At 35.8% G+C, this 144,179-nt stretch overlaps 6 protein-coding genes and 1 long non-coding RNA gene across 9 annotated transcripts; 3 read left to right on the forward strand and 4 right to left on the reverse strand.

The window, feature by feature from the left end:
- Window positions 1–12,711: 12,711 nt before the first annotated feature.
- LOC114165465 (solute carrier family 40 member 2-like) lies at window positions 12,712–16,539 on the reverse strand. Its single transcript, XM_028050083.1, has 8 exons — window positions 16,427–16,539; window positions 16,020–16,170; window positions 15,551–15,747; window positions 14,881–15,360; window positions 14,249–14,420; window positions 13,912–14,049; window positions 13,661–13,771; window positions 12,712–12,855 (listed from the first exon to the last, which is right to left on the reverse strand). Exons 1-8 carry the CDS (start codon window positions 16,537–16,539, stop codon window positions 12,712–12,714), a joined length of 1,506 nt encoding a protein of 501 aa, XP_027905884.1.
- A 4,629-nt stretch (window positions 16,540–21,168) lies between these two features.
- Window positions 21,169–27,684, reverse strand: LOC114166176 (solute carrier family 40 member 2-like). 3 transcript variants are annotated; one of them, XR_003599863.1, is made up of 10 exons: window positions 27,505–27,684; window positions 26,861–27,011; window positions 26,074–26,270; window positions 25,305–25,784; window positions 24,862–25,033; window positions 24,527–24,664; window positions 24,281–24,391; window positions 22,967–23,090; window positions 22,358–22,421; window positions 21,169–21,633 (listed from the first exon to the last, which is right to left on the reverse strand). XR_003599863.1 is itself a non-coding variant. In XM_028050856.1 (9 exons), the coding sequence occupies exons 1-8, from the start codon at window positions 27,618–27,620 to the stop codon at window positions 22,968–22,970; spliced, it is 1,488 nt and encodes a 495-aa protein (XP_027906657.1). In that variant the 5' UTR covers window positions 27,621–27,684; the 3' UTR covers window positions 22,260–22,421; window position 22,967. The 3 variants fall into 3 exon arrangements, 2 of the variants coding, with proteins under 2 accessions (XP_027906657.1, XP_027906655.1); XM_028050856.1 differs by lacking the exon at window positions 21,169–21,633 and having other exon boundaries at window positions 22,260–22,421; XM_028050854.1 differs by lacking the exons at window positions 21,169–21,633; window positions 22,358–22,421 and having other exon boundaries at window positions 22,861–23,090.
- A 34,949-nt stretch (window positions 27,685–62,633) lies between these two features.
- Window positions 62,634–63,922, forward strand: LOC114166011. The gene is made up of 4 exons (XR_003599828.1): window positions 62,634–62,952; window positions 63,193–63,370; window positions 63,468–63,536; window positions 63,776–63,922. It is a non-coding gene; the product is annotated as an uncharacterized LOC114166011 (long non-coding RNA).
- Window positions 63,923–71,211: 7,289 nt separating this feature from the next.
- Window positions 71,212–72,543, reverse strand: LOC114165466. Its single transcript, XM_028050084.1, has one exon. The coding sequence runs from the start codon at window positions 72,541–72,543 to the stop codon at window positions 71,212–71,214; it is 1,332 nt and encodes a 443-aa protein (XP_027905885.1).
- Window positions 72,544–72,552: 9 nt separating this feature from the next.
- On the reverse strand, window positions 72,553–75,645 carry LOC114165467. The gene has a single exon (XM_028050085.1). It carries the CDS (start codon window positions 75,643–75,645, stop codon window positions 72,553–72,555), a length of 3,093 nt encoding a protein of 1,030 aa, XP_027905886.1.
- A 6,930-nt stretch (window positions 75,646–82,575) lies between these two features.
- Window positions 82,576–83,679, forward strand: LOC114165469. The gene has a single exon (XM_028050086.1). The coding sequence runs from the start codon at window positions 82,576–82,578 to the stop codon at window positions 83,677–83,679; it is 1,104 nt and encodes a 367-aa protein (XP_027905887.1).
- Window positions 83,680–107,396: 23,717 nt separating this feature from the next.
- On the forward strand, window positions 107,397–110,166 carry LOC114166646 (7-methylxanthosine synthase 1-like). Its single transcript, XM_028051402.1, has 4 exons — window positions 107,397–107,579; window positions 107,742–108,152; window positions 108,303–108,560; window positions 108,962–110,166. The coding sequence occupies exons 1-4, from the start codon at window positions 107,493–107,495 to the stop codon at window positions 109,325–109,327; spliced, it is 1,122 nt and encodes a 373-aa protein (XP_027907203.1). The 5' UTR covers window positions 107,397–107,492; the 3' UTR covers window positions 109,328–110,166.
- The last annotated feature ends 34,013 nt before the right edge of the window (window positions 110,167–144,179 follow it).

Genomic DNA, 144,179 nt, shown 5'->3' on the forward strand with positions numbered 1-144,179 from the left:
AAAGTGAAAGATAAATTTTTTTATCATTGATTTGGGTCGAAGATTGAGATGGATTGACTCACTTTAAAGTTAAGATAGGCCAGTCTAACTCAAAGGTCGAGATGGATTTACCTGAGTTAAAAGTTGTGACAGGTCGACCTAAACCAAGGGTCGAGATGAGCCAACCAAACCCTAAGGTGGAAATGGGCTCGATAAGGCCAAAGATAAACACAATGCATATCAGATCTAAATGTTGAGACGGGTCAACCCATCTCAACCTTCAATCTAGGTCGGCTCGATCTAGGCCCAACTTCAAGACATGGTGACTCGGGCTAAAGGTCGAGACAGGTCGACTCGGGGTCAACGTTAAACTAGACCGAAAGTCGATATGGGCCGGACCAGGTCAAAGGTCGAGACAGTCGGCATGAGTCGATAGTCAAGATAAGTCGGCCTAGGCCAAAGGTCGAGTTGAGTCGACCTGGGACGAAGGTTGAAACAGGCTGCCCCGAGTTGAAGGTCAAGATGTGTCGACTTAAGTCGAAGGTAGGCCTTAGCCCTAGTCAAAATTCAATCCATCTCCAACAAGATGGCCTTGATCAAATTTCGATCGAGTCAGCATTTGGCCGAATTCGGCCTGCCCAAAATTTGGCAGAATTCAATCAAGTTGTTATCGGTCAAAATTTGGAAGAATTTGTCAGAGTCATTCCTAGTCGAAGTTGAACCCAGTCGACACTAGTCAAACTTCGACCAAATTTGGTCGAGTTGGTTCAGGGTGAAATTCAACCGAATTCAGCTAAGTCTGCCCTTCCGTATTTCAGTCGAGTCGATCCTGATTGAAATTTGGCCTAGTCGTCCCTAGCCAATATTTGATCGAATTTGACCGAGATAGCCCTAGCCAAATTTTGGTCGAGACGACTGACCTAGACCAAAGGTCGAGACAAGCTGACTTAAGTCAAAGGGTGAGAAGATGAATGTTTATACATTAGAGTTGATCCATAAATTACACTTGTTGAATATTGGTGTTAGTAGTTGGTAAAGCATGCCTAATACATGTGAGTCTTTTATAAGGCATTATGTCGCGATCACACTTCAAATTGGAGAGGCAACCGAGAGTTTCATCCTCTTTTGTGAGTGTTAGTATTCGGAATGTTGCGGGGAATTCCTTCATTTTGGTGACAATATACCAATGTAACTTTTGTTATATGTTAATGAACAAGTTGTTAAGTTACAATATGTACATGTGTGATATATGTATCATATGTTTGATGTTTTAAATTAAATTTCTCACCTTTGCATGCATGTTTGATTATTGATATGATCGTACCTAGTACGAGAGTAATTGACGTTGTACGTCTCATTTATAATGGTTCTTATGATTTTGACTTTTATGCTTTGTCTCTCCATTTGCATTTACATTTTGCACACGACTTCATACTTTTTTTTTTTTTTTTTACTTTCTGAGTATCATATATTCTCTTTAGATTTTGTGTATAGTGTGTTTAATCTTCATATGCTCTATTACTTTTGTAAACTTCACATGATCTTATATACTTTATTTCAGAGTGTGTCTAAACTTCATATGAATGCATTTTATACTTCTTGTACATTATGTTTAAGCTTCCTATGCATGCATTTGACGCTTCTTGTATATTGAGCATGTGTTTCATATATATGCGCCTAACACTTTTTTGTAGACTACTTCTCTTTTCTTGAAGACTTCATCTAAGCTTCTTATAGACTTATATTACCTATTTCATACTAAGTAGCATTATTAGATACACCAAAGCATAAAATTATTTTTTATCATCAAAACCATAAGAGTATATAACAAGACTATTTAGAGTTTCGTCTAATTATGTAAAAACTTGTCTATGCCTTAACAATTCAAATGCAATATGTTATAGTACAAAAAATGGTAATTTTTTATTTAAAATTATCAAGATGGACAACATATACGTATAGAAACCTATTGCGCCACTATACTAAGACGATACAGAATATCACAAAAAAGAAAATGTTTGAAAAGATGTAACCTCTGTTGTGATGAATTCTAGAAAGTTATGGAGATCAAGAAAGAGATTCTAACAAACTTTTCAAGAATTTTATTCAATTTTTCATCTCTAGTTCTAATAAAGTGCACAATGTTAAACTACTTAGGATATTTGAGCAATTTGGACAACTTAGAAAGAAAAAATTTATAAGCCTTTTAAAAAACTTATTATTTGATTTTCAAAGAAAACATACATATAAACTTCCTAAAACAAAATTAATCGAGTGCTATAAGTGATAATTGACAATTTTGTTTTGATTGGATATGAAAGATCAATATAAATAATATAATCTATTATTTGCACATACAATCACATAACCGATTATATTTTAAAATAATAATTTATTTCACTTAATTAATTATAAATAAAGATAATCAATTATTTACAAGAAATATTTAATAATAGTTGAATTGATTTTAATTTTAACTTGTTTTATTTTTACCAGATTGAAAAAAAAATATTTCAAAAATATTTTAAGAACTTTTGAAAAAAATAGAAATATCTAATGTGATTATGAAACATTCATACATGAAAAGTTGAATATTAAAAATGATACAACTTTATCCATCACAAAAACTAAAAATTAGGGTTAGCTCAAGGATAAAATAAGTAATCGCTTTAGGCATTCAGAAGGCCCCAAAATGTTTTATGAAACACTATTAATATTTTAGTTATGGCCTAATTTGGGTTTTTGTATGACATGTTTTTATCATTTTATAACTTTTTTTTTCAGTTATCTAGATTAATAATTTTATGAAACACTATTAATATTTCAGTTATGGCCTAATTTGGGTTTTTATATATAATGAGAATGATACCAAAATCCGTTAATTAGATCAAAGCTAAAGGAATCATTATCAATTTATATTTAAATAAATAACATGTAGACAAAACCAAATGATCATAACAGTCCTTGAGTGAATGAAAATCATCAACAGAGCCTCACACACACACACACACACACCTATATATAGACAGAAGTAAAATCGTAAATGACATAGCATAGCACAGAAAATGTCGATCTCAATTCTCATTCGTGATACCAAGTATTGAAAAAGAACAGCAACGCATTTATTGGTCACTTAAAGCAAATGGTTTGTATCACAGTTGAGACTCTACAAGTTGGAAAATAAAAAGGAACAATGGAGTTCTTGTTAGCGATTCTTTCAATTTGTCGATCAATAAATCATAACAAATTAAATAACTGTTAATTATCAGTATTGTTTAAGGCAAATTTTCATTATGATCAATCTAAGTTCTTTGTCTTTAATTTTAATTATGCGTGACTAAAGAATTATATTGTCATCTTTTCCAATATCATAATGTGATGGTATACGATATCAAAATAAAATAAATATTGTATATCATTACTGAAAATATACAAAGTAATAGTCGTATTTGAAAAGCCTATGTAATAACAAAAAATTCAAAGGGATGCTTTACTTAAAAAATCCTATCAAGAAAGCATATAAGAAAAATAAAATGCTTTCCTTAATTATATGAATTGAACATTTTTAATACGTAACTCTAGATTTCAATAAAGTGATACACTTTATTTATTTTTATTTTCTTTTTATTTTACAAAATAGTTGTTTATTTTTATTAATTATGAGACTTTAATTTTTTATTTACATATTTTTTGTTTCATTTTTAGTAAATATAATTTTTAAAATAAAAAAAATATGTATAAATGATGAAATTAATATCTATTTAAAATTAGAAGAAATATAAGTATCATTATATTTAGGTATATATATATATAAATATTTTTAATCATTATTTTACATATAAAAATAAATTACGAATATATTATGTATATAAAGAGGTCAGTGTTGTATTTATAAGGACCAAACAACACAATAGAATTCAAAGAAGTAATATTATATATATTAATTGAGTAGCCCAAATATATATAATTTTATTATTTATATAAGTAATTAATCACAAAAACGAGAGAAGCAAACAACTATACATATGCAATTTTCTAAAAGTAGCAGTAAAAACATTATATATAACCGTTATTTATTAAAAGAAAAGTTAATTAATTAATTATTTTAATATGATAGCTTCTATGTACCATCTAAAAGTTATAATATATATAGACAATTAAAAATATTTTAATCAAAAGGAATGGAAACTTAATTAAGTTTATTAAATAAAATATTAAATTAATTTCACATGTATTCAAACAAGTATAAATGCCTTTTCTTTCCTTCCTCTAGATGATTTTTTTATAAGGAAATTACTCTACTTTAATTAGAAATATATAAACATTATATATTTTTTCATATAAATAATTATTTTTGTTTAAAAAAACGGTCTAAGTGAAGTAAGAAGAAATTAATAAGATAATCATTCCAATAAATGATAGAATCGAGTGAATGAAAAGTATTTGAGTGAATGAAACTTATCTAGAGAGCGAGTATACCTATATATGTAGTCAGAAAGAAGCAGAATCGTAGATGATAGAGCACAGAAAATGTCGATCTCAAACTCAATTCGTGTTTTGTTTATGATTTTGTTTGTAGTGTGTTTGAATTTGCAGAGTCTAGTGTCTGCAAATTCTGACTCAAACGGTTCGATTGATATAAATGTTATAGGAATATCCATTGAGAACGACTTGCCTCCAGGCTCAACAAAATTGTTCTTTTATGATGATTTTGAGGGTCAAGATGTGGAAATTCGCCCTGGAAATGGGAATGCTTACGTAAAATTGCTGAACATGGAGAACCAAAGTGGTGGATTCAAATGGAATCGACAATGTGCAACATTCAGTTTGATACCAGGTAACGAAAAAGGACATCAACGTATTTTTTGGTCTGTTAGAGCAGACAGTGTGTATCATAGTTGGGACTCTAAAACATGGGATAAAAGGGAACATTGGGTTCCTTGTTAATATTTCTCTCATTCATTGATCAATAAATCATACCAAACCAAATACCTCTTAATTTTCTCCATTGCTTAATCCAAATTTTAATTATTATTATAATCTAACTTTTTCGTCTTTAATTTTAGTTCTCCTTCACTAAACAATTATGTTGTGGATTTTTCAAAGATTGAGTTTTTAATCTTATTGATTATTGCTTGCATTAAAAGGACGTGATGACAAAACTATTTCTACGTAATAATAATAACAATAATATGAAAAGTTTGTTTATACGTGATTGTAAATGTTTAAAGTAATGGTCGTCACATATCATTATAAAAATTGTCAAAATGGTGGTCGGTGTTAAACAACTTTTTCGTGAAATAATATGCATTAACCAAGGCGTTATTTTTACGTATAGAATGGCAAGTCATTCAAGAACATTTGTGAATACAATGTCAAAATCAAAGAAATGTCGTATATCATTGCTCACAATGTTAAGAATTTGGATTTTCTATTAGATTTTTTTTACTGTTCCTGAAGTAATAGTCATACTTGCGAAACCTATATAATAACCAAAAATTTAAAGAGATACGTTACTAAAGAAAAACAAGCATATAAGAAAAATTAAATGATTTCCTTAATTATATGTATAAACATTTTTAATATTTAACTCTAGATTTTAATAAAGTGATACACCTTTTTTTATTTTATTATTTATAAAATAATTTTTTTTATAAATAAATATATATAGATATATAATTAATAAGGACAAATTTAGCTGGAGGTAACGTAATTTACCTTTAACTTTTTTCTTTTTTTTATTTATGCCAGAAGTTATGTCCTTTTTAAATATGTCAGAACACTACTTTCAGCTTGTTTTCTTGTCCGCCAGCCACCTTATTCACTTGCTTTAGACCGAGTTTGAATTAAGTTAAATTCAAATTAGTTAGACTTTAGATACAAATTTTCAAAATCAAACTCATGGATATCTTAATTAAATATTAAATAATAAAATTATTAAATATATTGTTAAATTATAGGAATTGATGATTTATTTATATAAAAAATGACTTAATATTTAATATCTATATAATTGAAACAAGTATTAAATTTATCAATTTGAAATAAAGATGTAAAATATGAAAAATTTAACTTAATCAATTAATTATTTTTTTAACGACTACCTTAATCCTTTTAAATATTCAGATTTATTTATTTAAAATAATACTAAAACCATATTTTAATTGAAATGTCAATATAGTTAGTATAGTTTCAAAATAATTGAAAATTAAAATCACAAAATATACAACACAATTATAATTTTAAAAAAGTTAATACACTTCTAAAACCCATAATATATATTAGGTCCTTACAATACTAAAGCAATAAGTAAGAGCAAAGTAATTAATTATCTTTCATTGGATTATGTGATTCTTACATTGTGTCCAAATTTATTAGGACAAATATTGATGTATTTTGAAATTGACTTAATGATTATAAGGTTTATCATTACAAGATTAACTTTATCAAATTGTTGGAGAGAATAAGTGTTTTCTTTTTAATTTTTTTTAGTTGTACAAAATTGGAATCTATAGTTGAATATTTTATTTAACTATAAACTTTTACCATGAAGTCAAATACAATTTATCACATTGAATCTTAGAGATTTTCTTTGAATTATATATTGTTTAAACTATTTATTTTATTTTTTATATATACGGTATACATTCACTTAATTTCGTATTTTGATTTTGAGAGTTTAGTGAACTTAACTGGGATATTTACTTCTAGAATATTAGGGGTCCTATAATTATGGAATAATAGGGGTTATATAAGTATGGAGCATGAGAGATCATATAATAAACACTATATTTACTGAAAAAATAATTTACCTCATTGTGAAACATGAGGGCAATTAAGGAGACACGAAACATAAAAGTTAAGGACTTCGTCTAAATGATTGTCAACCGTGAAGATTATTGTTTTGTTGGATCAATCCAAACCAATATCCATGCGAATTATTGATCAACAATACATAGTTGATGAGAAAGATATTTGAACCTTGATCTTAGAATTTTCCCTTTTCATATGTAGATTTAGGCGGGATGCGAACTTAATAGAGTACAGACTTAAGCGAGTATTGTAAAGTCATCTCAAATATCAAATCAAATATAATTTATTGTTACTTTTATCTTTTCTCCTATCTTACTAGGTTGCATACACACATTTGAATGACGTTTGTTGTTTGTATATTCTTTTCACCATTTTTAATCTAATATTATTGTCGTTTCAATATAAACAAAATAAATATTTGTGTATGTATTAATAATTTATTATTATAAACTTAATACCTACATTGATAATAATATCTCATTGTATTTGTGTTTATAAATTTTAACCTCAATTTCATGTTATTTTAACTTATTTTAATATAAATTGTATTTCACAATATGTTTTGCATTTTAATTTTGTTTAGAATATTTTAAGTTTAATTTCTTTTTTCTCTAATTTCATATACCAACACCTTTTTAATATTTCTTTTTCTTGTAATCTGTTTATAATCAACTTCTATTTATTTCGTAGAAGACCATATTACATACTATGCATGCATATATATTTCATTTTAATATAATATATAACTTAAAAGTTTAATTATAAATTTTAATCCTATAGCAATATTGGTTTACTACACACCACTAACCAATTAGTATGAATTTTATAATTTAAAACAAACAAATTTATATTTAACCCTTATTTTTTTTTAATGTTATCATTATTATTATTAGTATTGATATTATTATTATTATTAATATTAATATTATCATTATTAATAGTACTATTATTAATATAATCTATTATTATTAATATTAGTATTATTAGTAGAGCTGTCAAAACGGGTCACTCGACCCAACCCGGTTCGGCCCGCGACGGGTTGGCCACTTAGTGGGTCAACCCAACCCACCTCACTTATTAGCGAGCCAACAAAATTAGAATCTGACCCGACCCACCATGGGTTGGCGGGTTAAACGGGTTGACTCACTGACTCATTTAATTAAAAAAAAAAACACACACAATTGTTTTTCTTCAATCTCAAAAAAACTAAATTATAATTCCGATTAAAATCTAAATAAACTTCAATACAATCCAAATAAAATCCCAAATTATGTTAAACTCCAAATACAAACCAAAATCATAAAAATATAAATTACAATCTAACATCAAATCATTATTGTCACTATCAAACTATAGTATTAAAATCTTGAATGAATAAATCCACAACATTTTCATCTCTTGAAACATCTTCTTTATCCCCATCTACAATATATACATATATATATATATATATATATGTATATATATATATATATATATATATATATATATATATATATATATACATATATATATATATATATATTATATATTATATATGTATATATATATATACATATATAATATATAATATATATATATATATATATATATATAAATTTAATATTTAAAATTTATTGGCGGGTTGGTGAGCCAACCTGGCTCATCACGGGTTCAACTCGAATGAGCCGGGTTCTTAGTGGGTTGGGTTCATTTTTAACCTCTACTGAAATTTGTAAATTTTTTTCAACCTAACCTGACCAGAACCCATGATGAGCCGGGTTGGCTCGCGGGGCTCTAATTACTAGTTCTATTTGTTATAATCCGTTACTTTAATATAAAGAAACCAATATAAAAATAACATTATTTACTCTTAATTAATTCATTATAAGTAATAATAATGATTAATTACTTAACTTTTTATATTATTTGCATATTATATATATATATAATTAAATACTTAAATATAATTATGTAAATAAATGATTTATTATATATTGTAAAAAAAATTATATTAATTTCTGTAATACAAAATTTTGACAACTTTTTCTTATAACCTTAGGGGATATCCTCTAATTGATTTTGGAACATAAAGAAATGAGAAAATGGAAAAATAGAAAACCTCTTAAAAGATGTCATATCAAGATGTAAGAGAAAATTGTCAAGATTTAGAGGTTAAAAACTCATTTTCCTACTAAAATATTAGTTGGCACTTACGAAATGATATTATATTGTAAAATATCTCTTGTATTTGACTCTAACAATGACAAAAATATACAATTCTTCCTAATATATTATATAACTACAAAATTTGATTATAAATTTTAATGATATAATAATTTTATTTTATTATGTATCATTAATCAATTATGTTAATGTTATACGTAAAATTAATGATATAGATTTTTCTAAGGATATACAATCTAGGCACTTTTCTTCATTAAATTATATTCAAAGGTTTAATTTTTTGCATCAAAAAAAGTTTGAAAAATAAATTTTAAAAAAAAGGTCTCATTTTTTTAATTTGTTTTAGGCCTTCCAAACACTTGAGTTGTCCCTGCTAAAAGCTTATGCTGTTATTCACGATCAAGGGATTATTCCTGCATGCTCAACCAGGGACAACTCAATGATTTGAGAGGCCTAAAACAAACTTAAAAAATGAGATCTTTTATTTAAATTTTTTTTTTAGCTTTTTTTTTTATGCAAAATTATTTATTAAATTGTCATAATTAATTTCATTTAACATTTATTTCTCAATAGATAATAGGACTACTCTGTTTAGTCTTTCTTTGTTGATCTTAAATAAGTTTGTATTATCTTTATATTTGAGAAACTTCTTTGGACTGAAACAACTTATACTATAATTATTAACATTATTCTATAAGTTATATATGCATTTGGAAAAGAATTTATCCTTTTTATATAATTAAGAATGTCAATTGGTTTATCATTTTCCAAACAAATAATTTCTCTTAGGATATTTAATTATGAAATTAAATCAAATCCATCAATATCCAACAAATTATCATGTTTTAAAGATTTTTTAAGTTTTAAGCATTTTTCTTTCAAAAATGAAATATCTACACACCGGAAAGACATTTGCTATTTTTTGTTCATAACTCCTTTTTGTTATGCAATTAAAGCCTCAATTCTTCTTTTCTTTTGAATTCTTGAATAGCCTAATTCAAATTTTCTAGTTGACATATCTATATATTTTTATATGAAATAAAAAATGATAATATACACTACTAAAGATAATATATATAAAACGAATGAATTAAAAGAATAAAATCTGGTTCTGGTTGTCAAGAAAATAAGCTTGATAGTAGACTTGCAGTATCTTGATGTCTCAAGTCTCTTTTTCGTTCTTAAGTCTCAACTTTTTCACAAACTTTCAAAGTTATTTATTTTAAGATTAATCATTAATAAAAATAATTAAAAAATATTGTTCTTCTAAACTTAATAGTAAGTTGTTTTTTTTTTCATAAACTTGAATTATCTTTCTACAGAAAACCCATCTTTGAATTATGCTCAAATTAATTTATTATCCACCAAAAGACTAAATCATAATCTAATTAATAGTTTTGTAAAAAACTTCAGTTTCTCCGTAAGATATTTGCAAAAAAAAAAAAAAAACTCTATAAATCTAAAAGTACCGAAAAACAAAACTAGGCATAAGAAACACATTTCTAATTCTAATACAAATCCAAAACAAAATAAAAATAACAACAACACAAATAGAAAAAAAAACATATTAATCAGAAATGAGGATGAAAAGATTAATACACATAGGTAACATGAGATTCAAGAGATTTAAGGGATGCAATATGTTAATACCCTAGAAAAAAGACTATCAGAAGAAAATAAAGTAAAGAGAAGTAAGAGAAGTCATAAAGATTATAAGAAGAAAATAAAGGAGAGGTAAGAGAAGTCATAAATAGACAAAAGAAGAAAATAGATTTAAGATTCATTATAAAAGAATAAATATAGCTAATCATTCTTTTTTTCTTGTAAACAAAATTATAATTTACTAAAAATATATTTTAACTCATTAATTATCATTTTTACTACTAATAATAATAGAGATATATTAGTAATAAAATATTTTTTTGAGGCTTTTTTATCTTAAACATAATTCTATAATTAGTTTAATAGAGGTATATTAATTAGTATTAAAAAAGTTTTGAGGCCTTTTTTTTCTTAAAGATAATTTAATAAAGAAATATTAGTAATAATTTTTTTTTTTTTTAAAACCTTCTTATCCTTGAGGCCTAAAGCGAGTGTTTTACTCGCTTTACTCGGTCCTACTCGGTCCTGTGCTCAACCATAACTTTGTCTACTGGCCAAGTATGATAAACCATGTCAAAAAAATACTCATGTTGTATGTTAATTAATACTTGGTTTAGTCAATAAATAATCTCTACCAATAATAAAAACTTCATATTTTCCATGTAAATAAATACTACTACTATTATTATAAATAAAAACCTAACAAGCAAGCACCAACAATTTTTATGTAGTTGCAATTTAGTTGTGTAGTGGTTTCATCTCCCATAGTATTGCCTAACTCATAGTGCATTTGAAAAGAAAGTAAAGCACTTAAAAATTGGAGGCAATTGAATGATGTTTCTACTATCCACTAAGACAGTCTTAAAGATCTCAAGAAGTTCATTGTCAAGAATTTCTGTTAGTGGAGAAAACACTACCACTCCATCACCCTTCTTTCTACTACCACAGATAAAGATGTTTCCGTACAACGTTCTCCTAATCATTTATAAATTACAATTACCGTTAATTTTAATTAGTCTTTACAATTATTAAACAATTAATTATTGACCGTTGATTATTCTAGTCTCTGCAAAATATTTTTAATTTGCTCCTTGATTTAAATTCATTGGTCCGTAATTTTATTATTTATTAGTCAATTTAATCCCTTATTATGACAAGGACAGAATGAATTGACGACTGTCAAATACAAGAATTAAATTGATAATAATTGATTTGTAGCATTAGGAATCAAATTGACTGGTGGTGGTGCTAATTTCAGAATCTAAATTGACTGATAGTTAACAAACACCGGAATTAAACTTGTTTTTTTTTTTTATAGTTTTTTGAAAAGAACATATTAACGAGTAGTTACAATTTGGGAGTAATATGATGTGTTAGCTAAACAGATGTTGTAGCTAGAATGGGTTAATAATTTTTATTTATAATAATTGGATATATATATATAATAATAATAATAATAATAATAATAATAATAATAATAATTTTTACTTATAACAATTGAAAACAGATTAATAAATTTAAACTTCAAACTAAATAAATAATTTTTTTGTTAAACTTGTTTAATCCAATAAAAGTATATTTTGGTTTAATTTAATTTGTAAGATAGGAAGCCAGACTCGTATTTAAGAGGAAGCATACACTTTTGTTGAGTATTTTTCCTAGGAGATACAAGGAAGGTACAACATGAGATTACAAACGTATGAATTATAAACAAGTTAAATTGATAAGAAATTATGACACCATTTTTAATAAATAATATTAAAAATAACAGAATTTTAGTTTTTTTTTCTTCATATATTGTTCTTCATGTTTATTTTTATCTAATAAAAAAGATTTTAATTCACACTTATATGCATGAGTTAATTATTTATATTTTAAATCACCATTTTAAAATATTAGAATAATTTATCTCTTATCTTAAAGTTTTTTAACTTAATTGATCAGTAATAATTAAATGATCTTCTGAATAATAAAGAACATCATCGGTTCGATGATCTTTAAGTTTGGTTACGATCTATCAAAAGCTTTTTCTACGAAATACAATTACATTTTCAAATAAAAGCCTTAATATCTTCTGATTAAAAAAAATCTTTCTATGTATGAAAAGTGAATAGAAAACTTTTTCCGAAGAGATTGATTGAACTTCACAACTTAAGATGCTATTACAAAACATTTAGCCCACAACATTCTGTCAAAGTGGAAGAGGTGCTTTCTTACACGGTATGCATGGATACAGTATAAGAAAGCAGCTAATGTCACTGCTTGAAAAGATATTACAGCCAATTTCCAGAAGTCCTGAACATACAGATAACAGTAAACAGGTTTAACACGATTTTCATTTCGTTTGGCATCACACTCAATGCAATATATAACTTTCTTTTGAGGGCAGATGAAAAATTTTCATTTAGCATGAACTATAAAGCTACTCATAGGAAATAAACTCTAGAACAAAGTTGGTGTTGCACTATTGTTTGGAGATGATTTTTGTTTGATAGGTAAGGACTAATGAAAATTGCTAACCAAAATCAGTTATGCAAATGAACTAGAATATGTAAGTAGTTTTGTACGATGTTTTTGACATGAGGACAGTGTATTGGAAATCTTACATCGGTTACAAATAATACCAATTTGTGGTATATAAGTGAGATAAATCTTCAATTATTGGACTCATGTAATAAAATTGAGTTAGGTTTAAATTCAACTATCTATCTTAATAGGATATTAAAGCCGATCAGAGTCTAACTTAAATCGATAGTTGACCCTATTATGTCACATGTTGTCTGGTTTCCATGTTTGATATTTTAAATCTGTTGTTGTTATCTGATTCTTCTTGATTCCCATGTTTGATATTTTAAATATGAGAAAATATGTTGAAAATCTCACGTCGATTAGACTAAGACCAAATTGTTGACAAATCTCCCTTTACTAAGTCAGTTTATTGAGATCAAAGTTAAGCTGAAATTCTACTACTTTTTTAATGGTAGTTGCCAAACCAAGACATGCCTTTATTTATGGAACAATGATCAGTTATTCAGTAAGAATTGAAGTTGTAAGGGGCACTCAAAATGTGATAAATGAATGCATTAGTTTTGAAACTAACCCGTGGATCAGATATTATGATTCCCATAACATAGGCCAACAATTCCATCAAAGACTGAAGAGAACTTTGAACACCTCCAACTATCAAACGATCGGATTCAGTGACAAGATCCTATTCAAAAAATTGCAAAGGGAAATCAAGCCAAGATAGTTGAAAAAGAAGAGAACTTCAGTGATTCATCAAAGACAATATATAAAAGCTAGACACAGAAAAAAGTTAAACAATTTCAAACAATAAGGGCTATTTATTGCCTGCATGTGTTGAAGTACTGACAAATCAAACATCCACAATCCAAGCCGAGAAGTGGCTACACTTCCCATCAGAATATATGATGATAGAAAGCCACTTTGGATCCATATTGCAGCTATACATGGAAGGAGGCAAGTCCACTGCATGCACAAAGGTATCAATGATCAATAGGAATAACAGTAACCCTTAAAAAAGAAACAAACTTTTATACTAAAAATAATATCAGCAGCACATATTTTGGATAATGGTTCAGAAAGAAAGGAAATTGAAGATTTTTATATTCAAATATGTTATTCACACAGAACACTTTAGATTTTTGATCCATTACTATGTTTATACCTGAGACCATATTGACCAAAGTCCAGTTCTAATGGTTGATATACGAGACTCTAGCACAGGGTATGCAACTGTTGCAGCTATTCCAATCACAGCATTTATTCCTCTTCCTAGTCCAATAACATATGCAGGTATTCCTTCCCATTCTAAAGTAGCTGTCATCAAAGTTCCAAAACTGAGGCAAGTAATTGGAATTCCATCAATGACTCTTCATACCCATTTGACAAGATATATGAGACAACTTAAGCTGTGCTAAGAATTAAAGTTTTTGAATGACTTTGTTCAATGGTGTTAGCTCGGACTATTTTTTATCAGAAATAAAACAGTAATTTCACAAAACATGGATGCACACCAGAAACAAATGCTCAGGTTACTACACAAGTAGTTACATTAAAGTTAAAAAGTACAAGAAGTAAACAATTATAAATGTAGATTGGACTAAGAAGTATCTGAAATGTGTTTGACAAACATACATCTACAATTTTGAAGTGTTTCTAATTCCTTTGTTGAATCTGAACAATTCTTATCTCTCATACAATAGTATCAAACAGCTTCTGAAAAGTTAAAAATGTTAATATCAGGGAAAAACAAAGTTTGTGCAAAGTGATATGCTATGGTTGTTTGTAAGCTTTCACCTTAGTACTGTGAAAAATAGCAAGGCCAGAGCTAGTCCAGGAAGTGCAACTTCTTGTTGCAAGTAAACTCTCCATGCAGCAACATAAGGAATCTCTGAAATTTTGTCAGAAATTTTTTTGTTCCATTTTCTATCTGCAAATTCTGAGCTACATTCAGTAACAGGAAGCAAGCTATCTTCCTCAGAGCTAAGATTGTTCATTTCTTGATCACATTGTAAAAGTCTTGCCATCCTTTTCTGGCTACTTTGGCCCAAAGCTGGAATCCCTTCATATACAGAAGTGAAAAGCCAATACTCCACCCAAACAGAGACAGTATTCCACAGTGCTAAAGTTATTGCAGATGCTTTTAGTGATACAAAGCTTATTATGAACCCTGTTATGACAGGAGCAAGAAGTTTGCAACATAGATCAATTCTTCTTGTGACTGAATTCATCTTTGTAAGCAATTCTGGGGGTTGACCTTCACATATAACCAACAACCTGTGCAATGGCAACTAAAGCATTTTTTACACAAAAAATTATCTGACTTTCAAAACCTTGAGAAATTGCTAAGATATTATGTTGAAAACTGAGCTAAATCTTTAATCTTTAGCATCAATATTTGTTTCAAGCAATAGAAAATTTATCATATATCTATTTTTCTCACCAAAGACTGAAGGATATTAATTACCATTCTCTTTCAATCAGGATTGTACCGGCAAGAGTTGAAAGCACACCAATGCCACCACAGACATTGATTAGCAACACAAGAAACATGAAAATTGAGAAGTGTGTAAACTTCAGAGATGAGTGATTGAGTAAGGTAACTACACAGGCCCCAGCAATAACAAAAGAGAGATTTTGTGTCACCAACCACAATTGTAAAACCTGACAATAAATTAGGCAGATAGAGTTATTTATCAAAAGGCACCATGATATTTTTTTGGTATATGCTATAGGTATCATTAACTAAAAGTAATCTTTTCCAACAAATTATAACCACTGTTGTGGACGATACAACTTTTCTTTTAAGAATTTAACAAGTTACATACTTAAGATCAAAACTTGACATGATAACAAATTGCAAAAGGAGAACATGGCCTCATCTGACAAAAAATTACAAAATTCACTGTTTTTGGATAGACAATACTTGTTCTCACCTTAAGAGAAGACAACTTATCAACCAATTTTCCAATTATGGGACCAAACACAGCAATGGAGGCAGATTCAACTGCACCATATATTGCTGCATACAGCAAGGACTCTGGCCAAATATTGATCATGTATAAACCAACAGAGAATTCCCACATTCTGCAAACGTAGATCCTCAACGAATTTGATTATTTGTTATGGAAAAAACAAAACAACAAAATAGTGTAACACATTTACTGAAGCACCAACGATTTGGAATATCACAAGACAAATTAATCATATCTTGTGCAGTCTATATTTCACATCACACTGATAAATTTCTGATGTCACAGTCATTTCAACTGATAATAATGTTTAAACCCATTATCCAATTTTTGAGAGAATGAAATCAAAAGTTGAAGTCTAAAAGAAGAACCTGGTACCCCATCTTGCTAAGAAGTGTCCAATGTAGAGATAATTGATTAGAGCTAATGGCTGTTCTTGTTGTCCAGTGAGTGGAGGCACCCTCAGTTTCACGCTTTCTTCCATTTCAGATTCTTACCCTCACTCCTTTTCACCATTACCCATCCATCGCAATTGTTATCTTAATCAAGTAAGTTACATGCAGATTGCAAAACTTCAAAAGTCTTATGTATTAAATGAGGTTACACCAAGTTATTCATTACTTTTTAAAACTCAATTAAGAATTCAATAAATGTTTAAAATAGTTGTTTATAATATATTTTTTTGGCTTAATAGCATTTTATTTGTAACTAAGTTAACATGATCGCTTATGGTTTAGAGATGATGAATTTAAAGACGGAAATATCACATTGAAATTTAAAAAAATAAAATAAAAATCACACTAAGTAAAAAATAGATAGAAAAAAATATTGAATTATTATTATAAATATAGAGACAAAAATGTTATTAAACTAATTTTTTTTATGCAATTATAACCATCCATTATAAGCAGTTTATACTTTTTTTAACCCCTTTTATTCACCAAAATCTTATATATACTAAGAGTAATTTCAACCATAAGAGTTTTAAAAAATAATCGACAAGATGAAAAATATCTTTACTAAAATTACTTAAAAATAACTTCATCACTCTTATATTTTGTAATTTTCGTAATAATTACTTATTAATATTTCTTATTTATTTACTGTATATAGAAATTAATCCTAAAGATATATAAATTTTTTAATTAAATTTCAACTATTAAAAGAGATATTTTCAAGAACAAAGAAAATTATCAAATAAATTCAAAGTCAAATCTATACATGGTAACAGTTTCACTGAATTGCGGCTAGAATTTCAGCTAGTCTCAGCTAGAATTAGGCAACAAACAAGTCCACGTATTCGTATTGTATACAGTAGCAGCATGAAGTTTTTTAATTTTAATAATATGGCAATTTTTAATTTTTAATAAGCTTATAGATTGTTGATTAAATTACTCATTTGATTATTGAATTTGTCAAACTAATGTCAAATTGGTTATTTAATTTTTTGTTGTCTCAATTTAATTTTTATTTTCTTAAAAATGATTTAATTTAGTTCTTACCGTTAGTTTGACAAGATGGTGTTAAAGTTAGCGTCACGTGTCAATTTCTAATTTTTTTAATTTTTTTAATTTTTGTTAGTAAGAATATCATCATAAGTTTCATACAAAAAGTAAATTAAGTGTTGAGCAATAATATTGTTTCATTTTTCAAATATATGGACAAATATATGGACCAAATTGAATCATTTTGACACGTGACACAACACGTGTACAAAATAAAAAAAAAATTCAAAAAAATTCAAAAAATTCAGAAATTGACACGTGGCGTTGATTTTAACACAGTTTGGTAACGGCAAAGACCAAATTGAATTATTTTTGCAAAACCAATAACCAAAATAACAAAAAATTGGAGGACCAATTTGACAATACTTGACAAATACAAAGACCAAAAGGTAATTTAACCTAAATTATTTTGTTTTTCAATTTTTTATTTTAAATTTACGTTTGTTTTTAAGCTGAGTTTCTTCGTCTAATAACCCTTTATTGACAACGATCTATTTAATTTGGGACAAAAAATATAAGTTCAAAGGCTTAATTAAAAAATGTTTTAGAAATCTAATTAAAGTTAAGTATTTCTTTGAACAATTCTTAAATTATTCTCAAGCTTTTGTAATAATCTTTTGTAATATTGTTTCATTTTTACAAAAATTGAGACTAAATTGAAATTAAAAACAAATATATGGACCAAATTGAATCATTTTGACACGTGACACAACACGTGTACAAAAAAAAAAAAAACCAATAACCAAAATAACAAAAAATTGGAGGACCAATTTGACAATAAGGGAAATAATTTGGCAAAGTCGGTCTAGAATGAAATTTGGTTGTATTTGACTTCAGTCAAAATTTGGTCGTATAAAGCCAAGTCGACACCGACCAAAATTTGGCTGAGTCGACCTTGGACCACATTTGGTCGTATTCGACCGAGTCGGCCCCGACCCAAAATTTGCCTTATTTAGTCAAGCTGTCCCCAAAAGAAATTTGGTCGTATTAAACCAAATTCGGCTAAATTAGCTCCCTTCAAAATATGGTCGTATTCGGCTGAATTTCGGAGAGTTGGTACCGAACGAAATTTCGCTGTATTTAGCCATATTCATTCGAGTTGACTGTGATAGAAATTTGGCCGACTCTATCGTATTTGAATCAAGTTAGGCTTGAACGAAATTCAGTCGTATTAGGTTGAGTCAGCCTCAGCATAATTTCGATCGAATTGGCCCCAACCAAAATTTGGTAGAGTCGATCCTAGTCCAAATATGGTTGTATTTGTCCGCATTAGCCCTTGTCGAAATTGGGCTGTATTCGAGCGAGTCAACCTCGACCAAATTTTGAACGTATTCAACTAAGTTGGACCCGAATGAAATTCGTCCGAATTTGGCCGAGTCTACCCCAACTAAAATTTGGTCAAATTTGACCAAGTCTACCCCGATCAAAAGTCGTCCTAATTCGGCCAAGTTGGCCTGAAATTTGTCCGAGTTGGCTGGGCTAAAATTTCGACCAAGTTTGCCTTGATTGAATTAGGCTGCGTCGACCTATGCCGAAAGTCGACCGAGTTGGCCACAACCGAAATTCAGCCAAGTCGGTCTAGCTGAAATTCGGCTGAGTTGGCCTCGACTAAAATTTTGTCAAATTAGATAATGTCGACCTCGATGACATGTTTTATAAAATTAGTTTAAATTTCTTTTATAAATAATAAATTCTGAATTTTGAACTTTATCAAATTATCTCGATATGGATTTAAATCTTGATCCAAATATTTGGATATAGATTTAAATCTTGATCGTTATATTTATATCTGAATTTAAGAAAAATAAAAATCCAAACTTGCTTTGAAAAAAAAAATTGAATATTAAATTTAATGCAATTATTTAGATCTAGAATAAAATTAGATCGGATATTTAAAATTTCAATTCATGATCGTCCTATAAGGCAATTTCTTCTTTTATATAGCTTTTATGTTATCTTTTTATGTAAAAAACTTGTTTTACAATTTTGGAAGTATTTTTACTTTCAGATTATTTGAAAATAAAAAGTACTTCTGAGTTTTATTTGAAAATTAAAAATATTTTTAAAATGTTAAGAAAAAAAAATAAAACTTTTGGATTGTATAATATAAAAGTTAATGAACTTTTAAATTATATAATTTAGAAATTATTTTTAATTTTTGGATTATGTAATTTGTCAAAAAACTTAAGAAAAAAAACTTTTAATTGTATAATGTAAAGTTATTTTTAATTTTCAAATCACATAATTCAAAATTTATTTTTCACCTTTATATTATATAATTTGAAAAAGAAAAATATTTTTTTTATGGGATGCATAAAGTGCAGGAATAAGATATAAAAAAAACCTGTGCCGTCCTGTGAATGTTGTACAAGAGAAGGAAAAGAAATTTCAAATTGAATAAAATATGGGAGGATTATTGTTAGTTATTTTTGTAAGATCAAACATAAAGTTATTCAAGTAAAAGTAGTCACCTAAATGAAATGTTTTCATCGTAATAAATATTTGAAAAAAGGCACTCAGTCCTTATTTATCTATTTAAAAATTGTTAAATTTGAATTATAAATTACTGTTTCAAAAATTACTCATTTATTTTATAATAATGGCTGTCAGGTTTTAAAATTAGCGGAAGGATAAAATAGTAGAAAAATATCGCGTATACTAAAAATTGCATATCTTTTTACTAAGAGCAGAGATATAAATTAAGTTTAATTATCTTTTAATTCTTATTATTTATTTATTTTAGTCCTTTTAGTAAAAATTTTAATCAAGTCTTTTAATTTTTTAGAACGTAACAATGTAATTACTTTCTATTCAACTAACAGTAAAAGCATTAATAATGAAATATTGATGGATGAAAATGGGATGAGAAAAATTGGTTAAATAAATTTGATCTGGCTAAAATATTCATAATCTAATGAGTACTTTGGTCATAGACTTAAATTTTAGGTCTAAGTTTACCTTTCTAAAACCCTCTTTGGTCTATTTAATGTTTTTAGGTTTAAAAATTGACTTAACCTATTTATAAACAAAGTAATATGCTAATAATAAGATAATATTAAATACATTATAAATAATAAAATTCAAAGCAATTGTTATTCAAGCGATAAAATTATGCAGACTAGGTTTTATAATAGTTAAATGTGCTTTATTTATTCATATGATATAAACATATTTTTAAGATCACTATAATCGTAATTTATTTAAAATTCCATTTAATAGAAGGACTTTAAAATAAGATAATAAGTGTATATTTCAATAAACTTTTAAAATTTGAATCTATATGTAGGTCAATTTGTTCAATTTTTTAGAGTTTCAAATTATTTTTAAATATATAAAAATTTTAGAGGTATCAAATATGTATAATATATTAAAATTAAAAAAATACTTTTATTTATATATAAGTGAATTTCTTTTTTGGAGGACTAAGGCTCCTTAATTTCTAACCAAGTTCTATCACTTTTGCCTCCAACAAAATATACATGTGAAATATATATATATATATATATATATATATATATATATATATATATATATATATATATATATATATATATAAAATTTAAAAAAAACTTACATTTACTTTGGAAAAAGATATGTAGATATATCAACAAATGCTCTTCATTTGAGAATGAATAAAAGTGAAACTTACAATCTTTCCTGATACAAAATGCACAAACTCTTCAACCTTTACAATTTTGTATGCTTCTCTTCTTTGTGATTCCCATGTCATGAATCTAACTTTTCGTGGTATTTATAGCACAATTTGGGTTCACAACTCACTCAGTTTTTGTAATTTGGCTGATGAAGTGAACAGAAGAGTGGTTTTTGCTAGCCTATGACAGTTGCCCTTGATTGTGGTGCAATAGAGAGCTACCACTCTTGATGGAGAAGCATAAACTATTTCATGGTCCCAGAATTGGAAATAAAAAATATACAGAGAACCAAAATGTTAAGTTTAGATGTCACTATATATTTCATGGTCCCAGAATTAGATTAATAATATCTCATTATTTTAAGGTATCCAACCACAACCACATCATTGTACTTCTTAATACAACCAGAATGGTCCTGTTCTGCACACAATCAGAGTAGACAAGTGAAAAAGAAAGCCATGAAAAGAAAGATAAAAATGTTGTAGAATATAAAATAGTATGCAAGGAGGACAAATTTGATACAATGCTGACATGTGTCTATATTTGGACAGTTTTAATATAGTAGAGAATAATATGGTGCCACTCCAAACTTTTGAATTAAATAATTTAATTAGCCAACTTGACTGTAACTATATTTGGAATGGTTGTATACTTTTGTATGTGGATAGTTTGTTGTATTGTTTCAAATGTTTGTCTTAATTTTTTTTTATAATTGTTTGGAGATAAATGACAATTCAATGTGATTAGGCTACATTTTTTTTTTCAATTTTGATTATATATAAAAATTCATTAAAGCCATTAATACTTATTGTGTTATAAATGAAAGTAGTTTTTATTTAGTTAAACTAAAAAAAATGAGATAAGACAAAACAACCTACACAGCTTGGGAAATTTTCTATCGGCATTGCATGAAAGAACAAATTTGTTTATTTGTGTGCCAATCATGGCATGGTTTGTAAGGTTTTCATAATATTAAATACAGATGAAATAACTGCTCATATATATATATATATATATATATATATATATATATTTTAAAACACGATTACATTTTGAGAGAGAATATAGGAGAAGAAAAAATATTGTGTATAAGAAAAAAAAAAGAGAATATAGGTTTGGTACAAGCATGGTGCAGAAGGCTTACCTATGAAGCCAACTCAGTCTTAGAATTTCAAGCATTTTTTTCAGCATCTTATACAAATGTTATCCTGAAAGTGTAAATTTCCAACCATATTAATCCAAAGTAAAAAAAGACACTTGATAAATATTTTTACCATATCTCCAGAGTTTCAAATTTTGTACATGCTTCCATATGAGCTGAATTGTACAGTGTTTGATTGTCACAAGAGTTGTGCTTCTAAACATGGTCACAATATCAAGCAGTCTCTATTGCATCACTCACGTAGCATTTGGCATGAGGTTTGCTTTAAAAGGGTAATCAACTGAAGTAATTGAGATGATGAAAATGATAATGATCTTACCTATTAGGTACAAATATGCTACAGACATTAGATACAAAAAGAGAATTTGTTCTTTAGGCTTAAAACCTTCATTTATGTAATCACATATATGGTCTCATCTATTGAGGGAAATTCTTATGCAAAAAGAATTGTTTAAAAGCAGGATGATTGTGAATAATTCTACCCATTAGACAAAACACTGTCACTCCTTCACAAATGTATATATTTCTTCAAAGGGCACAGAACTTCATCCTAATCTTAAAACATTTGTTGCCTAAGATGCCTTTCCAAACCTTAATTCCACTTTAGACGATCAAAGTGAAAGAGGTGCTTCCGCACATGATATACATGGATGCAGTAGAGGAGTGCAGCTAATGTGACTGCTAGAAATGATAAAAATGTCAACTTCCAAAACTCCTGAAAAGTTACACAGATAGAAAGAAGCATGATCAACATAATTGAGATTTTGATAAGCATTAGATTCAAAGCAATAGCCATCTTTTGATGATGAAAATGATAACAATAACAGCCCTATCCCACTAATTGAAGTAGGTTACATGACCGCATGATGCTATTCAGTATTGTTATAGATCAAATCTTCAAATGAAATCTTGAGGTTGGCTACAATAGAGGAATCATTGAAGAAGAAGAAGAAGAAACAAGGTTGGTTTAGAGAAGCAAGATCTTTTTTACTGAAGCAAGGTTGGTATAAGTAAAGGAACAAGCTTAGTCTACTCAAGAGTAGTCGGAGGAGTAGAAGAGGAAGTATGATATCGTCATTAGAGAAGCATAATTTGTTTGAGACAAAGATAAGTTCTTCTGATATAAAATGTTTTCACTAAGGATTGAAATTAAATAGTTGATTGAGAAGTTAAAAGTTGAAAATGCGAAGATCCAATTATATCAAAGGGAAGCGATTGTATTTCAACAAGAGAAAACTATCTTGGAACAAAAGATCCAAATCATTCTAAGCCAGCAGGTCAAACTTTTGAGGGAGAAACTAAGAGTTTGCATCCTCAATGCAAGGAGTGTTGGAAACCTGCCTTAGATACTATCAAAGCAGTTTAAATTTTAATTTTGAAGAAGTCAATTATTAAATTGATAAGAGTATGTTATCTTGTTTTTAGTTGTTAGGGTGTTAGTTTCATATTTTATTATTCAGCTATCAGTACCAACTCCTAAAATCACAGAGCAAGATTTCTATTAAGTTATTTCAGTAAATACAAGCCAGATTCAATAAAAGCTTTAGGCCTTTTGCAATTCATAATATTTTATATTGTTTCCTGGCTCTGCTGTTTTTCTTCTAACCTTAAACAAAAACCAGAAGTTGTGGTGCATAAGAAAGCTTGGGAGTGTTCCAATAATGGAGATGCATCTGAAAAATTTGTTGTCTAAAAAGAAAGTTTTCAACTATAAAATTAGATTAACTAGAGGTATATTGTTAGATCTAATTTTACGTAACGAAATTAGAGAATTCTGTCAGAAGTTGAAAATTGATGAGATACTCAGAAAGTCTTTTATCAAAGACCTAAAGGAAAACCCATACGTAGCAAGTATATATAAAAAAATAAATATTTTGGGTAGGACATGGATGTTTAAAAGCTCACCCGAGGATCAGATATTATGATTCCCACAACATACGCCAATAAATCCATCAAAGACTGAAGTGAGTTCTGGACACCCCCAACAATCAAACGATCAGATTCAGGAACAAGATCCTATACGAAAAAAATTAATAAGAGAAGTGAGGCCAAGATGACTGTTAAGAAAGAACTTCAGTGATTGATCATAGACAGTTAAAATAAAATATTTAGGGAAATTTGAATAACATCAGGTAATACAGGTCAACTCGCCTGCATTTGTTGAAGCACAGACAAATCAAACATCCACAATCCAAGCCGAGAAATGGCTACACTGCCCATAAGAATATATGATGATAGAAATCCCCTATGGATCCACATTGCAGCTATACATGGAAGGAGGCAAGTCCACTGCAATTGAATGCACAACATACATAAACAAGGACAACACAGATCGGTAGGAATAACCCATTTAATTAAACAACCTATACACTATTGTTATATCAATAATACATTTTTTTTTTTTTAGTTCACATAATTGAGTATTTGACTGGCACTCATATCATCTATACAGAATATTTTAGAGCCATTCATTACTTAATTTATACCTGAGACCATACAGACCAAAGTCCTGTTCTAATAGTTGTTATTTTTGACTGTAGCATAGGATATGCAACTGTTGCAACAATTCCAATCACAGCACTTATTCCTCTTGCTATTCCAATAACATATGCAGGTATGCCTTCCCATTCTAAGGTGGCTGTCATTAAAGTTCCGAAGCTGAGGAAAACATTGAAATTTTATCAATGACTCTCATTAGAACATAAAACAAAAAATATCTTTATCATGATTCTAATAACTCTTCATGCCCGACAAACAGCAAAGAAATGCAAGACATGTTTCTACCTACAAAGAAGAGTACAAAATTAATTAAAAGGACAAGCTTCATAAATAAACTGGATATTTTAAGCATTAGTGGAAAAGGCTAATTCTGGCTTGTCTTTTATTTTCATGTAATGTTTACTTGCTACACTTTTTTATGGGCTTTCACCTGAGTACAGTGAAATATAGCAAAGCCAGAGCTAGTCCAGGAATGGCAACTGGTTGCTTTAAATAAACTTTCCATGCAGCAACATAAGGAATTTCTGAAATCTTCTGACAAAGTTTTTTACTGTGTTTTCTATCGACCAATTCTGAGCTACCACCAGTAACAGAAAACAAGCTATCTTCCTCCAGAGTTGGATTGCTTCTTTGTTGATCACATTGTGAAAGTCTTGCAATCCTCTTCTGGCTACTTTCGCCTAATGCTGGAATCCCATTATATACAGATGTAAAAAGCCAATACTCCACCCAAACGGACACAGTATTCCACAGTGCTAAAGTTATAGCAGATGCTTCTAGTGAAACAAAGCTTATTATAAACCCAGTAATAACTGGAGCAAGAAGTTTGCAGGTTAGATCAATGCGTCTTATAACTGAATTTATCTTTGTCAGAAATTCTGGGGGTTGACCTTCCGCTATAACTAACAACCTGTATAATAGAAACAAGAACATCACGTTCTTCACAGAAATATTTATTCTCCATTTAATTAAGTATCCCTAATAATTCAGTTACATTTAAGACATTAGATTATGTAGTATGAGCAAAGGCATTACATTCTGAAGTGACATAATAGAGGTGGTAACCATACTTGGAAATACCATTTTTTCCTTTACTGGGCACAATGAAACTACTTGCAAACCAGAAAAAAACTTTTAGAAATAATTAATATTCTTCAGAGTTGTAAATTGAGAGATAGTAAAGACAACAATTAAATTACCATTCTCTTTCAATCAAGATTGTACCGGCAAGGGTAGAAAGCACACCAATGCCACCACAGATATTGATGGTCCATAAGAGTAATGTGAAAGCTGAAAAATTTGTAAACTTCAAAGATGAGTTGACAAGTAAAACAACTACAGTTGCCCCGGCAATAACAAAAGAGAGATTTTGTGTCACCAACCACAACTGCAAAACCTGCCAATAAAGTATGCTGAGAGAGTTATTTCACCACTGATTTTCGTTATCAAAGAATTAAGAACCAAATTTAAATAACTAAAGTTATTCTGTCAGATATTGCTATATACTTTTTCATCTTTGAATTATTCATCTCTTATTATTTAGATAATTCTTGAAAAGATTTTGGCATTTCACATGCATATGCTGTTAGAATCTAAGGTCTTAAATAATGTGATGGATAGGGGAAGTCCAGAAACAGAACAAACCAATGGTTTAAGCAAAGAATTATACGCCACATCTTGACCAAAATTTATGTCATCTGTTTATAAGCAGTTTCACTTATATAATCCTCTCTTTACCCATTTCTTTCCATTTTAGGGCTTCTTCATTCGTACACACATGATAGTAAAGGGGAAAAAAGATAGACCAAGCACAAAAGTAGCCTTTCAATACTGGACCCATACATTCTATTAAGACAAGTAGAATAAAAAAATCTTAACTTAGCGTTTAGCTTGTAGCAAAAGGACAGAAAGCTTTACAGGTCAGAAGCACTAGTAGTCCTTTAATAAAAAGCAGATAAGCTAATTAGTAATACTTTGGGCTCACACCTTCACATAAGACAACTTATCAACCCATCTTCCAATTATGGGGCCAAACAGTGCAATGGAGGCTGACTCAATGGCACCATATATTGCTGCATACAACAAAGAGTCTGGCCATATGTTGACCATATATAAACCAACAGAGAATTCCCACATCCTGAAAGCACAGATGCACGGTGAATTTAACTAGCAAAAACCAAACCAATAACAAATAGTGCAGCCCATTCCTGGGTAACAGTGATTTTGAAAAATTCAACTCCAAAGCTAAGACAGAATGATCCTAATTAACTGGCTATATCCCAGACACCTTACATGCATGTATATTATATCTCATCTAATGTGGTCTATTTCCCAGCTTGGTACAATTAAGGGTAATTGATACAGTTAAATCGCACATCCCACTAAAAAAATTTCTCATTTCATAGCACAAACAACCATTTCAAGTCATCCGCTTTGGTAAGAGGGGGCAGAAACCCATTTTCCTAATCAGGGAGATTTTCAAAACTACAAAGAAGAAAAAGAAAATTTTCTTTGCATTCTTGTAAAAATGAAATCTATTAAGCACCGGAAACACTAGTGATCAGTGGCATATCTATCAATAATATTTGAGTTCAAATAATTAAATCAATGGTGAGAGGTGAAAGGAAAACCTGGCATCCCATCTAGCTAAGAAGTGACCAATATACAAATGATTGATCAGAGAAGATGAAGTTTGCTGTTCTTGAGCAAGAAAAGGCTCTCTTGTCAATGTGTTGCTTTCTTCCATATCAGATTCTTTCTTCCCTTTCACTCACTCCCTTTGACCATCAAACTCTAGAGCAAGCAACAGCATGCAGTTTCAGTCAGTCATAAAAAAAATATAATAATATATAATATATAATATATAATAATAATAATAATAATAATAATAATTAATAATAATAATAATAGAATAATGTAGGTTCGTTGATAGCACATGGAAAATTAGAGTGACGCAATTCTTTTAAAGAGGTTTTATCTGTGTTGAAATTTTTAGTTTTGAAACTAAAATATTTAAATGAAATTACTTTTTTTATGATTTATAATAAGATTAGGTGAACACATACATTATATACTCTTATGAAGATAACGTTATAGATGTCGTGTAAGTTTTATTTAAAGAAGGATACATAAGTAAAAGAAGTTTTTCTTTTATTATCATTTAAATGGATTCAACAACACACTTCAACGTTGTGAAAATTGCTCCAATCAGTGACCTTGATCGAGGTATTGATTAAGAAGTTAGACCATTAGATCCTTGACTGACTTGATCAACTTAAAAAAAAAGTATAAATATATATGATATCTTAACATACGATAAGTCCAACCTAGCACTATTCTTTTTATCATTATAAAGTTGAAGGAAATATGAAAGTTCACACTTTAAAATCATGTACCAAAGTTTTTTCTTGCATCTCTATACGTTTCTTCCTTTATTTCTATATAAATATTTTTTTTTAATTTTTTTTTTCTGGATTGCATAATTTGTAATTTTTTTTAAGATTGTATAATGGAAAAGTCAAAAATGATTTTTAAGAATTTTTTTAAAGCTAAAAATCACTTTCAGATTTATGTAACTCGAAAATAAAGAAAATTGACTTTTAGATATTGCATCGAAAAACTAAAAATACTTCTAAAGTACATAATCCGAAAATAAATAATGTCTGGATCACATATTTTGAAAGTTATTATTGATTTTTAAATTATACGATCCATAAATTATTTTGTACTCCAAGATAGTATAATCTAAAAGCATATTTTTTTAAAAAAATCTGAATTATGTAATAAAAATAAATTTTACTTTCTTACGTAATTAATAAGTCATTTTTAATATTTGAATTGCATAATTAAAAGAAATAGAAAGTTTTTTTTTTTCAATGAGATGTAAGAAGAAACTTATAAAGGCGCATGAAACAAACCACCAACATATACATACATTAATATATGCGGGGTCAACTAGGTCTTTGTATTTTTTATTGAATTGGTTAAATCAGTCGACGTCAACTTAGGTAGTGTAAGGTCAAATGAATATTTAATTTGATAACTAACTTGTATCTGAGCAACAATTTGCTAATTAAAAATAATGTAACTACATTTTTACGTTATAAAGTCAATCCAATGGTTTTAAGTAGAAATAGTATTACAACATAACCTCCAATAAAAGAATTCTGTTTTCAATAATTTTTGTAATTAAGATAATAGTTAGATTGACGGGCGGTTCTTAGGTCAAAATTCTTTGGATGTTAAAATTTTAGTTGAATTAATTTTTAGTTATTTTTTTTTTCAAAATGTTAAGTTGCTCTTTTAGTAGTCTTAATTTGATTTTAATTTTAAAAAAACGATCTATTTTGATCTTTTTTGTTAAATTTTTTAAGCGAAAGAAATATTTTTCTTATCAAAATTGACACTCAAATTATGTCAATTATAACAACAAATCAAATCATCCTTATTCACAACTTCAATTTTGATGAAAAATTCGATTTAAAAAATTTAATGAAAATAAAAAAATTGCATTTTTTTCAAAAATCAGAATCAAATTAAGACAAAAAAACACTGAAGGACTAACTTGATAAATTTAAATGAGAATAGAAACCAAATGAGTAATCTCAAAATTTTTACATAAACTAGTAAAAGCATTATAATTATTGTTATTATTATAATTATAAAATTAAATATAAATAAATTTTATAATTTTACTATAATTAATTTTCATTTATAACAATTAAGTTAAAAGAAATCAAATAAAAAAAAATTAAATTACATAAATAATCTTTTAAAAGAAAATATTAATAAAATAATTATTTTTATTTAAAAAATATTTAAAATATAAAATTGAAAAATAATCGAGGACAACAAAAAAAAAACTTTTCTTACAATAAATATAGATGTGTACAAATATATTAGAATATCAAATATATAAAAGATATTACAAATATTAATTTTTAAAAAATATATTTAAAATTATATATTAAAATACATAAATATAAAAAAAAAATTTGGGGGGCATGGCCCCCTTGGTCACTAGCAATAAGATAGCGTGTGCATCTACTACATAAAAAATTTCGAGGGTGCAAATGTTTCTAAGTAGAAAATTTATTATGAAATCATGTTCTCCTATAAAAGATTTCTATTTTTAATGTTTTTGTAATTGTGATAAATCTCGTTATTTTTATTTAAAATGTACGGTAAATATGGGATGAAATGTGAAATATTAAAAGGTTAGTTCCAAATTTGAAAAATCAAATAGGTCTTTTTATGATATATAACCTACTTTGACATAACTAATTTAAATAAAATTTTATATGTAGAAAAATCAAACATATTTTGAAAAAAATAAACTTTAATATGTAATCAAATATAAATAAACACCATAAATGAAGAAATATAAAATACATTAATATTTTAAATGATCTAACATTCATACTATTAATCATTTTCTTCTATTAAAACAATGTAAAATGTAATTTATTTGTCAATGTCAATGAGGGTAGGATATAAGTAGTAACTTCCTCGTACCTTATTTGCTACATAATTATCCTCTATATCTGTGTGGATATCCTTATGTGGGTTACTCACATACTTTTTTAATATCTACGGGTATTCACGGATATTTATAAAAAAAAATATTTAACAACATATTTTAACTATAAATTCAAATAAAATATAGTACATAATATTCATAAATGATGGGAAAACAATAACACAAACAATATACCAGAGAATGTAGCGGATATAATTTCCCCTAACTTGCAAGAATTTATGAGGAGCAATAACCAAAGAGCAACCATAATAAATCACCAAAGACACAAATAAAGGCACCAAGATTTTTAACGTGGAAAACCAATCAAGGGTAAAAACCACGAGTTGTGCAGACCAAAGAAATAGCTCCACTATGATCAACAAGAGTACAAAAGAATCTCAATCAATAGCACAAATTAGTGTCAACACCCAACCAAATAATAAAGCAACAAAGCTTTCAAAATAGAGAAGAACAAGAGAGGAAAACCTATAATATCACTACTTCAATGAGACATTAATATCTCCCAACTCAGATCTCGTATCAACGATCCGACCGGTCATAATGAAGAGCAATGAGTTCCGAACCTACTGTAAATATTTCAGCCCGATCCAACGGTGAATGAATCCGCAACGCCGATTCTACGGTGACAGCTCTGTGAAAAACATGAACACAATTTTCCCTCTACCTCTCCCTCTATGTGTTAAGGCTTTCAATGTGTTCTGACTCTATTGTTCTGCCTCTCTATTTATTTTATAGCCCCTGTCCACTAGGTTAAGTGAGACATGGGCTTCTCAAGTTTTGGGCCTTTTCTCCACATAGAAAGGGAACCCAATACCTAACAATAAATCTCAAACAAAGTCCAAATAACTCAATTAAATAATGTTGAATGATAGTTTACAACAAAAGAGATATTATATTTTAAAACCAATTGATAAAATGAATCCATTCAAAATCAATTTTTTTGATATCCCTAATCACAATATAAAGTTAAAATCAAAGAGAAAATCTCAAAGTGAAGAGGATGTTAAAGAGCTAGACACAAGAAAACTAACTTTCATACCAATTTTTGTAAAAAGTATGACATTATTTACTTCTTCATTTAGGAACAAAACATTTATCTAGAGTTTATTGCGATGTTTTGGTGCATGTCAAGATAGTTAAGAAGAGAGACATTTAGTTTTTAGTACTAGGAAAAACTATTCTTGTCAACCAAGTAGTCATCTTACACTATCCAATAAAGGTTCCCTAATTACTATTATCATGATCGAGATAAGTAAAATCAAAAGAATCATGAAGTTAACCATGTTTATATGGAGTGAATTTGTCTAAAAATATTATAGGAAAACCTATCTAATATTGATTATGACAATTGAGATAAAAATCTAACAAACAGAATAGATGACTATCATGAACAAATGTAAGTCTATCATTTGATAAATGGTATTCCTTTCAATTTATCATACATCTCATACCTCATCTTCCTCAAGTACATAAAAGGGAATGGAAAAAGATACCATTGAAGTCAATTGTCTTACTTTATTTACACATTTGATGTATATGAAAGGTACTATGGATAATCTATAAATTATTGAATGAAGAGAGTTCATTGCTTGCTAACATTCGTTCACCAACATTAACATCTCCATGATGCATTTAGACATAAGTTTGGAGCCTCTAAGGATGAAGGTTGAATGCAACATGAAAGTTTATGTTGACCATGTCAGAAACACCCTAATGCTCCTCACTACAAGAATTTTTGAAATTACTAACAAAATTTTACCGATGAAAATAAGTTCATATGTAAATTTGAATTATCAATAGATTTTATTGACAAAGTTTAGAATTTCAATTATCAACGGAAAATCCGTTGATAAAATTCACCATTTAATTAAAATTTTCATTATCGACAAATATTTTTTCGTTGGTAAAATTCTAAAAAAAATATCGGTAATATAGGTGTCAAAGTTTCCACTTTAGAATTAACCATTTCGTGATAAAATTCTTCCATAATTTCATTAATAAACTAAAAAGTTCATTACCAACAAATTTATTTTCGTTGGTAAATTAAAATGCTCATTACTAACAATTTTTTTTTTCTATCAGTAAATTATTATTTTTTTTTAGAAGATATTGTTGGTATATTTGTTAGTAAATTGGGTGCTAATTTACCCGCCTAATATGATGAAAATTTAATTATATATTGGAGAGAAAAAGAAGAGAAGAATGAGAGGGAGAAAGAAGAGGAAGGAAAAATGGGAGTGACAACGATAATAGGTGAGAAAGGCAATTGCGATAACGACAACGAGGGCCATGGTTACACTAGTAGCGATAGTAATGGTGGCAAGGACTAGTGGAGGAAGAGGAGCTAAATGCGATGATGCTGATGGTGATAACGGTGACGGTGATTGTAGTGACAAAGAAAGAGAAGGGGAGGAAAGGAGGAGGAGGAGGAAGGATTGAGAGAAGGAAATAGAAAAAAAAAGAAAAAGGAATGAGGGAGAAGCGATGAGAACAAGAGCCCGATAGGCGAATGAGAGAGCCACCTAGGGCATACCGAAGCCCGAGGAGGAGCCGTAGTCGGAGCAGAGACAAACCCTTGAGGGGTTACATCAACACCATCTCAGGGGATTCGCTGGAGGAGGATCGAGCTCATCTGCTCGAAAGAGGCATGTCCGGGCACTCAAGTCGGTCCACTTGGTGGAGAAGAAGGTGCGATCGATGCCCCTTATCACCTTCACCGACGAGGACTTCAAAGCCCCAGATCCCGATCATGACGACCCGATGGTCATCTCCATCGAAGTGGCGGAGTATAGGATCGGGAAGGTCCTAGTAGATCAGGGAAGCTCGGTCAACATTCTGTACTGGAAAACATTCCAGAGGATGAACTTGTCTGAAGACCTGATCGTATCCTACAATGAACAAATCGTCGGATTCTCGGGCGAGTGGGTAGACATGAGGGGCTACCTGGATTTCCGCACCATGATCGGATCACGGAAGGACGGTCGGGAGGTAAGGGTTAGATTCCTTTTGGTTGAAGCTAACACTTCCTACAATGTCTTGCTAGGAAGACCTTGCCTGAATGCCTTCGGAGCGATCGTCTCCACCCTGCACCTGGCCATGAAGTTCTCGTCGGACAGGGGAATGATATGCACCGTGCACGTGGACCAGCAGATCGCGAGGCAGTGCTATGCAGCGGGGTTAAGGATCACCCCTTATAGCCGCTCCAAAAAATAGCACTGATCGGAAGTCGCCATGACTGATCTGGATCCCCGAACGAACACTAAGAAACAAATTCAACCTGACGGAGATACCAAGGAAATCAAGTACACCACATAGCTGACGAACGTGGTAATGGTGAAGAAGGCGAGCGGGAAGTCGAGGATGTGCACAGACTTCACAGATCTTAACAAGGCATGTCCGAAGGATGCATATCCTTTGCCCAGCATCGATCGACTTGTGGATGGAGCTTCGGGGCACAATTTCCTGAGTTTTCTGGATGCATACTCAGGGTACAATCAGATCTCTATGTATGGTCCAGATAGATCTAAGACAGCGTTCATCACCGATCAAGTCAACTTCTGCTACGAAGTCATGCCGTTCGGCCTGAAGAATGCTGGGGCGACCTACCAGAGGCTAATGGATCGGGTCTTCAGAGGGCAAATCGGCCAAACCATGGAGGTATATGTAGACGACATGGTCGTAAAATCACGGATGGATGAGGACCACTTCCGCGACTTCAAGGAGGTCTTCCACCAAGTGCGCAAGTACAACATGCGTCTCAACCCGAAGAAGTGCGTGTTCAGAGTGCCGGCCGGCAAATTCCTGGGGTTCATGCTGACCGCCCGAGGGATCGAAGCCAACCCTGACAAGTGCGCCGCCATCGCTGAGATGAGGAGTCCTAAAAACCTAAAGGAGATCCAACGGTTGGTCGGGCGTCTGACGTCTCTTGCGCGCTTCCTACCCAAGTTGACAGAGAAGATCAAGCCGATCCTCAAGATCATGAAGAAGCAAACCGCAGACAAATGGGACGATCGGTGCGATGAGGCGTTTCAGCAGATAAAAGTGATGATCAATAGCACCCCGATAATGAGCCGACCGGTAGAGGAACTGCCTCTGCAGTTATACCTGTCAGTCTCGGACGACACGATCAGCGCGACCCTGGTGTAGGAAAATCTGGAGCCGTGACCGGTATACTTTATCAGCTGGGTATTGCAGAGCGCATAAACTAGATACCAGTTGATTGAAAAGATAGCCCTAGCGCTATTGACAGCCGCGCGTCGATTCCGCCAATACTTCCAAAGCCACCAGGTGATCGTCCGCACCGATCATCCAATAGCTAAGATACTCAAGAAGCCTGACCTGGCCGAGAGGATGATTGCTTGGTCGGTTGAGCTGTCCGAGTTTAGCCTCAAGTACGGGCCGAGAGGATCCGTCAAGGGGCAACACTTGGCAGATTTCGTAGCAGAACTCCACGGGTCGGCCTCCCCGTCGGAACAAACATGGGTGCTCTTCGTCGATGGCTCGTCGGACAAGCGCAACGCAAGAGCGGGGATTGTCATCGAGGGACCAGGCGGCTTCACGGTCGACCACTCCAAAAAATTCAAGTTCAAAGCGTCGAATAACCAGGCAGAATATGAAGCACTGATCGCCGGCCTAAGGCTAGCAAAGGATCTGGGAGCCCGAAGGTTAAAGTGTAACATTGATTCGCGACTTGTGGTCGGGCAAGTGTAGGGGGAGTATCAAGTCAAAGATGATCTGTTGCTGCAGTATTATCACAAGGTGGTCGAAGCTATGAGAGAATTCGAAGAGGTAACTGTCCACCATATAGCCCGAGTGGAGAATGCCAGAGCCGATAGGCTATCCAAGCTGGCGGAAGGAAAAGAGAAAAGTCAGCTGAAGACCATCATCACGCAAACCCTGATGAGGCCCTCGGCGGAAGAATGTGCAGCCGTCGAGCGGCCAGCGGACTAGAGAAGTGAGGTTCGGGAACTCCTGAGAAGAAGCGACGCCGAGGAAGATATGAAACCGATCGAGCGGCGCCGGGCGCTCCGATTTGTCATAATCGGAGAGGACTTGTACAAACGAGGGTTCACCGCGTCGCTCCTCAAATGCCTATCGAAGGAAGAAGCATGTTACATCATGAACGAGGTCCACAATGGCGTTTGGGGGATGCACACCGGCCAGAGAACGATAAAGGCACGGATACTCCGGGCGGGGTATTACTGGCCGACCATGGAACAAGACTGTGAGGTGATGATACGAAAATGTAAAGGTTGTCAGGCCCACAAAAACGATGTCAAGAGAGCTCCGACCGAGCTGCATAGCCTAACGGCCCCATGGCCGTTCGCACAGTGGGGTATGGACATCGTCGGCCCATTTCCTATCGGCAGAGCGCAGAAGAAGTTCATACTAGTCGCCGTAGATTACTTCACCAAGTGGGTCGAAGTAGAGGCCCTGGCCAACATCACCGCTCAGCAGGTCCACTCGTTCGTTTGGCGGAACATTGTCTGCCGTTTTGGCCTGCCCTATACCATCATCATCATCGACAACGACCGGCAGTTCATCGACAAGAAGTTAAGGGATTTCTATAAGCAAGTAGGGATACGCCACCTAACCAGCTCGGTCGAGCATTTCCAGACCAATGGTCAAGCCGAAGCCATGAACAAGGTCATAGTGCCAGAGCTGAAGAAAAGATTGGGAGAGGCTAAAGGAGCATGGGTGGACGAACTATCGCAGATCCTTTGGGCCTATCGGTGCACTCCGCACGGGACGACCAAAGAATCCCCCTTTAATCTGACGTACGGAACGAATGCTATGCTGTCAGTTGAAGTAGGAGAACCGACGCTCCGACGGGAGATGCAAAAGCTCGACGTGAATTGCGGGCGCATGCGAGAAGAGTTGGACTGGACGACCGAGCAGAGAGAAAGAGTGGCCGTGCTAGCTGAAGCGTGCTAGGCACAACGCCAACGATCTAAATGGGTTAAAAAATAAACGCGTAATAAAGTCGGACCATTCGGGTCGTGAGTACAGTAATTAAACCAAGTCAACAACGCCAAAACCGACGAAAGTTAAAGAGAACTAAGATCAAGTAGGTAATCATGGGCCGACCGCCCGATGGAGGTAAAATGCGAAATAGCGGCCGATCGCCCAACTTGTTCAAACAAGAAATTATTACAAAATGGGTCGACCGCCCCAACGATTAGGTAGGAAGACGAGGGCCGATAGCCCCGCACGTTAACGCGAAACTATTAAAAGATGGGTCGACCACCCCAAGTATACGATGCAAGCAATAGAAAGAGATAAGGCCGATCGCCTGAACAAAAAAGAATGGCCGGTCGCTAGCAACAACAATAAACAAAGATCAAGCCAACGAATCAAAAGAAAAAGATGCCTTCCATATACATGTAATTGTTCAACAAAAAATGTCCTAATAACCGATCGAGCGCGATCGACCACGAGGCCGATCGGACTCGATCGGTTATATCAAAATATATAAATTAAAAGTAAAACGAACTACGAGCCGGCTGCAGAAGGAGCAGAGGTCGAGGCTGGAATGGTTGCTTCATCGAGTGCTTCGTAGACCCTTTACAGTTTCCCTTCAACCACCCCTAGGTGAACGTCGAATCGATCGGGGGAGCAGCGATAGAAGAAGACAGCTTGGTCAACGACATTCTAGAAACCCGTCTCATATTGGGCAAAAACTTGCTCATGGGCGATGCGAATCTCGGCTTGATATTCTTTGGCCTTCTTCTGCCAGTCCGCAGCCGATCCAACAGCGGCCAAGTGCTCCAATGACAAGTCATCGAAGCGTCATTGAAGTTTGTGCAGCTCGTCGCCTGCCTCCTTAGCCTTCAGTTGCTCTTCCTTCGCCCGATCGTCGGCAGCTTTAAGTAGGTCGACACACTTGGCATGCTCGGCTTTCATGACGTTCAGTCGATCAAACTGTGTCTTCAAATCTGAAGCGGAGGCCTTTACCTCCTGAAGCTCCACCTTGGCCGCCGCGAGCTCCTTCACCAGGTCATCGATCTTGTTCCGATCGGCCCTAGGAAACTTAGTGCAAATCACGGAAAGCCTCAAACTCAGCTCCAATACCGTCCGCAAGGCCTCTTCTTCAGACATGTCCTTCAACATTTCTTTGACGCGAGGACCTAGGTGGAAGGATACTTCCTCGTCCAACCGAACCTCGCTACCAAGGAAGGCGGTGGCCAATGACCCGGAAGCCTCGGCCTTCTTACTCCTTTTGGACAAGCGGCCCGCAGGGGAATCGTCCTTCTTCGTCTTCTTCCCCTTATTCGCTGCAGTGGCCGCAATGGTAGTGACCAGGGGAATGACGACGAACCGAGGCCTGGTGACGACACCCGACGCACCGGTCGGTGCATTGGTTGTGGGAGAGGGAGCCGTCGAGGGACCACCTTGGACACTTTGAAGGGGCTCAACCTCTTCCGCTGGATCATCCTCCCTTCACCGAGTCTTGGCACGGGCCATGAACTCAGCATTGGAGATCGTCGTCCGGGCCATGATATCTACAAACAAAGAAAAAATTGCGTAAGTTAATAGCGACCTTTACAACGATCGGGAAGATCAGAACAACAAACCATAAACCGCCCTCGGCAAGTTCGGAGAGCGGAGGCATTGGATCAGCAGCCTCGGTGGGATCTTGTCGGGGAGAGTCTTGAGGACGGCAAGGTTAGCCCGCTCGGCAGGGGTCAAACGGTCCTCTGTCCAAGGATCAGTTGGCAGGGGAAACGCCGTCCAGTAAAGGGGGAACTAGGGCCAATCCTCCTCATCGAAGATATACTTCCTGCCCCGACCGGGAATTGAGACCTTGAAAAAATCGGTCTTAAAACCCTTGTACGAGGCAAGGTAAAGGGTGAACAAACTCTTGTTCGCCCCATGAAAAGAAACCCAACCTTTAGAGGCATGGTTGCGGTCAAACCGGCCGCTCGACAAAGAACCTCGAAGGCCTGCATGGACGCCCAGGTGTTTGGGTGTATCTGGGTCGGCGCACACTTGATCTCCCTTAGCACTGCCAATTGCTAGTCGGCGAACGGCACAGTTAGGCCTAAGTCATGGAATAAGCAAGCATAGACATAGAAAAAGTCTAGCTTCGCTGCTTCCTTGCCGTGGCACACCCTTTCGTTGCTCGCGTAGACCTTTACTTGAAAGAACCCGTCCTCCACTTCGTCGCTAAAGACCTTTGTCCGCTCGACCAGGTCCCCAAGGTCATTCCTCCATCGGAACCTTGTTGCATGCGTGCGCGGCTCGTAGGGTGCCCACTCATACCCTTGCAACGCCGGCAGGTTGCCTGTTCCCCCTCGTCGGCGACATCGATGTTGATCACATCTCCATTCTCTGCAGGAACGTTGGCTTGCTCCACCGCTACGTCGATCGGCTCCTCGGCTGGACGGCTACCGTTACTTGGGACGAGAGAATCCACTAAAGATGATACCCCCTCGAGTGATGTCCCCGCATCTGACGAGCTGAACAGAGCGGAGATCGACCCGCTGCCCCCGAACACCTCGATCGCCCCACCGGAGGATCCGTCTGAACTCGATGCACTGGAAGCCATCATTACCTGTAGAAAGAGAAGGACGATCAGTGGCTCAGGTAAAAAGAGAGAAGAAAGCGTTAAAATAATGACAGCCACACACACCTATTTATAGAAAGGTTTGGGGACACGTGGCAGCACCTGGGCCAAACGATCGCGTGGAGATCAACGGCCCAAACTTCGCAACGCTTCGCATCCCAACTGACAAGCACGATCTACGAAGCCAAGTAACTGTCAGAGAACCCCTTCGGCCCATCGGCATAACAGTCTTTGTAAACCTTCTCGCTTCACCTTCGCCATCGCTCAAGGCTGGGGGGCTTGTGTACTGTTTGTCCCATCGGGCCATCGGCAACGCGCAGTCCTTTGGTCCATCGAACAAGGCTGGGAGGGCTTGCGTATAAAACAGGACCATCGGTCGATCGACCCCACAGATGAACTATATAGCACCATTGGTCGATCGGCCCCACAAACAAATCACACGCTACCCCAAAAGGGACCATCGGTCGATCGGTCCCACAGGTGAACAGCATGTTTCCTCACAAGGGATCATCGATCGATCAGCCCTACGTATGAATCACGCGTTAGCCTTTAAGGGACCATCGATCGATCGGTCCCACAGACGAACCACTCGTTACCTCGTAAAGGACCATCGGTCGATCGGTCCCACAGACGAACCACTCGTTACCTCGTAAAGATTCATCGGTCGATCGGTCCCACAAACGAACTACGCGTTAACTTGTAAAGGACAATCGGTTGATCGGTCCCTAGGTCGATCAGGCATCAATCCATGGAGATCCATCGGTCGATCAGTCTCATGGGTGATTCGTGTAGCGCCTTATGTACGACCATCGGTCGATCGACCGTATAGATTAATTATTCACTTAAGGTTGTTAAAATCAAAAGATAACCAGCCTAGTCAAGCGGCCATCGGTCGATCGACCAAACAAGGCCAGTTAGCTGGATTAATTAACATTAAACAAGTTAGTAATTTTGATTAGAGGATCATTGAGCCGTGTTTAAGGAACCCTAATCACAGGCTCACACCGGATCATCTTTAATTCGCATTTATTACCGCAATTATACCTATACACCGATCGGTCCATCAACTGACTTAATCATCGGAGCCTTTTAGACAGGTACCCCGATCGTTTGTTCAACCGATCGAGCAAGAAGGAAGATTTCTTGGTGAAGAAGCTATCGCAGGTTGCGAAGAGAGGAGATTTAAAGAGGAAAGGAGTAAAATTGAAGTGGTTCTTAGTAGGCGCTTGGTCTTTACACCCGAAACAAATATATTAGATATAATTCTTTACTGTGTGGTCAAATTGCCATCATACATGATGATTTGACCTTAACTTGTGCATTACATATTTATATATTGAGAAAATCTCCTCAAAGTGGGACTTGGCTCTGAGTAGAACGTGTACTTATTGTAATGCACCAGTACTCAATTTGATTAGTGGTGCAGTGATTTGTACTATAACATACATCACGTATAATATAAATTATTCAGAGTGTCTTCTCTTCCCCGCCACGCTCCCCCATCCTATAGTTTCAACAGAGTACTAAAAAATCAGAAGTACTCAACTTGTTGCGAAAAGGAAAAAGGGGGTAGGTGTATCAATATGTTAAAGAAATATTTCATTTAGTAATCTTTGACTAAAATAGTATATGGTCTAGATATACAATTTAACTTCAAGTTCTCCAAGATAATTCATTTTTGTTCTCTAGTTTGATTCTCCTATTGAAGATTTCACTTGTTGTGCTTGTAGCATAAAGCATTTGACTCCCTGCAGCTAAAATGGTCTTAATTTGAACCTTGCAGATCAAGTATTCATATCTTGATGTTGTCGCCAGGACTGTGGTGGTTCTAGAAAAAAAAAATGTAGTTCCTGAGCATAATATTCGTTTCCAAGTATTTACCAAATCTAATGCGAAAAAAATAAATAGAAAATTATAAAGCTGGTTTGGTATGTGAGCATTTTACGAATTCTAAGATAATAATTTTGCTTATTCCGGCCCAAATCAGGGACTAACGATACTTTTATTTAAATGTGATGATGATGATGCAACAGAATTTGTTGACACCATGTTAATGACAAAAAATGATTCTAGAGCATATAGAATATCCTGTATTCTATAGCTGCAAAAACAGTGTTACTTATTTGGTGTGGTCTTTAGAGAAAGATTCTGCTTAGAAGATAATGTAAATATGACATATTCCAACTTCATCATAGCCAACGCTTTATCTAACTTAGTATATGGTTTTTATATTTCAATTGCTTCCAACATATTATTATACCCCTTCATTATTTCTTTTATCTTGATACTTTCATTATTTACATTATAAGTATTCTCTTTTCAATTCATAAATGTTAAAATATTTAATTAAGGACTTTACGCATTATCTTTTCAGTGGTGCATATCAAAGTATTTTATTGATATGTACTACAATGGAAGATGTCGCAACCTAAATCGCAACGGGACGACGAACTAAAAATAAATTCATTTGGAAAAAGAGATTGGAAGTCGCCACCATAGTTTATTTTGGAAAACTATAGAAAACCATAAAAATAAAATAAAGTCTGCGAAAACCAAATTTATAGTCCGAGAGTCGGTTACGCGTAGGGAAGGTATTAGCACCCTACAGCGTCCGCCTAAAGGCGGTACCTTTAATTAAATTTGCAAAAGAGATGTGTTTATTTTAAATATTTATTTTTCCCATAAATATGAAAATATTGAACAAAATTGTTATTTTTTGATTAAAAAGGACCCGACAAGGATTAACCTTGGTCCTACGTATTCTCATTAAAAAATGAGATATCAGGGTTACGTAGTTCTTTATAAAACTATTTAAAAAACAATTTTGGAAAAACCTTTTAATTTTTGGGAAGTGAACCTGACAAGGACTTGCCCTGATCCTACGTATCTCCATTCACAATGGAGAATCAAGGATCACGTAGTTCTTACTAAAACTTGATTAGAATATTTAATTTTTAAAGTTGTCTTTTGACATTTTTGAAATTAAGTGTCATGCGACGCGTGCGGTCGACACCCAAAAAAATTTTTATTATTTTGTATTTTTTTGAAAAAGAGTGTCGTGTGACGCGAACGATCAATTAGACACCAAAATATTTATATGATTTTTATATTTTTGAAAAAGAGTGTCGTGCGAGCGGTCGATTAGACACCAAAACTATTTTTATAATTTTGTATTTTAAAAAAAGAGTGTCGTTCGACGCGGACAGTCGATTAGACACCAAAATTATTTTATAATTTTTGTATTAAAAAAGAAATGTCGTGCGACGCAAACGGTCGATTAGACACTAAAAGAAAAAATAAAGAAAATAATTTTAATTTTTTATTTATTCTTTTTTTTATCATTTTTTAAAACTACTTTAATTTTTATTTCAATTTAAAATATTTTTATTACTATAGAAAATGATGTGATTGAAATGTCAGATTTAATTAAAAAAAGGTAAAATTGGAAAATAGAAAATGGAAGTGCATAAGCAAGTATGTGGGTGCAATGAGAAGAAACTACACATATGGAAACGAGATGCATAAAGGGAAAGTGCATGGTGCATAAAGTAAACGCATCCTAGCCTAAAAAAGGAAATTAAAGGAGTGGGGTGTGTGCTTAGTGAAAATGCAAGTACATAAAGTGAAATAAAACTTAAGGGGTGTGGGATTATTACATTGGGGAGTGCATGAAGTAAATAAATAACCAAAATCCAAATTAAATGCAAGGGTGCATGAATTAAATTGTGGAGGTGTGTGAAGAAAAGTGAATATGCTAAACTTAATTAAAAAAGCAGGGGTGCGTGAGTTAATTACGGAGGTGTGTGAAGAAAGGTGAATCTGCTAAACTTAATTAAAAAAAAAGCAGGAGTGCGTGAGTTAATTATGGAGGTGCATGAAGAAAAGTGAAATCTGCTAAAATAACCCTAATGCACAATTACTCCATGTTCTTTACAACAGCAACGTAAAAGAACATCCCCAACGCTGCCACCAACCACAGACGCTACACTCAATGCCAGAGTCGCCGGCGACGACGTCAATCGGCATCAAAAGCCTTGTCGCTGTCATCGAAGTTCTCTGTTCCATCTTTCTCCCACCATCGCGCCTCCATTGAAAGCCTTGTCGTTGTCACCATTCACACTGCTGCAACGTTCGAACGACGTTGCCATCTCCTACGAACGCCACCCCTCTTCTCCTCCGTGCTATGATTACGTTTTCAAGATCAAACCCCAAGGGCTTCTTCTCCAATCCTCTTCACGGGGCCAACCCGAACCAAACACCACATGGTTTCAGCCACCCAAAACCATTTGCCGTAGATAGCCACCATCAGAACGTGCCACCGTGACCCTTTTTCACTTTCAAACCCCTTCCTTTCCAGTTCAAATTTTGTTTTGATTGTGGTTTATTAACTTTAATGTTTGAGATGAAAATATTTTGTTCCTTCTACATGCATTTCATACGATTAATATGCTACCAAACTAAACGGAACAGAGCAAAATTGGTATAACCTTATATGGGTAGATCTTTTTTCGTTCCTTGTGCTTTTTTCTTGAATTATCCTTTACACTGAATTGAATGTCTCTGAATTGAATGTCTCTGATGTATCCCTTTGTATTCCTTTTCTGGGTTATGACTCTCGATTGGATTGAAATGCCGATGAGAAAATTAATATTGATGTAAGGATGAAAGTGTTTACTAAGAAGATAATATAATGTCTTCACACGCTTGAGTATTCTCTTTTTCAGAATGAATTTGTAATCCCCAAATTTGATGTCCCCAAGTAGATTAAAAGATGCCATGAGCGCCAGTTGGAGGAAGTTGATACCAGTGGTTGGAGGAAGTTGAGATCATGAGTAACCGTTGTTTCAAAAATTGTTTTTGTAATTTGTAATTTGTAATTTGTAATTTTTGAATTTAATTAATAAATAAAATAAAACGTAAAATAATTAATAAATAATTTTTTAACTTTTTAATTTTTTTAACTTTTAATTTTAATTTTTGATTTTTGATTTTAATTAAACAAAACAAAAAATAATTAATAATAATTTTTTAATGAAAAAATAATAATAAATAAAATAAAATAAAAACCTTATTTTACTTAAAAAACATAAATTTAAAGAAACATTTTTTAATCCTTTTTATTATAATAAAAAAAATTAAGACAATTTATTTTTATTCTTTTTAATTAACACTTATTTTTGGTTTTTTTTTTCAAACATTTTTATTCACCCGGACGAAATTGGGTGTTGACAGAAGAGACAAAGATAAATAATATGACACATGTCTTGATTATATAATTGAATAAATTATCATTTGAAAACTAAAATACATATAGTCTTAAAGTGAGAATTAAGTAATTAAAATTATACATCGACAATAATCAATGTAAATTATTGCTCACCAATGTAAGATGAAGAAATCCACTACATATGACAGATGCTCCTTTGAATTGGCTATGGCAAGCTGATTTAGTAATGAACCCTGCACATCCAATCACATTATTTGAGGTCAAGACACGTGAGGATTTGAAAACAAGTCAATCAAACTGGTAAATCACTTGGCCAAACAACAATAAATTGATATATGTTAGAATGGTTATTAATAAATTATTCATTAGTTCGTTGAGAATTTTATAAGGATGGTTACAAGACAAGACAAACCAATAACAAATAAAACCATAATCTTACCACTTTATCATTCCAACCAAGAATTAAAGTATGATTTTGCTCAAAAAGGGCCAACCCTCTAAGTAAAATTAGCAACATCGTTGCCACCAACCTAATTATAATATGTATATGCATGGAAAGACTACGAGATCCTCAAATTCTTGTCCAAAAAGTTCTCTAGTGTACAACAAAAATAGACACCACCAAAGGATACAATTAATCAACCACCCAACCTATAAACACAATGTGTAAAGAAACCAAAACTTACCCTTTCGAAGTGACTTCATTTTTTAACAACCAAAAAGTGTCAGACCTGAGAAACCTGTTTCAAAATACTAGGTTCAATTTACACAACGAGAAACTTTACCTCAAGTGTGTGTTCACTACATCAAAATCCTTCTTTCTAAGTTGTCAATCATGGCCAAAAGTGAAAATGTTGAGCCAAGAAAAAGGGACTCTTCATCTACTCTAAAAGTATGCAGCAGGAATAATTAATTAAACAAGGCACTGTTAACAAGAGATGTGATTGGTGCCATAGCTGATAGATTGAAGATTTGATTCTATCCTCATGTGGACAACAACATATGGAAGGGGCTCAAAATAAGGTGATATTGTTCTGCATTTCCACCACTTTAGTGTTGCCAATTATCTTTCTTCCAACAGCTCTAATCTTAAACACAACCCTGTCTACTTCCTTAGCAATCTCTTCTGTCAAATACAAGCACTAAAAAATCCTTGCATAGTCCTTCACAAGCCAATGATCATGACACAAGAAAGGGTTCTTCCCTACAATCCTAATTAATTACCTCGTGGTCATCAAAAGAGCCCTTGACATGCTCCTTCAATTGTGACAAATCTTTCTCCAGTGTCCACCTCCTGCCACTTCCCTGACCTGAAACTGGAAGCCAAAAATCGAATTTGTTCACTAATGGGTCAAATAAATTAATTATACAGAATGATTGAAGGGAAAAATCGAATTGGAGAAAAAAGAGAAGTGAAATGAAAACCTAAAGCTATAAAGAGATGAAAAGCAACAAGAGATACCTCAAGAAAGACGGCGCAACCTTCGACGGCGGCACAACCTTCGACGACGACCTTCGACGGCGACCTTCGATGCGACAAGGCAACGGAGACAAGAAACTTCGATGGTGGTTGAATCTCGGTGGTGATTGAATATCGATGGTGCTTGCGAAGCGAATGTGATTCAAGAGACTGAATGGGATTCAAGAGAAATGAAAACAGTTCAGTGTACTGCTCTAAACAGTTAACTTTTTGCAGTACAGATTTTTAAACTTTAACTTAAACAATAGTACAATTTAATTTTACTATTAATAATTCAGTTTTTTTTAGTTTAAAATAGTATAATTAACTTAAGTTTAGTATAGTACAGTTATTTTTGCCCAGCCCTAGAAATTAAACCCTCCATTAAGCCTATTTTTCGTTTTAGCACTTAAACCCATAATTAAGACGCCTATAAAAGGCCACTTTAAGGTGAGGAGAATGGTTTTTCTGTAGTGTGTTATTTGGCTTTTGAGGGAAAAATGAAATTGAGGAGTGCGTGGTGAGTTTTAAGTGCAACAAGAGGCTGAATTGGGAGGAAGCTTGAGGCAAGGCACTGGTGAGCAAGGAACCCTCATTTTTCCAAATTTTGTGCAAGAAATTACAAGTTAGGGGAAGTTGTCCTTTTGTGTATGAATCAAATGTGTTGTAATTTTTCGTTATTGCTATTCTCAATTGATATCCATATGCTGTGAATTTCGTGTTCTGTGTTCTGAGAATTGAGAATTGGCTGTGAATGGGTATTGTTGATTAAATTTTGAGTTTTTGTATTCAATTGGATATAAAACATGTTCATGTGGGTTGTTTGTTGATATGGAACGCTTGGTAGCGTTTAAGCCGTGTTTTGGTATGATTTTGGTGAAATTCGAGTGTGAACAGGGGAGAACCTCTGCAAGTTTTGCCCAAGCGAGTCACTCTCGCCTAAGCGAAAACTGCAGAAACCCATTTCTGGTTTTGGGTTGAGCGTCTCGCTTAGGCGACTAGTTTTTATGTTGGACGACACGTTCTCTCGCTCAAGCGAGAATGGCTCGCCCAAGCGAGGTCGCGATGAGACATATTGCGTGTTATGTTGAATTCTTGTCTAGGCGAGAGGCTGTGTGTTTGAGCAAACGAAGGTGTCGCTCAAGCGAGAAGGTCTCGCCTAAGCGAGATATCGTGGTAAGCCACTGTTTCACACTCGCTCAGGCGAAGAGGTCTAGCTTGAGCGAGACAAATACACTCGCATGGCCAAAGGCTCCTAGCCTAAGCGAGAACAATGAGGATTCATGTTTTTGTGCACTGATTGGATTGGTTGATTGATATTTCTTAAGTTAAGGGAAATATATGCATGTTGTTTGTGATGTTTGGGCTAGAAGGACTTAGTCCATAGGATTTGGGATTTGCTTGGCTTGAGTCGCGAGCTGGGAGTTCGTGATGGGTGGATCACATGCAGAACGTAAACGGTTTAGTTCACCAGAGATACTCTTGTTGGGATGAGTGAGCGAGGGAGTTCATCTCATGCTCAACTTGAGAATTCTATGAGCGAGGGAGTTCATAGTAGGAAAGGCAGGTATGCGGTCTAGGTCTGAGCGAGGAGTTCGGATGACGGACGAGGGAGTCCGTGAAGCAAGACTACGAGCGGGATAGGCTTGTAGGTTGAACCACGAGCGAGGAGGGTCGTGGAAGCATAGGAAGTCCCATGATTTAGAGTACTTGCATGAACTCATAATGATTATGAGTGTGGGAAAGTGAATGTTTTGTGGAATAATAAATATTTATGATTTATCGGGTGGGTGTATTTCATATTTATTTATACCTATATGCATAACTCACCGTATCTGTTTGTGTGTTGCGATGATCAGGTAACTTGTTATCCAGTAGTAGATGATGTTTCAAGTGAGCCAGGAGATGCTTAGTGGCAGAGAGTGGGAGCAGAGTACAAGGGATTTGTTTATAAAGACTTTTATTTAATTTCCATGTAATTTAATTATAGTTTTCATTACTTTGGATTTATAAATTGTAAAAGTGAATTGTGAGTAATATGACTATTTATAGCGATTATTCAACTTTAAAGTTTTAAAATTTCTCGTGTTTTGGGAAATGGATTGATAATAAATGAGGTAACATTTATATAAATTGTTTTTTTTTAATTGTTTTAAGTAATATCCTATTGGGATGTTACAACCATCCCCATGGGTGTGGAGTTTGTTGGACTTCCTTTATTTTGGAAATCTATCTTTGCTCAAATGGAGCGAAACTTAATCCCCTTTCTACAATATGACTTCCTTCTTCCCCTTATTATTTTGTTTCATGTATCTCTATATTTGTTGTTATATTTGGTGTTTTACCTTCTCACGCATTTTCTTTACAAATTCAAACTTAGATTCCCCATCCTAATAAATAAGTTCTCTAGGAGTAGGTAGAGGTATTACATATAAAGGATTGAGAGGATTATATACAACCTCAAATGGAGAGACGTTGGAATTTTATGAATTATCATAATATATGCAAACTCTATGTGGGGAAGATACTTATCCTAAGATTCGTGGTTACTCTTAACATTTTGCCTAAGATTTATTGACTACCTCTATTTGCCCATCAGTTTGAGAATGGCAAGAGGTTGAGAAATTAAGCTTAGTTCCTAACCTAAACCAAAGAGTTTTCGAAAAATGGCATAGGAACTTAAAATCTCTATCAAACACTATTGTTCTAGGCAACCCATGAAGTTTGACCACATCTCTAAAGAAGAGCTTGGCTATATTGCTTGCATCATCTACCTTGTGGCATGGTATGAAATGTGCCATTTTACTAAAACTATCCACTACCACAAAGATATAATCAAATTCCCTTTGGGTATTGGGTAGACCAAGGATAAAATTCAAGCTAATGTCCTCCGAAGGGCATGAAACAATAGGTAGATGTGTATATAAACCATGGGGTATAACACCCCAATTTGGGATGCCACGGAAAGTTATAACATGAACATGTTTGGTGCAAAATGATTATCATTGAAAATGTACTAATAAAAAAACTTATAATTTAATTTACATTATGTAGTTCAAAACATCAATTTGTTTAAAAAACATTCCAAATAACAATTGCGAGCAAAATAAAATTACTTAGTCTTCATTATTTGATTTTAAAAAAACTAAATAAATTATAAGAAACTCCCGAGTTCACCCTAACCTCTCGTCAATCTACTTCATGCCAAAAGCATCTGTATTATCATTTGCTACTGTATAACACAAACGTTATATGATCATCGCACACACAACAAACACACAAACAAACAAATAGGGATAAGCTAACAATAAACAATGATATATAAAAGAAATTCAAAAATAAAATATGACAAATAATACTCAACATCACATCCAAGTAAAACACTTAAGTATTACAATCATAACAAGCTTTGGTTTTAACACAACCCCCAAAATCCAAACAACCATACCAAACCAAACAGACTATCACATTCATATAGAATCCTTAAATATAGTAATCATAATCAAAATTTGGTTTTCTACTACCTTTTACCCCACCACAACATCTAGTTTCCTAGAATGAGATGGTCTGATATGTCCGGCTATCACAACCAGATTGTCTCCCTTATTCCTCAAGGACTTATGAGTAAAAATGTTGATGAATCGCACATAGAGCACTATACTCGCAACGAGCCGAAACAAGGAGAAACATCTTTCCTCTCCCTACTGCTTCGTACATGCTAGAGAGTACAACACTCGTACCAATCCTCTACCACTACTTCACATAGGCGAAGAAGACCCATTTCCATTGGTTCACACAGGCAAAAGAGTCATCACTAGTTCACTAGGTACGGAAAACCTCACACAACACTTAATTCCACAAAGAGTCTTCAAGCAAGGCAAAACACTTCCAACATGTACTACATGAGAATTACAGATTGCCAACATAATACACACCACCACATCATACATGGGAAATAAAGTTCCATGAAAAACCTATCAACTTACAAAACAATACATTAAAACACTAAACTCAACGAGTGTTTTCCAAAGCAAAAGAAGCAACAAACCGCTAAAATCTACGAATTTTATAACCATGCAATTGGAATATTACATGTAACCAAGCAAAAGATATAGCATTGACATTGCAACTATGGCTATATAACCCACGTTCAACAAGACAACCATCACATGATATAAGGCACAAAGTAAAACCAAAGAACACACTCATGCCATCAAAGGCCACCAACACATTAAAACATAAGACAATTAGTAAAACCAAATGAAAAGCAACAAACGAAAAGTATGAAAAGCTAGTGAAGGTAAATGAAATTGCACCCAATAGTATAAGGAAGGAAAACATGCTTTTACGTGAACTTCACTTTAAACATGAATAGGAAAACCAATAAACCACCAGCTAACCTAAACTATGCAAACACGTGTGAAAGGCTCTCAACCATACATAAAGAAAACCAAATGGCATGAGAAATAAACTACACATTTTCATGTCTCTGCACCACCCAAAAGTTGCACTTAAAAGATAAGGAAAGCATTGCACCTAAACTACATGAAACATGGCCCACAGAGACTCTCTCACTTCCATACTATGCCCCCCCACGTCAATAAGAATATATATTAACATTAAATGGAAAATATGGCATACTAGACCTTACAAATTCTACCCTACACCAACAAAAATATTTCTATGCACCATAAGCCCTTGGCAGCACACTCATGTCCTACTATGATGCCCACATGATACATACATGCACACACCACCCACAACCAAAATGTAACAATGTGAGAGTGAATAGTGGAATGAAATTTTCTTTTCAACTATGACTATATGATGGAAAGGTAGAGAAATATTCACAACCAAGACAACCTAAAGAGAAAATAAAGTATATCCTACAAATTCACATTGAAGCAATATGATAGTGGTTTTAGGCTACCATATAGTATGACTTTTATTCACCTTGGGCTCCACGAGAATCTTGTGATTATGTGATTTTTCTTCTATTCTCTCATAAAGAAAGAAACCTAACACATGGTTACCAAAGGGGAGAAAGAAGAAAGAAACAAGGCTACATGTGACCCAATGGTCTCCTAGCAACCCCCGAAAATATGTAAGGTAGAAAGAGAAAAACAAACACTACCCCTTTTGATGAATCCACCCTAAGGCCTTATAGCTTGGGCCAACGCCTAGGCCCAATTTTCTTTATTTGTTTGGTTTTACAAAGATTAATAAATGTTAGAGGAATAGTGTTTTTGCATGGTATAATTAGCATTTTCATTGGGTTTGTATTTTAGGCCCAATTTTTTTTTGTTTCATTATTTCTTTGTAAGTTGGTGGGTGCACATTCGGGCTTGCAGCCCACGTCTCAAGCATCCAAGTGGTGACTTTGCTGCAACGTGTATTGGTGAGTGGTGTGGAACATGCACACATCAACACATTTGTCTCAAAATGGTGCGATGGCTGCACAATGTCTCACGCTTTCCGATGTTTTGTTTTGCAATTTGGGGTTGCTTTCTAGTGGTTGTGTGTGGTGTCTGGTATTGGCAATGTGAGAACCCTAATTTCATTCTTTAGAAAAAGAAAAACATTTTTGTCTCTAACCTTAGTTTCCTCTCAAAACTCTCATTCTTTCTTTCAAAAAAATTATAATTCACCTCTCATCCTTTCGAAGAACCAATCTCACGGGAGTGATCGATGTGAAAGAGTCTACTAAAGCCCTAAATCAATTTCTTTTAACAGTGACCTCAAGTTTCTTCTTAGTCTCTTTAAGTAATCTATTTTTTCCTTACACACAAGCTCACTTTTAGTTGCATGTTGCTTCTTTTCACTTTTAGTGAGACCTCATCTATTTATGATCCTAAAATTTTTGTCTCGATAGTTTATCGAGCCTATTAATTATGTAGATAAAATGTATTTTTTACATTTGGTGCTCTTTAAGGGAGGAAAACAGAGCTACACAAACTTTATCAGGTAAAGGAAGCTAAATTAATTGAAAATTGTATTGTTGAATTTAAAAATATAATGCATGAATTTTGTAGTTATATACTTGCTATAATGTGGGAATAATTTTAGGAGAAGGGTGATTTCGATTAATGTTGTTAATGTGATAATAATTTGGATATTGAAGTAGTTAAGAAATCTTGTGGAAGGGTAATTTGATCTAAACTGTGAAATTGTTATAAATGTGATGAAAGATTGTTTATTTGGATAGATTAATTATGGTTGTTATTGTTATTCAAAATGAGTCAGTATGAATGTGATTATAGGAGATATTAACTTATGAAAAAAATTTACATATGAGTATGGTTTGGTGATGGTATGGTGAAATTGTTAGACTGGAAAAGTTTAATTGTGATTGATAACATATTAATAAGAAATTGCATAAGTATGTATGGAAGAGTTAGCCTATAAGATGAAAAATGAATGGGTGTGACTTTGGTGTTATTATGGTAAAGTTATTGTTTGGATTTTTATGATTGAATGTTTTTTTATGTTGTATAATGATTTTCCTTATGAGCCTTAATGTACTTGAATACATTAGTCTAAAAAGATTTAAAACTTGGGAAATTGGAATATTGTTGCAAAAGTTCTGAATATGTTTGACTAGGTGTTTGTATTACAATAAGGTAGTAGTGGATTTGGCATGGTGTTTGCATTTTTAAGAATGCAATATGCTTGTGTGATTGTTATAACATTTGAATTGGAAGTGAAAACCTTACGATGATGAGAAATGCTCAAACTGTTCTATATGTTGCATTACTGTTGCACAATAACTCTATGAAATCTCTTCCTACTAGAAGTTGTTTATATTTTTCTAAATGGTTTTCCTTGTTTTCCCCTATTATAATTATGATTATATTACTATATGTTTGATGATGTATGTGTATGTGTGAATATTTTAGTGTTGGGGTTGTCAGATTAGTTATTTCCAAGGGCAAATGCTAATCTATGTTTAGTCCAAGTATATTGAAGGGGAATTTGGGGGATGAAACTATCTTGACTCAACTAGTGTCTAATTCATATAGAGTATGACATCTAGGTGGTGTGAGCTGAAGGAGACTCCACATGGAAGACAATATGGTGTGAAAAAGGATCGTACTTAGGGAACTAGTGGGGTTACCCCTATCATAGTTTGGTTTGGGGACATTGGTCCTTAGTGTTGGCACATCAATGGAGGATTTGGTAGTAAACATGACAAATGTAGAGTATCACGAGTCTATTCAATACACTAGTCTTTCGGAAGCAGAGTCTACATTTATCTAGTTGTTTGAGTTGTTTTAGGTTGATATTCCTTTAAGCCATTGGGCTGAGATATGTGGGTTGATACCTATATGCGTTTTTGGGTTGGTTCATATAATGAAATTTTGTTGTTGAATAACTTATAGGGTTGAAGTAATTGATTGATTTAAATAAAATGAGAAAGACTAAGCTTAGGATTGATTTCCATCAAAGATTTTTTTTGGATAATCTTTATTATAAATTATTATTTCTTTTACAAATTTTATTCTATTTCTAAATTTTGGACATAAACTTTTGTGATAAGATATAATCTCTTTCTATTTGAGTTTATTCATTTCAAAAATTAACTTACCCTTATAATTTTGTATCTCAGGTTTCTTTTCTTATGCGATGATCGTATATCTACTAGAACAAATAGGAGCGAATAACTTTGGAGTTGGGGCAGGGAACTGGAGAATTAGTATAAGAGTATTTTAGATCAGGGGTTTATCTTGTTGAAAATTTATATTTAATTCCATAGTTAGAAATTTAAATACTTATGCCTTTATTTTGAATGTATTTTAAAAGAAAATCTTATTTAGTTATGAATTGTAATGTGAATCATACTACTTTCAATTACTAATGCTATTGATAACCTTTCTTATAACAAGTCGTTGTTAATTGATATTTGTTAAAAAAATTGGGTTGTTACATTTTGGTTTCAAAGCAGTTCGAACCTTGGGCAAAGTGCAGGAAGGGGGGGTTATGTTTCTATTGTATTGATTGTGTGTTTGATTTGGTGGTAAGTGTGTAACAATTGAGAACAATTCAACCTCAAGATTGATTTGAGGAATGTGAGTTTGTTATGTCTTTTTAGTGTGTATAATTGTGTAAGTTCAGTTTGGTTATTTCGGTTGGTGAAAACAAATATATTAAGAAAGAAAGAATCTTGAGGTATTGATAAGGCTGCACACTCATGACTAAATTTGAGATATTTTCTTGTATTAATTATGAATGTTTTTACTAGTGAATAAGTTAAAGATGGTTATGTGATTTATAGTATGCGACATGTTTTGGATGGTTGTCTCCATATTATGGTTAAATTGATTATAAACATATGTTTGATAAAGCTTCCTTTACATTGAATGCTTTAGTTTTAGATTTTGAAGTTATCTTTTAGGTTGATAGTTTTACATCAACAATTCTTTTGGTGTAGCATTATACATGTGGTAGGTGTTTTGTCATCATTGGAAGGCATAAGTTCCAAAGATATTTGAGATGCTAGCCTTTGAAGGATATATCATTATCACGATATTTTGACTCTTTGTTAATTGTATTTATGGCTAGTGAGGAATAATAAGTAGTATGTTTAAATTAGAAGGAATTAGAATGAATAAACTACAAAACAACTATAGAGAGGATTGCAAGTTAAGGTACATTATTCCCTTTTTACCCTCAGATAGAGGTCGATTATAATGGTTAGATCAATGGGTATGTTAGTAATGTAAAAAAAATGCAAGGATCTCCATAGAAAGTATTGAGGTTGCATTCCAAGATAGAGGTAGGATTTTCATTGGACTTGGTGTTTGGAAATGAAGTTAGAATCAATGACACTTTATGGGATAGTTTCATATGAGAAATAAAGCTTACAAAGAAATTGAAAATGCGAATGGAAAGATAATTTATCAGGCTAGGTATGTCAAATAAGAAGTGATGTGTAGTTGGTGAAGAATAAAGATAAGGAATCTAGATGATGTGCAAATTACTTGTAGATAAAAGAGATTGTTGAGAAATGATAGTTGGTTGATCAAGTTGCATGGGAAATCAATGTTTACAAATATAGATATGAGGTTTTGGTATCCACAAATTTAAGTGAATAATGTAGAAGAATAAAAAGTAACATACAAATAAATGTGACTGCTTTGAGTATATAGTGATATTGTGTAGAGAGGTCTTTGTATGGCCTTTTGTATCATGTTGGAAAAGTTATTATATTTTATAGAGAGAACATGTTTATATATTGTAACGTCTCTACTGGAAATTACTTAATAAAATAAATAAATGATAAATAATCTCAATCGTCATAAAACACTATTCCCAAAAACAAGGGAATATTTAAAATTCGTATCACGTGGTTAAATCTAAATTAACAAAATTCATAACAATTATACAAGTTCCAAAACCAATGTAAAATAAATACTACAATCCCATATAATCATAATAAAATCCTAGGGTGGCCCTCTCTCCATCTCTACGCTTCACCGACATTACTTGGAACATCATCTGCTCATGTATGAAAATCACATGATCATCGCCACACAAATAGAAAGGGTGAGCTCATGAAAATATAAACATATCATTAAATAAAAATAGAGATTCACTCCAAAACTAATTTATATTTCATTTAATACTTAGACTAGAAACCTTACTACCCTAAGGTTTTTGGATCATCATCTCATTATCCAAATGACACTACTAACCCTTGGTTAGTTGAATTTTTTCAAGATAGTAGTGTTGTTAATACAACTAAATAATAATGCATAAACATTTTTTATTTGATAAGTAAAATCTCTTAGAGCTAAAGTAGAGATTCAATGGTTTGTAAATATTGGGAGTTTTGGCTTACAACAACATTTTAAATATAGCATGTTACATCCTAGATTGAGATAAGTATGCATACAAAATTAGAGATCGATGGATTATGTTTGAAGGAAATTATCGGTTCATGACAAAAGTTACCTTACTTGTCACGTAAGGATGGTAATAGAAATGTTGTTTGGAAGACTCGGAGACCATATCTTGATCGTGTTAGTTTCACAAGTTTAATATTGTAAGAGTCTAGGTAATCAATTGATCAAAAGGGGTTACGAATGAGAATATAAAGAGTTATGAAGTTTTAAGGGATTTTAATTTAAGTATTCGTAACATGTGGAGAAGGTGAATCTTGTTAAGGAGGCCTCAAGTAGGAATATAGTCCAATTTTTTAATAGGGACGATCAAGGACTTAAGCTAATAGAGCGTCAAATTATTAACAGACCAAGAACTTTGTCATGAAACCAAATAGGACTCTAACATTTAATGTGTGATTGACTATGGAAAATTTAGAAGTTAAAGAGAAAATGGTTTAGTATAAAATTGATAGGCCAACTTTGTTTGTATTAAACATGATGAAATATATAAATACTTGGAAAGGTTCTTTGGATAAGTTTAGCATAAAAAGGTAGATGTTTAGTCTATATTTGTTTATCTAACTTTTTTAAAGGTCATAATGGAACATTAAAACTTGAGAAGATGTTAGGGCAATTGGACATGACTCTTGAATCCCATGAACAATGTTTGCTTGAACGCAATCAACGACAAGAGAATGATCGTGCATTGTAAGACAAAGTGAATTTCAAGAAAAAGGGTCAAAGGAAACACTTGAAGGACAAAGATAAATTTAAGAATCATCGTAAGCATGGAGGTAAGAAAAATAATTCTCAAAATTTCCATTTTGATAGTGATGAGGGTGCTGAAATTCATAAAAAGAAAGATGGAGGGAAAGAATGTGTGGAAGGGCAAAGGGAAGAAAAAATTTGATAAATCAAAGATTTAGTGTTATAATTGCGAAAAGTGTGGACATTTTACTAATGAGTGCTAGTTTGTAAAACAATTGAAAGGTAGTGAGGAAGTGCATATAGCAAAGGAAGAAGGGAGTTCTAGTTCTGAACATGTCATGCTCATGGCAACAACAGAACCAAATTCAGAAGATAATCATTTGACTGGACACAAAGAGTGGGACACAAAGAGTGGTTAATTGATCTTGATTACAATATCAAGAGTAAGGTCATTTTTGCAGATAACAATTTTGTTATGGTTGAGGGACTTGGTAAAGTGGTGATTTAAGAAGAAAAGGTAATACGATTGTACTTCATGATGTTTTGTACATTCCTTCCATGAAAAATAATTTGTTGAGGGTTTGACAATTGGTTTTGCAGATAACAATTTTGTTATGGCTGAGGGACTTGGTAAAGTGGTGATGATTTAAGAAGAAAAGGTAATACGATTGTACTTCATGATGTTTTGTACATTCCTTCCATGAAAAATAATTTGTTGAGGGTTTGAAAACTGGTTGAAAGAGGGTATTCGTTCAAAGTAGATGATGTAAAGGTAAAATTGTATGACCAAAAATCTAGACTTTTGTTGAAGGCTCCACTTACTAAGAATAGGACTTTAAAGACAAGTCTATCAGCAGCTCCTTGATGTTTAGTAGTTTTGGTGGATAATGGTAGGTGGTTATGCCATCACAGATATGGGCACTTGAATTTCAATAGTTTGCGGCTACTTAGCTTTAAGAAGATGGTGATTGGGTTGCCCAATATCCAAATATCTAATATGTGAGGAGATGGTAATGAGTAAACAACCAAGGAAGTTTTTCAAATGTACTGCATTTCATAGAGCAATATATTCACTAGAGGTCATCTATTCAGATTTTTATAGACCTTTTAAAGTACCTACATTGGGGGAGTGCAGGTATTTTATTTCTTTTGTTGATGAATTTACAAGAAACATTTGGGAGTTTGTGATTAGCAGGAAAAATGACTCTTATTAGTAATGTAATGGTGGTTTAGGCCAAAAATGGGGGGCGGGTGGGGGGGCAAGTTGAATTGGCTATTTAAAACTTTTTCGAAAGCTTAAAACCCCTTTATATTGAATCAAATAGACCATAAAAATCGAATGCAAAAGTTGTAGGACAATACACTTTCAACCGGTCAAAAATAAAAACAATAGGTTAATTTGTTCATACACCTATGAATCAATTGATTAAAATCTCAAAATAGTTGGCTAAAATTATGGGAAATTATGTACAATATAGATTTCACGAATTTCACTCAAACAACAAAATTTCTCTCACAAGATTCGTTTCGAACAGTATATCAAACAATATTACACTAACAAATTGCACAAAAACACATTCAAACACAACAAAGAATTATTTGCTTGATTTTCTTGAGATTTTAAAGTGACAAGATGAAGGGAAAGAGAATCGGACATTTGGTTTATACTGGTCCACTCAATCACAAAGCTACATCCAGTTTACCAGGGCAACCTGAGTCTGGTTTCCACTATTATCAAAAGTTTTACAAATCACACACCAAGATTACAGTTTTGAATAATAGAAAACACTAAGACTTTTGACTCACACAAAAATCTAAACCACAACCCTGTAAGACTCACACTTAAAAACTTGGAATCACACTAGAGACACAACCAGAGGCACAAGAACTATTAAACCTAAAGGTGGCTCCCCTAGCCAACCAAACTTGAGTTTTCCAAGCTTCTACCAAGCCAAAAAGCCTTCAAGATCAATCAAGATCTTCAATCTCCACCTTGTAGTTGTATGATTAAGAGAGAGAGACTTTTATAGCGATGAATGATAGGTTTTTGCGCTCAAAAACTCAAAAATCATTTCTCTTATCTTGAAAACACAACTTATATAGTTTGATCTTAAGTGAAATCAATCGATTGAATTTTCCGTACAATCAGTAGATTTCACATGACTTAAGTTAAATCAGTCAATTGAAAAACAATTCAATTAATTGAATGTATTCATACTAGAAACTATATACATTAAGCCTTTTAACATGTTAAAACCCATTTTAATAGATTAAAAAGGACACACAAAGACTAACAAGACATCTAATCTATGTCATGTAGCTTATGAATATGGTATAACATGTAACCATTACATTTAACACATTATTAACAAACTTAATACAATAGAAACATGATCTTCAAGTGGATCTTCATCAATCTTCATCAACCACATGTGATCTTAATGCACTTATCTTTATCAAATCTTTGCACCAAGCTTGCTTTTGCTAACAACTCTGTCATAGTGTTTTAGAAGTGAAAGAAACAAGTTGAGAAAGATAGTATATGCATATTAAGTACCTAAGAACGATAGAGGAGGGGAGCTTACCTCTACTAAATTTGAGGAGTTTTGTAGTGAAAAAAGCATTGTACATGAGGTTACACCTCCATACACTCCTCAAGATAATAGGCTTGCTAAAAGGAGGAATAAGTCTATACTTAACATAGTGAGAAGTATGCTGAAAAGGAAGATGGTTCCATTTGAACTTTGGGGAGAAGCTTTGGTGGTATTAGTGTATATTTTGAATAGATGTCCAACTAAGAAGTTGCATTATTTGACACCTAAAGAGATGTGGTCAGGGAAGAAGCCTAATTTTGAGCATTTTCGAATTTTTGGCTCATTTTGCTATGTGCATACACCAGACCAAAGGAGGAAGAAACTAGACATCAAAGTTGAACCAATGGTATTAGTTGGTTATAATTCAATTGGTGGGTATAAACTGTATAATCCAATTACTAAAAAAGTAGTAGTGATTAAGGATGTTACATGTGTTAAATCTGAAAGTTGACGGTGGAAAACAAATGAACGAAGTAGTAAAAGTTTAGCATATTCATTATCGTTGTTCAATGCCACAAAAGAAGAGTTGCATCTTGAAGTTGATGTAGGAATAAATCAGATAATGCCTAACAAGAGGTCTTGGAGAACAAGAACAAAATGTAAGACTTGGTGATTATGAGATATTCTCGAATAATGTAGTGAATGATGCTGAAGAATTGGTCCATTTGGCACTTATGGCAAAAGAAGAATCCATAGACTTTAGTGAAGCAATGAATAGTAAAACAAGGAGAAAAGCCATGAAAGAAGAGATACAAGCCATAAAGAAGAATCAAACTGTGGAGTTTATGAATTTACCTCTGGAAAACAACTTATTGCAGTCAAGTGGGTGTTTAAAGTTAAATTATTCATTGATGGGTCAATATCGAGGTACAAAACAAGGTTAGTGGCTAAATGTTTTCTCCAAAAGGTAGGTGTTGATTTTCATGATGTATTTGCACCCGTGGCCAAATTAGAGATAATCAGATTAGTGATTGCAACTATTGTCTCAAAGGGTTGGAAGATTTTTCAGCTGGATGTGAAATCAAATTTTTTTAATGGAACATTATAAGAGGATTTAGATGTAGAACAACCACTAAGATTTATCTTGAAAGGCAAAAAAGAGAAAGTGTATAGACTAAAAAATGCCCTATACAGATTAAGACAGACCCCTAAAGTTTGGAATAAGAGAAATGACTCTTATTTACTACAACTTGACTATCAAAAGGCTAGGATGGAATATGAGGTGTATCTATGGAGGAGCAACAATGCTAAGTTGCTAATAGTTTGTCTATATGTGGATGATTTTTTAGTCACTGGATTTGAAGTTGTAGAGATTGACACATTCAAGACTACTATGAACTTTGAATTTTGAGATGACAAATTTAGGAATCCTATTTTCTGGGTAGGGATTTTGTGCACTAATATAATTGTATGTTTTTGCTTCAAAGTAGATACATCACAAAGGTTCTGAAAAAATTCATAATGTTCGAGTTCAATGTAGCAGCCACAACAACTGAAGTAAATCTAAAAATTGGAAGAGATGAGGAATCCAAACAAGTTGACAACACAATGTACAAACAAATTGTGGGTTCTTTGAGATTTGTGTGCAATAGCAAACTAGATATATGCTTTGTTGTTGGATTTGCAAGCATATTTATGGTTGATCCGAGAGTAGTTCATATGGCCTTGGTAAAAAAGATTTTGCGATATTTGAAAGAGACAAAAAAAAAAGTAATCTGATTAGATTTCGTGATAGTGATTGGTGTGGAGACAAGGAAGATAGAAAAAGCACAACTGGTTACTTTCTCAGGTTTCAAGGTACAACAATATCTTGGTGTTCTAAGGAACAATCCAATAGTTGCTTTGTTAAGTTGTGAGGCAAAGTATGTAGCAGTTGCCTATTGTGCTTACCAAGAGGTGTGGCTGAAATCTTTAATTGAAGAGCTGCATATGAGTAATGAAGAAAAGGTGAATTTATTTGTTGATAATCAATCAACAATTAAACTAGCCAAAAATCTAGTAACTGATGAAAAATCAGAACATATTGATGTCAAATTTCACCATCTAAGAGATCAGGTTTACAAGAAGAAAATTGAGTTAATACACTACATGAGTGAAGTAAAACTAGCTCAGGTTCTTATAAAATTCATGAAGATTGGAAGATTTTTAGAACTAAGAGACAAGCTTGGAATAGTTTAAAAAATAAAACTGAATTAAAGGAGTGTGTTAAATACATATAGCTAATTCAATTTTGGGAAATTCTTGTAATTTTGTAGATAGGAAATTGCCTCTCTGTAACATGTTATAAACAATACATGTAAAGTGAAAACACAAAATAATCTTATTCACAGAAATTCCATTCATTTACTTACTGTGCATTTATTTTTATCTGAGCACCTTAATTCTCTCTTTGTTCTTCTCCGTATAGTGCTAACATACATAATACCATCCTACCCTAGTTCCTCTGAAAATGATTTCAGAAAAAAAAAAAGTGAGAAATCTTTTTCAAATTTCTTCAAGTAGCTTCATAGACGGAAGGAAAGTGGTTCACATATGTTGGTCGAACATTGGTGCCTGATTCAAAAGGAAAGTTAAATATCTTAAATGTTTTCCTATCTATATCTATTAATAATACAATTCAAGGTACCACAAAGTACAAAAAAATTCAAACAACTACAAAATGCATCTGTTTTTTTATTACTAAAATAGGAAATTTTAGAGTGTCGTGGCCTCCTAAAATGCAAGAACGTGGCATACCAATATGAGTGACACGTGCCAAAATTTTGAATTTTAAACTCTCTAAGAAGCATGTATTTCTCTCACCCTCTTTTTTATCTCTCACCTTCCATTGAAAAATATCTTCAAAACCCACTCTCTTTCTTAAATGTTTCTCTTCCTCCCGCTAGAAACTCCTTAGAGCATTATCTTCCACCCTCTCAATTCCTAACCCTAAAACACACACTTCTTTTATTAACTACACTCTATTCTTTAGAACCAACCATAAACGAACGAGGTAGGGTTTTGTTCTCAAGTTAACATGGTTTTAGGCACTCTTCCATTATTCAAGCTTCTTCTACGAATCTCCGACTACTTTAGGTTCTTCTTTTTTCCTTTCCATTTGTTACTATTTTTTCCTTTTTTTCTCTAATATTTCTTCTTTTCGTGTTTCTATGTTATGGAAGCGTCATTTGGGTACTCCAGATTTATCCATGCAATGATCTACAACTATGGTCTTCTCCAAAGTTTAGTTTTACGGATTATTATGGTAGGCTGAACAAAATGTAACATTTTTTATTTTTATTTTCTTTATAGTTGACTTATTTATGGTTTAATACGTTGTTCTTCAATTTTTAGGATTTTTTCATTCTTCTTTTCGGGGTTTTCTATTCTTCTGACAAGGATTTTTTATGGTGCAGGACTGAATGCAGAAATAAATTTTAGGTTTTGGTATTCAATGGTTCCAAACTCCAGTTAAACAAAAAGTTATGTAAACATTTTTATTGGGAGCTTTGTTTAGTTATACATTTTTATTTTTATTTTTTTTTTTGTAAACAGAGCGAGAGGAACAAGAGAAGTTATCGGGCCAAGGAATAGAAGTTTGGGTTTACATGAGTCAAAAAGTGCAGAGAAGAAGGATAGAATGACAATGATAGAATGATGAGGAAAACTTAGACAGTCAATAACATGGAGTTTCTTTGTTTCAAGGTTGCAAGAATTGATTTTTTATTGAGTTAATTTAAATCTAGTGATCTTAATTGGAAAAGCCTAATCATAGATTTTAAATTGTAGCAAAGGTCACCCTCAACACACAATTATGTTATTTGGTGGAAAGGCGGTTGAACTTCAAAGTTTTATGATCTAGCATCTTCTATGGTTTATACTTCTTTCCATTAGGTTCTCTATTGCATGGACTGCCCTTTTCATATATAAGCATGAATATTGACTGGAGAGATTTTCATTATTGAGTTTGACTGAAGAGATTTCACTGTGTGTACTTTATATTATAGATTTTTTTTTCAGGATTGCTTTAAAAGGATTGAAAACAACTTTTTAATTTTCAATCAACCGTGTTCTCAAAAAGAAGTTTACATGTGCTATCAAGGAAATGTTATGCATCAGCCTCAGGTACAACCAATGAATCTTTGGGCTGTTAATTTTATCTCCTCCAAGTTTTTGTTGGGTGTTACATTAAGCCTTTCAAAATGTTGCCTGAGGATCCTGATTTTATATGTTGGTCTTCAGGTTGCATTCGAGAAGCTAGCTTCTCAAATTCTAGATTTCTTTAGGTTGCACTTCAGCTTCCTCCATAACTAGATCCAACATAGATTGTCTTTCCAATAACTTCTATAACCTTTATTGATGTAGTTGATTTACCCATCAAGGATCAAGAGCTAACAACTGAAGACATATTTTTGTTTAAATTATCTGAGATGTGATGATGCATTTTTGGTAATCATTGGAGAATTACACCTTATGGTGATCGTGATTCTTCATTGTCGCCTCGGGTACTTATGATTTTCTCTATCTGCCAATTAACTTTAAGGTAAATTGTTTGTTCTTCCAGGAGTTCGTTTATTATTCCTGTAACTTGCTTTTCAAACTTGTGAGGCTGATTATTTTTTTTCTTCTTCTAACTGCAGAATAAATGCAATGTTGGCTATGCATTTATCAATATGCTGTCACCCTCTCTTATTATTCCATTCTAAGAGGTTTTTATGGGAATTTCTTTTGCTCATTTTTCTTTTGAATGTTTCTGTTGTTTTAGTGAGTGAACGTTTTCTACAAATAAGGTCACAGTTTCTTATATTTTCTTTGTTAAATTTAATTTACCTGGATATCTTGACATTTAGTTAATCAAGATAGAGTTATTAGAAAAGCTTTGTGATATATCCCCTTTGTTAAATGACGCATTATTGGCAACACCGTTGATTTTGCAAACATTCAACAGGAAGAAATGGGAGAAATTTAATAGCGAAAAAGTTGCTTCTTTGGCATATGCTCAAATTCAAGGAAGTCTGCCCTTGTGAGCCACTTTTAAAATTCAAGTTTGATGAATGAAGATAAGAGATGTCATCCTATTATTTTCCACTCAGAGGGTTCTGAAGCTGGTAATTAGAATACATTTGTTGCTTTTGAATAAATATATGTTGCACTGAGTTAGCATTCATTCCAAAAATACAAAAATGACGTTTATTACTATTCCCTGCATTATATTCTTATCATGAAAGTAAGATATATAATAATGTACTAAATGTCTATGAATCTTTTGTTCTCTCTTTTCTTTTGCTTAGAAATAGTCTAATTCCAAAGAATATTGGTAGAAAATTTTGGGTACAATCTGTTTTTATTTTTGTGTTAATAATAAATTGATTTTAATTTTTGGTTTATTGATTTACAGAGTGGTGGTTCCAATAATGTGGGCTGCAACTTTTTCAAATGGTGGTGTTGATGAAAAGAATGTCATCATCATGACACAAATGAGGCAAATTAATGATTTGGAGAAGTCATTGAAGGTTGCTGAGAAGAGACTGCAATTAGTAATAGGGTTCACTTGTGTTGTTATTGTATTATTCGTACTGTTATTGTGTATAATCTTTTAAAGTCCAATCTGTTTTGTACTATTGTTAAATGAAGAAATGAATTAGTTTGATTATGTTGATATTAAAATGACATTTTAATCTGAGCATTGAAATTGAAGTAAGTGATATTGATCTAAGCTTGGGAAAAATTAAATTGATCTAAGTATGGAAGAAGTTAAATTCATAACATTAATTCATCCTCATCAAAATGCACTACATCAATGTTTGGCAAAGGTGAAATTGAACGAAGTTTAAGGAAAGTCAAAATGCAGTACATCAATAATGAATTCTACATCAAAAATTCCAAAAAATAACTAAGACGTTTGTAGCTGCTATCATGACCTCCTCCTAATCTGTGATTTCATCCTAAACTGATGAGATGGTTCTTCTGGTGTTGGTAGTGGTGCTGCAAGGAAGAAGAAGATTAGGACCGTAGCATACCTATATAATGGGATTGCAGGAAGAAGAAGATTGCAGCAACACCAATTAGGAATGGAGGAACAAGATTGCCAAAACTCACCAACTGCCCAAACATTCCTTACCAAAATCCTACCTCACTTATTTATCCTCAAATATCTAATTACCACACATGTACAGTACACGTAACACACCCTAATACAAACAGTGTCACTTATACAATCTTCGTTAATGATTTAAACGGTGTTACAGAAAAGGACCAAATAAAACACGAATTGCGAAAATGAGGACCATTTTAAACATTCGGTAAAAATGAGGACCATTTTAAACATTTTGTCAAAATGAGGACCATCAGCAACAAACACTACGAAAATAAGGACAAAAAAGTATTTAAGCATTTTAAATCATATTTATCATATTTATCATCACTATTTAAAAATTAATATTTATCTTTTACTAATTACTATATAAAACTAAATTTATTTATCTAAAAAATAACGTCAAAATACTAGTTATATATATAGTATAAAACGATACAAAACAGTTCAAATGATTGAGCTAGCACTTTGAAAAGATGTCATCACGAAAAAGCCTTCCATATCTAGTGTTGCGTGAACAAAGCATATTGTAAAATTGCATCATTTTTCTTCTTGATGTGTACTTTTGGTAGATGTCAGCCGATCACTGGCGGAGCTTTTATAGGGCAAGGGAGGGCCACGGCTCCCCCAATTTTTTTTTTGAATTTTTAAAAATTTATATATTGAATTTTTTAATATTTTTAAAAAATTTTAAATTAAATGTATATATTAAAAATTATTAAAAAATAAATTATGTATTTTTTATTTTTTTTGTTTAATTATTTTTTAGGTTCCTGATAAACTTGAGAACTTTTGATTGAGTCGTGATAAATTTTTGTGATCCATTGAGTACTAATTAAGTCTATGATGTTAACTTTTTTTCTTAATGGGATGATGTGGCTCTTAAGGGACTGCGTAATTATTATCTTTCCATGTTACTTTACTGACTTGTGACCTATATCCTTTTATTATTTTATTATTTTAAAATTTTGTAATTTAAAATTTTATAATTTATTATAGTTAGCATTATTTTTTTTATCTCATGAGCCTTTGTATGTTCACTTTTTATTAAGATAGAAGAAAAATAATAACCTATGTGCTTTTTTTTATAACAAATTTTCAATTGTGACTTGATTATTAGAGTTTTCTTTTATTAATTATATCTTTGAACTTTTCATTAGATTATAATAAACTATTTTTGAATTTCAAACTTAAAATAAGTAGGTCAATTGATGAAGAGTAAAAAAATTTATATTTATTTTTTAAAAATAATAAAAGGAAAACTACCCACGAAGATGAAAATGAAAATGAAAACAAATTCAAATTCTTGACATAAAACAGAATATCGTACTTATAATTCAATTGTTCAACTAGGGGAGTCATTTCTTAAGGTTAAAAAATTACAACTGATGATGAATTTGATATTAATTCTTTGAAACAATATTATACAGGAAAACATATTCAAATATGAGAATATTCAATAAGTAAAAAGGATGAAATTAAGATAGCGTATCTAAAATGATGTTCATATCAAATACAACTTCAAAATTTTGAATATATTAATTTGGCTCCCCCATAATTATTAGTCAAGATCCGCCATCGATGAATGGATAGTTACAACAAAATAGAACGTGAATGAATAGTATTTATTTGCTACTTGTCTTGCTTGAAAAGAATCTGGTTTACTTGTTAGGTATTTGCTGAAAAATAGTTAGATTTCATTAAAGATTAAATATATATGTTTTCCTAAATTATTTCAAAAAATTTCTTTTATTTTTAAATTAAATCATAAAGGTTTTTTTTTTTATTATTGTACTTCATTAAAATTATGTAAGACATTCTTTACAACTAAATGTTTATATTATTTTATATTGAAAACCAAAACTATTTGTAGCAATTTGTGGTTATTGCAAATACATTATCATATCAAATTCTTCTTTCAAGTTTGGTAGAACATCACTAGCCGACGAGAAAATAAACAAAGAACTATAATTTTAATACGTTATCATGACATAGAGATCCTACAAAAAAGTACAATTAGACAAACAAAGACCGTGAAAATTGCTATCAGACCTACACGAAGGAAACCCATTTTATGTATCCACTTAAAATAGGTGTCCTTAAATCATTAAAGATAATTGAAGAAGAAAAACCTATGTACTGTATGTCCCATCGGTCAATCGGCCAAATCCAATCCTCAGGCCCATCGGCCAATGTCGAAAAAACTCGTACATAAAAGACTATCGGTCGAACGGCCTGACAAACTGCATAGTGTCGCTAAAAGACTATCGGTCGAACGACCTAATGAACAAACTGTAGGACCATCGGTCAAACGGTTAAACAAATAAGTCAAAAACCACGTTTAGGCCCATCGGTCCATCGGTGACACCTAAACGAGCGACTCTGATCCCTAATGGCACATCGGTCGATCGGACAAGCACGAGCAGCACCTAAACATAATAAAGGACAATCGGTAAATCAACCATCGGTTGATCAATCTCTTTAGACTCGCGTGGTCCCTTGCATACGTACGTCGGTCGATCAGCCATACACGAGTCGTTCACGTCAAAAACAAGGCACAACTAATCCAGTCAAGCGGCCATCGGTCGCACGGTCGAACAACCAGTCAATCGGGTTAATTAACGTTAAACGAGTCAGTAATCTTGATTAAAGGATCATTGGGCCGTAATTAAGGAACCCTAATCACAGGCCCACACCGAAAACTATAAATAGGGCCCAAAGGTAGGTTGGTGAGGATCTTTAATTCGCATTTATTACAACAGTTACACTGATACACCGATCGGTTAATTACTGAATTAAGCATCGGAGCCCTTTAGACAGGTACCCCGATCGTCATCCCAGCCGATCGAGCAAAGGAGTAGATTTTCTTGGAGAAGAAGTTACCGTTGTAGTGAGAAGTAGTAAGCTTGAAGAGGTTCTTTAGTAGGCTCTTGGCCCCTACCCCCGAAAGGTCATTGCTTCGGATGAGAGTGGGGACGTCATAAGCATCGACGTTCACGATGAGGGGGAACAAGCTAATCTGCCAGAGATACAGGGATATGATTGGGCCCCTTATGAGCCGCGTACGCATGCGACGAGGTTTCGATGGGGCAACGACCTTGGGGATCTGGTCGAGCGGACCAAAGTTTTTGGCGACGAGGTGGAGGATGGACTTCTCTGGGTCAAGGTGTGTGCCGGCAACGAGAGAATCTGCCATGGAAAGGGAGCGGCGAAGCTAGAGTTCTTCTATGTCTACGCCTATCTCTTCCATGACTTGGGTCTGACTGTGCCGTTTGCCGACTGGCAGATGGCGGTCCTCCGCCAGATCCAATGTGCGCCGACCCAGATACACCCGAACGCCTGGGCGTCGATGCAGGCGTTCGACGTTCTATGCCGAGGGCGGGCCTGACAGCGACCATGCCTTTGTTTCTACATTTCTATAAGACCCGGCCGACGGCTTCGAAAGGGTGGGTATCCTTTCTTGGGGCGAACAAAAGCTTGTTCACCTTTTACCTCGCCTCCTACAAAGGTTTCAAGACCGGCTTTTTTAAGGTCGTGATTCCTGGTCGAGGAAGAAAATACATATTGGATGAGGAGGGTCGCCCGAAGTTCCCCTTATACTGGACGGCTTTTCCCCCTCCCACCGATCCTTGGGCTGAAGACCGCTTGACTCCTGCCGAGCGGGCTAACCTGGCCGTCCTCAAGACCCTGCCCGACAAGATCCCCCCGCAGCTGCTGATCCAATGCCTCCGCTCCCCGGATTTGCCGAGGGCGGTTTATGGTTAGTTGTTCTGATCTTCTCGGTCGTCTCAATGGTTGCAATTGATTTACCTGTTTTCTCTTGTTTCGCAGATATTATGGCTCTAACAACCGTCTCCAATGCTGAGTTTTTGGCTCGCGCCAAGACTCGTCGAAGAGAAGAGGATGCCGCTGAGGAGGTCACCCCCCTCCACAGCGTCCCCGCTGCCCCTTCGACAGCTTCTACTCCTGCCACCGTTGCTCCGACCGGCGCCTCAGGCGTCGCCACCAGGCCCCGCTTCGTCGTTAAGGCCCCCGGTTCTGCCACTGCTGGCACTGCAGTGGATAAAGGCAAAAAGTCTAAAAGGGATGACTCTCCCACCGGCCGGTTGTCCAAGAGGAGCAAGAGGGCCGAAGCTTCTGGATCACTGGCTACTGCCCTCCTTGACAACGAAGTTCGGCTCGACGAGGAGGTCTCCTTTCACTTGGGGCCTCGCGTCAAGGACATGTTGAAGGATGTGTCCGAGGAGGAGGCTCTCCGAACGGCCGGGGAACTGACCCTCAAGCTTGCTGCAATTTACACCAAGTTTCCCCGTCCTGACCGGAGTAGGATGGAGAGCTTGGAGAAGGAGCTCGCAGCAGCGAAGGTGGAACTCCGGGAGGTGAAGGCCTTGGCGTCGGACCTGAAGATCCAGTTCGACCGGCTTAATGGCATAAAAGCTGAGCACGCCAAGTGCGCCGGTCTGCTGAAGGCTGCTGATGATCGGGCGAAGGCGGAGCAAACGAAGGCGAATGAGGCTGCTGAGGAACTTCGCAAGCTCCAACGACGTTTTGACGATCTGAAATTGGAGCACATGGCAGCTGCCGGATCAGCTTCAGATTGGCAGAAAAAAGCCAAGAAGTTCCAGGCCGAGCTACGAGTGGCCGACGAGCAAGTTTTTGCTCAATACGAGACGGGCTTCCAGAATGCTGTCGATCAAGCCGTCTTTTATTACCAATGCTCCCCCGACCGGTTTGATGTACATTTGGGGGTGGTCGACGGAAAACTGGAAAGGGTCTTCGACCGGCTGGACGAGGTGAATGATCCTCCCGCGAACACTTAATTTTTACATTTCCTTGTGTATTTTGACATAACCGATCGAACCCGATCGACCATGCGGTTGATCGCGTTCGATCGGTTATTAGGCATTTTTTGACAAACACTTATGTAAATATTAGATGCCTTCTCCTTATTTTGTCTGCTCGCTTTTATCTCGACCAACCATTTTCTGTTGTTTATTGTTTCGCGCTGGCGATCGGCCATGTTTCTTTTATTGTTACTCGCTGGCGGTCGGCCATTTTTCTTTTATCGTTCCTCGCTGGCGGTCGGCCATCTTTCTTTTATCGTTCCTCGCTGGCGATCGGCTATTTTATTGTTTAACTTAAGTTATTTTCGTCGATTAGCTGCGCCTAACATCGGACCAGTCGGACCTTTGTTCAATTTGTTTCTGGCAATGTTCTCTTGATTATTTGACCCGAACGGTTGACCTTTGTTTGCGCGTTCAATTTTTATTGCTTAGATCGTAGGTATCGTACCTCAATCGGTTTGGACAACTCGTGTCACTTATGTACCCGTGGGGTTAATTAGATCGCTTAGATCGGTGCTGACCGAGCGGGACTTCCTCTTGAAAGTCCGCGCCTTGATCGGTCAGGCTTTGTTCGGGTCCCGTAGGGAGCCCCGTCGGTCAGTTTGTTAGATGAAGTTGCATGAAACGCTCATTTTATTCTTAATGTCAACTATAATACATCTTTAGGTGCGACGCGTTCCATGTGTTTGGTATTTCTCTACCGCTCAAATATTCCAGCCGATAGGCTCCGTTCTGTAGGCTTTCGGTCACGCGGAACGGGCCCTCCCAATTGGGTGCTAACTTTCCTTGTGCTGACTTTTTTTGCGCTTCATTCGTCTTCCTCCACACCAAGTCTCCTCGGATGAAGCTCCATGGTTTAACCTTCGCATTATACCTTCTTGCCACCAACCTTTTGCACGCTTCAGCTCGCACGGCCGCTCTTTCTCTTCGTTCGGTCGTCCAGTCCAACTCCTCGCGCAGGCGTCCACAGTTGACCTCTAAATTTTGCATGTCCCGCCGAAGAGTCGGCTCCCCGACTTCAACTAGTAGCATAACATCCGTTTCGTACGTCAGGTTGAAAGGTGATTCTCCCGTTGTCCTATGCGGGGTGCATCGATAAGCCCAAAGGACCTGCGGAAGCTCGTCCACCCACGCTCCTTTGGCTTCTCCCAACCTTTTCTTCAACTCCGCCACTATAACTTTGTTCATGGCCTCAGCCTGGCCATTGGTTTGTGGATGCTCGACCGAGCTGGTCACGTGACGTATCCCTATTTGCTTATAAAAGTCCTTCAGCTTCTTGTCGATAAACTGACGGCCGTTGTCGGTAATGATTGTGTGGGGAAGGCCGAAGCGGCAGATAATGTTTCGCCAGACGAAGGAATGGACCTGCCGAGCGGTGATGTTGGCTAGGGCCTCTGCTTCGACCCATTTGGTGAAATAGTCCACCGCGACGAGTATGAACTTCTTCTACGCTCGGTCGACAGGGAAAGGTCCGACGATGTCCATACCCCACTGTGCGAACGGCCACGGGGCTGTCAGGCTATGTAGCTCGGTCGGAGCCCTTTTGACATCGTTTCCATGGGCCTGGCAACCTTCACACTTGCGTATCATGACTTCGCAGTCTTGCTCCATAGTCGGCCAATAATAACCCGCCTGGAGTATCCTTGCTTTCATCGTCCTCCGACCGGTGTGCATACCACAAATACCATTGTGGACTTCATTCATAACATACTCGGCTTCTTCTCCCGATAGGCACTTGAGGAGCGGCATTGTAAAGCCCCTCTTATAGAGGTCTTCTCTGATGACCACAAACCGGAGTGCTCGTCGTCTCTCCATCGGTTTCACTTCTTCTCCTGCGTCGCACCTTCTTAGGAGTTCTCGGACCTTCCCCATCCAATCCGCCGACCGATCTGCCGTCGCGCATTCTCCTGCTGAGGGTCTCGTCAAGGTCTGCCTGATGATTGTTTTCAGCTGACCCTTCTCTTTTCCTTCCGCCAGCTTAGATAGCCTATCGGCTCTGGTATTTTCCGCTCGGAGAATGTGGTGGATGGTAATTTCTTCGAACTCCTTCATAGCTTCGACCACTTTGTTATAATACTGAAGCAGCAGGTCGTCCTTAACTTGGTATTCCCCCTGTACCTGCCCGACAACCAGCTCCGAATCGGTGTTGCACTTTAATCTTGTCGCTCCCAAGTCTTTTGCCAGCCTTAGCCCGACAATCAGCGCTTCGTATTCTGCTTGGTTGTTCGAGGCTTTAAACTTGAACTGTAAGGAGTGCTCAACCGTGAAACCGCTCGGCCCTTCAATGACGATTCCCGCTCCGGCATTGCGTTTGTCTGATGATCCGTCGATGAAGAGAACCCACGCTTGCTCCGACTGGGGGATCGGTCCGTGGAGTTCGGCCGCAAAGTCTGCTAAATGCTGTCCTTTGACAGATCCTCTAGGTTCGTACTTCAATCCGAACTCGGATAACTCGATCGACCAAGCAATCATTCGCCCGACCAAGTCCGGCTTCCGGAGAATCTTGGCTATGGGATGATCGATACGGACGATCACTTGGTGACTCTGGAAGTATTGGCGCAGTCGGCGTGCGGCTGTTAATAGCGCCAAGGCCATCTTCTCAATTAACTGATACCTCGTTTCCGCACTTTGCAACACACAGCTGATGAAGTACACTGGCCGTTGCTCTGGACTCTCCTGTACCAAGGTTGCGCTGATCGTGTCGTCTGACACTGACAAGTATAACTGCAAAGGTAAGCCCTCTATCGGTCGGCTCAGGATAGGGGGACAGATGATCATCTCCTTTATCTACTGAAACGTTGTCTCGCACAGATCATCCCACTTATTCGCGGTCTGTTTCTTCATGATCTTTAAAATCGGTCGGACTTTCTCCGTGAGTTTGGGCAGGAACCGCGTGAGAGAGGTCAATCGTCCGACCAATCGCTGGATTTCCTTCAGATTTCTGGGACTCCTCATTTCGATGATGGCGGCGCACTTGTCAGGATTGGCCTCGATCCCCCGGGCGGTCAGCATGAATCCTAGAAATTTCCCGGCCGGCACCCCGAAGACACACTTCTCCGGGTTGAGATGCATGTTGTACTTGCGCACTTGGTGAAAGACCTCCTTGAGGTCGCGCGCGTGGTCCGCAGCCGTTTGAGACTTCACGACCATGTCGTCCACGTACACCTCCACGGACCGACCGATTTGTCCCCTGAACACCCGATCCATCAGCCTCTGATAGGTGGCCCCTGCGTTCTTCAGGCCGAACGGCGTGACCTCGTAGCTGAAATTTGCCCGATCTATCATGAACGCCGTTTTGGATTTATCTGGACCATACATAGGGATTTGATTGTACCCTGAGTATGCATCCAGAAAGCTTAGGAAGTTGTGCCCCGAAGCTCCATCCACCAGCCGATCGATGCTGGGTAGGGGGTACGCGTTCTTCGGGCAGGCCTTGTTGAGATCGGTGAAGACTGTACACATCCTCCACTTTCCGCTCGTCTTCTTCACCATGACTACGTTAGCCAACCAAGTAGTATACTTGATCTCTCTGATGAAACCAGCTCCTTCCAGCTTCCTCACCTCTTCCTCAACTGCTCTCCTACGCTCCTCTCCCATTTTCCTTTTCTTCTGAGTAACCGGGCGCGCTTCACGGAAGATGGCCAACTTATGAGACATGACGTCCGGATGGACGCCTGGCATGTTGGCGGTCGACCATGCGAACAGATCGACATTTTCTAAAATCACTGCCCCCAGGAGCTCTTCTTCCTCTAGTTTGAGGGTTCCCCCGATCTTGGTGACCTGCTCCGAATGCTTCCCGATCAGGATGTCCTTCGTTTCTCCTTCCGGCTGCATCCGATCCTCCGTGTTCGTTCGGGGGTCCAAATCTGTCATGGCCACCTCTGATCGGTGCTGCTTTCGCGAACAGCTGTAAGGAGGGATCTTCAACCCTGCAGCATAGCATTGTCTGGCGATTTGTTGATTTGCATGCACAGTGCATATCCTCCCCTTATCCGACAGGAATTTCATGGCTAAGTGCAGAGTGGAGACGATCGCTCCGAAGGCGTTTAGACAAGGCCTCCTTAGCAACACATTGTACGAGGTATTAGCTTCAACTAAAAGAAATCTAACCCTTACCTCCCGGCCGTCCTTCCGCGAGCCGATCCTGGTACGAAGATCCAGGTAGCCCCTTATGTTGACTCGTTCGCCCGAGAATCCGACGATCTGCTCGTTATAGGGGACGATCAGGTCCTCGGAGAGGTTCGTCTTCTGGAAAGTCTTCCAGTATAAGATGTTGACGGAGCTTCCCTGGTCTACTAGCACCTTCTCGATCCCGTATTCGGCCACCTCGATTGAGATGACCATCGGGTCATCATGATCAGGGTCGGGCGCCTTGAAGTCTTTGTCCGTAAACATGATGGGGGGCATCGACCGGACCTTCTTCTCCACCAGATGAACCGATTTCAGTGCCCGAACATGCCTCTTCCGAGCAGCCGAACTCGATCCTCCTCCGGCGAAGCCTCCGGAGATAGTATTGATATAACCCTTCAAAGGTTTATCCTGGCTCCGACTGCGACTCCTTCTTGGGCTTCGATGAGTCCGTGATGGCCCTCTCCTTCGCCTCTCAGGCTCTGGCTCTCTCCGCTTCTCCCGCCGGGCTGGGGGAGCTCTTCGTGCGGGACTTCTGCTCTGCACTGGGCCGTGCGGAGGTCGATCCTGCCGGACATACTTCTTCAAATGCCCCTGCCGGATGAGCTCCTCGATCTTGTCGCGGAGCGTATGGCACTCCTCGGTGGTGTGGCCGATAGTCCGATGATACTGGCAGTGCTTGCTCCCATCGGCATCGGGTGGTGGGGGCTTCTTCCTGGCCGCAGGAAGTGAGTCGGCATTAAAAGCTTCTTGTAGAATCTTCGCCCGAGGGACGACCAAGGGGGTATACGTCGTGAACCTAGGTGTTTTTCTCTCACTGGGCCGAGTCAAGGGTTTGTTCGGCCGAGAGGCGGTCTTCAAAACTACGGCATCCTCCTTCTCCCTCTTCCTCACCCGGAATTCTTGCATATCTTCCATCTGTATGAACTTGGCCGCCCGTTCCCTCATCTCCTCCATCGTCTTTGGCCTTTTGCGGCTTATCTTGTCCGCAAAAACACCAGGCTGGAGCCCATACGAGAAATGATGCCGGGCGATCTCGTCGCTGAGATCCTTTATCTTGACCGACATCCGGTTGTACCGATCAAGATAACTCCTCAGTGATTCCCCATCCTCCTGCCGGATGTTCACCAGGTTGTCGACTGTCAAGATGACCGGCCTCAAGGGTGCGAACTGTGTGCTAAACCTTGTCTTCAGAGTGGCAAAAGAATCAATACTGTCGGTTGGCAGCTCGGAAAACCATTCCAGCGCCTCCCTAGTGAGAGAGGTTGAGAAAACACGGCACCAGATGGGGTCACTAACTGCATGGAACATCATCTGGTGCATAAAGACTCGCATGTGGTTGTCAGGGTTCGTCGTGTCGTCGTACTTGTCAAACGTCGGCATTTTCCACTTCTCCGGTAGCGGCGTCTCCAGAATGTATGGGGTGAAGGGGGAGAACCCCGACGCAGGGATCGGTTGACGTGACGGGCGACCTCCATCATTTGCTCCCGAACTCTCGGCCATCGTGTGCGACAGATGTCCCCTCGACGCCTGCGTCTTCTCAACTTGGGCAGGCTGTGATTGCTCCTGTCCCGTTGGTGGGGGGCGACTCTCCATCCGTTCGGCTTCACGATGCTGTTGCACCCGACTCAGTCTCAGCGGATTTGGTACCGTAGGCGTCAACGGGACTCCCTCTTCCTTCCGCCGCAGGGCGGCGTTCTCCTCCCGAAAGATCTGCATCTGTACTTCATAGTTTCTCTGCATCTCATCCATCCTCTACTGCATTGCCCTTATCATCTCCCTGGTGTCCGCCTGATCATCCGCCATTCTTCCTCCATCCATGTTGCTATTCCGGTTTCTTGTGGTCACCATAAGGGTATATTGTCTTAAAGAAGACTGTTCGGCCCCACGGTGGGCGCCAAAATGTTTCGGGGGTAGGGGCCAAGAGCCTACTAAAGAACCTCTTCAAGCTTACTCCACTTCTCACTACAGCGGTAACTTCTTCTCCAAGAAAATCTACTCATTTGCTCGATCGGCTGGGATGACGATCGGGGTACCTGTCTAAAGGGCTCCGATGCTTAAGTCAATAATTAACCGATCGGTGTATCAGTGTAACTGCTATAATAAATGCGAATTAAAGATCCTCACCAACCTACCTTTGGGCCCTATTTATAGTTTTCGGTGTGGGCCTGTGATTAGGATTCCTTAATTACGGCCCAATGATCCTTTAATCAAGATTACTGACTCGTTTAACGTTAATTAACCCGATTGACTGGTTGTTCGACCGTGCGTCCGATGGCCGCTTGACTGGATTAGTTGTGCCTTGTTTTTAACGTAAACGACTCGTGTATGGCTGATCGACCGACGAACGTATGCAAGGCACCACGCGAGTCTAAAGAGATTGATCAACCGATGGTTGATTTACCGATTGTCCTTTATTATGTTTAGGTGCTGCTCGTGCTTGTCCGATCGACCGATGTGCCATTAGGGATCAGAGTCGCTCGTTTAGGTGTCACCGATGGACCGATGGGCCTGAACGTGGTTTTTGACTTATTTGTTTAACCGTTTGACCGATGGTCCTACAGTTTGTTCATTAGGCCATTCGACCGATAGTCTTTTAGCGACGCTATGCGGTTTGTCAGGCCGCTAGACCGATAGTCTTTTATGTACGAGTTTTTTCGACCTTGGCCGATGGGCCTAAGGATTGGATTTGGCCGATTGACCGATGGGACATACAGTACAACCTACTACCATGAAACAACTTAGTATTACAGATCACATCATATCATATCAGTATCCAATTACAATCCTAGGTGGGTGCGAGGTGGGTGTGAAAAATGCGAAAATGAAATTATTATAACAATTGACTATATGATAATCGATTGTTATAACCGATCATAATCAAAATAAAAGTTTATATTTGCATAAGTTTGCCGAAAAAGTTATTTTTAAATAATTAATTTATTTCCATACATTAAAAATCAGTTTTTACATTGTAAATTAAAAAAATAAAAGAGAGGATATGTGTGAAGCTGAACGAGAGTAAAAAATGTCGTAGGAAAATTTGATTAGAGATAAGGTGGAAAATTATCATGAATTACAAGTGTACAAATACATAAAGCCAGTTTAGTTTTTTTTTTCTTTTACAAAAAGCTTTTTTCTTTCTAAATTTCAGCTAATGTTCGCATACACGGTAATAATTCTCAAACAGCTGAAATCAATAACTTTAAGCTATTTTCCCCAAACACACTTAAGAATTCATTTTAACCAACCATCTGTTTCCCACATAAGCTGTTTCAGACTACAAAGATTTGAGAAGAAAAAAACAAAAAAGTTACAAAGATTTGAGAAGAAAAGCAAGTTAGATATTTTTCTTTATTCGCTTTTCTTAACTAAAGTATGAATACGGTTGAGGCTTTTTTTTGGCCCCCTCATTTGGGGACCTCTAAAAGGGGACTTTATGAAGAGTGGGCCAGGGTTGGCCCATGGGCTAGGGGCCAAATTGACACCTCTAGATGGGTGATGATTCTAATCATAATCATGATCACCGCCTTTCTTCTTATACATGCGATTTTTTTCCTCAATTTGCTTTGCATATGAGGAGACACTCTCAAATTACCACTTCAGGCTATGAAATTTATTAGAATAATGATCAAGCGAATAAGACCCAACGCCTATCCCAATAACGTAAGGGTAGCAATTAGAGATATTAAAAATATTTGTAATCGTGGATATTTGCGGATAAAATTCGTAATGGGTAGGAAACGAATATTAAAAATGGATATCCATTACCTACGGATACGGGTATTTTTGATACCCACATCTTAACAGGGCGGATACAGGTACCATAGTATCCGTACCTATGGATACCCGTATCCGCTAAACTTTAATTCACAAAAATATCCTTCTATATATATATATATTAATAAAAAACAATTTGACCTAATTTTTGCTAAGTTGCACATCTTGTCTTGTCTTCTGTCTTCATTCTTTCAGCTGCTTCAAGCATTGGTACATTGTCTTCTTCCAAGTACACCCCTTAACATTCTTCTCTTTCCATTCTTTGAAATTGAGCATATACATCAAACCCTATATAAACAGTGACGTTTATAGTATGCTTTTTGTCAAATAATGGAATCAAAATAAGAATACTTGGCATGTGGCAATTGAGGTTTATTATTTGATTATTTTTCAGAAATTAATCGGAGAAAGTGGGCTTGTTGATCAAAGCACTAATTAAAGAATTTTCATTGTGTTGAACGTCATTTTATATTTATTTTTATAATTATTTGGACTTGTATAAACTTGAGTTTATTTGAACTTTATTTAAAATTTATGATAATGATGTATTTTATTTGAATTTATGATTAAATATTTATTTTTTAAATAATTTTGTAAATACTTGCGGGGACCCGTGGATACCCACGGGGACCCGTGGATATGAAAAAAATAGGTGGGTACCCGAATAACGAATGCCCGACAGATATGGGTACGGGTACGGGGTGAATATTTATCGAGTGGATAGGGTACGAGAGAGTTACTACCCGTACCCTACCTGCCCCGTTGACATCCCTAATAGTAATTGTAAGATCCACTTTTTCCTGTCCTAAAAGTCTAAGGACCTAGCCTTAACTATTGGGCCTAAGGCCAGCCCATGGGGTGCTCCAAAACCCTTTCCCAGCCATAACCCCCATCACTCTACCCCATTCTTAGAAAACAGGAACCTTTTCTCCTTCCACGGCTGAGGCAAAGAGCTCTGCTAGGGTTTTAGTGAGCTCCTCCTTTCCTCTAAGTTGGTAGTGCGTTTCCCTCCAATTTCTGGTACTCTTGGAGCTGTGGAACTTTTCGCTAGAGTCTAAACTTCCTTCGTAGTAGATTTTGCTGAGGTAAGGGAAGCTAGGGTTATACTGTTTTCAAGTTGTTTGGTGTTTCTATAATGTTTTATCTGCAATTGGAATATTGGGTATTCTTGAATGCTTGTGTGGTGATGTTGACGGTATGGAAAATGCTCCGGTGTGATTCTGGTCGCGGCGACATGCGTGAGAGCATGTGAGTTCTGCTGGACTCGCCCAAACAAGCGGGTTGGTTGAAAAAACGAAAGCTCTCGCTTAAGTGAGGAGCTCTCGCTTGAGTAAGAACAGCAGCTCACCCTCTCTATGTTTCGAGGGCTCGCCTAGGCAAAAGCCACTCGCCTGAGCGAGAGGAGTCTCGCCTTTCCTAGCTGGGCTATGTTGAGTAAGACCTCGACATGCCCTCTGTTTGCAATCTCGCCCAGGCGAGGGCTAGTGGCTTGAGCGAGGGATTTCTCTCGCTTGAGCGAGAGTCCTTTAGCCTGAGCGAGAACTGGGCAAGGATGTGTCCCAGTGCGGTTTCTTCTTTGTGTTTTGTTGTTGGTCACATGATTGATTGGATTACCCTATTTAAAGTATGAATGGTGTGAATATGCATGTATTATATGATTTATGGACTGGAATTGATGAGTTTTGTATGATTATGAAATATGATTGGATGGGTGGTTGTATATTGGCATGAGATTGATATGCATGATAATTCCATGAATCTCTTGATGAGATCTCATGGTGGTGCCTCATGGTTTAGGCCGTAATTCCATGAACCTCTTGGTGAGAGTTCATGGTGGTGCCTCATGTAAGGACGTAATTCCATGACCCTCTTAGTGAGAGTTCAAGGTGGTGCCTCATGTAAGGATGTAATTCCATGACCTTCTTAGTGAGAGCTCATGGTGGTGCCTCAGGTAATGGACGTAATTTCACGAACCTCTTAGTAAGGTTTCGTGGTGGTGCCTCAATATATAATTAAGTAAGCATTCAAGTAAGGATTGCATCCTGAAGCTCTAAAGAGTCAGTTAGTCTCACGTAGAGCATATTAACTCAAGTGGTGAGAGTAGTAGAGGCCCTAGTCTTTGGCAAGATAATGACCTTAGATGTTTGAAGGCTAACCTTGTGTGTGGTAGGTTGAAACCCATTGGCAATGGCTCTGTAGAGCAGTAGAGGCCACCACAAGTGCAAACATCCAATGAATTAGACCGATTATATGTATCCGGATATATGTGTCCTAGAGTCTTGTTGGTTGTTATCACATGGTTGAGTGATTTATGTGTTCTTGGCTTTTAAATTCATATGTTAAATTGTATGATAAAACCTTTTTACTCTAGCTTACCCTTTCTGTTTGCTTGTGTGTCTCGTGTGTGGTTTCTCCTTTTGCGATGATCATTAATTTATTGATGTGAGCATATGTGGGAACTCCTAGTGATCACAGTGGTGACGGGAATGTTGTAGGTTAGTTGGACAGGGTTTGGTGTTGAGCTCGCTGTTGAGCTCACGTTGAAGAGTTATTATTATATTGTAATCCCTTGCTTATGAGCAAACTTTTGGTCATCTGTCGAATCTTTCTGTTTTGTTAAGGGTACAGTGGTGTGCCTTAGTTTTTCTTTATTGAATATTTAGATGGTTACGAAATCCTTATACTTTAAGTCTCGTGTCCTTGAATATTGTAATATGTACGGTATTTTATTTGGATAGATTTATCTATTGAAATGGGACACTACAGTAATTCCTAATTATACCCATAATTTTTGCTTGAGTGATACTGCAGAAATATGAAATCGGAATCGGGATTAGTCCTATTAAAGAAGTTAAACAAATTTTATTGAAGAAGTCATTTGTTTTCTGTTTCATCCCATTCAAACATTTCCGTTATCATAATCAGATTCTTCTCATGGCACAACCCTCTTCGTATAAAGATTAACATATTCATTGAGTCAAAATGAAAAAAAAAATGAACTAACTCTCAATTCATCAAGACATGAATATCCTAGATAACTAGGTGACTAGACACTAATACGGTTTCACTTCTATGCTCAAGAATAAAATGGTCTTCCATTTTACAATAATTTAATTGATTCAAACAAGAAAAATTAATTTTAACATCAAAGAAAGTACTTTTATTTTCATAATAGTAAGATTCAAAGAATAATAAGATTCAAAGAAAATTGGTACACAAAAAACTGGCTAATTAACTAATCAATCGAAAACACAAATGATCCACATTGTTCTATAAAATTTTTAAACAAAATGTCATAAATCATCCATAAACAGATAAATAACAAATCTATTTATGTAAATAATAAATAATAAATAATATAAAGAGAGAATGAAAAATTGTACCAAATTTTAACTCAGTCAACTTTCTAAGTAGGAGTTATCAAATAAGTTAAAAAACATATCGATTACTTAAATATAACAAGTATTTCTTAGATAATAAGTAAAATAAGGTTTTAAGAAATAACAAACTGTCTGATTATATATCCGTTCTTAGGTAATTCTTATATTCATACTGCTTTCCCTGGCAATTCAATAGTTAATCTAAGTAACATGAAAACTCAGGTTTATTTTGCAAAAGACCATGTAAGATATCTAAACAATAATTAGATTTACTTCTATTCCTAAACAATATCGACATCTAATGTTAATTAGACTTTTTTATTAAATATCAAATTATCTACGACATTATTTTTTAATGAAAGTTATTAGATATACGAGTTGTACACCTCTAAATGTCCAATCGGGTAAACACAGTTTTATAAAGTTTAACAATAAAAGAATATATTAATTAATAGTACTCCACTTCATACTAATTGTACTGTATGTCCCATCGGGCCATCGGCCATGCCCAGTCCTCAGGTCCATCGAACAAGGCTGGGAGGGCTCGTATATAAAACATATCCATCGGTCGAACGGCCTCACGGATGAACTGTATAGGACCATCGGTCAATCGGTTGAACAAATGAACCACGTATTACATCGTAAGGGACCATCGGTCGATCGGTCTCGCAAATGAACCATATTAAGGGCCATTGGTCTATCGATATCACAAACGAAAAACATATTATATCGTAAAGAATAATCGGTCGATCGGCCCACATATTAATTACGCATTACTCCACAAAGGATCGTCGGTCGTTCGGTCCCACACGAATAGCGTCTTAACTTATAAAGAACAATCATCTGATCAGCCACCAGGTCGATCGGTCGATCAATCTCCTAAGTGATTCGCGTAGCGCTTTATATATGACCATCGGTCGATCAATTATAAATGAATTATTCACTTGTTAAAATCAGAAGATAACCAGCCTAGTCAAGCGGCCATCGGTCGCACGACCAAACAACACTAGTCAATCGGATTAATTAACGTTAAACAAGTCAGTAATCTTGATTAGAGGATCATTGGGCCGTGATTAAGGAACCCTAATCACAGGCCCACACCGGAAACTATAAATAGGGCCCAAAGGTAGGTTGGTGAGGATCTTTAATTCGCATTTATTATGGCAATTGTACTGATACACTGATCGGTCCTTAACTAACTTAAGCATCAGAGCCTTTTAGACAGGTACCTTGATCGTATGTGCAACCGATTGAGCGAGCAAGTGAATTTCTTGGAGAAGAAGTTATTGCAGTTGTGAGAAAATGAGTTTTCAAGAAGAGGAGTAAGATCAAGGAGGTTCTTAGTAGGCTCTTGGTCCTTACAGCCGAAACATTTTGGCGCCCACCGTGGGGCCGAGCAGTCTTCTTTAGACCATACACCCTTATGGTGACCACAAGAAACCGAACTAGCAATACGGACGGAGGAAGGATGGCGGATGATCAAGCAGATACAAGGGAAATGATCAGGGCAATGCAATAGAGGATGGATGAGATGCAGAGGAACTATGAGGTGCAGATGCAGATTCTGCGTGAAGAGAACGCCGCCGTTTGCCGAAAGGAGGAAGGTATTCCTTCAACCCCCACTGTGCCCGATCCGTTAAGACTGAGCCGAGTGCAGCAGCACCGGGAAGCCGAGCGGGTGGAAAGTCATCTGCCTCCCACAGGACAAGAGCAATCACAGCCTCCGTGGATGGAAAAGACACAAGCATCCAGGGGAAACCCCTCTCACACGATGGTCGAGAGTTCTGGGGCCAACGAGGGAGGTCACCCTTCCCGACAACCGATCCACGCGTCGGGGAATTTACCCTTTACTCAATTCATTTTGGAGACACCGCTACTAGAGAGATGGAAAATGCCGACGTTCGACAAGTACGACAGAACGACGAACCCTGACAACCACATGCGGGTCTTCTCGACCTCCCTGACGGGAGAAGCGCTAGAGTGGTTCTCTGAGTTGTCGGCCAACAACATCTACTCCTTCGCCACTTTGAAGGCCAGGTTTAGCACGCAGTTTGCTCCACTGAGGCCGGCTATCTTGACGGTCGATAACTTAGTAAACATCCGACAGGAAGATGGGGAGTCGCGGAGGAGTTATCTCGATCGATACAACCGGATGTCGGTCAAGATAAAAGACCTCAGCGATGAAATCGCCCGACATCACTTCTCATATGGGCTGCAGCCGGGTGTGTTTGTAGACAAAATAAGCCGCAAGAAGCCGAAGACGATGGAGGAGATGAGGGAACGAGCGGCCAAGTTCATACAGATGGAGGATATGCAGGAGTTTAGGGTGAAGAAGAGAGAGAAGGAAGATGCAGCATCCCAGAAGAGCGCCCCTCGACCAAGCAAACCCCTGGCCCGGCCTAGTGAGAAGAAGACACCTAAGTTCACGACGTATACCCCCTTGACCCTTCCCCGGGCGAAGATTCTGCAGGATGCCTTCAGCGCCGACTCACTTCCAGCGTCCAGAAAGAAGCCTCCACCCCCCGATGTCAATGGCAGCAAGCACTATCAATACCATCGAACGATCGGCCATACCACTAAAGAATGCCACACGCTCCGCGACAAGATTGAGGAGCTAATTCGGTAAGGGCACTTGAAGAAGTACATTCAGCAAGATCGCCCTCAACGAAGCTCGATCAGAAACAAAAGCCTCGCACAAAGGCAAGCCCCGACCAGGTGGGAGAAGCGTAGAGAGCCGGAGCCCGAGAGGTAAAGGAGGGAACCGTCCAGGGCCCACAGAAGCCCGAGGAGGAGTCGCAGCCGGAGCAGGGACAAACCCCTAAGGGGTTATATCAATACCATCTCCAGAGGAGGATCGAGCTCGTCCGCTCGGAAGAGGCACGTTTGGTCGCTCAGATCAGTTCATCTGGTAGAGAAGAAGGTGCGGTCGATGCCCCCTATCACTTTTACTGACGAGGACTTCAAGGCTCCTGATCCCGATCATGATGATCCTATGGTCATCTCCATTGAAATAGCCGAGTATGGAATCAGAAAGGTGCTGGTGGACCAGGGGAGCTTCGTCAACATCTTATACTGGAAGACTTTCCGAAAGATGAACCTCTCCGAAGATCTGATCGTCCCCTACAACGAACAGATTGTCGGATACTCGGGCGAGCGTGTAGACACGAGAGGTTACCTAGACCTCCGCACCAGGATCGGCACACGAAGGGATGGCCGGGAGGTAAGAGTTAGATTTTTGTTGGTTGAAGCTAACACTTCCTACAATGTATTGTTAGGAAGACCTTGCCTTAATGCTTTCGGGGCGATCGTGTCCACCTTACACCTGGCCATGAAGTTCCCGTCGGATAAAGGGACGATATGCACCGTGCACGCGGACCAGCAGATCGCCAGACAGTGCTATGCAGCGGGACTGAAGATCGCTCCCGACATCCGCCCCAGAAAACAACACCGATCGGAGGTCGCCATAACAGATCTGGACCTTCGAACGAACACGGAGGATCGAATTCAACTTGGGGGAGATACAAAGGAGATCTCGATCGGGATGCGACCGGGTCAGGTCACGAAGATAGGAGGAGTTCTGAAGCTGAACGAGGAGGAACTCCTGGGCGCAGTAATCCTGGAAAACCAAGACCTTTTCGCTTGGTCGTCAACCGACATGCCAGGCATTCATTCTGACGTGATGTCCCATAAGTTGGCTATCTTCAGAGAAGCCCGACCGGTCGCCCAAAAGAAGAGGAAAATGGGGGAGGAGCGGAGAAAAGCGGTCGAAGAGGAGGTGAAGAAGTTGGAATGGGCCGGCTTCATAAAAGAAATCAAGTATACCACGTGGCTGGCGAACGTGGTGATGGTGAAAAAGGCGAGCGGAAAGTGGAGGATGTGCACGAACTTCACCAATCTCAACAAAGCATGCCCGAAAGACGCGTACCCTCTACCCAGCATCGATTGGCTGGTGGACGGGGCTTCGGGGCACAATTTCTTGAGTTTTCTGGACGCATACTCAGGGTATAATCAAGTCCCTATGTATGGTCCAGACAGATCTAAAACGACGTTCATCACCGATCGAGCGAACTTTTTCTATGAAGTCATGCCGTTCGGCCTAAAGAATGCAGGGGCTACCTACCAAAGGCTTATGGATCGGGTCTTCAGAGGGCAAATCGGTCGATCCATGGAGGTATATGTGGACGACATGGTTGTGAAGTCACAGAAAGCCGAGGACCACGTTCGAGACCACGAAGAGGTCTTTCACCAAGTGCACAAGTACAACATGCGTCTCAACCTTGAGAAGTGTGTGTTCGGAGTGCTGGTCGAAAAATTTTTGGGGTTCATGTTGACCGCCCGAGGCATCGAGGCCAACCCAGACAAATGCGCCGCTATTGCCGAGATGAGAAGTCCCAAGAATTTGAAGGAGATCCAACGGTTTGTCGGGCGTCTGACATCCCTTGCGCGTTTCTTGCCCAAGCTCACAGAGAAAATTAAGCTGATCCTGAAGATTATGAAGAAGCAGACCGCAGATAAATGGGACGATCAATGCGAAGTGGCATTTCAGCAGATAAAGGAGATGATCAGCAGTCCCCCAATTATGAGCCAACCGGTAGAAGAATTGCCTCTGCAGTTATACTTATCAGTCTCGGACGACACGATTAGCGCGGCCTTAGTACAAGAAAGTCCGGAGCAACAACCGATATACTTCATCAGCCGATTATTACAAAGCGCGGAAACGAGATATCAGTTGATAGAAAAGATAGCCTTAGCGCTATTGACAACCACGCGCCGATTATGCCAGTACTTTTAGAGCCATCAGGTGATCGTCTGCACCGATCATCCTATAGCCAAGATACTCAGGAACCCCGATCTGGACGGAAGAATGATCGCTTGGTCGGTTGAGCTATCTGAGTTTGGCCTCAAGTACGAGCCAAAAGGATCTATCAAGGGACAACATTTGACAGATTTCACCGCAGAACTCCACGGGCCGATCTCCTCGTCGGAACAAACATGGGTCCTCTTCGTTGATGGCTCGTCAGACAAACGCAACGTCGGAGCAGGGATTGTCATCGAAGGGCCGGGCGACTTTGCGGTTGATCATTCCCTGCATTTCAAGTTCAAAGCGTCGAACAATCAGACAGAGTATGAAGCGCTGATTGTCGGGCTGAGGCTAGCAAAGCATCTAGGCGCAAGAAGGATAAAATGTAATACTGATTCGCGACTCGTGGTCGGGCAAGTGCAAGGGGAGTACCAAGTTAAAGACGATCTGCTGCTGCAATATTATCACAAGGTACTTGAAGCCATGAAAGAGTTCGATGAAGTAACCATCCACCATATCCCCCGAGCAGAGAATGCTAGAGCCGATAGGCTATCCAAGCTAGCAGAGGGGAAAGAGAAGGGTCAACTGAAAACCATCATCAGGCAAACCTTGATGAGACCCTCGGCAAGAGAATGCGCAGCAGTCGACCGACCATCAGACTAGATGGGCGAAGTGAGGGAACTCTTGAGAAAGTGCGATGCTGGGGAAGAGATGAAGCCGATCGAGCGGCGTTGGGCGCTTCAATTTGTTGTTATCGGAGAGGACCTGTACAAGCGAGGCTTCATCGTGTCGCTCCTCAAATGCCTGTCAGAGGAAGAAGCGGGGTACGTCATGAATGAGGTCCATAACGGCGTTTGCGGGATGCACACCGGACGAAAGACGATGAAGGCGCGAATACTCCGAGCGGGGTACTATTGGTCGACTATGGAGCAAGATTGTGAGGCTATGATACGAAGATGCGAAGGTTGCCAAGCCCATGGAAACGACGTCAGGAGAGCCCCGACTGAACTGCATAGCCTAACGGCCCCATGGCCGTTCGCATAGTGGGGTATGGACATCGTCGGCCTATTCCCTATCAGCATAGAGCAAAAGAAGTTCATACTAGTCGCCGTGGACTATTTTACCAAGTGGGTCGAAGCAGAAGCCATGGCCAACATCACCGCTCGGCAGGTCCACTCGTTTGTATGGCGGAACATTGTTTGCCGTTCAGGCTTGCTTCACATCATCATCACCGACAACGATCGACAGTTCATCGACAAGAAATTGAGGGATTTTTACAAGCAAGTGGGGATACGCCATGTAACCAGCTCGGTCGAGCATCCCCAGACTAATGGCCAAGCCGAAGCCATGAATAAGGTCATAGTGGCGGAGCTGAAGAAAAGGTTGGGAGAAGCCAAGGGAGCATGGGTGGACGAATTGCCGCAGGTCCTTTGGGCCTATCGATGCACTCCGCATGGGACGATCGGAGAATCCCCCTTCAACCTGACGTATGGAACACATGCTATGCTACCAATTGAAGTAGGAGAGCCGACTCTTCGGCGGGAGATGCAGGACCTTGACGTGAACTGCGGACGCATGCGAGAGGAATTGGACTGGATGACCGAGCGGAGAGAAAGAGCAGCCGTGCGAGCTGAAGCATGCAAGAGGATGTGGCAAGGAGGTACAATGCAAAAGTTAAACCGAGGAGCTTCATCCGAGGAGACCTGGTGTGGAGGAAAACCAACGAGGCGCGCAAAAAATCAGCACAACGAAAGCTGGCACCGAACTGGGAGGGGCCGTTCCGCGTGACCGAAAGCCTGCAGAACGGAGCCTATCTGCTGGAATACCTGAGGGGCAAAGAAATACCGAATACATGGAATACATCGCATCTGAAAATGTATTACAGTTGACATTATAAATGAAACGAGCATTTCATGCAACTCCAACTAACTGACCAATGGGGCTCCCTACGGGACCCGAGCAAAAGTCTGACCGATCAAGGCGTGGGCTTCCACGAGGAAGCCCCGCTCGGTCAGCACCGATCTGGGCGATCTAATTAACCCCACGGGTAAAAAAGTGACACGAGCTGTCGGTTGTGATCAAGGCACGACGCCAACGATCTAAAGGAATTAAAATTGAAGGCGTAACAAAGTCGGACCGTTCGGGTCGTAAGCATAACAAACAAACAGAGCCAACAACACTAGAGAAATAAGTCGTAAATCATGAGCCGATCGCCCCATTAATAGCCAATCGTCACATTTGTTCAAACACCAAGTTTACAAAATGGACCGATGGCTCGTGCATTAACATCAAACTATTATAGCAAATGGCCAATCGCCAATGACAGATAAATAGAGCAAATGGCTGATCGCCAACGTTAACAACAAATAAAGAAACGGTCGATCGCCAACAACGAAAGAAGAGCAAACCAATAATTAAGAGGGAAAAGCTACTTGCCATATACATGTAAATGTTTGTCAAAAAATGGCCTAATAACTGATCGAACGCGATCGACCACAAGGCCGATCGGACTTGATCGATTATATGAAAATATACAAAATTAACTTAAACTAAGAGTTATCAGCGGGAGGAGCGGTCGCTTCATCAAGCTGGTCGAAGACTCTTTCCAGCTTCCCGTCAACCACCCCCAAGTGAACATCAAACCGATCGGGGGAGTAGTGATAGAAGAAAACGGCATGGTCGACGGCGTTCTGGAAGCTCGTCTCGTATTGAGCAAAGACCTGCTCATCAGCAACGCGCAGCTCGGCCTGATACTCTTTGGCCTTCTTCTTCCAATCTGCAGCCGATCCGGCGGCGGCTAAGTGCTCCAAAGATAGGTCATCAAAGCGTCTTTAGAGCTTGCGAAGCTCGTCGGCCGCCTCCTTGGCCTTCTGCTGCTCCTCCTTCGCCCGATCATCCGCAGCCTTGAACAGACCATCACACTTGGCATGCTCAGCCTTGATACCATTCAAGCGATCGAACTGAGTCTTCAAGTCCGACGCGAAAGCTTTCACTTCTTGGAGCTCCACCTTCGCCGCCACGAGCTCCTTCTCTAGACTCTCGATCCTGCTCCGATCAGCCCATGGAAACTTGGTGTAAATTCCGGCCAACCTGAGGGTCAGTTCCCCAGCTGTCGGCAGAGCCTCCTCCTCAGATACGTCCCTCAACATATCCTTAACGCGAGAACCCAGATGGAAGGAGACTTCCTCATCAAGCCGAACCTCGCCATTGAGGAAGGCGGTGGCCAAGGACCCGGAAGCCTCAACCTTCGTGCTCTTCTTGGACGATCGGCCGGTGGAGGAGTCATCCCTCTTGGTCTTTTTTCCTTTATCTGCCGCGGCCACGGGAATAGTAGAGCCAGGGGGCTTCACGATAAACCGAGGCCGGGTGACGACACCCGATGCACCGGTCGGAACGGTGGTGACAAGAGAAGGACCCGTCGAAAGGGCGGCGGGGACACTCTGAAGGGGTGCAACCTCTTCAGCGGGATCATCCTCCCTTCGTCGACTCTTGGAACGGGCCATGAATTCAGCATTAGAAAGTGTCGTTCGGGCCATGATATCTGCAAAGAAGAAAAAACGCGTAAGTTAATTGTAACCCCTACAACGACCGGAAAGATCAGAACAACTAACCATAAACCGCCCTCGGCAAATCCGGAGAGCGAAGGCATTGGATCAGCGGCCTCGGAGGGATCTTGTCGGGCAGGGTCTTGAGGACGGCTAGGTCAGCCCGCTCGGCGGGAGTTAAACGGTCTTATCCCCAGGGATTAGTAGGCGGAGGTAACGCCGTCCAGTATAGGGGGAACTTCGGCCGACCCTCCTCGTCAAAGATGTACTTTCGGCCCCGACCGGGAATCGCAACCTTGAAAAACCCGGTTTTGAAACCCTTGTACGAGTAGAGGGTGAACAAACTCTTGTTCGCCCCAAGAAAGGAAACCCAGCCTTTCGATGTCGTGGGACGGGTCGTATAGAAGTGCTGGAACAGAGGCATGATGGCTGTCAGACCGGCCGCTCGGCAAAGAACCTCGAAGGCCTGCATGGACGCCCAAGCGTTCGGGTGTATCTAGGTCGGCGCACATTGAATTTCCTGTAGCACCGCCATTTGCCAATCAGCAAACGACACGGTCAGACCCAGATCGTGGAAGAGGCAAGCATAGACATAGAAGAACTTTAGCTTCGCCGCTCCCTTGCCATGGTAGACCCTCTCGTTGCTGGCACACACCTTTACCCGCAGAAACCCGTCCTCCACCTCGTCATCAAAAACCTTGGTCCGCTCCACCAGATCCCCAAGATCGTTACCCCATCGGAACCTCATCACATGCGTGCGCGACTCATAGGGGGCCCACTCGTATCCCTGCACCTCTGGCAAGTTGGCCTGCTCCCCCTCATTGTGAACGTCGATGCTGATGACGTCCCCACTCTCTTCAGAAGTGACGACTTGCTCCACCGCTTCAGCGACTGGTTGCTCGGCTTCTGGGCTACCGCTGAGAAGGATGGGAGAACCCGCCGAGGTTGATACTCCCCCGAGCGAGGTCCCCGCGTCTGAGGAGCTGAACAAAGCGGAGATCGAACCGCCGCCCCCGGACATCTCGACCGCCCCACCCGAGGACCCGTTTGAACTCGATGCGCTGGAAGACATTTTTTACCTGTAGAAAGAAGAAGACGATCGGTGGCTCGGGTAGAAAGAGAGAGGAAAGCGTGAAAATAACGACAGCCACACATACCTATTTATAAGAAGACTGAGGGACACGTGGCAGCTTTAGGACCACACGATCACGCGCAGATCAATGACCCATACTTTGTGACGCTTCAAATCCTAACTGACAGGCACGATCTACGAAGCAAGATAACTGTCAGGGGACCCCGTTGACCCATCGACACTACAGTCTTAGTAAACCTTCTCACTTCACCTGCATCATCGGTCTAGGCTAGGGGGCTTGTGTACTGTATGCCCTATCGGGCTATCGGCCATGCCCAGTCCTCAGGTCCATCAAACAAGGCCGGGAGGGCTCGTATATAAAACATATCCACCAGTCGAACGGCCTCACGGATGAACTGTATAGGACCATCGGTCAATCGGTTGAATAAATGAACCACGTATTACATCGTAAGGGACCATCGGTTGATCAGTCTTGCAAACGAACCATATTAAAGGCCATCGGTCTATCGGTATCACAAACGAACAACATATTATATCGTAAAGAATAATCGATCGATCGGCCCATATATTAATTACACATTACTCCCTAAAGGATCGTCGGTCGTTCGGTCCCACACGAATAGCGTCTTAACTTATAAAGAACAATCATCTGATGAGCCACCAGGTCGATCGGTCGATCAATCTCCTAAGTGATTCGCGTAGCGCTTTATATATGACCATCGGTCGATCAGTTATAAATGAATTATTCACTTGTTAAAATAAGAAGATAACCAACCTAGTCAAGCGGCCATCGGTCGCACGGCCAAACAACACCAGTCAATCGGATTAATTAACGTTAAACAAGCCAGTAATCTTGATTAGAGGATCATTGGGCCGTGATTAAGGAACCCTAATCACAAGCCCACACCGGAAACTATAAATAGGGCCCAAAGGTAGGTTTGTGAGGATCTTTAATTCGCATTTATTACGACAATTATATTGATACACCGATCGGTCCTTAACTAACTTAAGCATCGGAGCCTTTTAGACAGGTACCTCGATCGTTTGTGCAACCGATCGAGCGAGGAAGTGAATTTCTTGGAGAAGAAGTTATTGTAGTTGTGAGAAGAGGAGTTTTCAAGAAGAGGAGTAAGATCAAGGAGGTTCTTAGTAGGCTCTTGGTCCCTACACCCGAAACACTAATAGTTTAAGAATTAATTAAAAACAATTAAGCTGTTGCTTTCTAAAAACCAATATTTAGCAACATGAAATATCATTAATAAGAACCTGGGATGTTTTATTAAATCTGATTAATGAAAATTGTAAGACCCGAGAAAATGACATTTTAAAAGTGATAGTGGTTTAAAAATAGTGAGACTCGATTATTTTAATATTAAAAGGTTTTAGTATAAATAGAATTGTTATAAACAAGTTTCATTATTTTAAAACACACCATATCTCTAGAAATCACTTTTTTAGAGTTCTCTAACTTGTCTCTAGAGGTTTTGTCTATCTAGTCGTCTGATTGAAGAACCGAGACCGTAGGATTGATCCTCTCGACGAGCTCTTCAAGTTGGACCGATCAGCTTCTCCGTTCGCGTAAGTTGAGTTTCCGCTCTTATTTTAGTCTTTTCTATTTTCTGTTGCATGCAAGCCTTCTTCCGCTTGCATGTGACGTTTTAATCATCAGTATGAGTCTCTGCTGATCAATGATGATAACGGTATGTCCTGATCGTTCTTGTGATGTTTCTATGTGTAGATAGAGCATCTTGTAAAGTTAGAGGTGTTGACGTTTTTAAGGCGTTAACGTTTATAAAGCTGTCTAAACAAGATAACAGGTAAGGGAAGCTAACTGTTTTGCTTGAATTTCATATAGAAATCATTCTGATGACTTTGAATTGCATGATTGGGTGTTTTATGAGTGCTTGAATTGTGTAATTGAGTGTATGATTGGATTGTGCTAGATTTATGGACTGTTGCATGTGAGAACAGAAGGGGGTATCTGGTATTTTTGCCTAAGCGAGCAACTCTCGCCTGAGCGAAAACTCCCCTGTTTTTGCACGAGATCTCGCCTAGGCGAGCAAGTCTCGTTTGAGCGAGAGTCACTCTCGTCTAAGCGAGACAACTTAGCCTGAGCGAGAATTCGCCTAGAGTTTGGGTTGTTCTCTATTTCGAGTCTCGCTCAGGCAAGAATGACTCGCCTTAGCGAGAGAGCACTTTTGCCTGGGCGAGACCTTCCAGCTTGGGCCAGAATCCCTGCAACTGAGTGTTATTCCCTTGTTTCTAATGGATGAAGCTATGTTTAAATGTTAAAATGTGAACTTAGTTATGATATGCATGAATTGTTATGACTGGTAATATGTGTGGTGAAATTGCATGAAGTTGGAATATGAGAAGATGTGGTTGAATTACGATTTCAAGGGAAATTCTAAGAGGAATGTTTTAGTGTATGTAAGGACATAAAGACTCAGTTTTGGTTGGTATCCTAACGCTTCAATAACCATTAAGGCTCATGTAGAGCATAATGGATTATGTCGGGAGGAGTAGTAGGAGGTCCTAGTCTATGGACCCGATTCAGTCACAAACGCGAAGGGGACTTACCTTGGGAGTGGTTGGGTGATAACCCCTTATGTCCAAACTCTACAGAGTTTGAGAATCGTCACAAGTGCACGCCACCAAGAGATCCAATGTCGCTTACATAATCCAGATATTGAATCTAGAGTAATATATCTGTACTATGTTTGTGGTGGCCTATGTGATTCTGGTAAAAGTGAGAAAGACTGCATGGTTTGTTTATAATTGAATTCCATGATTTTTCTTATCAGATTAGCTTACCCTTGCTTTTTGTGTGTTTGTCTCGTGTTGTATGTTTTTCTTTTGCGATGATCACCTATTCGGTGGGAGTAGATGTGGTTGCAGTGTCAAAGGCACTTCTGGAGGATGAAGAGCCATCATTTTAGTGTTGAGGAGGAGGTTTCCAATGGGAGCTTTAGCAGTGGTCAGTTTAAGTATAGAGTTTATTAGTTTAGTTTAAGTGTATAAGTGATATATTTTTATAGTCATATCTTTTGTAAGACTGTATTAATATATTGTGTACACTGGATTATCTGTTTTGGAACTATGATGAAACTCCCTATTTTTATTAGTTTTAAGTTGTTGAAATTGGGATGTTACATTTATGGTATCAGTAGTGGATGACTTGAGGGTTGTGGGTTTGTCATGTCTTGTTTGTGTTGGAGTTCGAGTTTAGTAGAGTTTGTCTTTGAAACCGAAAGTATTAAGAACAGAGAACGTCTTGATAAAGTAATGAGGGTGCACACTCATAACTAGATCAAAGATTTTTTTCCTTTCTTAATTTTAATGGTTTGAGGAAAGAAGAGTGATAAACAAATAGTTTTGGCTATCAATAGATTTTAGAGTTTTGCTTTATGTGTCCATGTTTGTTTTGTTGCACCTCTGTGGTTTGTGTTTAATGTTTATAGTGATAAAGGAATGTAGATTCAAGGTCAACTTGACCTGCTTACCTTTGTGAGGGTTGGATGTAGTTTTTGAGATAACTTTTTTCCTCAAGGATATAGGTTTGTTGTATGAAGTAGATCGATGAGCGAGGAAAGTTAAGCTTTGGGTTAGTATACTGGATAAAGATGTTAAAATTCAGCATCAACGTTTAGACTAAGCAAGCTTCAAGGGTAGGCTCACGAGATCGAATATCAAAATTTTCCTAAAAGGAGTTGGATTCAGAGGCTAGAAATATGGAAGATATCAGTGTATGCCAGGGAAACAACGTTTGAGAGAATCAACTTTGTTCTACATTCCGGCAATGTTGAGGTTCAAACATAAGCAAATACAAGTGGTGTTAGGAGTTGTGTCATTGGATATAGTCATATGGCCATATCTAGTGCTTTCTTGGATTGGTGAAAGAGAAGTAATTGGCAGATCCTAGGTTGTAGGAAACGGTAAGATTGCTTGGCATCGAACAAGCTAAGAAAGATAAAGATCTTGAAGTGTAAAAAGACAAAAAATCTCTAATGGGAGCTTAAAACAGAGCAGTGTTTGCGGATCAGTTAGATAAGGTGATGTTTCCTAAGTAGAAAAATAATATGTGCATGAGAATAAAGTGGCATAAAGGTTTCATATTAGGTTCAATAATCAGAAGGAGATGTTGGGATCTTTTCAGTAGATAGCAGGATGTTTCAAGGAAAAGTAGTTCATGAGTATAAACTTTAACATTGGGCTGAGGTAGAGAAATTCAAGTGTGGGAAGAAGAAGCGGACCATTAAGTTCGATCTTGTGGGAACGATAAAAGCTAGAGAAGGCAGAGTACCGTAAATAATGAAAGGAGAAGAAAAATCTTAAGTAGTTGGAATTGTGTCTACGATAGTTGGTGCTGGAGTTGTTAATGCAAATTATCAAATTCAAAAGGTGGTGTTTGGGATATGAGTTTTGGTTTCGTTCGTGATCATAAAACATTGGTGTCGTCAATATGGTAAATGAGTTATGGTTAACTGCAAGGAGGAGTTGGAGTTTGAGTTGATAGTTTTTCTTCTATGGTGGACAAGTGAATATTTCTTGGATGTGTGGTATGTTTCGGGGTGATCAAAGGATTCAAATTCAAAGTCAACTTGAATTACTTTCTTTACAAGGTTTGGTCGAGAGCATAAATCTCAAGGGTGACTTGGTTGTTTTTCAAGCTCATTCGGGTGGAATGTGGTATCATAGGAAGTGATGTTCCTTGTTTCAAGAAGGTGAGTAAATGGTTGTGCATCAAGTATGGAACAAGTTGAAAAGTGAAGACAAAGTGTTACCGGTATGCGTGTTTATATAGTAAAGGCACGCGAAGAACATATGCAAGGGATCTTAGTGGTGAAACAATTTTAGTTATGTTATGAAGTAGATGTTAGAACAATCACTGACAAGCGGTGGGGTTCATTATGACATTGATATCTGAAACGTAACCAGTGTCAATAGTTTTACATTGGATGATTTTGCTAAAAGTGTGGAGTCAAGACAACAGGTGGAGAAGTCCTTAGAAAAGTAATGGTTTAATCGTAGTGTGTCATCGTGAGTAATCCAGTCTAACAAAGTTTGGAAAGAGAAGTAATTATATGTTAAGATCTATGACCGTAAGTGGTTAAGATGAGTGGGAAAAATGTTAAGGGAAAGGAAGTTCTAAGAGTGAGTTTAAGTAAGGTTTTTCAAGAAAGTTGTTATCAAGGTTTTGCAACAAGTTTCTCAAGTGTGAAGAGAGTCGTCAAGACGTTGAAGAAGAACATGATCGACGCTTCAATGATTGATTATTCTTTGCGGTCTATTGTGGCTAAACACATCAGGTGTGAAAATGGTTGTTGATCAGAGTGACGCAGCGGAATAATGGTGGGGTATACTTATCAATAGTGGGAATACATGAGACGGGGAAATATCTTACTCATGACTTGGTGGTTGACATGGTAGCGAGTTCTCTAAAATAGCAGAGGTGTCAGTGTTATGAAGATTTGTTAAAGATGTTTAGTGATCATCAACAACTAGAAGTATGGAGTTGCATAGAGGGAGATGGATAGGAAATGGGAGAGATCAATCGAGCTATGGTTTTGAGTTGTGCTATCACCTTAGAAGCGGAAAAGTACTAGTATGTGTTTTAAGCAAAAAGAGAATTGTAGTGGTTGGTTCGATAATGAAGAGTAAGAATTGATGGAGAGATGGTTGCAGATTAGTGGTTTAATAAATGTCGAGGAAGTGTCAGAATTTGGTGTCGTTGTTGCCGCAAGTGAAGGGTCTATTCTGGAAGTGGGATAGCATTATTATAGACTTTGCTGCTCTGGTCAAAGTTAGTATGAGAAGCATGATGTCATGCGGATGGTGGCGGATAGGGTGGTCAAGAATGTTATAAAGTTGTATGTGATCAAGTCAGATGAGTGGTTCCTCAAGGAAGAAACTAGATAATGGGAAGTGATAACAATCACGTTTTAGGTTGAGATTGGTTGCAAATCTTTAAATTTTGGTAAACACCTACTAGAAGTAGTGGAGAACATATGGAAGGTGAGTCGACATATCAGACATAAGTGGGTTGGTTAGGTGTAAAGGACAATTCAAGTTTTAAGGTGCAAGGTGGAGGGTTGCTTTGAGAGTAGTGACTAATCCAATATACACTTTTAAACATATATCGCTTATCACAGAGGTAGAGTTTTCAGTAAGTTTAGGTGTTGCAATCGTTAAGTTAGTCATGTCTAGGTGGTTGTTGTAGAGAACATGAGGAGAGCACAATTTTCTTTCTATCTTACGAGTGTATTTTCGGGGACGAAAATTTTTCTTGTTGGGGAGAATGTAAGACCCTAGAAAATGGCATTTTAAAAGTGATAGTGGTTTAAAAATAGTGAGACTCGATTATTTTAATATTATAAGGTTTTAGTATAAATAGAATTGTTATAAACAAGTTTCATTATTTTAAAACACACCATATCTCTAGAAATCACTTTTCTAGAGTTCTCTAACTTGTCTCTAGAGGTTCTGTCTATCTGGTCGTCTGATTGAAGAACCGAGACCGTAGGATTGATCCTCTCAGCGAGCTCTTCAAATTGGACCGATCAGTTTCTCTGTTCGTGTAAGTTGAGTTTTCGCTCTCTTTTTTAGTCTTTTCTGTTTTCTGTTGCATGCAAGCCATCTTCCGCTTGCATGCGACATTTTAATCATCAGTATGAGTCTCTACTGATCAGTGATCATAACGGTATGTCCTGATCGTTCTTGTGATGTTTCTATGTGTAGATAGAGCATCATGTGGAGTTAGAGGTGTTGACGTTTTTAAGGCGTTGACGTTTATAAAGTTGTCTAAACAAGATAACAGGTAAGGGAAGCTAACTGTTTTGCTTGAATTTCGTATAGAAATCATTCTGATGACTTTGAATTGCACGATTGAATGTTGTATGAGTGCTTGAACTGTGTAATTGAGTGTAAATGATTGGATTGTGCTAGATTTCTAGACTGTTGCATGTGAGAATAGATTGGGAATCTGGTATTTTTGCCTAAGCGAGCAGCTCTCGCCTGAGCGAAAACACCAGAAACTCATCCTATGTCTCTACACGAGATCTCGCCTAGGCGAGCCAGTCTCGCTTGAGCGAGAGTCACTGTCGTCTAAGCGAGACAACTTAGCCTGAGCGAGAATTCGCCCAGAGTTTGGGTTGTTCTCTGTTTCGAGCCTCGCTCAGGTGAGAATGACTCGCTAAGCGAGAGAGCCCTTTTGCCTGGGCGAGACCTTCCAGCTTGGGCGAGAACCCCTACAGCTGAGTGTTATTCCCTTGTTTCTAATGGATGAAGCGATGTTTAAATGTTAAAATGTGAACTTAGTTATGATATGCATGAATTGTTATGACTTGTAATATGTATGGTGAAATTGCATGAAGTTGGAATATGAGAAGATGTGGTTGAATTAGGATTTCAAGGGAAATTCTAAGAGAAATGTTTTAGTGTATGTAAGGACATAAGGACTCAGTTTTGGTTGGTATCCTAACGCTCCAATAACCATTAAGGCTCATGTAGAGCATAATGGATTATGTCGGGAGGAGTAGCAGGAGGTCCTAGTCTGTGGACCCGATTCAGTCACAGACGCGAAGGGGACTTACCTTGGGAGTGGTTGGGTGATAACCCCTTATGTCCAAACTCTGCAGAGTTTGAGAACCGTCACAGGTGCACACCACCAAGAGATCCGATGTCGCTTACATAATCTGGATATTGAGTCTAGAGTAATATATCTGTACTATGTTTGTGTTGGCCTATGTGATTCTGGTAAAAATGAGAAAGACTGCATGGTTTGTTTATAATTGAATTGCATTATTTTTCTTATCAGATTAGCTTACCCTTGCTTTTTGTGTGTCTGTCTCGTGTTGTATGTTTTTCTTTTGCGATGATCACCTATTCGGTGGAGCAGATGTGGTTGCAGTGTCAAAGGCACTTCTGGAGGATGAAGAGCCATCGTTTTAGTGTTGAGGAGGAGGTTTCCATTGGGAGCTTTAACAGTGGTCAGTTTAAGTATAGAGTTTATTAGTTTAGTTTAAGTGTATAGGTGATATATTTTTATAGTCATATCTTTTGTAAGACTGTATTAATATATTGTGTACACTGGATTATGTGTTTTGGAACTATGATGAAACTCTCTACTTTTATTAGTTTTAAGCTGCTGAAATTGGAAAGTTACAAGAATCATAATTATACCGATATGGTAATTTACCTACGTGAAATATGATAGGTATAATGAGTACGAAAACAATTAACTAAAAAAAATATTGAGGTTTTGCAAATTTCCAAATACCATAAACACAAATATTATGGTTGAGAAGTCTATGAAATTTCCAAATACCAAATACGTCTTAATCACACCAATAAATTCATAACTTTGTTCGATAATAAATACAAGATTTCACAAAATGTTAAACTTATGGTAAAAATGAAAATATCTTATACCACACAATAAAAAAATTGTCTTAGGTGATACCCAAAACTTTTACTATATCATAAATTTGAAAAATGATAGAAGGATCACATTTTCAGAAATTTGGTTTCAAGATATTTACTTTAGTACATATAAATTAAAGATGAATGGATGTAAAAATTAGTACAAAGACATTTTTTTTAATAATATGCATTTTTTAAAGAACCTTCTTCTATTGATGTTGAAAGATTAATTTATTAATCAATTGAACTAGATAATGACTTGAAACAACATGTTTTCACAATGGTTAAGTATATTTTCATTTTATCAGCAAAAAACTTAAAAACTGAGTGTAATTCACTATTAATCGATTAGGATAAAAGTTTAACCCATTATGTTAGTGCTAAAAAAATAATAAGAAGACATGAAGCACATTTAATTGATTACGTCTAACATCTAAAAGATTAGATCGGTATTTCTGTGAAAATCACCTTTTCGCATTGAATCAATTAGGTCTAGTTGCTAATTGATTAATGTGATAAAAATTTATTTGTAGAAATAATGTGGAACAATTTAATCGATTAGATTTCTAAGATATTTGATTAATCTAAATATTTACAACAAATAGATGTGAGAGACAGAATATCATGGTTTTTTTTAACAAATATATTATGTTGTGACATTTAAGTAGAGTAAAATTAATATTATAGTTTAATATGAAATTTTTGTTGTCACATAAAAAAAAAAAGCCTACATGCTGTTTACTAGAGAGAATGATTTAGATGATTTTCATAAAATAAAAACTCAAAGATAAAATAAATATATAATTTAATTCAATAAAAACACAACTTCTAAAAACAATATATATATATATATATATATATATATATATATATATAAAAGAATATATTTTACAGTTGATATAAAATTATATAAGACAATAGTAGTATAAATAATTTTTATTTTTCTAAAAATTGAATTTAAATAAATTGAGTTATATAATATAAGTTTTAAGAAAAATATTTTTGTAAAAAATAATTTTATTTTATAAATCTACATAAAAAATACATACATAAAATTAAGTTTTATACAATTAATGTTTCTTCCACTAATAATTTTATTTTAATCACTCGATTAATTTTTTTTAAATATTTAAATAAAATTTATTAACAATAATTTCTACCATGATTATGGTGACTCGTCCTTTTCGCCATAATACATGGAAGAGAGCTCGCCAAAGATCACCATGGGATTACACATTTGAAGAAGTACAAAGCGTAGTTAGGTGCATTGTAAGTAACTCAAACCAATTGCAAATTTTAACTTTTATTAACATATTTTTGTAATTGTACCTTCAAATTTTTGGATTGTAGGTTGAGTTGGTGGATCAAAACACACATGGATTATTCATTCCTAGGGGCATGAAGACATATCGGTGATTGTCATTGGTTGTCCAAAGCATTTTGGACATGTTTGTGGTTCTGGAAAATTTGTACACATCCAAAAATTCTTTGGTCCTTCGTCAGCTCATAATACTAAAGCGCAACTTAGTGATATAAGGGCAAAGTTGTTAGCAGACATGCAAGCAAAGTTAGCCTCTCTCAGCCCAACCTAGCAATCCCCTCACAAACCTTGTCCTATTTGTATAAGCACAAAAGGAAGTTGTGATGTTCCTCCTTAAAAGGCTTCTCTCACTATTGATGTAGATTACGAGCTATTAATTGATGATACCCTTGACTGCTTGGTGGCTTTAGGTAATTTGTCTAATTATATTGTTTGTGTTGGGAAGATTTCAAAATTAACAAATAAACAATTGGAAGAAAAACCCGTATCAAATCTTTCATAAATAAATAATATGAAAAATAATAAAATACATAAAATAGAGAAGGGAGTAGCCAACAAACATCAAAACTTTTAATGTGGAAAAACCTCAATATGGAGAAAAAACTCAAGAGACCTAGTCTAGTAAAATCTTCCACTAATAATAATTATTGGGTACACCACAAGTTTTCTTGGAGATTCGAAAGATCAATAGAGAATTATTCTATTTACCAATAAGGTGGATAACAAACCTCAATAAGTACTTTAAATAAACAACAAAGGGAACCTCAATAAATGAGATGAGGAATAAAACCTTTTCTCCAATGTAGCTTCTTTTCACAAACTTGTACATGATAAACTAGTTGCTCTTTTATTCTTTTTCACTCTCTTTGATGGCTTTTTTTCTTTTCTCACTAGAGGCACTCATAACTTTTATCTCTCTATCTCCTCACACTATTTTCTATCATAACAAATCTAATGGAAGGGTTGCTTATTTTAAATTGCATAATGGGCTAGGAGCCCATAAAAAATACCTTCTTTTTATTTTTCTTAATTAAATCAGTGTGGGCCTAATAAGTTAGTGACTCACATGATAGTTTGGTACGTACTTGTTTAGTGAATTATATTGTTTGACTTATTTTACAAATATTGTTGGTTACCTTAGGTAAAATGTATACATTAGAGTCAACGATACACCATGAAACCATTAAAGTTGATATGATGAGGGTGGTGGTTGTAGACGTTCAAGATGCTATTACTCGAGTTCTTGTTCCCACTTAAAAGGTTGAGATAATGGGGTAGGCCCTTGGATATTTTATCCTTTGGCCAATTAATTGTCCTTAGTTGTTTTTATTATGCATTTTCCTTTTTTATTGGTGTAGACTAATGTTATTTAATTATTTAAATATGTATAACATGTTGGTGTAGAAGGGGGGGGGGGAAGATGTGAATGAATCGTCACCACAATCATCACAACTGACAATTCTGGAAACTTTGTGCAATTGCAATGACGATCTCCTTATAAGCTATACAGTTAGAAATGTTTGTCGAAGTCACAAATAGGACTTCTAGCCTCCTTTTTTTATATGTCAAAAGGATGTTTTTGAAGTTCTCTCTAGTATGTTATGTGCATTAGTATTAAAACTTTTGTTGTTGTAAGTAAACTTTTATTACTTTTCAAGTTTGAATATATTCAATATGTTATTTTAATATCATTTAATTTCAATGTTTAAAGTCTTTACATTGTAGATGCACTAAGAGGAAGAATACACACACACACACACACACACACACATATATATATATATATATATATATATATATATATATATATATATATATATATATATATATATATATATATGAATTGATTGACCTTATTGCCATTAAAGGCATCAAGAATAAAGGTTAAGAGGTGCATAAGTGTATTTAGCACCTTATTTGAAACAATAAGTATGTCTTTTATAAATTAAATTATATTTATGTAAAACTTAATTGTATTTAATATTTGTTTGAATATACAAGGGTACTAGTAGTTGCTAGTAATTCTTCCTCAACACACCAGTGCAGTGAGGGCTTTTGGCCCCGGTTACTTTCGTGATTCTGCCTCGGTTTTAGATCCGAGGCATATTGGGGCGAGGCCAAAAAGCACCCCCTTTTGGCCTCGATTATCACCCGAGGCCATAGAGTCTGTTTTCTGCCTTGGGTTTGGGAGAACCAAAGCCATAGGTGTTCAATATTTTTTTTAAATGAAAAATTTCGCAGGACCTTTGGCCTTGGTTATGGTATGAACCGAGGTCATATACCCACTTTTGGCCTCGATTTTGGTAAGAGTCGAGGCCTATTCTACTATTTTTTTTTTAAATAAATTTTCTATTTTATTATGATTCCCACATTTAAACCTGCTTATTTTTCACAGAATAGCACAAACCAAAACAGAATATTTTCTCAAACATCCACAATCCAAAAACATTTAAAAGATAGTTGGAATATTCACAATCCAAATACATATGTCATAATCAATACTATTGTACATTTGAATTATGAACTTTGCACATGCTATCCTACCAAAGTTTATGGACTTCGTGGAAATTGGCACAAGACGCTTGAATATCTGCAAAATAAGACATTAACATTAACTTAAGTTAGTATATAGAAAAACAACTTTAGTATACCAAACTTTAGTATATTACAAAGTAATTGTTTTAATTCAAATATATATTACCGTTTCGCAATTAGTTGTAATACGAGCATGCACAATGGTTGTCATCCATTGCATTATATAGTAACCGCACTCATATGAACCGGTTTGTCTATTACACTACATTACATCAAAAAGATTAAAATTAATTAAGGTAGAAAATCAAATCAAACAATTATAAATATATGGATAGAAATATCAAACCTGGAGGGAGCACCATGCAAGACATTTTGCCTTAGTCGTTGATCTCTCTAACAACATGTTATGTCCAATAATTGAACTATGATAAAAGGAATAAGTTAGGATACTTTTATATAACATGTCATATTCATAAGATTGAGATTGAGGTTTCTTACCAATCTATCACTTGTCTAAGATGGTTGGGGGGAAGGCGGTGCAAAGAGCAAAACCACACAGCAAGGTTCTCCCTTAGGAAAACCACAAGTAATTGCCAATGATGTCTGAGAAGAAAATAAATTCAAAGAAGATGCACAATTGAGAATTCAAAAATCTACAATGCAAGAGTACCTAATCATGAAAAATGAAACCACAAAACTCAAACTATTACAATTCATAATAGAAAGAAAAATCAAAGCAACATAAACGAACCAAAATGGCAAAAAAAAAAAACAAAATGCGTAGGGAAACTAATTTTTCGAACTCACCGGGAGCGAGGGACAAAGATTTAATTGATGACGCGCGACGATTGATGACGGATGCTAGTCGGCGATAGAGGCGGAGTGTGGTGGTGGTGGCAGCGAAGTTCGCGCAGAGTTTTTGAACTGACCCGCAGCGGGAGGTGATTTGCAATCGGTGAACCTGGATAGTGCGACGGAGGTAACGACACACAACTATTGACGGCGGATGTTGGTCGGCAACAGAGGCGGAGTGTGGTGGTGGTGGTAGAGCGGAGAAATTCGCGCAGAGAGAAGAGAGTTGGGGAGACCATGAATAGTAGTTAGGATTCTTGAATTGGGAATTTTAACAGACTTTATGGCCTCGGTTCAATTAATAACGAGGCCAAAAGCCCTCTTTACTGCCTCGGTCCTTAAAGAACCGAGGCCAAAAGCCTGATGCTGGTGGCATTTTTGAAAATTTGAAAACTAGGCTGCCTTATATGCTTCGGTTAATTTGTAACCGAGGCCTAAAACCCCCTTTATTGCCTCGGTCCTTAAAGACCCGAGGCCAAAAGCCTGACGAAATTGCAAAAATGCCACTGCCTCCTTATAGGCTTCAGTTCAGCTGCAATCGAGGCCTATAAGGCGAAATAAAATGTCAAATATGCACTAGTGACAGTCTCTTGTGATTCTCTTGTGTTCATTACACAAGAAACATAACACTTTGGCAATTAAAAGTACAATACATGTGTAACTCTTTTATTAATTTATTTGTTGTGTTATATAATTTACAGAGTGGTTGATGCTTATTCGATGTTGTAGGGAGTACAGATCGCTTCTAGAAAAAGTTGTAGTTCATTGCGCCAACTCTAAGTAGTTAATCTTCAGACTATTGAAATACAATTATCAAGTTTATGATATTCTATGAATTTAACTTGTAGTGCTTGTATTAACCAGAGAGCTATGAGTATGGATATTATGTGATGAGCAACATGCATAGAATCATGTCTGCAAACATTGTTGACTGATGGAATCTGGTAAGATGTACAATTTTTAACTCACATCTTAAGTATTTATCACTAAAAGATTGTTGGCTCAAATTATTCAGTGTATATTTTTTGTGACGCGTCTCCAATGGAGAAAGAAGTCTTAAACGAAGTTTCATGAGCATTGGGCTTCGTTTCTTTTGAGTGTTTATAAAAGGTGATGTTAGGTATTTTATGAGCTTTCATGCAAATATTAGGTTAGGATTTTATTTCATGTAAATATTAGATTATATTATGTTATTACAACTTTGAATGAAAATATCTCTTTTGTGGCTTATGTGGCTGTGTTGGATATTATATGTACTTTTGTATGTGGTAAGGAGCACAAACAAAACTTCTATTAAAAAAATCACTTTTTTATATTGTGGCCATAACTGGTATAAAATTTCAATTTTTAAATTGGTTATGGCTTTAAAAAGTATAAAAAATGGCACGTTTTGTACATATTGCACCTTTACTAGTATAAAAAGTGACTTTTTATATAGAATTTTTCTTTCCAAGTAGATTTTTTATTCCTGATTTTAGATCTGGTATAAAAGTTCACTATTTATATTGATTCTGAAATTAGTATAGAAAGTTTTAACTTTCTATACCCGTGTTTCTATATCGGTTCTAAAATTGGTATGGAAAAACTTTTTTAACTGACAAAAAAAATTATGCACTGATGAATATGGATTTGCATTTGTGATAAATCCATTTAAATGGACTGAAAACAATATAGATTGGATATCAAAAATTTCAGGTTTTACAGAGGGGGTTTCACTGGGGAGAATAACACCAATGAGACCTGAGCCTAACCACATAAGATACTAACACCACTCTCAACCCAAAACCTTAAGGCAATGGGTTTATGGGCCTTGATCCTTATATGGTGCTCTACTTTCTCAATTCTGGTCAATGTGGGACTTAGACTCACACTTGGATTCCTAACAATCTCCCCTTCAAGGGTGAGTCCCTTCAACCATATTGGTACACTCCCCCTCCAGCGGAAGCATCCCCAACCACGAGTACTCCTTTTCTGTACCTCCGTTCTTCTTAACGGGACACGCTTACCTGAAACCCTTGTCAGGAAGACTTTCGATACAAGGACCATATTGCACTCGTCTGAGCCGGTTTCAACCATCGACTCTAATACCACTTGTCAGGTTTTACAGAGGGGGTTTCACTGGGGAGAACAACACCAATGAGACCTGAGCCTAACCACATAAGATACTGACACCACTCTCAACCCAAAGCCTTAAGGTTTTTGGTTGAGAGTGGTGTCAGTATCTTATGTGGTTAGGCTCAGGTCCCATTGGTGTTGTCTCCCCAGTGAAACCCCCTCCTTATAAACCTGACAAAAAAATATATTTTGGTCCATCTCAACGCTAGAAATATATTTTGAAGTTTGAGAATAAAATGATTATATTTTTTTCATTATATTATATTGACAAAAACAAATTTGATTGAATTTCAAACGATAAAAACATAATTAAGTTTACCTATTTTCATTCCAACTATTTAGTTTAAAGACAAGTATATATATTTTATTTTAAAGGCAAAACAAAGTTCTTAAAAATATTTCAGGACAAAAACATTTAATCCTTATTTAAATCATTTCCAGCTTTACACACAATTATCAATTAATTTTCATTTCTTTCGATTATTGTACTTTTATATATATATATATATATATATATATATATATATATATATATATATATATATATATATATATATATATATATATATATATATTACTTTAATCCCATGAGTGATGCATGTATAATTAATGTGTATCTCGAGGCATACAGACATTTTATGCACGCGATAAATATTGTTTCTCAACTGTTTTATAAAAATATTTCTGATATATTAATATCTTCCTAAATTTAAATTTGAATTATTGTAATTACTTTTATATTTATTTTAAGTATGACATGCTAATATTATATATTGTATTTTTTTATATCATAATATTTTCATTGCTTATAGAAAAAGTGTAATTAAGTCTCCCAACTTTAAGGTTATGAAAATAAAAAATATCCTCCATTATTGAATAAAAGATAAACGTAGGTTGTTGTATGAAAATAAAAAAATATCTTTCATTATTGAATAAAAAAGAAACGTGCTAGGCTTTCTCCTTTCTACGGACCACTTTTGTTTCTTAGCACGAGTCTTGATCAAGTATTTCTATGAATTTGTTGCTTGTTTCCCTTTTATAAATTTTAAAGAAAAATGATAGTTTAACAAAGTTTGATTTGATAAACTTTGTCAAACAATAATTTTTGGTAAAAAATATCCTAAAATTTTATTGTTTTATTTTTTTAATTTTCATAAAAAAATTATTCTATTTAGTAATTTTGTCAATCAAAATCTTTGTCAAAAAATGATTTTTGAATTTACAAGGCATATTTTGAATTTCATCTTCAAAGAAATAAAATGACTCATACTCATCCTAACAAACGGATCATCCTAACGGACCTATGTATAAGATTTTTTTTTTATTAAATGCACACTTGACAATTTACTTTTAGTTGTATTTTGGTATCGAAGGATAATATAGTAGATATAAAGTGTGTGTAAAAATTTACTGGGTGTCAAAATAATATTACGTTTTGAAACTTTTCATAACCTAACATAATTCTTGGTGACTTTTGTGTTGTTGTCTCAAAACAATAGTACCGTTCTATGTATAAATGTTAAAACTTTTCATAGCTAAGATAATTCTTGGTGACTTTTGTATTGTATTGTTGAGTGTCAAAATAAAATACCCTTCTCTATATAAATATTATGTTGAAACTTTTCATAGCATAAGATAATTCTTGATGACTTTTGTATTATTGTTGAGTGTCAAAATAATACTCTTTCCTGTATAAATGTTGAAACTTTTCAAAGCCTAACATAATTCTTGGTCACTTTTGTATTGTTGAGAGTCCATGCATTACATAATGGCAACCGAGAGAGTGCTTCATATGAAGGGTGGAGATGGAGAAACCAGCTATACCAAAAACTCCTTACTTCAGGTATTATCTGTTTTCTGCTTCAGAAACAGAAAAAAAGAGTATCATCTGTACAACCTATACATCATAATAAAATAGAAAGATGGTCTTCTTTTTTGTTTTGCAAATTTCCTATAAGTCATATTCAATATTATAGGAAGGTAACCCAAGTTAAATTTGTTGCAGAGAAAAGTGGCAAGCATGGTGAAACCTATACTTGAAGATACTGTAAAACGGTTGATGTCAAACTTTAGTTCAGAAAGGTGTTGGAAAGTAGCAGATTTGGGATGCTCTTCGGGGCCAAATTCACTCTTTTTTGTGTCAAACATGTTAAGCATAATGGATAATGTTAGCATGAGCATAAACCATCGTAAGCCACGTGTATTTCAAATTTACATGAATGATTTATTTGGAAATGATTTCAACACCATCTTCAAGTTGATCCCTGACTTCTTCCAAAGAATACATGAAGAAAAAAACGACAACCATGGACGATGTTTTATTCATGCAACACCTGGAGACTTCTATGGAAGGCTTTTTCCTGATGATTACATCCATTTCTTTCATTCCTCCTACAGTCTCCACTGGCTATCTCAGGTCAATTGTACCCAACCTAATTTTGTATCATTGCGATGTAGTATCTTTCATTCAGATTTTTACTTTACACGTACCCAAAAAATGCTAAATTGACTGTAGCTTTACGAAAGTTAAATTATTTTTGTTCAACCTTGACATGGTATCATGCAGGCACCAAAAAGCTCGACCAACATAGACGAACCACTCAACAAGGGAAATGTTTATATAACAAATACAAGCTCTCCTTCTATCCGTGAAGCATACTTCAACCAATTTGAAAAGAATTTCAAACTTTTTCTAAAATCACGTTCAGTGGAGTTAAAATCAGATGGTGTTATGTTACTTACATTAATTGGTAGAGATGAAACTCATAAAATTGGTAATCCTGTAGAGGTAATTGGAATGGTACTCAATGACATGGTTCAAGAGGTAAGAGATGAGGTCTGATAGATATTTGGCCAAAAAGCAGTTGTATTTTTGTGTACGTGTCAAACATTTCCAAGCCAAGAAATATCACAACCACTAACTTCGCTTTAAATTATTTTCCTTTTGATTTCACATCGCACATTAGAATTCCAAAACGAAAAGCACATGTGTTCAGTTTGAACTATGATTTAAAACCAGAATTTACACCAAGTTTTATAACAATTTATATGTTTTCTTTTAGAAAGGTCGTATTTTATTGTTTTATCATTTATTTCACATGTTGTTTTGCATTGGGTGACCCTTGTGGTGTATATTTTGTGCTTGCTAAAGCCAGAAATTTGAAAGACTCTAGAGACCAGCAATAAGAAAATAAGGTTGTTTTATTTATTCTTTGTGATTTATAGGGTCTGGTTGAAGAGAAAAAATTAGACTTCTTTGATCTACCTATATATGGTGCCACTGCCGAAGAAGTTAGACAAGTGATTGAAGAAGAAGGATCTTTTGCCATTCAAACATTGAGGACTTTCAACATAGGTTGGGATGCAAATCTTCACGAGGATGTCGATGATTCTATACTTGATAGCAAAATGAAAGGAGAGTTCGTAGCCAAGTCCATTAGAGCTGTTTTTGATCCTCTTTTGTCCGTTGAGTTTGGGGAAGATACCATGGATGAATTCTTCACAAGATATGCAAAGAAAGTTGCCAGTCTCATTGAGTTGGAGACGTTGGAGTACACTAATGTGGTAGTGTCCATGAGCAAAGTTTCTTGAACATGTGCAATCGACAAGAAAAATAAAATTAGCTTCTAAATATCGATATTGTCCAAATTGTGAAGCTATCAAAGTTTGCTTAACCGATTTTAACACGACATAAAAAGTTAATTTTTTATGGCAAAAAGCGAGTGTACAGCAAAAGTTACATTGATTTGTTTATGACCTTTGACACACTTAAAACCTATCGTACTCACGATATTGTTACGTCATAGTGGAAGTGGATACTTCCTAAAATGTTTTGATAAGCTAGAAAACATTGAAGAAGGAGTCATCATATCCATCTCACATTTGAGGACTACTGTGCTATTATCACTATCAAGGTGAATCCTGAAGAAGCGAGGAGTTGCTAGTGTGGGGTTTAAAGGTAACATCCTACACGCCTCCTACTAACCTGACAGTCACTGAAACTCCACTCCCAACAACAACTCTGGAACAACCCGCCTCTGTGCAGATTGATGGGCAGAGCAGTGAAAGTACCACTACGCCAACCAATGTTTTCACGTCATTGAAGAGGAGGTTAACTCGTAAAACAAGACCCTTCGTGACCTCTAGGGTCGAGCTCCTTGATGACAACCGATCTTCATTTGAGGAGCCAATGATGGTTTGCCCACTAGGTGGCAAGCCAACCAGGTCACAGGTCACAAATTGGTATCATAACCGAAATCACGACAGGACGACAAACAAAAAGAAATACAATTTGAAAACAAAGTTTGGAGTAATCATAATAGTTTATTGTGAAAAAACTACAAGGTCCACGAAATTTGAATTTTGAGTCCAAGAATCGGTTATACTAAGGGATAGTGTTAGCACCGTACAATGTTTGACTAAAGACAAGATCTTGAATCAAATGTGCAAAATTGATGTAGTTTTCTAAAATGTTTATTTTTCCAAAGATTTTAAGAAAATTGACTATTCAAAAGAAACAAATTTTTATTTTGTTTTTATTTTTTTTAGGCTCCACAAAGATTGAATTTGTTCCTACATATTCTCATTCAAAATGAAAAAATAGGATTAGGCAGTTCTTCGGAAATACTATTTGAAATTATGAATTTACTCTTTTTTCTTTAATTTTTTATTTTTTTTTATATTTTTAAATTTTTTTAGAATTATTTGAAAATGGGTGTAACACAACTTGAACGATAGGACAAATACCAAAAAATGAAAGAAAAAAATTACATTTTATATTTTTTTTTAATTATTTGAAGATATATGTCAAATGACTCATGTGACCAACACACACCAAAAAGTGGAAGAGAGACACTAGTGCAGATTATTTTTTTAACTCGCCTTATATCTCTCGATTATCAAAAAATCGAAGCATGTGACCTTACTGCACTAGTGAGACTACTTTTGGTATTAATTTTTTTTTAAATTAGTTGGAGATAAATGTCACAAGATGCAAACCACCAAACAATCACCAAAAGAGTAAAAAAGAAAACTATTTTTCATTTTTATACTTTTTCTTATTTTTTAGAAGAATATTTTGTTTTTAATTTTAATTTTCTTATATTTTCTACTTTTAAAGTTATTTTCATTTTTTAAAATTCTAAATGTTTCATATATTTTATTTTTATTTTTAAGAAATAATGATATTTATGAAAGATTTGATGAAGATAAATTAAAGAATGGTAAAATCAAAATTAACAAGTGTGGACTAAGGATGTCAAAGCGGGTTAGGCCTGCTAGCCTGCCAAGAAAAGGGCGGGCCAAGTTGGAGTTTCTAACCCACCAACCAGTTGTACCCCGGCTCGCCTAGCCCACCAACCCATTTTTTTTATCTTTAAAATTAAAAATAAATAATTTTTTTAATATTATATAAATAAATTTAAAATATAAAGAAAATTTTTAAAAAAGTTAAAACAAAATTAAAAAAAAATTAAAAGTTAAAAAAAATTAAAAAAAAAGTGGCGGGCCAGCTCGCCTTGAGGCGAGACGAGTTGCAATATCCAACTTGTTTGCTAATGGCGAGTCACGGGCGGTTGATAACGCTGTCGTTGACGCGATCAAATTAATACTACTTATCTATAACAACTTCAATATTGTTAAGAAAGTAGCCAAAAAAATTAGTATGGGTTAAGTTAACCCTAAGTCGTCTCCCAACGAACACAGAATTGAGTTTTAACAAATTAGTTCTTATAAAATCTATACAAAAGATAATATAAATATAGGAGGATTAAGATAAACAAGAAAGAAATAGAAAAGATAAAAAGAGATAAAAACAATAGTTAAGAAAATAGATTGATTCCATTGCTTTTTCAAAATAGATTCATCATTGGTTATCTAAAGATTATTGCTCAATTAATTATTGTTGTAGATTTACAAATTAATCAATGTAAAGTCTCAATTAATTTATTGGCATTCTCACTTTTAACAAAAGTACAATCTCAATTAAAAGTGAGAACTTTTAGATTATCCATAGTAAATTCAACCAAAGTACAGTCTCAATCAAATTTTACTATGCCTAATCATGTCTATTCTTTTATCTCCTCACCAAATAAAAAGCTTAATTAATCAAAGTAAAGTCTCAATTAAATTTGGTTAGAGTAAATACCTTTAATCAAAGTAAAGTCTCAATTATTGGTAAAAACTCATTCAATCACATGAAAGTTTCTAAATAAAATCAGAGTAAAGTCTCAATTAAATTTAAAAACCCTTGACTCATATAATCAACATGCATATAGATTTAAAATCATTACTTTTTATGTGATTCAAAGATAAAAGACATAGATGAATAAAAACCTCAACAATAATAAAAAGAATAAAGAAATTATTTCATTCTAACCTCAGAATCCATAATGAAATTACAATGAAATCAATCCAAGAAGTTTAACACTCCATGAAACACAAAATAAAATAAAGATAGAAGAAGAAAGAAGAGAGAAAGAAATTAGGCCCCCCCTAAGGGTTCCTAAATTCCAAAGTGTCGAGCTTATCTTTTCTCTACTTCCCCCTTGTCTCTTTATATAGGACTTGGACTAGGATTTTTTGTTGCTAAAATCTCTCAAATATATTTTAAAATAAAGATAAAGATAAATATTTAAAAATATTTCGAGAGATATAGACTATTTGACAAATACAGTTGGTTGATAATATCAATATCTAATATAATTAAATTAATTAATTACTTAAAGATATATGATAAATTATCACCAATTAATATTTGTATTAATTTTCCAAATCAACCCTTTGCAATCTTCTCAAATTATCTTCTAAATAATCCAATATCTTCAAGATATATTTGTTTGTTGTGGATCTAAAAAGATTCAAGAAGATCTTGTCATATTTAAAAAGATTTGGTAGTTAATATCTTTTAATATTTTATGATATAATTAAATAAGATAATTATTTAAAAATATCAAATAAAATATCTAAAGATATATTTTTCCCAAATTATCTTCTATCATAAAGATAAAGAAAACCGCAAGGTCCAATTTTTTATTACTCTCTTCTTGGCTTAGCCAAACTTCATTTTTTCAAGCCTTTCTTGTCATCTTTATGCAATGCTTGGCTTGAATTTTTGTGATTTTTGTAATTTATTATTCTTGGATTTATCTTTAAGGTGTCATGAAGCTTTAAGCAATTTATTTCCACACCTCCATGAGCTCAACTTAGCTGCAACTGCACTAACACACTTCAAAATATCCAAAGAATATTTATGCAACTAAAAAGCTATTTTTAACATGTTTTTATATCTCATGCTCAATAAACCCAATTATAGGAAATCCCAATTAAATCAATCTTTAAGTACACAAATTCAATTAAATATCCATAATTAAACATTAAATGAGGGCAAAAATACGCATTCATCAACAGTCCGGGCCAAAATAGGTCAGGCTGACCCGTTTTGCCACCCTTAGTGCAGACGGTGAAACATACATGTGCAAGGAGTAAAAATAAACAAGCTAAAAGAAAATAAACAAATAGTAATTATTGTATAGCGTGTGCAATAGGGATGACAAAAATATCAATGCCAATGCCTGCAAGTATTCACGATAAAATCCGTTGTGGATAGTTGATACTCACGGGCTATGATGCACAGATACGATACGTGTATTAGATACGATACGTATCCAATACGCCGATATGTTTATTTTGAAAATAATAAGATACGATACGTAATAGATACACGATATATGAATGTTGTATTTTTTGTGACTTGAAATATGTAATTGCAAGGTTATCCTTTAACATTTGTAAATTAATGAAAAGTTGGCACTATAGAAATCTTTGTGTGTTGTCCAATACATCCATTACAAACATTCATAAACAAAAATTTTGATAGTCATAACACAATATTATATAATCAAACCATTATACTTGATGTTTACATCACAAAATACATCCAATTGCATAAAATATTGTTCTAGATGTTTTAACTTAAAATGTAATAGTTGAAATATAAAATTAGACAAAGTAATATGAAATTAGAAATATAAAAGCTGCAAAATACATCATAGCCCCAATATTCTAAGGTGCAACATAAAAAAAAACACAAATAAGCTTCATGGCTTCCACACACATCTTCTCCTATGCTAGAGTTTTTGCCTTCTATTGGGTATAATAGTGGTTGGACGAGGAATTGGAGGGTTGAATGGTTGACTTCCTTCAATTGTTAGTGTTGCTGCCTGGTGTGATATTTGTTGTGTAGGTGGTTGATTTGATTATGCTAGTGTTGGATGTTGTGATGTGTGAGCTACCTGAGTTTGTCGTGGTGGTGGCTGTGATGATTCATGTGGCTATTGTGATGGGTAAGGTGCCTGAGTTTGTGTTGGTGGTTGCTGTTGTGATGGTTCAGGTGGCTGAGTTTGTGTTGGTGGTGGCTGTTGTGATGATTCTGGTCCTTGGCTTGTTTGTAGTGGTGGCTAGTCTGATCTCAGATTAGTTGGTTGAGTTGTTTATGTTGGTGGTACAACTTTTTCGATTTGGCCTATTTCTTTACATATGCCACATTTTTTAGCTAAGCTATGTTTTGTAATTTGCTTCACATTCTTGTTCTTATCCCAAGCTTCAAGACTTCTTTTCTTTTTGGGTCTTCTTGGTAGAATTCGTTTAGGAAGGGGTAGTACATTTGGAAATTTTGTTTCTATCCACAAATGCTGACCATTGCAAGGGTATATGATGGAATTATAGATCTTTTTGTAGGTTGAGATTCTAAACCAATGAGGGATAAAATCTTCTTCACTCAAGTTCAGAAACTTTATTGCAGCCACCACATGACAACAAGGTATCTCTATGATACTCCACTTCATGCAGGTGCAATGTTTGTTGTCTATGTTCAACACAAATTTCTCCTCAGTAAATGATTTGTGCCTAACCTTAAATATTTGATTTGCTGACCAGCTATAACATTAAATGATAATTTAATACAAGTATAAATGACAACCCATATAATATTGTAAATCAAAATTAGTTGGCAATATTGTTGAAGTACTTGGGAATCCAGTTTATGGAATTGGCTGTCTCATTTTTCAATCTGGTCTTAATTCTTGGGTAAATTGAGTTTTTGAATGATTTAGCCTTTGATCTATTTTTAGCCCATCTTTGCATCATATAAAGACGTATTTCCTCCATCATGGACACTATGGGTTTACTCCTTGCTTCTGCAATTACATTATTGAATGCCTCATTCATGTTATTGATGATTGTGTCACACAAAGGTTTGGAGATGAACCCGTATTTTGACCAATACCTATTTAAGTGCGGCCATCCAAACCAATAAAAGGGCAGCATGAAATCATACCATCTTTGCATGCTTTGAGACACATATAGAACTTGGTGAAATATCTTTCCCCTTCATTTCCTTCGACCTTCACCTTCGCTGTAGAACCCATATTTGATCGAAGAATCTCATATGTGTAGTCATATATTCGTTTAAATTGGTGTACAAAGGACCCATCCACTTGCTCAAAAACCAATATTTTTGCTCTATGAGCCATGGACTTTGTGACAGCAATATTCCACTTCCTAGTTACTTGATTGCGAATATCAATTGCCCGCAATCTTGGATTATCTCTCAATGTGTTTTCCAACCTATTGCTTAACCACTTAGCATTCAACATTTTTACATTGAATTCTCTGATACACTTGTGTTTGTCATTAATTCTCCTCAACTGTCATATGTTTGTTGCAGCCACATAAGCACAATAGGCAAACCAAGTACATTTTCCTTTCACACCCAAACAAATGACTCTACATTTGTATTTATCATTTTTTTGAAATTTTAGGCTTCTTCCAGATTGCACTCCATATGTCCTTATTGCTTCTACAAATGTCTCTTTATCTTGAAAATATCTTCCAACTTCCCATCCGTATTGGGCCATGCTTTTGGGCATTTTAAAAGTCCCAAAGTTTGCCTTACATTTGTTGCCACTACCCAATGATTGATCACTGTTTGAATCATCACTATCCATCTTATCTGATTCCCACTCATCATCAGATAAACCCCTATCATGCATATCTACATGGACACTGTCATCAAATTCCAACCCTTCGTCCTCAACCTCTTTTTCCCCATTACTTTTGCTCAAATTGTCCTCATAATGAACACTTACAACAAGTAGTTCTTCCTCACTCACAATATGATCACAATCAGTTTCACCTTCAGTTCCTTCATCCTCAATCCTAATTTCTACCTCAAGTGTAATAGCTGTATGAACATCAACCTCAGTTTGGACAACACCTTCAACCTCATGTGTGGTATTTGCGTGTAGTGGTGGGTGAGTTTGGACACCATCTTTTGCTTCAACCTCAATATTTTCTTTAACCACAACTTCATCCACAAGTTCATTTTTTGCCTGAACCTTAGTCTCATTTTGGACCCCAATTTCATCCACAACTTTAGTTTGTGCCTGAACCTCAGCTTCATTTTGGACCCCAATTTCATCCACAAGTTCAGTTTGTGGCTCAACCCTAGCCTTATTCTGGACCCTAATTTCATCCATAAGTTTGTGGCTCAACCCTAGCCTCATTATGGACCCCAATTTCAGCATGAACTTTAGTTTGAGCCTACACCTGAACCCCAACCTCACACTCAATATCCATCGTAATGTTATGATGACTATCAACGTCATCCAGAAATTCAGATTCCATGTGACAATCACCTTGTACCCCTTCTCCTCCATAATTATCTTGTTGTATTTCAACCTCATGAAGGTAATCTCAATCGTCATAACCACTATGACCATCCACCTAACCGTATACCTCAACATTTTCAGTGGCTGCTAGTGCAACTGCCTCTTCAGGGAATATTCCAAAAAATTGTCCACAACTTCAGCTTCACAAATTGAGTGAACCACAAACATATGCACCTGCCCATTCCTTCTAGCAATATCAACCATGTGCATTGCACCCTTATCATCAGACAACCTCTACAAATTGTTCTCCAATACAACCGACTTACAAAATTTATACCATAACTCCTTAATGTTTACATAACCCATTTCCCTAAGTATTCCCATTATCTCAAAAAACACTCCATATACTTGGGTCACAAGACAACATGCTCATTTCCCCCATTACTATAATTCAGTGTTTCCTTCATTTCAAAGTAACCCCCATGGTGGACCACCACCTCAAAACTATCATCACACATCCCAACCTATTAAAAAACATATAAGTTACTTTATGCACTACCAATGCCCCCGAATAGAACACATTTTACAACCTATACCCAAAAATAGTTAAACACAGTCTCCTTTAAAAGGGGACCACAAACCACTGACCACAAAGAAACGGGACCACAACCCACTCACCATTAAAAATAAACAAACACAAAATAACACATAAAAAGAACATCAACCTTCATAAAGAACATACTTTCAACAGTAAAAAAGTAAAATGGAACAACTACACAGGCAATCTGCTTCATAACGCAAAGACAACAAAAACTAACCTTCGAACTGGCGACACTATGAATAAAACGACGACGGAATGCCACGACTAAGGCGACAACGAACCCTTTGTCTTCGAATCCTTATTCTTCGAATGGTTTTTGTTCGATTGATTCCTCTTCTCCACCAAATTCCCCAATTTCTTGTTTGATTGGTTTTTGTTTGAACCCTAACCCTAACTGAATTTACCCATTTGAAAACCAAGTTATTTTTTTTAACTGATATCCACATCACCCAATCTCCCTACATTGCCACGTAATGCACAAATGCCACAATATCACATCAACACACTTTGTCGTTAAATTTTTTAACGTTGTGTAACGTCGAGGACTAAATTAAACCTCCCTAGCAAACATGAGGACTAAATTGAATCCCCAAAAAATTAGGGGACCAAAATGAACCAAACATAATAAGTAGAGGACCAAAAGATGAACTAAGCATTTATAATATAAACTATTTTAGTTATCAATTTAGAGACCAATTATAATTTGTTGGAACTATTTTAATTGCCAATAATTTTTAGTTTTTAAATTGGTACATAAATTGACCACTATATAATGACTAATTATTTTTTGTCAGTAAAATTGATCATTATTCAAAGATTGTCTTGTAATGTACTACAACTTTATAAATTAGACGTTTCACCAATAAGTATCGATAAAATATCCTAAACTATTGGATACAGATACATGTTAGATACGGATACGTAACCCAGTTGAAGTATCGATGCATCATAGCTCACAGGTAATAGACACTACTAAAAAACTCATATTTCCTGCCAATTTTGTTTTGAATTTTTTTTTGTAGGAAATACTTATAAATTTTGTTATGAAAAAAAAATTGTAGGAAATTGTTACCAATTTTTTTGCAAAATATTTTCTATAAAACACTTTTTGCAACAAATTTTGTAGGAAATACTTGCGAAATTTATAATTTTGTAGAAAATAATTATCCACGAAAGAATTACCTGCTAATTAAAATTCTTAGAAAAAATAGCTGAAAAAAGTCTTTTCTTACAAATTTTTTTTAACAAATCTGCAAGAAAATTTCCATATAAAATAAAATATTTTAATAATAAGATATCCGTGGATAACGAATATTTTAATACTTGTTCATCAACGGATCGGGATGAGATCGAGATCGAACATCGTACTTTCTGTACCACCAGTACTCACCTACTAAGGAACTGAAATGTCAAATTTATCCCTATTAGATTTTAGTGGCTGAAGTTTTTTTTTTTTTCTTTGCTCTCTGCCACTGCGTTCAAGTGCTACAAAACTAGTTTGAAAAACATTTTTCTCTCTGCACTGTTAGATATATACGAACAGGTAAGATTGACAGTATTCAATTTATGGTTACAAACTAAACTATTCAATGATATTCAATGCTTCACATGTGATCAGGAAGAAGCTTGGAGAGGGAAAAAGGAAAACCTTATTTCCTTCTCTCTGTGGCACCGTCCAGAGGCACATCTTAAAGTGTGGCCACGTGCTTGTGGGAAGCACAACCATCTTCCGTCCACATGTTCAGGAGCTGTCATTTTCTGAAATCTCAGCGTTCTGAGCGAGTGACTATAGGTGGCTCTGAAGTTTTTATTTCATCCAATCATTGATTTCAATTCCATAATAACAACCACGAAGCTACTCCTCCGACCTTCGATTAGGTTAAACATTTATCTCTCGTGTTTTTTAATAAATAATTTTTAATGTTTTTCTTTATTGACATAATCTCGTAAATTTTTTTTAATTTTTTTATTGACATTAATATTATATATTTTATTATTGTTACTATTACAAGAAAAATAAATATATAATATGTAATATTTTTATAAATATATAATATATAATTTAATTATAATTATAAAAGAAATTACGTATATCTAATAAAATTTTCTTTATATTTTTAAATTATTGAACCCATCAATAATTAAGCCAAAATATACACTACTAAAAAATATATATTTTCTACTAGTTTTGTTTTAAAATTCTTTTTATAAGAAATATTAACAAATTTTGTTATGAAAAATAATTTGTAAGAAATTGTTGTCAATTTTTTAGTAAAATATTTAGGATTTCATAGAAAAACTTGTAGGAAATACTTGCAAATTTTATAATTCTTCGAAAAATAATTATCTACGAAAGAATTAGCTGTCAATGAAAAATCTTAGAAAAAATAACAAAAGAAAAAGTATTTTCTTACAAAATTTTATGAAAAATCTCATGAAATAATTATTCTATAGTGATAAATTTTTGTTTATATTTTTTTTTTCAATGTAAACAATTATATTATGTACAAAAATTTTATCTTCTAATTTATTTCACAATCTTCTTTAATAAGAAAATAATTTTTTAAGTAAAATGTATTTCTCATTCTTGTTAAAGATTGCTATAGTTGAAAGATGACACGATAGATTTTTTAAATTTTAATAATTAAGAGTATTAACAATAAAATAATGAAGTTAAAATTTTAAATTAATTCTCTATTGAATATGATATTAGCAATTTAGTTATGAAATTATTAATTAATAGTAGTGAGTAAATAAAAGGATGATAATAAATATTTTTATCTTTTTTAAATTTATTAAATAATTAAATTTTACCTATAATTAAATTATTTTTTTTAAATTATAAATATATTATAAATTTCAATTTCTAACCTATAAAAAAAATATTGGTAGGGGGCGTGACCTTGCGGACCAACGACAGTCGAATCAACTACGGTCCACCCTGATTATATCATTTTAAGGGGCTGGGTGCCATTGCTCCCAAAGTTTCGAATGTTTATATATATATATATATATATATATATATATATATATATATATATGTTTAATTACTCGGATCATACTTACTTTGGTACAGGTGTATTAATCTGGTACCCGCTTTTAAAAAAGTGTCAATTGCATTCCAATTTTTGAAAAAGTGTTTCAATCAGGTCCCTTCTAGACGGAGTTGACTAACGCTGTTAGTCAACGTGCCATGTGTCAGTCTGTGGTTTTTTATATTTTTTTATATTTTTTTTTTATTATTTTTTGAATTTTTTTTGAATTTTTTGAAAAAAAAATTAAAAATGCCACGTGTCAAATTTACTAACGTGTGTGACACGTGGCATTGTCAGTGTTACATGGCATTGCAGTGCCACGTGTTAGTGTCACTATCAGATGTTATTGTGTTTATTTCGATTTAGTCCCTAAATATGTCTTTTTGTTTCAATTTGGTACCCACTTATGTATATCTGCAATCAAAATCAACTCTGTCTGCAAGGGACCTAATTGAAGCACTTTTTCAAAAGTTGGAATGCAATTAACAAAAAGCGGATACCAGATTGACACACTTGTACCAAAATGGGTACCATCCGAGTAATTAAACTATATATATATATATATATATATATATATATATATATATAATTGAAAGTTATTGTCATTATATTACCGATATATAATTTCGATGTCATTATAATATTAAATCTCTCGTCTCACATTATACACAAATATTTGTTTAATAATTAATATTATTTTTTATCTCATGAATCATTTATATATTATTTTTTTTAATATAGAAGAACAAATAATGTATTGTGTTTTTTCGTATCCGATTTTTAATTGTGACTTTATTATAATAAATTTTTTTAATAACTCTCAATTTTTAATAGATTATGATAAATTATTTTTTAATTTTAATTTTTTTTTTTAAAAAATAGATATATCAATAAAAGTAAAGTAAAATAAAAGAATGGATTCAATTTTCGAAATGATAATGAAAAGTTATCGAAGAAACAATTCTTTACATATGTCTGATTTATTCTGTAGTTACAATCATACTAATTTATGTTACTTTTTAATTTGTTAATAAAATAAATAATTTATTAATTTTTATCGTATTAATAATTAAATATATAAATTTTTAGTTTAATATTTTAGCACTCCAAACATTATTGGTCACGTCACTGACTGTCGCTTCGTAGCATAAATTCATCGAGTATAATCATCTACCAATTCCACAATTTTTCGTGCTTGAGATAATTGCCTTTAGTTTAAAACATTGACAATTTTGAAATCTACGTGGCTGTTTCGTAACTTGCCTCCTCAGGTAATTCTTACATCAAACCGGGAATATTTTGACAAATTTTCATCTAAATGAAACAAAAATTTCTTACATTCAAAGATATTATATGGTTAAAAAACCACTTCATGTAAAACATTGTAAAGATTTCTGCTTTAGACATAAAAGTGAACTATAATGACTTCGTATTTGGGTTTTCTTACCGGTTTCTTACAGTAAAACTCACATAGTTGATGACACTTGTATTCTGATTTGTCTACACTGAAGGAGTAAGTCTAACTTCCTAACATCATCAAAGTAGGAAAATGGTTCCATACTTTCACCAAAACCAGCAGGAAATGACAGTTTTCATTGCGTGCTCAAATTTACCCTTACACAAGCAGAAGGAAATGTTAGTTTATCTGAAAGTTTAACTCCAACTGTTAACTTAAGAATATTACGCCAGATGTTTGGAATCAATTTTAAGAGATAGAATGTAGATGGAAAATGAAAAGTGGTATGTAATTATTGTGTCAAAAGTTTTTGAGTGACACAAGGCAAGGAACAAAATATTAGAGATGCACTTCATAAAATGATAATTCTACATGAATATCCAACATCAATGATAAGAGAGTATGAAATGAACATGAAAGGTAAGAAGTCTCGGTTGGCCAGGAACCGCAGCATATAATGGCGCGGTGGCAATTTTGCAATTCCAGACAACTTTTATGCCTCGGTTAAGCTAAAACCCGAAGCAAAAGAGGGTTATATGCTTCGGTTCAGAAAAACCGGTGCCAAAGGTGTCTTATATGCTTCAGTTGCACAGACCTAAAGCCAAAAACATGGCTGGATATTTCAAAAATGTCACTAGCCATTACGTCTTTGGCCTTGAGTGGCACTGAACCGGGGCCAAATAGGGCTATATGCCTTGGTTATTAATTGAACCGAGGCCATATAGTTTAATTAGGGCACAAAAATCGTGAGCCCCTCTTCTTCTTCCCCGCGCTGCATTTCTCCTCTCTCTCTACAACTGCTCCGGCCACCCACAACCACCACGCGAAGCCTTCCATCAATGTTGTGCTGCCACCGTTGCGTCTCGCCTTCGACCACGCTGCTTCGGCCAGTCGTCGCTCCGATTGGACAGTCTCTCTCTCTCTGCAACGTGCACCAACGTCGTTGCCACCACAATGCTCCGACCACCGTCGCGTCGCCTCTATTGGTTCGCTGCACCTCTTTTTCCTGCACCTCCATTTTGTGCACAGCCATTTCTTGCACGACCATTTCATGCACCTCTTTCCCCGTTTTCCTGCAACTATCGTGCCGCTGTTCCTCCAAGGTAAATTTCCAACGTTGTTGTTTGGTTTTCCATTTTGTATATGTTAATTTTCAATTTCAGTTATTGTGAGTGTTGATTTGCATTGGGATTGAAATTGTTTGGAGTGTTTTGATTAATTTTGTGAGAGAATTGAGTCTCAATTTAAGAGCATATTATGTCTTGAAATTTAGAGCATTAAGTCTGAATTTAAGAGAATTGTAAGAACACTATAATTAAATAGGTAATATATTTTGTTAAGAAAATTGTTGTTTTTGCTTTTATTTGTTACTTATGACTTTCTCTTGTGTTTTTTGTTATCTCTTGCAAATCTCAAACGTGTTGCATTGCATCATCTTCCATTGTCATCTGCTTTTTACGCTCCTAGGTTCCTAATTCTAATATTTTCCTATGATGCCAATATGGTGTTTGCTTTATATATGTGGTTAATTATTTGTTAAAATATGTTGTTTGCTTTTCTTATATGTGAGTTAACCTTAGTTTCCCGTTTCAGATTCAATACGAAAATTATGTATTGTCCCTGAGTTTTCATTTTGAAGAAGTTATATTTTTTTTAAATTAATATAAGGGGATACAATACTAATAATTTAAATGTATTGAATCTTGAATTGTTCGATTGGACAGTTTAAGAAGATTAATCACTTTCTAATAGTTTATTAGTGCATATATATTTTAAAATAGATATCTTAAAATTCATGAATATTTGTCAACTGTGTTTTGTATTTTCAGGGGCATATTTGATTGTGGTTGATAATCACTTTCATTTTGTGTATCCTGAAGGCCAATGCGAAATGCTGGCAAAATTTCGTGAAATTTAAGATATGTATTTTAAAAGTAATATGTACCAATAAAATAAAGAAAGTGAATCTTCTTAAATGGGATAGGGTCACACCTTGATTACAACGTGAGCATTGATTCAAAGATTACTGAAATTGTTCACGCAATTTCAGTACATATACGTATGGATCGAGACTGGATTAATTTACGACGTATCAGCGTTGAGTATGAGAATGGAGTAGAAGAATTATAAAATTTGCACAACGTTATGAGGGTAGAAGTGATGATGAGGTGAAGTTCAGATGTCCTAGTGTCAACTGTTTGAATGGGAGAAAATTGAATGCAACTCAAGTTAGGGAACATCTTATTTGTGATGGTTTCCTTAGAAGTTATACAATATGGACATGGCACGGTGATGAGTGCATATTTTTGCACTCATTCAGTGTTTAATTTTGGGTATTTAATTGAATTTGTGTGCTTAAAGATTGATTTAATTGGTATTTCCTATAATTGGGTTTATTGAGCATGAGATACAAAAACATGTTAAAAATAGCTTTTTAGTTGCATAAATGTTCTTTGGATATTTTGAGGTGTGTTAGTGCAGCTGCAGCTAAGTTGAGCTCATGGAGGTGTGGAAATAAATTGATTAAAGCTTCATGACACCTTAAAGATAAATCTAAGAATAAGAAATTATCAAAAACACAAAAATCCAAGCCAAGCATTGCATGAAGACGGCAAGAAAAGCTTGAAAAAATGAAGAAGTTTGGCTAAACCAAGAAGAGAGGAACAAAAAAAAAATTGGACCTTGCAGTTTTCTTTATCTTTATAATAGAAGATAGTTTGGGAAAAATATATCTTTAGATATTTTATTTGATATTTTTAAATAATTATCTTATTTAATTATATCATAAAATATTAAAAGATAATAACTACCAAATCTTTTTAAATATGACAAGATCTTCTTGAATCTTTTTAGTTCCACAACAAACAAATATATCTTGAAGATATTGGATTATTTAGAAGATAATTTAAGGAGATTGCAAAGGGTTGATTTGGAAAATTAATACAAATACTAATTGGCGATAATTTATCATATATCTATAATTAATTAATTAATTTAATTATATTAGATATTGATATCATCAACCAATTATATTTGTCAAATAATCTATATCTCTCCAAATATTTTTAAATATTTATCTTTATCTTTATTTTAAAAGATATTGGAGAGATTTTAGCAAAAGAAAAGCCCAGTCCAATTCCTATATAAAGAGGCCTAGGGAGAAGCAGAAAGAACAAGTTCGGGACTTCGGAGTTTTAGAACCCTTAGGAGAGCCTAATTTCGTTTCCTTTCTCTCTCTCCATTCTTCTATTTTTATTATGTATTCCATGAATTGCTAAATTTCTTGGGTTGATTCCATTATGGATTCTGAGGTTAGAATGAAATAATTTCTTTGTTCTTTTTATTATTTTTGAGGTTTTTTTATCTATGTCTTTTATCTTTGAATCATATTAAAAGTAATGATTTTAAATCTATATGCATATTGATCATATGAGTTCAAGGGTTTTTAAATCTAATTGAGACTTTACTTTGATTTTATTTAGAAACTTTCATGTGATTAAACGAGTTTTTACCAATAATTGAGACTTTACTTTGGTTAAAGGTATTTACTCTACCGAAAATTAATTGAGACTTTACTTTGATTAATTAAGCTTTTTATTTGGTGAGGAGATAAAAGAATAGACATGATTAGGCATAGTAAATTTGATTGAGACTGTACTTTGGTTGAATTTACTGTGGATAATCTAAAAGTTCTCACTTTTAATTGAGACTGTACTTTGGTTAAAAGTGAGAACGCCAACAAATTAATTGAGAGTTTAATTGATTAATTTGTAAAACTATAACAATAATTAATTGAGCAATAATCTTTAGATAACCGATGATGAATCTATTTTGAAAAAACAATGGAATCAATCTATTTTCTTTACTATTGTTTTTATTTCTTTTTATCTTTTAAATTTTATTTCTATCTTTGTTTATCTTAATCCCCTATATTTTTTTATTTTATTTGACTAACTCATTTGTATAGTTTTATAAGAACTAATTTGTTAAAAATCAATTCTGTGTTCGTTGGGAGACGACTTAGGGTTATTTTACCCTTTATATTTTCTTGACTACTATCTTAGCAATACTGAAGTTGCTATAGTTTAGTAGTATTAATTTGATCGCGTCAACGACAGCGTTATCAAATTTGGCGTCGTTGCCGGGGAACACGGTTAGAATTTTTGTCATTTTAGTTCTTATTTTTATTTTTTATTCTTTTAATTTTATTTTTTATTTTTATTTTTTGTTTATCACTAACATTTTCTTTTCTCAATTTTTGTTGTAACATTTTTTTTTATTTTCTTTAGTTATTTTATTTTATTTTATTTAGTTATTTTTTTAAGCATAATTTTTGTTTGAGGATTTTTGTTGGGAAATTTGTGAAACTAGCTAGAAAAAACGTTGGCTAAGGAAAGATAAGGTACTTAAGTTGTCCATTGAGATGCACCTCTCTTTCCTAGAAGTCTACTCAACAAGCTTTCAACTTATTTCTTTTTAGAAAACCTCTTTCAAAAAATGTAAAATAATTTTTCATATGAAAGTAATCAACATTGTAGTTTTCAAATGGATTACAATTGTTATCCACAACAAATACGTGATTTTCAGCAACAAATTGTCACACCTACTTCTGCACTTGATATAAGTGGGTTAACTTTACGACAATTTAATGATCTATATCCTAGATCATCTTTTTTGGGATATGAGCAACAACCATATTCTGAGTGTCCACCTCAACAATCATATGTTCCAAATAGCTTTCAGCAACAATATGTACCACCACAGCAAGTTGAAGAAACCAATGGACCATCCTACAAGGAAGTTATGATATTAATGGGTGAAGTTATAGAGAAATTAGAGTCCATGGATGAAAGGTTGCGAGTTAATCAAAGATGCAAAAATATTGAGCAAGAGTGGTACGAAAATAAGCAAATATTGTCTGATATGTTGAGGGATGCAAGTAAGAACAACTTCATAGAATTACTTGTAACTGTTAATACCACCCCTCAACCCCATCAAAGATTTCCTGAAAATCTAGATTTTAATGCACTTCGTCATGAAATCAAAGATGTGCTTCTGAAGTTGGCCATCAGAGCTGAACAAATGTCTGAAGATTTGAGTCAGCTAATGAATGATCCAGTGAGAAAGGTCACTTTGGAAGATATGATGAAAATGATGACAGAAATGATGAAGATGAATAAGACAGATCAGAAAGAGATGATGAATGCCGCCACACAAAGCTTGCAGAGTCAATCTGAAAAACCAATAGCGGAATCACATCACATTGATATATCTACTGATGGATATAATGTTGCTCATAGTAATATGTCTACTGATGGACATATCAATTTTGCTAAAGATGTTGCTGATGAAGAAATTAAAGATTCTCACACAAACATATCTACTGATGGATATGTTGATGATGCTCAGTGTGAATATAAAGTTGTACCCGTTGATGAGGATATGAGTACAAATGATCATTTTCAAGAGCAAAGTTGTGAGGATAATACAATAGAGGAACCAAGTGCAGTTGAAGAGCCAACAATATTCGAAGATGCAGCTGAAGCATCTACTATTGCAATTGACTTGGTTAATGATGAAGCAGCAGAGTCAACAACACCAGGTGAAAATTTTTGCTCAAAAGATGAGATTACAAGGATTACTGATGATCCGAATGCACCTGATGATGCTCAAATTGAGATGAAGCCACACACTCCACACATCAAGTTTGTTGATGTGAATGATGCAAATAAGTTTTTAGTGGTTATCTTTGTTGACATGGTTGTAGAAAAAGAAGAAAGGTTGCTGCAAAAGGAAAAGAGGTTAGACTCATATTCTTTTGAAAACATTGTTGATAAAAATGTTAAATTGTATGCATGTTTGTTTTTTGTTTCTGTTTTTAATTTTAAAAATATTAAAAAAATTTCAAAAATGTGTTTTTGTTTTTAAAAATAAAAATGTAAAAATAAATAAATGGTACAAGCTGATTTGTACTTTGTAAAATTAAAGAAAATAAATTTTGACATATGGCCAAATTGAGCCAAAAGTCATAAATTTTTTCGTTTCCTCCCCAAAATAAGTTCATCAAGGAAATTTTTTTTAAATAAGTATGGGGGAGGCAAACTGTAGGTAGGATTTTTCTTTCTTTTTTTTTATGTTTTTCAATTTTTGTTTTCATTAAAAAAAATTTGTTGTGATTTCTTTTTGAGAAAATTGTGAAAGTATTAACTTTTTACTAAGTGAAACTTTTAAACAATATGTCTCATAAGAAATCCACAAAAATATTTTCCTGCTTTCAATAAAATATTGACATTGGATTTTGGGATTTGGTTCAATAATTGGGATAATCATAATTCTGGAAAAATAAAAGTCATGTTGATATGAGTGGATTGTTTCTATGATTTGCTAATTGAGTTGATTTGAAAATTTCTTGATTAAACTTTTGTGAAAGAATTTGACCTTGTGAGTCTTGAGCCTTAATGTAAAGGATGAACTTCCATATGTCATTCCTATTTTTTTTTCTTGAGTGACTTGCTCATGTTTGTTTATACTCAAATGTTTAGCTTGACTCTTTTGTTTTGCATCTTAGGTGAATATGCATGATTTGATATGATTGAGGCATTTCTTGTTTTTAGCTACTTGGCCAAATAAGCCCACCTTGATATTAATCCATTGGTGTCCCCTTTGAGCTTTAAACCTCTTTTTCTTGTTTTAAGCCTATTGCATAACCTTGAAAAGAAAAAGAGCATATTCTACCTTAGGAAGAAAGAAGGAGTTAATGGATTGTGTTCAGGAATGGTTGAGGAATAAAGTGTGTGGGTGAGTACCTCACCCACAAATTAATAAAAATGGCAAAAGGAAAAATTGTTGATGAAAAAGTGTTGAAATAATTGCTTTCTAAAAAAAAAGAAAAAGAGAGAGCAACAAGCAATAAATGAAAAAGAGTTGTTTTTGAAATTATGCTCCATTATTATTTCTATATTTTAATTTCAAAAACCCAAAAATCCTAAAATTTTTCCTACCTTTGCCTTGACCCCATTATAACCTGTGAAAAGTCCTCATGATCTTTGAATGCATATTTTTCTGAAAGTTTGTGAATATTAGAGTCTTGTTAAGTATTATGAGTGTTTACTTGCATGAGTATTTTGAGTGAAAACACAAGCCAAAACACTTGAGAGAATTTTTGTGAGAAAATACACATTTAACTTGAGTGCTTTCTTTCATAATTGATTCTCTTGTGAATTCAAAAGATTAACTCAAGTGTGAAAAATAGAATCTTTCCGTTTGTTTATGCATGGTAACTTAATTTCTAGAATATTGATTTGTCTCAAGTAAGGTTCATTCCTTTGATCCAATGTTGATATGAAATAAAATACCTTAGAATAAAGTTTTGGAATTGCTCAATTTTGCCCAGGAGTGCAAAAGGATAAGTGTGTGGTTATGATGAGTGCGTATTTTTGCCCTCATTCAGTGTTTAATTTTGGGTATTTAATTAAATTTGTGTGCTTAAAGATTGATTTAATTGGGATTTCCTATGATTGGGTTTATTGAGCATGAGATACAAAAACATGTTCAAAATAGCTTTTTAGTTGCATAAATGTTCTTTGGATATTTTGAGGTGTGTTAGTGTAGCTGCAGTTAAGTTGAGCTCATGGAGGTGTGGAAATAAATTGATTAAAGCTTCATGACACCTTAAAGATAAATCCAAGAATAAGAAATTATCAAAAAAAACACAAAAATCCAAGCCAAGCATTGCATGAAGACGACAAGAAAAGCTTGAAAAAGTGAAGAAGTTTGGCTAAACCAAGAAGAGAGGAACAAAAAAAAATTGGACCTTTCAGTTTTCTTTATCTTTATGATAGAAGATAATTTGGGAAAAATATATCTTTAGATATTTTATTTGATATTTTTAAATAATTATATTATTTAATTATATCATAAAATATTAAAAGATAATAACTACCAAATCTTTTTAAATATGACAAGATCTTCTTGAATCTTTTTTAGTTCCACAACAAACAAATATATCTTGAAGATATTGGATGATTTAGAAGATAATTTAAGGAGATTGCAAAGGGTTGATTTGGAAAATTAATACAAATACTAATTGGCGATAATTTATCATATATCTATAATTAATTAATTAATTTAATTATATTAGATATTGATATCATCAACCAATTATATTTGTCAAATAATCTATATCTCTCCAAATATTTTTAAATATTTATCTTTATTTTTATTTTAAAAGATATTGGAGAGATTTTAGCAACAGAAAAGCCTAGTCCAATTCCTATATAAAGAGACCCAAGGAGAAGCAGAAAGAACAAGCTCGGGACTTCGGAGTTTTGGAACCCTTAGGGGGGCCTAATTTCGTTTCCTTTCTCTCTCTCCATTCTTCTATTTTTATTCTGTATTCCATGAATTGCTAAATTTCTTGGGTTGATTTCATTGTAATTTCATTATGGATTCTGAGGTTAGAATGAAATAATTTCTTTGTTCTTTTTACTATTGTTGAGGTTTTTTTATCTATGTCTTTTATCTTTGAATCATATAAAAAGTAATGATTTTAAATCTATATGCATATTGATCATATGAGTTCAAGGGTTTTTAAATCTAATTGAGACTTTACTTTAATTTTATTTAGAAACTTTCATGTGATTAAACGAGTTTTTACCAATAATTGAGACTTTACTTTGGTTAAAGGTATTTACTCTACCGAAAATTAATTGAGACTTTACTTTGATTAATTAAGCTTTTTATTTGGTGAGGAGATAAAAGAATAGACATGATTAGGCATAGTAAATTTGATTGAGACTGTACTTTGGTTGAATTTACTGTGGATAATCTAAAAGTTCTCACTTTTAATTGAGACTGTACTTTGGTTAAAAGTGAGAACGCCAACAAATTAATTGAGAGTTTACATTAATTAATTTGTAAAACTATAACAATAATTAATTGAGCAATAATCTTTAGATAACCGATGATGAATCTATTTTGAAAAAGCAATGGAATCAATCTAGTTTCTTTAATATTGTTTTTATTTCTTGTTATCTTTCAAATTTTATTTCTATCTTTGTATATCTTAATCCCCTTTATTTTTTTATTTTATTTGACTAACTCATTTGTATATTTTTATAAGAACTAATTTGTGAAAAATCAATTCCGTGTTCGTTGGTGACGACTTAGGGTTATTTTACCCTTTCTATTTTCTTGACTACTATCTTAGCAATACTGAAGTTGCTATAGTTTAGTAGTATTAATTTGATCGCGTCAACGACAGCGTTATCACACTGCGAATTAATAGACTTTCCAACTGTTTCACGAACTGAACATGTTGTCGATTCCACCCTGAAAGAGTGACGGGAAGAGCGATGTGAAGAGCGAGTAGAAGAAGACAATATGGAGGACATGATACAAGATGTTGGCGCAGAAGCTTTTGCACAAATACATGTGTATGAGATGATGTTTGGTGATGCGGAAACTCCATTGTATGTCGGTTCAACTAAGTTCACACGATTATCAGCGGTTTTAAGACTTATGAATTTGAAAGCAACCAATGGTTGGACAGATAAAAGCTTCATAGAATTGCTGGTGCTCTTGAATGAAATGCTTCCCAAGGGAAATACTCTACCTACTCGAAACTATGACGCCAAGAAAATTCTTTTTCTTATGGGTATGGAGTATAAAAGGATACACGCATGTCCTAATGATTGCATATTATACAGAAAAGAATTTAAAGATTTGAAAAAATGTCTAAAGTGTGGGTCATCACGGTGCAAGCAGAAAAGAAATAGTGAAGATAGTGGTCAAATAGAAAAGGAAGGATCTGCTTTGAAAGTAGTCTGGTACCTTCCAATCGTGCCCAGACTTAAGCGTTTGTTTGCAAATCCTAAAGATGCTAAAAACCTTAGATGGCATGCAACTGAGAGAAGATGTGATGAATTCCTTCGTCATTCAGCTGATTCAATGCAATGGAAAAATATTGATCAAGAATTTCCCAAGTTCGGTGAAGAATGTAGAAATATTCTTTTTGGCTTAGCTACCGATGGAATGAATCCATTTGGTAATTTGAGTACAAACCACAATTGTTGGTCTGTTATATTATTCATTTACAACTTATCTCCTAGACTTTGCATGAAGAGAAAATACATGATGTTTTCTATGCTGATATCTAGTCCAAAGTAATCTGGAAATGACATAGATGTATATCTCAATCCTCTAGTTAAAGACTTGAAGTTGTTGTGGGTTGATGGTGTTGAAGTATTTGATGTTGTTGCTTCTGAAACTTTCATGATGCATGCAATATTATTTTGCACTATTAATGACTTTCCAGCTTATGGTAATTTGTCGGGGTATAGTGTCAAGGGTCATAAAGCATGTCCCATATGTTAAGAAAACATTGCATCTCATCCGTTGAAAAATGGAAGGAAGACCATGTATCTGCGCCATCGAAGGTTTTTACAAGCTAATCATCCTTATCGAAGCTTAAAGAAAGTATTCAATGGACATAAAGAGAATGACAAAGCACCAACTCCATTAACTAGCATTCAAATTCATGAAAAAGTTAATAAAGTACATCATGTATTTGATAAAATGTCCAAGAAGTCATCTGCATCGAGCCCTTAGAAGAAAAAATCAATATTCTTCGATCTTCCATATTGGTCGAAGTTACAAGTTAGGCATTACATAGATGTCATGCATGTAGAGAAGAATGCGTGTGATAGCTTGATTGGTACAATACTTAACATTCAGGGAAAGACAAAAGATGGAGTAAATGCTCATTTGGATTTGGTTGAAATGAAGATCCAAGAAGACTTGGCACCAAGGGAGGTTGGTAGGCGTACTTATTTGCCCCCTGCATGTTACACTATGTCCAGACAAGAGAAGATAAGTTTTTGCTTATGTTTAAAGAGTGTCAAGATACCTCAAGGATACTATTCAAATATTCAGAGTTTAGTGTCCATGCAAGACTTGAAGCTTGTTGGCCTAAATTCTCACGATTGCCACATCTTAATGCAACAATTGTTACCTGTAGCTATTCGTGGAATTTTACCTTACCCAAAAATGTTAGACAAACTATATCGTGTTTGTGTGCATTCTCCTCTTCAATTTGTAGCAAAGTCATTGGTCCTTTAAAGTTAGATGAACTTTAAGCTGAGATTGTTATCATCTTGTGTCAGCTAGAGATGTTTTTCCCTCCATCATTTTTTGACATCATGGTACATTTACTTGTTCATCTGGTGAGAGAAATCAAGTTTTGTGGACCAGTATACTTAAGAGGGATGTATCCCATTGAACGTTCCATGAAGATTTTGAAAGGGTATATGAAAAATCAATATCATACAAAAGCTTCAATGATCGAAAGGTATAATGTTGAAGAAACTGTCGAGTTTTGTTCAGATTACATGGAAAAAGCAAAACCGATAGGAGTTCCTCAAAGATCATGGTTGAACAGGTGTTCTATAAGTAACAACATCCAAGGTGTGAGTGTGGTTAGCAAAGATCGCGAAGAGTTTATGCAAGCACACCTATACATATTGAACAACACAAATGAGGTAATGCCTTACTTATCTGCACACAAAGTCATTATGAAAGAGAACACTCCAAGACAATCAGAGAATAAGAGTGGTGTCAAAATGGATGAATCAGGAATGACTCTAGTTGATTTTCGAAAAGTGGGTTATCGAGACGAGCCATTTATCATGGCACAACAAGCATCTCAGATTTTCTATGTTAAAGATCATGCATCTGAACATTGGTTTGTCGCTTTTCATTGAAAAAAATAGACTAATCCTAATGAAGAGAATTTGAGTGATCTTAATATTGCTGTCACCCACCCATTTATAAGAACGATCAATGTTGATGAAATCCCTCTAGTTGATGATGTACATGCAATTCGAGAAGATCAGGATGAAGGAATATTGATAACGTTGTCGTTGACGCGATCAAATTAATACTACTTATCTTTAACAACTTTAGTATTGTTAAGAAAGTAGTTAACAAAATAGAAAGGGTAAAGTAACCCAAAGTCATCTCCCAACGAACACAGAATTGATTTTTAACAAGTTAGTTCTTATAAAATCTATATAAAACGGTTAGTCAAATAAAATAATAAAAATATGAAAGGATTAAGATAAACAAAGAAAGAAGTAGAACTAAAAATAAATAAAAACGATAGTGAAGAAAATATTTTGATTCCATTGCTTTTTCAAAATAGATTCATCATCGGTTATCTAAAGATTATTGCTCAATTAATTATTGTTGTAGATTTACAAATTAATCAATGTAAAGTCTCAATTAATTTGTTGGCGTTCTCACTTTTAACCAAAGTACAGTCTCAATTAAAAGTGAGAACTTTTAGATTATCCACAGTAAATTGAACCAAAGTACAGTCTCAATCAAATTTTACTATGCCTAATCATGTCTATTCTTTTATCTCCTCACCAAATAAAAAGCTTAATTAATCAAAGTAAAGTGTCAATTAATTGTAGTTAGAGTAAATACCTTTAACCAAAGTAAAGTCTCGATTATTGGTAAAAACTGATTTAATCATATGAAAGTTTCTAAATAAATCAAAGTAAAGTCTCAATTTAATTTAAAAACCCTTGGACTCATATGAGCAACATGCATATAGATTTAAAATCATTACTTCTTACGTGATTCAAAGATAAAAGACATAGATGAATGAAAACATCAATAATAATAAAAAAAACAAAGAAATTAATTGATCTAACCTCAGAATCCAATTAAGAAATTACAATGGAATCAACCAAGTAGTTTAGCTTTCCATGGAATGCAAAATAAAATAAAAATAATAGAAGAAAGGAGAGAGAATGAAATTAGGCCCCCCTAAGGGTTCCTAAATTCCGAAGTGCCGAGCTTGTTTTCCCCCTTTTTGCTTCTCCCTTGGCCTCTTTATATAGGCTTCAATCGAACTTGGACTTTATCTGTTCGGTTGCTAAAATATTTTATCTTTATTTAATTAATTAGCAACTTAATTTCTGTCCAATTTCCAATTCTGCCCCCTCTTGTTTGACCAAAATGTGACCAGAGTTGACTGCTTTGACCAGTTGACCTGTTGATCAATTGATTGCCTATGAGAGGCTGACACGTGGCAAAGTGTTCTCTCTCCAAACTAGGGTTTCTGTAGATGCAATGGAAGCTTGTGTTGCTGCAATGGCGGCTGCCGTAATGGAAACAACGTTGCTCCGACGTGATGACAACGGGGATGGTGCTGCATCATTCTTCTCCTTCGATCTGGAGTGGTGGAGAAAGATGGTGGTTACGGGAAAGCTCGCGGTGGTTACTGTTGCGTGGTTGACGAACATGCGGTGGTGGCCACGCCGCTTCATGGACGCGATTTGTTTTGCTTGTCGAGATGAAGACGTGGTGCGTAGAGGCTGCCATGGAGGTGGTGCTGGTTCGTGTGGAAGCTGCTGCGTGATGCAAGAAGAAGATGAAACACAGCTCATGGTGGTGCTACTACGACGACATTATGGTGGCTACTCTGATGCGGTGCGTTGTAGGTGTTGATGTAGTGGAGAAAAACTGGTGTTGTTGCAGTTGCAGTGGCTGACTGCTCCAACGAGTTGACGGTGAACGGTGGCGGCTGCTGACATGGTGGCAGCTAGGGTTTAAGGAGAAATTAGGGTTTGGGAGAGATGAAGATGATGACATGGCACGCCCTGATTGGTTCACATGCATGTGCAAGGGTTAATGCCATGTGGCTTGTTTTGGTTGGCCAATTTTAAAAGTTGAGGATTGCCACATGGTAACATCTGAGTGCATCTAGTTTAAGTGGTAAGAGGGGTGCAACTTAGTAGAAACTAGGGTGCAAAACATGTTTTTGGTGGTCCACTTCAAGAGGAGTGTGTAAATAAAAACTAGGGTGCAGAATTGATTTTTTTAGAACTTGCTAATTTTAGACTTATTTAAAGGTGTTCTGTAACTTCAATCAATTTATTTCCCCACCTTGAATGAGCTTAATCTTAACTTCAACTGCATAAACAAACGTTAAAATATCCAAAAATAATTTATGTAGCTAAAAATCACTTTTTAAGACATTTTTATCACACAAGCTCAAACGGTCTAATTATCAGAATTATCAATTAAATCACTCTTTAAGCACACAAATTCAATTAAATACCCAGAATTAAACATTAAATGAGGGCAAAAATACGCACTCATCATACCCACACACTTATCCTTTTGCACTCCTAGGCAAAATTGAGCAATTTCAAAACTTGTTCTGAGGTATTTTATTTCACATCAACACTGGATCAAAGGAATGAACATCACTGGAGACAAATCAACCTTCTAGAAATCAAGTTACCATGTATAAACAAATGGAAAGATTCTACTTTTCACACATGAATTAATCTTTTGAATTCATAAGACAATCAATTATGAAAGAAAGCACCCAAGTTAAATGTGTATTTTCTCACCAAAATTCTCTCAAGTGTTTTGGCTTGTGTTTTCACTTAAAATACCCATGCAAGTAAACACTCCATAATACTTAACAAGACTCTAATATTCACAAACTTTCAGAAAAATATGCATTCAAAGATCATGAGGATTTTTCACAGGTTATAATGGGGCCAAGGCAAAGGTAGGAAAAATTTTAGGATTTTTAGGTTTTTGAAATAGTAATGTAGGAAGAATAATGGAGCATAATTTTAAAAACAACTTTTTTTCGTTTATTGCTTGTTGCTCTCTCTTTTCCTTTTAGAAAGCAATTATTTCAACACTTTTTCTTCAACAATTTTTCCTTTTGCCATTTTTATTAATTTGTGGGTGAGGTACTCACCCACACACTTTATTCCTCAACCATTCCTGAACACAATCCATTAGCTCCTTCTTTCTTCCTAAGGTAAAATATGGTCTTTTTCTTTTCAAGGTTATGCAATAGGCTTAAAACAAGAAAAAGAGGTTTAAAGCTCAAAGGGGCTACCAATGGATTAATATCAAGGTGGGCTTATTTGACCAAGTAGCTAAAAACAACAAATGCCTTACTTATATCAAATCATGCATATTCACCTAAGATGCAAAAGAAAATAGTTAAGCTAAACATTTGAGTATAAACAAACATGAGCAAGTCACTCAAGAAAAAATAGGAATGACACATAGCAGTTCATCCTTTACATTAAGGCCCAAGACTCACAAGGTCAAACTCTTTCACAAAAGATTTAATCAAGAAATTCTGAAATCAACTCAATTGGCAATTCATAGAAACAAACCACTCATATCAACATGACTTTTATTTTTTCCAGAGTTGTGATCATCCCAATTACTGAATAAAAATCCTAAAAATCCAATGTCAATATGTTTTATTGAAAGTAGGGAAATATTTTTGGTGGATTTCTTATGAGACATATTGCTTAAAAGTTTCACTTAGTAAAAAGTTAATACTTTAACAATATTCTCAAAAAGAAATCATAATTTTTTTATGAAAACAAAAACACAAATTGAAAAACAAAAAAAAAAGAAAAATCCTACCTACAGTTTGTCTCCCCCACACTTATTTCCAAAAAAAAAATGTCCTTGATGGACTTATTTTGGCGGGGAGATGGAAAATCTTGTGACTTCTGGCTTAATCTGGCCATATTTCAAAATTTATTTTCTTTAATTTTACAAAGTATAAATCAGCTTGTACCATTTTTTTAATTTTTACATTTTTATTTTTATGAATACTAAAAACAAAAACACCTATTTTTGAAATTTTTTTAATATTTTTAAAATTAAAAATAGAAACAGAAAACAAGTATGCATGCATTTTTAATTTTTGATCAACAATGTTTTCTGTTCCTGCAGAGAACAAATAAGATCAGTTAGGCACAAGTATCACCTTACCCATATCCGCTATCTCCTCGGTTGACTTCTTCCCCTTTGTCATATATCGGCTTGGACCCAGGAGGGATTACCTACAGAAGGGACTCCGAAGCTTAAGTCAGTCAAAGCTCTCAAAAAGTCAAATCAGGTGATTAATGGAGTAATGAATACGTACCTTTAATTCGTGGGGTCCATGTGTATTTATAGATTATTAATTATGTTTGCCTATTCCATGGGCTGGGCCTTGGTTTGGGCTATAGGTGGGCCTAGGCTTTGGCCTAGGCCCTTAGTCTCGACTGTTGTGGGCTTTGATTTCATTAAGTATACCAGGATGGTCGGCATAGGCCGATTACCTCTTTGGCGGCTCGTGCCACTATTGCTAATACGTGGTCCTGGGCTGGTTTTAGTGTCTTAAGTTACCGGTTTTGGCCGGTTAGGATTAGTTCAGCCTAGGCCAGTTACCTGAATAACCTCGCGTGTAGATATGGTGGACATTTATTATTATTACTTGGTCGAATTGGCTAGGTGTGGTACACCAGTCCCCCAGCCTTTGCCGATATAGGTAAGTCGGTAAAGGATGATTTGTGCGGATATGCCAGCGACACGGCTAGGTGTGATACACCAGTCCCCTAGCCTTTAAGTGTGATGAACAGTGTTAAGGCTAAAGATGGGAAAAGGTAGGTAGCAGGTGAAGGGGTGTCAGAGGTCTAATCAATTAGGGGCTTTTGCGCCGTCATTTCTGATACTCATGGCCTTTGGGATGATTGTGTCGATTGGTATTGGCTGTGATTTTGGCAGGAAGAAGTTTTATCGTTTGGGATTCACACTTATAAATGTGGATTTCACGATGGGTTTATGTTTGTTGGTTCATTTGCGAGAATTTCACAATTAGAGATCTTGCGTGCGTTATACCTATCCGACTAGTTCCTAGTTCCTGCCGTCAACTTTTCAGAAAAAAGGTATGTCTAGTAGTAGTGATAGTGTGTCGTTGTCTTCTTCCAGTAGTGAGAGTATGGAGTCCGGGAGGAGTATAGGTAGACATGTTGAGGAGGAGAGTACTAGCCTTGCGGCTATGGTGGGCAGAATTCCGATGGAGATGGTGACTGAGGTGCGAGAAGACCCTCAAGAAGAAATAGCGGAGAGTAACTGGCCGGCCAAGGGCGGTTATGCGTGGGTGGCTGCTGATGTTCGTAACCAATCGTCTTTGTTTCGGTGGTCTCGTCTGCTGAATTCTTGGTTAAATTGTACTCCTGTTATCGCCAAAGGTGTAAACCGGGGTATCGTTTCCTTGGAGCGGGTGAGCGCCATTGACCGCGTATGCCACGGGCAAGAAGGGGCGGCCAAGAAGTTTTTTATATGTATATGTGTCATTTCTCCCAACTGCATGTGAGGTTACCGCTGGATGACTTCACCATGGGGGTACTTCGTGAGCTCAACGTTGCACCTACACAGTTGCATCTGAACAATTGGGCCTACATGCAAGCTTTTCGTGTTTTGTGTCAATCACTATATCTACAACCTTCTCCTCGTGCATTTTTGTATTTTTATGACACTAGGCCTCGCCAGCCGACTACTTGGTTATCTTTGGTGAGCCGCCCTAGCATTAGCAGATTGGACGCGTTCTCATAGTCCTTCAAGCATTTCAAGGACAGGTACTCTCAACCAAGTCCTTTCACACAATAAAGTACTCTCAACCATTTGAGCTAGTACTTTTCCACGTCACAACAATTAGCATTAAATGCCATAAAGGCTTCTACTACATGCATTTATTAAATAATTATTAATTTAATTATTTAAATTTCCCGAGTCTTATAGACCACCTGGTGAGGACGATGGTGGAGTTTAGCAGCAAGGCTCTAATATTGGATCGTCGAGTTGGGTCGTTGTACATAAGAGAACTATAGGAAGGGAACTGTGATAAGTTGGAGGAGCTGCAAGGGAAGGTTGACAAGTTTGCGAAAGAAAAGGCCGCATGGGAGAAGGAGAGGGAAGAGTGGAAAGAGGAGAAAAAGAGGTTGGCGACCTGGAAGGTTCGTGGCTTAGACTTAGAGGAGAATTTTAAAGGGAGAATAGCCGACCTTGAGGCGGACTATGATGAGCTTAAAGAAAAACATGAAGGGGTAGAAGTGGAGCTCAAGGACTTGAAAAATTGCATCATTCAAGAGCATATCAATGGGTTTCAGAAGGGGGTGAGGCAGGCGGCCTTCTTCTGCAAGGAGGTTGATGTGGCGGATCCAAGGTTTGATGTGGACAAAGATGTAGTGGATGGCCAACTCATCAATGAGGACGGGAGCAGCCCTGAAGAGCAGGTAGAGAAGGTCATGGCGGATGAAGAGGTGAATGTGGGGGTGACCGTGGAGGGTGAAGGCGACAAGGCGGCTTAGGATGTAGTTTTATGATTTCTATTGCTAATGAATCCTAGGTTTGTAATAAACTGTACAATATTTTTCATTGCTTTTGAATGTGATGCACATTTGTGGATATACTTGTTATGGTTTGTTCACGATAACATACATGATAGGAACGCGCTTGTTTGGTACTGTTGTTATGTGGTACTATTGTTGTTCGTTTGGTTAATGGGAGTAGTCAACCCGAGCTGCTTACTTGTGGTAAGGGTGGAGAACTAAAAACAAATTTAACATTAAGTCAAGGATGTTCGACCCAGGTCGCTTACTTGTGGTAAGGGTGGGGAACTAAAAACAAATTTAACATTAAGTTAAGGGTGTTTAACCCAGGCCGCTTACTTGTGGTAAGGGTGAAGAACTAAAAACGAATTTAACATTAAGTTAAAGGTGTTCGACCCAGGTCGCTTACTTGTGGTAAGGGTGGGGAACTAAAAACAAATTTAACATTAAGTTAAGGGTGTTTGACTCAGGCTGCTTACTTGTGGTAAGGGTGAGGAACTAAAAACGAATTTAACATTAAGTTAAGGGTGTTTGACCCAGGCCGCTTACTTGTGGTAAGGGTGGGAAACTAAAAACGAATTTAACATTAAGGCTGTTCGACCCAGGCCGCTTACTTGGTAAGGGTGGGGAACTAAAAATGAATTTAACATTAAGTTAAGGGTGTTCAACCCAGGCCGCTTACTTGTGGTAAGGGTGGGGAACTAAAAACAAATTTAATATAAGTGCGAGGTAGTAGGCGTGAAGTTAATAACCCTTTACTTTATTCACGAGTGTTTGGGTGCCTCGTTAAAAACTCCCCGACCAAAACCCTCCTTAGGGAAAAAATACCAGGTGAGGAAAAAGAGTACACCCAAGGTTACAAGTATTCGGTGCAATACATGTCTTTAACTGAAATAAAACTTGAGATGGGACACATTCCATGTATTGGGTATCTCTTCCCCTAATAATTGCTCAAGCTTATACACTCCTCCTGCAGCATATTCGGTATTGGCCGTCCCAATTGGCGGAGAACTTGTCATCCTTCTTTCTCGCACTGCTGGCCATTCTCCAAACTAAGTCTCCCTTCACGAATGATCTTGGGCATAGGTTCGCATTATATTTTCTAGTCGCTCTCTATTTGGCAGCTAAGTTGCGTATTGAGCCTTTTCTCTTAACTGGGGTAGGAGATCGAGGTGGGTGCTCATGTTTTGGTGATTTTGAATTGGGTCGTATAGTTCTCGGCGCAGAGATGGTTCGCCAATTTCAACCGGTATCATGGTGTTTGCGCTGTATACTAGGATGAATGGAGATTTGTTTGTTGTTGATTGAGGGGTACACCTGTAGGTCCACAATACTTCTACTAATTCTTCTGGCCATCGGCCCTTGGCATTGTCCAACCGTTTACACAGTTCTACCAGTATAACCTTGTTTGCTGCTTTGGCTTGTCCATTGGTCTGTGGGTGTTCAACAGAGCTGGTGACATGTTTGATGCCTAGGCCGGTATAGAATTTAGCGAGTTCTTTGCCTATGAACTTTCGGCCAATATCGGTGATGATTGTATGTGGGACGCCATATCAGTATATAATATCCTTCCAGACGAATTGTTGGACCTGTTGGGCTGTAATGGTGGCTAATGGTTTGGCCTTTATCCACTTGGTGAAGTAGTCGACGGCTACTATCAGGAATTTTACTTGGCCTTTTCCTGGAGAAAAAGGACCGAGAATGTTCATTCCCCACTTTGCGAAGGGCCACGGGGATAATATAGAATGGATTTGTTCTTGTTTTTGATGGATGAGGTTGCCATGTTTTTGGCAGTGTATGCATTTTTTGACGAAAGCGTGGCAATCGGCTTGCATGGTCGGCCAGAAGTAACCGACGCGAAGGATTCTGGTAGTGATGGTGTGTGCGCCGGAATAATAGCCGCATATGCCTTCATGTAATTCTTTAATGACGTACTGTGCTTGCTCTACAGTGACGCATTTGAGAAGTGGTTGGTCGTATCCTCACTTATACAAGTCATCGCCTATTATCATGTACCTAGCGGCCTTAGCTAGCCAACTCTTGTCAGCGTCAGGTGGGGGGTTACCGGTTTGGAGGTATCTGATGTAGGGAGTTGTCTAATTGTTGGCCTAGTGTTGGGTTAGGATATGACAAGTGTTTGTTATGGAGGGGGCGAATAACGTTTGTTGTAAGTGTCATCGGTGACGGCTTTTCAGCTTAGTGCTGGCTAGTTTGGACAATATGTCGGCTCTGACGTTTTTGGATCTGGGATGTGTTGAATGCAGACTTGTTCAAAAGCAGATTGGATGACCTTTCGGACCAAGTGATAGTATTGTAAGAGGGTAGGGTCTTTGATCTGAAATTCATCATTTAGATGGCCCATTGTGAGTTTGGAATTAGTTTTGCATGTGAGCAATTTGATTATGGATGTCAAAATGGGTCGGGCCCGACGGGCCAACCCGCTAGACTGACAGAAAAAACATGGGCCGGGACAAGAAAACCAACCCATCAGCCCGAATCAACCCAGCCCGCCAGGCCCGCTAACCCGTCGGGCCAAAACGGGCCACCCCGCGACCCGTATGATTTAATGTAATACAAAAAAACACGTGCAGCAGTAGGTGAGTGGTGTGTTTAATTTTTTTGGACTCTCCTCTCCACTTTGCCAGACACATTCCTCACACTCTCTTCTCTGTAGCCAAATTTGGGAAACAAGAAGAGACCATCCGCGTTTCTCCTCCACCCACGGCGTCTCCTTTCTCCTCCACCGTGACATCCACCATGTCGTTGGCAGCAGCGAGAGAACACAGTACAGTGCACGGAGAATGCAGAGCCACCATCAGATTGCGATTCACGGACGATTTCGACCGCCACGACCATCGCGGTTTGTTCGTAATTTACGTTCTCCCATCCCCTTTGTTTTCAAATTTCATCATTACAACATTCATTTCCAGGTTCATAGCCATTCACATTTCAGGGTAGTGCATTAGGGTTCAGAGTGGAGATCGACTTTTTAGCGGAGTTCTGTCTAAAGCTTGTAGCTTTAATGGTTCTCCGGGTCCAACTAAAACGGGTTTCTTTCCAATTTGTTGATTCCTTATTACATTGGTCAATTTCCGAAGCTCGATCTCTCCCAGATCGTTGAGGTTAGATTCTTCTGATTCCTTTGAAAATGTCTGGCACTATTTCCTAATGTAGGACCATTATATTTTTGTTGAAAATTTGGGTGTGGGTTTGCCTTCCAAATTTGGTCTTGTGGGGAAAGGAGATTGTTGTTGTGTCTGTAGAGTGTGGTTTTGTTGGAGATGAAGAAAACGAAAAGTGATCCTCCTAACACGCAAAGATTTAAACTTTCTCACTTTTTGTTTGGCATTGGGGTGTTATACTTGTTGTTTGTGTCATGTAAATTTCCACAATTTTTAAGAATTGTGTCAACGTTAAGTGGAGATGAGAGTTATAATAGGTTGGAGGGGGCAATCATTTTTTACTCTGAAGATTCAAATTTGACCAAGTTTATTATGAGTTCTTTGGAATGACAAAATTGAAATCTGATTTTGAAAAATTTAACATATGGGAAAAAGTTGGTGGGCCAGCCCGTCAGCCCGCGAGCCGGGTCCAAAAGTTCAACCTGTTTCACCATTTCGGGTCAGCCCAGCCCGACCCGTTTAAAGCGGGCCAAAATCGGGTCAGGTTAAAACGGGCCAGACTGGCCCGTTTTGACATCCCTGAATTTGACACCGACTTCGTGGGCGAGGGATAGGCTGGCAAGGATGGCTTCGTATTCGGCTTGGTTGTTGGATGTTTTAAAGGCGAAGTGGAGGGATTTCTCGATGAGGATGTCGTTGGGGCCTTCTAGAACAATGTCGGCACCTGCCCCTTTTGGGTTTGAAGAACCATCAATGTAAAGTGTCCACTGGTCCTCTTTAGGGGTTCGCTAGAGATCATTGCCAAAGTCTAGGAGGCATTGAGCTTTGATGGGACCGTGGGGTTCATAACGGATGTTAAACTCGGGTAATTCGACGACCCAAGACGACATGCGACCCGCAAGGTCTGATTTCTGAAGTATCTTCTAGATGGGGTAGTCGGTTTTGACGATGATGTGGTGGTTTTGAAAGTAGGGACGTAGGCGTCGTGCTGCGTGCACTAGGGATAGGGCTAGTTTCTCCACCATCCGGTATCTGGTTTTGGGATCCTACAAGGTTCGGCTGACGAAGTATACAGGTTGTTGAGTTCCATTGACATCCTGAACCAGCGCGGCGCTTACAATGTCATTCGTGGCGGTGATGTAAACAAGTAGGGGCTGATCGGTGTCCGGCTTATGGAGGATGGGTGGTGAAGTGAAGGTGTTTTTTAGTTTTTGAAAAACTTGTTCACAATCATCGTTCCACGTGAACTTGGCCGACTTTTTGAGTATTTGAATGATGGGTTGGGTTTGTTCGGCTAACTTGGGAAGGAAGTGGGAGATGACGGTTAATCGGCCTATGAGGCGTTGT

Source organism: Vigna unguiculata, chromosome 10 (genome assembly GCF_004118075.2).
Source record: "Vigna unguiculata cultivar IT97K-499-35 chromosome 10, ASM411807v1, whole genome shotgun sequence".
Taxonomy (NCBI): domain Eukaryota; kingdom Viridiplantae; phylum Streptophyta; class Magnoliopsida; order Fabales; family Fabaceae; genus Vigna; species Vigna unguiculata.

Coding starts and splice junctions, on each gene's coding strand:
- LOC114165465 (XM_028050083.1), bottom strand. CDS start 16,539: ATGGAAGAAAGCGTGAAACTGAGGGTGCCTCCACTCACTGGACAACAA. Junction 15,748..16,019: donor ATAAGTTGTCTTCTCTTAAG/GTGAGAACAAGT, acceptor ATTTATTGTCAG/GTTTTACAATTGTGGTTGGT. Junction 14,050..14,248: donor TTTGGTCAATATGGTCTCAG/GTATAAACATAG, acceptor TTGTGCATGCAG/TGGACTTGCCTCCTTCCATG.
- LOC114166176 (XM_028050856.1), bottom strand. CDS start 27,620: ATGGAAGAAAGCAACACATTGACAAGAGAGCCTTTTCTTGCTCAAGAA. Junction 26,271..26,860: donor ATAAGTTGTCTTATGTGAAG/GTGTGAGCCCAA, acceptor CTTTATTGGCAG/GTTTTGCAGTTGTGGTTGGT. Junction 23,091..24,280: donor TCATAATATCTGATCCTCGG/GTGAGCTTTTAA, acceptor GTAACTTTTCAG/GAGTTTTGGAAGTTGACATT.
- LOC114165466 (XM_028050084.1), bottom strand. CDS start 72,543: ATGATCATCTGTCCCCCTATCCTGAGCCGACCGATAGAGGGCTTACCT.
- LOC114165467 (XM_028050085.1), bottom strand. CDS start 75,645: ATGGATGAGATGCAGAGAAACTATGAAGTACAGATGCAGATCTTTCGG.
- LOC114165469 (XM_028050086.1), top strand. CDS start 82,576: ATGGATGAGATGCAGAGGAACTATGAGGTGCAGATGCAGATTCTGCGT.
- LOC114166646 (XM_028051402.1), top strand. CDS start 107,493: ATGCATTACATAATGGCAACCGAGAGAGTGCTTCATATGAAGGGTGGA. Junction 107,580..107,741: donor CCAAAAACTCCTTACTTCAG/GTATTATCTGTT, acceptor AATTTGTTGCAG/AGAAAAGTGGCAAGCATGGT. Junction 108,561..108,961: donor TCAATGACATGGTTCAAGAG/GTAAGAGATGAG, acceptor TGTGATTTATAG/GGTCTGGTTGAAGAGAAAAA.